Source organism: Suncus etruscus, chromosome 18 (genome assembly GCF_024139225.1).
Source record: "Suncus etruscus isolate mSunEtr1 chromosome 18, mSunEtr1.pri.cur, whole genome shotgun sequence".
Taxonomy (NCBI): Eukaryota; Metazoa; Chordata; class Mammalia; order Eulipotyphla; family Soricidae; genus Suncus; species Suncus etruscus.
In genome coordinates, this window is record NC_064865.1 from 36961522 (window position 1) to 37105700 (window position 144179).

A 144179-nucleotide genomic window follows, 5' to 3' on the forward strand; every position below is an offset into this window, starting at 1 on the left:
ATCACTCTGGTCCCAGGACAGTCTATTTTTTATAAAGTAACAGAGAACATGAAATGGAGTAAAAATAGCTTCTTCAACAAATGATGCTGGCAAAAACACAATACATAAAAACCTTCTGCACTTCTATGTTCATCACAGCACTATGTACATATAGCCAGAATCTGGAAATAACTGAAGTGCCTGAGAACAGATCAGTGGCTAAAGAAACAGTGATGTGTCTACACAATGGAATATTTTGCAGAATTTTGAAAAATGAAGTCATAAAATTGGCTTATATATGGATGAATGTGAAGAGTATTATGCTGAGTGAAATAAGTCAAAGGGGGATAGACATAGATTAATGTCACTCATTTGTGGAATATAAAAATAATTAAAAGATAATGTGGATGGGCCAGAGAGGTCGCGCTAGAGGTAAGGCATCTGCCTTGCAAGTGCTAGCATAGAATGAACAGCGGTTCGATCCCCCAGCATCCCATATGGTCCCCCCAAGCCAGGAGCGATTTCTGAGCGCATAGCCAGGAGTAACCCTTGAGCATCAAATGGGTGTGGCCCAAAAAAACAAACAAAAAAAAGATAATGTGCAAATAATATTCAAAGACAATAGAAATGAGAGCCAAGAGGGCCAGTTTATGGTAGAAAGCTTGCCACAAGTAGTAGAGCAGTGCAGTTAGGGACAGTATGACAATGATAGGTGGAACTGATCACTCTGGACAATAACTGGATAATAAACAGAGATAAAGTAATATTCATGGCACCCCTTCATCAACAATAGTGAAAACCCCATTGTCTACACTGTTTATATCCCTATATCATTACAGAGTGATCTTGCTCTCTGTTTTCATCATTCTTAGTACAGAGTGTCTATTCTATGAAATGATACATGTATAATAGGAAAAACAATAAAACCTTACTATGGTCAGCTCCAGGCTACCTTGGGCTCTGTTAATAGGCAGTGTCCAGGTGCCAACGTCTTTACTGTCTTATCTTTCTTAGCAATGACTGTTACCTTGAGGCATGACAGAGCAATGAGAACTGAAGATGATCTAACAGAAAAGACAGTTGTGACACTGAGTATGACATTTACTCATGATGTTTTTGGATGCCCTAGACTGGAATATGAAAACTATATTTACTCTTAGTTCACTAAAGAACTTTATACATTTTCAACAATAAATTGAGATTTAATATATTATGAATGCTCTATGTGTGAGTGAGGGTTTTATTTGTGTTGAGGGGCATTTTGGCACCCACATCTGGTGGTGTTCAGGATTTACTCTTGGCTCTATGCTCAGGAATCACTCCTGGCAGTACTCAAAGGTCCATTTTGGGTACCACAGATTGAACCTAGTTTAACTATATGCAAGGCAAGCATCTTATCTATTGCACTACTTTTTTTTTTTCCTAGACAGAATTTTATTAGATATCAATTATTCCTTGACATAGTTGCTTGAACAATGCAAATTTTTTTATTAGTCTGTATCCTTAATACTGCATAAGAATATACTGATAGGTTATTAACAGGTATTCTGACAGGTTAATTTTTACATATCCTTGAATTTCCAGGAAAAAATTGTGTATAAATCTTACCTAGTTAGATCATTGCTTAATATACATCCTCAAATTAGGCACAGATAATAGAAGCCAGTCAAGAACCATATATACTTATATTAGTCAAAATACTAGTTTTAAGAGGTATTTTCCAAACAAGGAATACAGATTTATTAAGGAGCTATCTTGGGTCATGAAATTAGAATAGCAGCTAGGGTACATGCTCTAATATGCCCCACCTGTGTTTGATCTCAGGCACCCAAGGACCTCCTGACAAGTGTAGTTCAGGAAACCTCAAGCATGACAAAAACTGAGTCACATCACATTTTTGGCCAAAACCTCAGTCCCAGTTGGCTAAATATTGTTGGAATTGCTCTCAGATATTTTGAGCCCTGCTTCAGAGTTCACACATACAAAAATTAGTTCTCTATTATAATTTTGGATGGACAAATATGATGCACTCCATCCTTACTCAACAGCTTTCAAATCTTCCAATTCATTTATTTCTTGCTGTGAATTATTTTAACAACAACATCATCATTTGGACTTTTAATAAACTTTTAATTGGACTAAGCATGAAAATTTAACCCTTTCTTAAGTATTCAATAGATCCACGACTTCTAGAAATCTGAATTTTAAAAAATGCTCAATTTCTCATCAGTAACTTGAAAAATAAACTGTTACCTGGATAATTATTTATCACCTGCTAGAAATCTTTCCATATTTTTGACAATTTTATATGAGCATTATTTTATTATTGTTTTTAAAGTATTTACAAAACCCTCCTTACTACCCCATCTGTATATATTAGGTCAGAGAGTTTATTCTATGTTGCTATTGTGGGGTCATGAGACTAATAACTTAATGGCTTTTATGGAGAAAGGAGCCACATTCTAAGTAACTACAATTGCATTTTAATTTAGACTGTTAATAATTGTCACACACTGATTGGCTAATAAATGGTTTGTGACAAGTTTGTCCTCCTTTTCCTTTTTTTTATTTAAACACCTTGATTACATACATGACTGTGTTTGGGTTTCAGTCATGTAAAGAACATCACCCATCACCAGTGCAACATTCCCATCACCAATGTCCCAAGTTTCCCTCCTCCCCACCCGACCCCCGCCTGTACTCTAAACAGGCTCTCCATTTCCCTCATACATTCTCATTATTAGGACAGTTCAAAATGTAGTTATTTCTCTAACTAAACTCATCACTATTTGTGGTGAGCTTCCTGAGGTGAGCTGGAACTTCCAGCTCTTTTCTCGTTTGTGTCTGAAAATTATTATTGCAAGAATGTCTTTCATTTTTCTTAAAACCCATAGATGAGTGAGACCATTCTGCGTTTTTTTCTCTCTCTCTGACTTATTTCACTCAGCATAATAGATTCTGTGTACATCCATGTATAGGAAAATTTCATGACTGCTTTTGTGCTAGATAGGCCTATGTTTTTGCTATATATTCTGACTGGGATTCCATTCTTCTGACCTTTCTTATGTGGAATTTCTAATGTATATATATTTGGAGGAAGATTGGTCAAACCCGCAGTACTCAGGGGTTACTCCTGACCCTGTGCTCAGAAATCACTTATGGCTGGCTTGGGGACCATATGAGATGCCAGGGATCAAACCAATGTTGGTCCTGGGTCAGTTGAGTACAAGGCAAACACCCTATCACTAGCCCACCTAATGTAGGTTTTTTTTTTATGTTCTAGCAATTTTTTTTAATGCATAATTTTTTTTATTTAAACACCTTGATTACATACATGATTGTGTTTGGGTTTCAGTCATAAAAGGAACACCACCCATCACCAGTGCAACATTCCCATCACCCAAGTCCCAAATCTCCCTCCTCCCCACCCAACCCCCGCCTGTACCCTAAACAGGCTCTACATTTCCCTCATACATTCTCAGTATTAGGACAGTTCAAAATGTAGTTATTTCTCTAACTAAACTCATCACTCTTTGTGGTGAGCTTCCTGAGGTGAGCTGGAACTTCCAGCTCTTTTCTCTTTTGTGTCTGAAAATTATTACTACAAGGGTGTCTTTCATTTTTCTTAAAACCCATAGATGAGTGAGACCATTCTGCGTTTTTCTCTCTCTCTCTCTGACTTATTTCACTCAGCATAATAGATTCCATGTACATCCATGTATAGGAAAATTTCATGACTTCATCTCTCCTGACAGCTGCATAATATTCCATTGTGTATATGTACCACAGTTTCTTTAGCCATTCGTCTGTTGAAGGGCATCTTGGTTGTTTCCAGAGTCTTGCTATGGTAAATAGAGCTGCAATGAATATAGGTGTAAGGAAGGGGTTTTTGTATTGTATTTTTGTGTTCCTAGGGTATATTCCTAGGAGTGGTATAGCTGGATCGTATGGGAGCTCGATTTCCAGTTTTTGGAGGAATCTCCATATCGCTTTCCATAAAGGTTGAACTAGACAGCATTCCCACCAGCAGTGGATAAGAGTTCCTTTCTCTCCACATCCCCGCCAACACTGTTTATTCTCATTCTTTGTGATGTGTGCCATTCTCTGTAGTGTGAGGTGGTATCTCATCGTTGTTTTGATTTGCATCTCCCTGATGATTAGTGATGTGGAACATTTTTTCATGTGTCTTTTGGCCATGCGTATTTCTTCTTTGTCAAAGTGTCTGTTCATTTCTTCTCCCCATTTTTTGATGGGATTAGATGTTTTTTTCTTGTAAAGTTCTGTCAGTGCCTTGTATATTTTGGAGATTAGCCCCTTATCTGATGGGTATTGGGTGAATAGTTTCTCCCACTCAGTGGGTGGCTCTTGTATCCTGGGCACTATTTCCTTTGAGGTGCAGAAGCTTCTCAGCTTAATATATTCCCATCTGTTAATCTCTGCTTTCACTTGCTTGGAGAGTGCAGTTTCCTCCTTGAAGATGCCTGTAATGTCCTGTAGTGTTTTGCCTATGTGCTGTTCTATATATCTTATGGTTTTGGGGCTGATATCGAGGTCTTTAATCCATTTGGATTTTACCTTTGTACATGATGTTAGCTGGGGGTCTAAGTTTAATTTTTTGCAAGTGGCTATCCAATTGTGCCAACACCACTTGTTGAAGAGGCTTTCCCTGCTCCATTTAGGATTTCCTGCTCCTTTATCAAAAATTAGATGGTTGTATGTCTGGGGAACATTTTCTGAGTATTCAAGCCTATTCCACTGATCTGAGGACCTATCCTTATTCCAATACCATGCTGTTTTGATAACTGTTGCTTTGTAGTACAGTTTAAAGTTGGGAAAAGTAATTCCTCCCATATTCTTTTTCCCAATGATTGCTTTAGCTATTCGAGGGTGTTTATTGTTCCAAATGAATTTCAAGAGTGTCTGATCCACTTCTTTGAAGAATGTCATGGGTATCTTTAGAGGGATGGCATTAAATCTGTATAATGCCTTGGGGAGTATTGACATTTTGATGATGTTAATCCTGCCAATCCATGAGCAGGGTATGTGTTTCCATTTCCGTGTGTCCTCTCTTATTTCTTGGAGCAGAGTTTTATAGTTTTCTTTGTATAGGTCCTTCACATATTTAGTCAAGTTGATTCCAAGATATTTGAGTTTGTGTGGTACTATTGTGAATGGGGTTGTTTTCTTAATGTCCATTTCATCCTTATTACTATTGGTATATAGAAAGGCCATTGATTTTGTGTGTTAATTTTGTAGCCTGCCACCTTGCTATATGAGTCTATTGTTTCTAGAAGCTTTTTGATAGAGTCTTTAGGGTTTTCTAAGTAGAGTATCATGTCATCTGCAAACAGTGAGAGCTTGACTTCTTCCTTTCCTATCTGGATTCCCTTGATATCCTTTTCTTGCCTAATCGCTATAGCAAGTACTTCCAGTGCTATGTTGAATAGGAGTGGTGAGAGAGGACAGCCTTGTCTTGTGCCAGAATTTAGAGGGAAGGCTTTCAGTTTTTCTCCATTGAGGATAATATTTGCCACTGGCTTGTGGTAGATGGCCTTCACTATATTGAGAAAGGTTCCCTCCATTCCCATCTTGCTGAGAGTTTTGATCAAGAATGGGTGTTGGACCTTATCAAATGCTTTCTCTGCATCTATTGATATGATCATGTGGTTTTTATTTTTCTTGTTATTGATGTTGTGTATTATGTTGATAGATTTACGGATGTTAAACCAGCCTTGCATTCCTGGGATGAAACCTACTTGATCGTAGTGGATGATCTTCTTAACGAGGCATTGAATCCTATTTGCCAGGATTTTGTTGAGGATCTTTGCATCTGCATTCATCAGTGATATTGGTCTGTAATTTTCTTTTTTGGTAGCGTCTCTGTCTGGTTTAGGTATCAAGGTGATGTTGGCTTCATAAAAGCTATTTGGAAGTGTTTCTGTTTGTTCAATTTCATGAAAGAGTCTTGCCAAGATTGGCAGTAGTTCCTCTTGGAAAGTTTGATAGAATTCATTAGTGAATCCATCTGGACCTGGGCTTTTGTTTTTCGGCAGACATTTGATTACTGTTTTAATTTCATCAATGGTGATGGGGGTGTTTAGATATGCTACATCCTCTTCCTTCAACCGTGGAAGATTATAAGAGTCCAAGAATTTATCCATTTCTTCCAGGTTCTCATTTTTAGTGGCGTAGAGTTTTTCAAAGTAGTTTCTGATTACCCTTTGAATCTCTGTCATATCAGTAGTGATCTCTCCTTTTTCATTCCTGATACGAGTTATCAAGTTTCTCTCTCTCTTTCTTTGTTAGGTTTGCCAGTGGTCTATCAATCTTGTTTATTTTTTCAAAGAACCAACTTCTGCTTTCGTTGATCTTTCGGATTGTTTTTTGAGTTTCCACTTCGTTGATTTCTGCTCTCAACTTTGTTATTTCCTTCTGTCTTCCTATTCTTGGGTCCTTTTGTTGAGCATTTTCTAGTTCTATTAGCTGTGTCATTAAGCTACTCAGGTAAGCTCCTTCTTCCTTCCTGATGTGTGCTTGCAAAGCTATAAATTTTCCTCTCAGTACTGCTTTTGCTGTGTCCCATAAGTTCTGATAGTTTGTGTCTTTATTGTCATTTGTTTCCAGGAACCTTTTGATTTCCTCCTTGATTTCATCTCGGACCCACTGGTTATTGAGCATGAGGCTGTTTAACTTCCAGGTGTTAAAGTGTTTCTTCTGAGTCCCTTTGGAGTTCACAAATAATTTCAGAGCCTTGTGGTCAGCGAAGGTAGTCTGCAAAATTTCTATCCTCTTGATCTTATGGAGGTATGTTTTATGTGCCAGCATGTAGTCTATCCTGGAGAATGTCCCATGTACATTGGAGAAGAATGTGTATCCAGGTTTCTGGGGATGGAGTGTCCTATATATATATATCCACTAGGCCTCTTTCTTCCATTTCTCTCCTCAGGTCTAGTATATTCTTGTTGGGTTTCAGTCTGGTTGACCTGTCCAGTGTTGACAAAGCCGTGTTAAGGTCCCCCACAATTATTGTGTTGTTGTTGATATTATTTTTCAGATTTGTCAACAGTTGTATTAAATATTTTGCTGGCCCCTCATTCGGTGCATATATGTTTAGGAGAGTGAATTCTTCCTGCTCTATGTACCCCTTGATTAATATAAAATGTCCGTCTTTGTCCCTTACAACCTTCCTGAGTATAAAGTTTGCATTATCTGATATTAGTATGGCCACTCCAGCTTTTTTATGGGTGTTGTTTGCTTGGATAACTTTTCTCCAGCCTTTTATTTTGAGTCTATGTTTGTTCTGACTATTCAGGTGCGTTTCTTGTAGGCAGCAGAAGGTTGGATTGAGTTTTTTGATCCATTTAGCCACTCTGTGTCTCTTAACTGGTGCATTTAGTCCATTGACGTTGAGAGAAAGAATTGTCCTGGGATTTAATGCCATCTTTATTTCAAAATTTGGTGTGTCTTTTGGGTAGTCTTGTCTTAGATTAGGTCTTTCAGTTTTTCTCTTAAGACTGGTTTTGTGTCTGTGAAGTTTCTGAGCTGTTTTTTGTCTGTGAAACCATGTATTCTTCCATCAAACCGGAAAGTGAGTTTTGCTGGGTATAGTATTCTGGGTGAAGCATTCATTTCATTCAGTCTTGTCACAATATCCCACCACTGCTTTCTGGCATTGAGCGTTTCTGGTGACAGGTCTGCTGTAAATCTCAGGGAAGCTTGCTTGAACATGATTTCCCCTTTTGATCTTGCTGTTTTCAGAATTCTGTCTCTATCTGTGGGATTTGTCATTGTGACTAGGATGTGTCTTGGGGTGGTTTTTCTGGGGTCTCTTTTGGTTGGTACTCTTCGGGCATGCAGGATTTGATCACATATATTCTTTAGCTCTGGAAGTTTCTCTTTAATGATGTTCTTGACCATTGATTCTTCCTGGAAATTTTCTTCCTGGGTCTCTGGGACTCCAATGATTCTTAAGTTGTTTCTGTTGATCTTATCATAGACTTCTATTTTCGTCTGTTCCCATTCTTTGACTAATTTTTCCATTGTCTGCTCATTTGCTTTAAGTTTTTTGTCCAATCTCTCCTGCTGTATGGAATTGTTATGTATCTCATCTTCCACAGCACCAAGTCTATTCTCAGCTTCTGATACCCTGTCCCAGAGCTTATCCATTTTGTCATTCACTTTGTTTACTGACTTTTTCAGTCCTGTTAGTTGACATGTTATTTCAGTTTGGAGTTTTGTCATTTCTGCCTTCATATTTTCTTGGTTCTTATTAGTGTTCTGTTCAACTCGATCCATGGTTTCTTGGAGTCTGTTGAGCACCTTCCATATTGCTAGTCTAAAGTCCTTATCTGAGAGGTTGATTAGTTGTTCAGTCATTATCTGGTCCTCAGAATTGTCATCTTCATTCTCTATGTCTGATGCTGGCCTGCGTTGTTTCCCCATTGTCACACTTGTATTGTGGGTTTTTCTACGTGTTGTGGTGGTATTCATTGTCTATATGATGTAGGCAGCACACTCCTCTGGCTCCTCCCTTTCTGGATGGGCTGACTTGCCTCTAAGGGAGGGGAGTCCTCCGTGGATGCAGCCTCACACTGGGTCAAATCTTAGGCCCGAGCATGCAACAGAGAAGACAGTCCAGAGAGAAATGTTTGCTTCTGTGATATAGCGCCGTTCTTAGTGTGATTTTTCCTTCTTGTTGCAATGGAGTTCTTTCCTTAGAAAGAGCCTCTTTTTGCCCCACTCGCAAGAGTTTCACGCAAGAGGACAGTAGACAGACATAGACAGGTCACACTCACAGTCTTTCACAGCTGAGCCCCACTGGGCCGGTGTACTTTCGCGGATTTTCCCCGCCTGGTGTCACACACAGGGAGCCAGCTTTTGCAAAGGTTAGCCGGTTTTTATGCTCTCCTATTGCACTACTTAATGAAACCAGATCTGGGTTGTTTTTTGTATTTGTTTTTTTTTATCCATAGATATTTTTCTTTTCTTTTTTTTTTTGTTTGTTTTTTTGTTTTTTTTGTTTTTTTGTTTTTGGTTTTTGGGTCACATCTGGCAGCACTCAGGGGTTACTACTGGCTCTAGCTCAGAAATCGCTCCTGGCAGGCTCAGGGGATCATATGGGATGCCAGTATTTGAACCATTGTCTTTCTGCATGCAAGGCAAACGCCTTACCTCCATGCTATCTCTCCAGACTCTCATAGATATTTTTATTACAATATTTTACTTAGTAATGCAGACGCTTAGGCAGTACCTATAAATTTTCTAATAGAACTTCAATATTCCCTTTTTGGCTAAAACATGCTTTTATATTTATATAGGCCTATTCATATTTTTCCCTAAAAACATTCTTAATTCTTTTTATTCTTATTAAAATGTACATTTGTATAGTTTACCTATTTCATGTAAATTTTAAAATACATTAGCACAGAGTTATTTGTAATATTAATTTTAATGTATATACCTCTAAAAAAAGATACTGCTTTTGAAAATAATACTTTATTGACTCACCATTGATTTACAATATTGTAGAATTTTAGGAATGTGTAGGCTCCATATGTGGTATATAAAAGTATGTAAGGACCTCATCTGAGTGGAAAGGTTTCTGGCACCATAAAAAGGCATTGGTGTGTGCAAATGAGTGAGTATGGAGCTTAGTAGCTGTTCCTATGGCAGTATACTTCAAGGGCAGAGGCATCCTGTATCTCTTAGGCCAAGGGAATTCCCGTTCTAATTTCCCCCAATATTTACCTTGCCTATGCAAAAAGAAGGAGGAGGAGAAGGAGGAGGAGGAAGAGGAGGAAGAGGGAGAAAGAGGGAGGAGGAGGGAGGAGGAGGAGAGAAAAAGGAGGAGGAGGAGAAGAAGAGGAGGAGGAAGAAGAAGAAGAAGAAGAAGAAGAAGAAGAAGAAGAAGAAGAAGAAGAAGAAGAAGAAGAAGAAGAAGAAGGAGGAGGAGGAGGAGGAGGAGGAGGAGGAGGAGGAGAATAAGAAGGAGGAGAAGGAAGAAGAGGAAGAGGGAGGAGGAGGGAGGAGGAGAGAAGGAGGAGGAAGAAGGAGAAAGAGGAGAGAAAGAGGAGGAGGAGAAGAAAAAGAGGAGGAAGAGGAGGAGAAAGAAGGAGGAGGATGAGGAAGAAGAAGAAGAAGAAGAAGAAGAAGAAGAAGAAGAAGAAGAAGAAGAAGAAGAAGAAGAAGAAGAAGAAGAAGAAGAAGAAGAAGAAGAAGAAGAAGAAGAAGAAGAAGAAGAAGAAGAAGAAGAAGAAGAAGAAGAAGAAGAAGAAGAAGAAGAAGAAGAAGAAGAAGAAGAAGAAGAAGAAAAGAAGAAGAAGAAGAACGCTTTTTTACCTTTTTTGTTTGTTTGTTTTGGGGGCCACACCCGTTTGACGCTCAAGGGTTACTCCTGGCTAAGCGCTCAGAAATCGCCCCTGGCTTGGGGGGGACCATATGGGACGCCAGGGGATCGAACCGCGGTCCTTCCTTGGCTAGCGCTTGCAAGGCAGACACCTTACCTCTAGCACCACGTCATCGACCCCGAAGAACCCTTTTTTAAGAAGTTGCTGGTCTGGTTTGGTTTGGTATTTTTTCGTAACTGATGGTTTTGGTTTTTGGTTTATTCTTTTTTATTCTTTTTGTACTTTTGTTGTTACTCCCTTATTGGATTTTTTAGGGTTTTTTATTTGTTGTTTGTTTTTTTGTTTTTGTTTTGTTTTGTTATCTTTTTCTTCTTTTTTCCCTTTCTTCTTCTAAATGGATATTTATAACACCTAGATGGACTCCTCCTAGTTTTTCTCTTTTTTGTTTGCCCTTTTTTTTCTTTCTTTTCTTCTCCCATATCTTTTCTTATATTTCCAATAGAACTACATTACTAGAATCACCTTGATCGGCCTCATAATTTGAGGGGGGGAATGGATGGTACCAAGACCAGACAGCCATATGTTCATTTGGTGGAAATAAAAAATTATCTGACTTGAATACCAAATCCACAGTCAATGCAATACATTCGATACTCAATATACAACAAGCTATACAAGTGGGGAACAGTTGCACTAGCATTACAGGGGGTAAAGGAGGGAGATGTGGGATGCATGCTGAGAACAGGGGTGAAGGGAAGACAACACTGGTGGTGGAAATGCCCCTCACTCATTGTCACTATGTGTCCTAAATATTACAGTGAAAGATTTGTAATTCACTTTGACCACAATAAAAAAAATGTTTAATGTATGTAAGGAGTTAGTAAGGGATCATTGTACTTTGATAAATAGCCAAAGTCAAAAGCACTGACAGTTTTGAGTACAAAACTGAGTTTACATGGACCTATTGGGAGGGGTCCTTGGGACACGGATGGAGCGAGGCAAGCTCTCTGGTGATGGAGGTGATGTTGGAATGTTGTATGCAAGTATTTTTTGACATTATTGTAAACCCCAGTACTTCAATAAAAATGGTTTTTAAATATTTGACAAAAATCTAAGAAGTAAATACTCTATAGGTGAGAATGGGGCAAACAGACAACTCAGTTTATTTCTGATGAAAATGTACATTAATTAAACCTCTTATGGAATATTAGAAGAAACTCCAATCCAGTTAAACTCACAGGTATGCTGATATTTCAGCTGAAAACTCCTTGGGAAGGGGTAAGCCAAGTTCCTGATGATGCCCCAGCAGCTGCACCTATACTCCACAGCCTACACCATATAAATGGCCCAACTTCTTTGCTTCATAATTTATCTTGGAAGAGACACCAAGTCAAGCAAAGGAAAATCTCAAGTACACTGGTCTTTAGGCCGAAATCCCTGGGGCCTTCTTAGGAAGGGTGCAGGCCAAGAATTGTCCTAGATTCTTGGCACACTTGGAGTGTATGACCACCTACACATCTATGAGACACCTCCAAAGTATACAGCATGACAAATTAGAAGGAAACAAAGCATAGAAGTCAACTAAGCACATATATATATATATATATATATATATATATATATATATATATATATATATATATATATATATATATATATATATATATATATAAAAGCACTAACAGTGGGGAGCTGGAGAGATAGCATGGAGGTAAGGCATTTGACTTTTATGCAGAAGGTTGGTGGTTCGAGTCCCAGCATCCCATATGGTCCCCTGAGCCTGCCAGGAGCGATTTCTGAGCATGGAGCCAGGAGTAACCCCTGAGTGCTGCTGGGTGTGACCAAAAAAAAAAAAAAAAAATAAAGACAAAAAAATAAAAATAAAAACACTAACACAAAAGGCTCAACTAGCAACAAACAGCTCAGTAAATCCTCACTTAAGCACTTTAATAACACCATTGTAAGATACAATTTCTTTTACTGAACTTTTTTTTTTTTTTTGGTAATTCCACTTACCATTTTGTTGTAACAAGCAATAAAAATAACTTATTTTGTGCCTGCTAAGGGGGTAGGCTTTGGGGATGAGAGGGAAACTGGGGACAATGGTGGAGAGGTTACACTAATGATAGAATTTGTATGGGAACTATATTATAAATGTAAAGCATGGTGTTCAAAAAAAAAAAGTTAGAAAAATAAATAAATAATAAATGTATTTAGTTGTTCTAATAAAAAAGCATGACTTCACCAGAAAAATCCACATCATAATTCATAGAAACACAATTAATAGAAAACGGACTTTTTTTTTAAATGTGTATGTAAAAATAAAAACTCCGTGAAGGCAATTTTGGAGCAAGTATTAGTATTCATAGTTATATATCTATACTTGGATAAGTGTTGGTATAGGACTTTGGATTGGTCCTCATATTGCCTTCTAAATAGATGTCTCTCGATTGGATCCTTTGGTTTACATGTTAAATAAATGTTTTCCCATTGCCTCCTCATCTGTCTTTTAAACCACCACCCACCCACCCCGCCCCTTGGGGGTGAGCTTTGTTTTTCCCAATAAAGGCTACTTTGGAGGCCTGGAAAGGAAGCTGCCATCTTGGCTGATGATTCCATATGGTGGAGTGATTGGCTTTTGGGTGTGAATTTCTGGCCTGCTATTCCTTCCCAACTGGACGAGGATTATTTCCTATGTCAAAAATGCTGCTGGATCTGCGTCTCTTGTCCTACCCCGATTAGAGGCATGGGGATCCCTCTCTCTCTCTGAGGATAGTGGAATGCACGTCCCACCATTTCACAGATAAGTAAAACTCTTAGATGTTGTTTGCTTTTTTAGGGGGCTGGCTTTTGGCTCCATAGAACTAGGTTCAAAGTCAACATTTCTTAGACCACTAGATGGCATTAAACTCAATCAGGAGTTCTTTTCACTTTGCAACCCGCCCCCACCCCGAAAGAAACTGAGGAAAGAATATGTTTTTCTGTCCCCAAAACCTCTAACAGATCCACTCTTCAGGACAGCTCTGTGACTGCAAGTGACAGGACTCGAGATTCTGCATTGGGAACTGGGAAAAAGTTCAACAGGCTGTAAACATGTTGCTTGCAGAAGGTCTGAGTTCAATCCTGAGCACCACTGGGTGCAATTCATAAGCACAGAGTGGGAGGATCCCCTAAGCTCCTGGCTAAAGCCCCACAATAAAATTAATTTTTGATCCACTTTGTTCAGGATGAGGTGGGATTGTTCAGGACTCCAAAGAAACCTCTAAGTATTCTCCAAGTTCTTTCTTTCCATTCATACCTAATCTTGGAAAATGATAAAATGTGACAAGTGGGAAAATATTATATATAAGGGAAGGAATAAAAGATTAGGGATATGAAAAAGCTATAATTTAGAGCATAGGAAAGGATAAATGAAAATAACTAGAACTAGAACTCTAGGACAAAACAGAATCTCTAGCATCACACTTGTTAGGATTTGTCTCTCCAAGTTGAACACTCTGACCTCCACAGAACACAGAAACATTGTTCTGCGTGCCTTACATGAGACTTAACTAGTTCCCCTGATATAATACATTTAAGTTTTATTGTTGTTGTACTCCCCCTAATGGTGCTCTGGGCTTACTCCTGACTGTATTCAAGGGTCATTCCTGGTGGGACACTGGGGATCATATTTGGGGCAAAGATCAAACACAGGCTGGCCGTGTGCAAGGCAAAATGCCTTACCCACTGACCTATCTCTCCAGTCTTTAGGGGTTTTTTTTGGGGGGGAGGGAATTTGGGCCACACCCAGCTGCACTCAGGAGTTACTCCTGGCTCTGCACTCAGAAATCGCTCCTGGCAGGCTCAGAGGATATGGGATGCCAGGAATCGAACCCAGGCCCATCCCGAGTCGGCCAAATACAAGGCAAACACCCTATGGCTGTGTTATTGCTCCAGCCCCTCCCAGTCTTCTTTTAAGGAGACTTAAGAGATTTATCAGGGTCTGAACCTCATCAGGAGATAAGAGGAATTGTTTTTTCTATTTTATAGAGAAATGACATTTGATGTGGAGGGTAAGAAATCTCCAAAAGCTTATTTCACATCTGTGACATTTGAGAAGCAGGCATGGAACAGCAAGACAAGACAGGAGTTGGCAAATTCCTGTGTGCAAAAAAAAAAAAAAAAAAAAAAAAAAAAGCACACCCTGCTCTCAGCTGCTTTGAGGCAGAAAACAATTCCAAAGAAGATTCCATTACTTGCCTGGAAAGTACCTGCTACTTCTGGGAAAGTGAAAGTTTCTCTTTCCTAGAACAGGAGGCTTCAAAGGTTAAGTCCCTGCCAGGTTGGACATACACAGGTTTGAACTCTCAGTGCTGGTGTATGGGGAGGGTTGTGTGTGAAGACAGTTCAGGAGGGAGATCTGCTCATTTATTTATCAACTATGAATCGAGTCCTGGGCCAGGTAACAGATATAAAGTCTTAGAAGCTGGTGGACTTATGGATTAGGGCATTTTTCTGAAGACTGAAATGCTATTTCAACATAAATTCAGAAAGGCAGAAGGTGAAAGGCGCAATTCAAGAATGGCCAGGAAACAACAGGTACAAAGGTACAAAGAGAAGGGTGTTTATTTTGGTTGAGTTTAAAGCAACAGGAATTGGGAAGATGAGTGGACTAGAAAACCTTGTGGGCTGAGAAAGATCTGTGAAGAGCCAGACTAAGAGCACTTGAAAGATCCTCTTATAAATGACACTGACTTCAGGGACTTCTAGGAAGAAAGATGACTGTGAAGAATGACTGCAAGAAATGGACAAAAAGGGGCCTTGATGACAGCTTAGAGGGCATGTGGAAGTAGCCAGGGTTCACTTTCAGCAGGCATTATGAGGCCCCCAGCACAGCCACACACAACTCCCCACCTCTGGCACAGAACAAGTAGTCCCTCCCCACCTCTCACCTCTAGCACCAACAAGTGTGATTCCCATCCCTGAAACAAATCCAAAAAAAAACAAAAGTGAATCAATGATGAGGAATCTTTTGGGAAATGAATTTGTCTAAGACTAAGAAATTCTAACTAGGAGACTAGAAAGAAGTGAACAGATTCAGAGCCTCACCTGATTAGTCATGAACACAAAAGGCAATAGGATTTATTTGTTGAGAAGGTAGACCTGGATCAGATCTGCATTCAGATCCAAACTCTACCCAAATCCAAACTTGAGAAAGTTTAATCTCTTTGAGATTCAATTTCCTTATCTACAAAAAATACCGGTAGCTCAACTTGGACTCCATGTGATGAAACAGCAACCGTCCAACCCAGAACCCCAGATCCCAGATGTGGAACAGACGCAGGTCCCAGCAACAGCAACAGGAAACAAACTCCTCCTGGGGAAACTCCGAATACCATCCTGGCACCTACTTGCACCAGTTTTAACATGACATCCTGGCATGAGGAAATGGCTGCCCTATCTCATCACCTAATGATAATGATGCAATCAGGAGACATGTCAGTCTTTGCCCTAAGCAAAAATCAAAATTGCTATTTACAGAAAACTGACTTTGACAAATATGGATTGGACAGAACCTATCAAGGGACCAATGAGGAAGTTCCTAAACTAGGCCTCGTCCTAGGATTCCTACAAAAACCAAGATCTCTAATTCTAGAGGTCTGACTTTGACAACTGTGACTATGCAGAACTTCTGGAACCATGCTGAAAGACTATAGCCTAGGGCCTGGGCCCTAGGCTCTGTCCTAGAATCTGAGCAAAAATCAAGACCACTAATCACAGAAGATTGATTACAACAACAGTGATGGAACAGAACTAGAACTGTAAAGAAAAACTCTCCCTTAGCCTTTGTCCTATGACCTACGCAAATAACAAGATCTCCAGCTACAAAGGCAGAATGTCATCAACCACATCTGAGCAGAAAGTTTTCTGGCACCATAAAAACACCTTGGGGTATGAAAATAAGTGAGTATGGAGCCTGTAGTAGTTTCCATAGCAGTATGCTTCAAGGGCGGAGAAACCCTGTATCTCTTAGGCAAAGGGATTTCCTGTTCTAATTTCCCCAATATTTAGTGTATCTATGCAAAAAGGGAAAAAAAAAAAAAGAAAAAGAAGAAACACAACCCTTTTTTAAGAAGTTACTGGTCTGTTTTTTTGTTTAGTTATTTGTTTATAGCTGGTGATTTTGGTTTTTGGTTTATTCTTTTTTATTTTTTTTGTACTTTTGTTGTTACTCCCTTATTGTTTTTTTTTTTTTTTGGTTTTTTTGTCTTGTTTTATTTTGTTACCTTTTCCTTTTTCTTATTTTTCCCCTTTCTTCTTCTAAATGGATATTTAGACACCTAAACAGACTCCTAGTTTTTCTCTTTTTTTGTTTGCCATTTTTCTTTTCTTCTCCCATATCTTTTCTTATATCTCCAATAGAGCCACTTTACTGGAATCACCTTGACCAGCCTCATAATTGGAGGGGCAGAAATGGATGGTACCAAGATCAGACAGTCATATGTTCATTTGGTGGAAATAAAAAATACAAAATTCGGGGCCAGAGAGATAGCACAGCGGCATTTGCCTTGCAAGCAGCCGACCCAGGACCTAAGGTGGTTGGTTCAAATCCCGGTGTCCCATATGGTCCCCTGTGCCTGCCAGGAGCTATTTCTGAGCAGATAGCCAGGAGTAACGCCTGAGCACCGCCGGGTGTGGCCCCCCCCCAAAAAAAAATTCACAGTCAACAACAACAGTATCGATATACAATCTACAACAAGCTGTACAAGGGGGGAACAGTTTCACTAGCATTACGGGGGTGGGGGGGGGAGATGTGGGATGCATGCTGGGAACAGAGGTGGAAAAAGGGCAACATTGGTGGTGGGAATGCCCCTCATTCATTGTCACTATGTGACTTAAATATTACTGTAAAAGATTTGTAATTCACTTTGACCACAATAAAAATAAATACCGTATTTGCCAGCGTATAAGACGACCCCCTAATTTTACAGTTAAAACATAGGTTTAGGCCTATATTCGCTGTATAAGACAGAACGTTCCTGTGCTGCAACTGTATGTACCACAGTAAGCCAATCACAACAAGCAAAGGTTCAAAGGGTATACTGTAATAGACTTCCTCTCTGACTCTGGCCAATCTAAGCAGGCTTTTGACAGTGTAGATTAGGGTACAGAACATTGTCTAATTTGCATGCATCAAAAGCCTGCTTGGATTGGCCGAGTTAGAGAGGCGGTCCGAGAAGCCTTGCAGTGATTGGTGCAGGATTGAATTGGAAAATTCGTTTCATGGCAATATCCAGATGATTTTCATTTAGCGGCATATCGAGACGTTTTTCAGGACATACTTGGCATATAAGATGACTCCAGATTTTCGGTTGACTTCTTTCGTTTCAAAAGTCGTCTTATACGCCGGCAAATACGATATTTATATATATATATATATATATATATATATATATATATATATATATATATATATATATATATATATATATATATATATATATATATATATATGGGTAGCTAAGCTCATAGGGCTCAAAGTAAGAATTAAATATATTGGGCCCGGAGAGATAGCACAGCGATGCTTGCCTTGCAAGCAGCCAATCCAGAACCTAAGGTGGTTGGTTCGAATCCCGGTGTCCCATATGGTCCCCCGTGCCTGCCAGGAGCTATTTCTGAGCAGACAGCCAGGAGTAACCCCTGAGCACCGCTGGGTATGACTCAAAAACCAAAAAAAAAAAAAAAAAAGAATTAAATATATTAATAGAAGAAAAACGCTTAGCATAGTTCTTGATCATATTAAAATTACTAATGGTACCTATTAGTGCTGCTTTAGTCATGCCATTATTTAAGGAACTATGTTTTTGTCCCTTCATCCCTCATTTTACCCCAAAGTTGTCAGACACAGGTGGGGTTAGGGAAGGAAACAGAATGATACAGTCATAAATATTTGTGTCAGATTGGCTGACTAACAGAAAGAACATTAACAAAAAAAAATCACTTTGGGGCTGAAGAGAGAGTACAAAAGGTAGGGCACTTGCCTTGTACAAGGCCAGTCCCAGTTAGGTTCCTGGCATCCATATACTGTGATTCATTAGGAACGATCTGAGGACAGAGCCAGGAGTAAGTCTGAGCATTGCCAGATGACCCAAAAGCCTAAATAAATAAATAAATAAATAAATAAATAAATAAATAAATAAATAAATAAATAAATAAAAAATAAATAGTCAGGTTGATTATTCCAAGAAGTAAGACAAAGGTTAATTTATTTTCTCAAATTAATGTGTTTAGTCATAAATAAACACAAAAACCTATTTTAATATATATATTTATTTTGACACAGTTAACACCTAAGCACCAAGGAAAGCTGCTGAACACAGATAAAAGGGTCTTGGACACAGACAGTCCAGCTTCACACACCACACACCCCCAACACACACACACACACACACACACACACACACACACACACACACACACACACATGCAGTTATGCTCAGGCTGATCAAAGGTTCATGATGCCTCCAGCTTCAGAAACCACAATCAAGGACATGCCTCAAGAGACTCCAAGTAGAAGTGTCCTAGACCAAGTGACAGTGACCTGTCACCTCAGGTCTGTAGCTGCTGCACCAGGCGAGAGTAGAGGTCGTCGCCCTCCAGGAGCTGTGTCTGTTCCTGCAGCTCTCCCTGCTTCAGCACGAGGACCTGGTCAGCACTCTGGATGGTCTTCAGCCGGTGTGCAATCACCAGCACCGTCCGGTCCCCACTGGACATCCAGTCCTGCAGCTGCAAGGGACGACCACAATGATGAGATGATGAGAACAGTTCAATACCAAGTCCCCATATAATTGAGCATTGGCTCATGTTGTAAAGGACAAACAGGGAAGCAGAAGTTATGGATCCACCCTGCCTGGCTCTCTTAGCTGTACTTTTGGAGCCAAGTATGCGCAGTATCCTGAGGGACCAGCACAAGGGGATGTCACATCACCATATCACCGTATTCTCTATGACTCCTCCTGAGAAGGAGCAGATGCCCTAAACTACCAAAGATGCCATTTACCCCCTCATTACCCAATTCAGGCCCTCAGGTCCCTCTACACCCAACTCCTGCCATCTGCCGCAGCCGCAGTACTTACAGCCTGTTCACACTGGACGTCCAGGGCACTGGTGGCTTCATCTAGGATGAGAACTCGTGGGTCCCGAACAAGGGCCCGTGCAATGGCTAGACGTTGTTTCTGTCCCGCAGCCAACTGGCTCCCTTTCTCCCCTACATCTGAGGAAAGGAGAGAAAGACCCGAATTCACACACATGAGCAACAGTGATAACATCCTGTCCAAGAGCAGGGCTGTGCACAAAGGAACTTCCCACGTCATCCAGTTAGGAGGCATGTGGCCTAGTGAGGTGTAAAACCTGGCATGTGGAGATGCTAAGCCTGGTGTGAAACCTACTGAGAAGCCAAGTGAGGAGGCGCGAAATGACCAATGTGAGACCTGGTGATGTGTGAAGCCTGGTATGAGGCCTAGTGAAGAAGTATGAGGCCTGGTATGAAGATTCTGTCAGGCATAGTAAATTGGTATGAGGGCTGCTGTGAACCCTACTGAGACAGTGTAAGCCCTAGTGTGAGGCCTGGTGAGAAGGTGTGAGGCCTGATATGAGTCTTGTGTGAGGCCTGTTGTGAGGTGTAGTGAGAAGGTGTAAGGCCTAGTATGAGGCCTCCTGAAGAGGTGTGAGGCCTGGTATGAGCCCTAGTAAAGAAGTACTAGGCCTGATATGAGACTTGGTGTGAGGCATAGTGAGTTAGTGTGAGGGATGATATGAGACCTGATGAAGAGGTATGAGCCTTCAAGTCTGTAGCCTAGAGACTAGCAGGGATCTCAAACTCGCGGCCCGAGAGCCATTTGTGGCCCTCCATACAACATTTTGTGGCCCTGCCCTAGAGGAATCTTTTTTTGTTTTGTTTTGTTTTGTTTTAGTTGTTTGGGTCACACCCCCCAATGTTCAAGGCTTACTACTGACTTTGCACTCAAGGACCACCCCGACTTTGCCTCCAGCGGCCCGCAGGTAAATTGAGTTTGAGACCCCTGCTAGAAACAGGCTCCAGCAGATCATCAGCTACAAAGTGGGGTAAGGAGGAAAGTGAAAGCCTAGGGAACCAGAGAATTATAGAGACACAACCCTCGTTCCAAGAGTAAACCCAATGTCTTTCTGCCCAGGACACCTGTGTTCAGTCCATGCTCCATCTCTTCAATGAACTCGTCAGCTTTGGCAGCCTTGGCAGCAGTCATGACCTCTTTATCACTGCAGCATTTCAGCCCATAGGTGATGTTGTCCCTCACAGAGCCAGAGAAGAGCACAGGCTCCTGCCCGACCACAGTCACCTATGAAGAGGTGAGGGGGGCAGAAACTGTGTGTGAGCCCCACACCAGGCACCTCCCCTCTCCCTGCCCATCTCCCTCATAACTGCTCTCTTTGCACCTGCTACTTCTTCCCCTCCTGACCCTCTTTCTCCTCCCACCCACCTGTTTGTGCAGGTAACGGTGCTCATATTGGGAAAGGGGTTCCCCGTCCAACAACAGCTGGCCGGCCGTGGGCTGGTACAGATTCTGCAGCAGTGCAGCCACTGTGCTCTTCCCGGACCCATTGGGCCCCACCAGTGCCGTCACCTGGCCAGGATGTAGGGTGAACGTCAGCCCCTAAAAATGCAGGGCAAGAGTTAGGGGAACCTAGCCCTTCTCATCCTATCAGAGGTGAGATGAGCCCTTTAGAGACAAATGATCTAGAGGCCAGAAGGTCTGGCCAGGCATAACAGCAAAGAGCAAGAGACTAGTTCTCCCACCCAGTTTCTTATAGGCACCTTGAGCACAGGCTGGTCAGGGCGACTGGGATAAGCAAAGGAGACATCTTGGAATTGAACCCGGCCCTGCAGAGAGGAAGGGGCCAGTGTGCCAGGAGGAGGCAGCTTTGGTTGTCTGTCCAGGTATTGAAACACCTTCTCAGCAGCCCCTACATTGCTCAGCATGTCCCCACACATGTATACCAGGGTCTGGAAAACAGGAATAGAAGATCATCATATGTACATCCACCAGAAGCCACTCCCCCAGCCATGCCACCCACCCCACATGTGCCACTTCAGTCATGCTTCTCCCTAAATTTGAGTGACGTTCTCTGCCCTAACTGTGCAAATGGGTACAGTTGAAAGTGGAGCCAAGCCCTGGTGTTAGTTTGATGGATCAAGGTACTTACTGGTCATCAGTGGTTGATGCTACCTACCACAGATAACCGTATGAAAAAGAGAGATGTATGTTACAAGGCATGAGTGCAAAGTGGAAATTTGGCCATTTGCTGCTGCACATGATACATTTTGGTGATTATTGATTTTTAGGCTGTGTGGTTGATTTCAATATTTACATTTTAGAGATACGTACTGAAATACGTGTAAGTGAATATCTTGGATTTGCTTCAAAATAAATGGTAGACTGGGCTGGAGCAATAACACAATGAGTAGAGCATTTTCCGTGCACATAGCTGACCTAGGCTCAATCCCTGGTATCTCAGATGGTCCCTCAAGTCTACAGGAGTAATTTCTGAGAGCAAAGCCAAGAGTAATCCTGAGCACCACCAGATGTGGACCAAAAAACAACACACACACACACACACACACACACACACACACACACACACACACGAGACATAATATAATTATGCTGGCAATAAGCTGATTACTATTAAAATAGGGGGAGTGAAGAAGTAGGACAGTAGGTAGGACACTTGCCTTGCACACAGCCAACCCAGATTGGATCCCTGGGATCCCAATGTTCTCCTGAGACTGCCAGGAGTGATTTCTGAGCACAGAGCTAGGAATTCCTGAGTACCCCCGGATATGACCCAATAGAAAAAAAAATAAAACAAGGGAAGGGGACACTTACAAGAGAGATAAGCCAGGGATAAGGGGCTTGCCTTATAAACAACTGACCTCACTTCTACCCCTGAGGATCTCCCAATACTTCCAGGAATGATACTGAGCACAGAGTCAAGAGTAAATTTTGGGCAATCTAGGTGTGTCCCTCCCCTCAAAAAATAGAAGACAGGCAGTGAGTACACAAAGGTTTATTATCATGTATCTCTTTTTTGCATGTATGTGAAAATCTCAACAAAATGAGTTGCAGGGCAGGAGAGATAAACCCATATTTTGTCAGCTGAACCCTACCAGGAATGATCCCTGAACATAAAGCCAGGAGTAAGGCCTGCATACTGCCAAATGTGGGTCAAAACCAAACAAACAAAAAACACCCCTAAGAGATGGTTTGTTTTGCTTTCTAGTTGTGTTTATTTGGAGGATCACACTGATTTTGCTTGGGGCTTACTCCTGGCTCTGTGTTCAGGAATCATTCCTGGAGGGGCTCTTGGGACTCATTAGTGATGCCAAGGATCAAACCCAGGTATAAGGCAAACATCCTACTTGCTGAACTATGTATGGTTCTGTATGGCCCCTGTTCTGATTTTTTTTTTGGGGGGTGAGTTTTGGACCACACCTGGCAGTGCTCAGAGGTTACTCCAGGCTCTGCGCTCAGAAATCGTTCCAATTGGGGAACCATATAGGACTCGGGATGGAACCGGAGTTTTTCCCAGGTAGGCCACGTGCAAAGCAAACATCTTACCGCTGTGCTATGGCTCCAGTCCCTTGTTCTGTTTCTTTTTATTTTGTTTTGGTTTTGGTTTCTGGGCCACACTGGTGATGCTTAGGGGTTACTCCTGGCTATTCGCTCAGAAATCGCTCCTGGCTTGGGGACCATATGGGATGCATGGGGGGGGGGGGTGTGTTCGAAGCGTGGTCCATCCTAAGTTAGCGCATGCCAGGTAAATGCCCTGCAGCTTGCGCCACAGCTCCTGCCCCCCTTGTTCTGTTTTTTTTTTTTTTTTTTTTTTTTTGGTTTTGGGCCACACTCGGCAGTGCTCAGGGGTTACTCCTGGCTGCCTGCTCAGAAATAGCTCCTGGCAGGCACAGGGGACCATATGGGACACCGGGATTCGAACCAACCACCTTTGGTCCTGGATCGGCTGCTTGCAAGACAAACACCGCTGTGTTATCTCTCCGGGCCCTTGTTCTGTATTTTTAAGGGAAGAAACAAACAAAAGCTCTAGGCCCAGAAGATCAGAGAGGAAACCAATGAGCAGCAGGTTCTACTTACATGCACATATTGACCCACACCCTCCTGGTAGAGGAGGAAGGAGAGCAGCCCGCCTTGGGTGAGGTCCCCTGCCAAAATTTGCCTCAGCCCACAGTTCAGCATCAGCACGTGCACCCCCAGCTGTAACACCTGGAAAGGGGAGGAGAGGCAAGGATAAGAAAGAGTCGTCTCCCCCTTCCTGGCCGTCCCTAGCCCTTCCCCAGCCTCTCACCCTCCGCAAGAGCAGGTAGAGGGCCCGTTCCCAGTCTCTCTGCCACCACAGCTGCCGGCATCGTTCCAGAGCCTCCCGGTAGCGACACACTTCCAGCTCTTCTGCCCCAAAACTGCGCACCGTCGGCAGCCCGCCGACTGCCTCCCGCACCACCTGCCCAGCCTTGGCCACTGCATCCTGGATCTTCTGAAGCAACGCCTGGAAAAGTGGGGTGGGGTGGGGAGTGAAAGGGGAAGACTGAGCACAGGACAGCAGACCCTGCTTGTGCCAGTCCTCACCATGCTCTCTCCGAGACAGAAAATATATCAGGCTATCTCTTTCCAGCTTCTGTGCCTTCCCTCCCAACAGAATTGATAGAGTGAAGAAGGGAGGAAAAACAGTGAGTTCTCACTGATGGTGATGAAGGAAGACACTTGCTTTATTAAGACTCTTGCTTTTTAAAACTTGTATTTGAAATCATTCCTACCATCCCTGGTGTCAGACATATGATAAAAGGGGAAATTTTCCTACAGGACCACAGTTAGTTATAAAAGGTGGAGAAGTGATTTGGAATCAGTTAAAACTCTGAAGATCAGAGCTAAAGCCATAATATACAGATAGAACTAGATAGGTAGTACGGAAAGTAGGGTATGAGGTCTGGTTCCTGGCACTACAAAAGGTCCCCCTGCCAGAAATGATCCCTGATCAAAGAGCCAGGAGTAATTCCTAAGCACTATGGTATGGCCCTTTTAAACTCCTCCTCCCTGATCAAATAAAAGAAAAAACAATGAAACAATGAGAGGGAGGGAGGGAGGGAGGGAGGGAGGGAGGGAGGGAGGGAGGGAGGGAGGGAGGGAGGAAGGAAGGAAGGAAGGAAGGAAGGAAGGAAGGAAGGAAGGAAGGAAGGAAGGAAGGAAGGAAGGAAGGAAGGAAGGAAGGAAGGAAGGAAGGAAGGAAAAGGGAAGGAAAAAAAGAAGGAAGGAAGGAAGGAGAGAAAAATATTAGATGAAAATAAGGGAATGTTGGGGCCGGGCGGTGGCGCTGGAGGTAAGGTGCCTGCCTTGCCTGCGCTAGCCTAGGACGGACCGCGGTTTGATCCCCCGGCGTCCCATATGGTCCCCCAAGAAGCCAGGAGCAACTTCTGAGCGCATAGCCAGGAGTAACCCCTGAGCGTCACAGGGTATGGCCCAAAATCCAAAAAAAAAAAAAAAAGAAAATAAGGGAATGTTGACCTGAGTTTGGCAATGATTTCTTGAATAAGACACCAGAACCACAGACACCAGCAAAAGAAGAGCTTGGACATCATCAAATTTAAAACTTTCAAGGATCAAAAGATTATATTAATAGAGGGAAAGGTAGTCCAGAGAACAGAAAACAAAGCATTCATCTGATAAAGGGCAAATGGCCAAAATATATAAAGAACTCACTAATTTAAAAATAAATGCTATTTTTGTATCAGCAAGGATTTGACTAGATATGGCTTTTTCTATATTTAAATAATTATATTTAAAATGCACATTAAAAATGCTCAATATCTCCTATCAGGAAAATGCAAAACAAAACTTTCAAAATAAGCTGTCAACCTTACAAACACTAGGTTGACTGTCAGATATGTAGACATTCAAGAAATGAACAAGTTTAGCTAGAGAGTTGATAGTCCACGTGCAGATTAAGATCTGAGGACACTTAATGTGAATTACTGGACCGCTGGTGGCCACATGGGATGCCCTTCATGTGGGAGTCCTGTATTAAATCTTTTATCTGTCAACCCTGGGGAGGAAGACAATATTCAAAATTTTTACCTTAGCTTCCTCTTTTCTCAAACATTCATTCCCTTAGAAATGTAAAACCCCCTTAGGCTTAGTTAGCATTAGAGAGGAATTTGTCTATTATCTGCCCTTCTTCCTAAGATTATTTCTGAACAATAAATATCCTATTGTTTAATGTTTATTCCTATTGTAGCATAGTTAGGGCACTCAGTCCACAAGGCTGGGGGCCCCTAACCCCAAGTTTTTCTCTATTATCTCTATCTTCTTTTCTTAATCCTTGCCCCTGCTTCAGATTCATTCACCTGGGGCTGGAATCAGGCAGATGACTGGTTATAAAAACAAGAAAATAGGCCCACTACATTCTGGAGTTACCTGCATTCTAGCTCAAAAAACATAATTTATTTTCCTTTATCTTTTTTTTTTTTTTGGTTTTTGGGCCACACCCGGCATTGCTCAGGGGTCACTCCTGGCTGTCTGCTCAGAAATAGCTCCTGGCAAGCCCAGGGGACCATATGGGACACCGGGATTCGAACCAACCACCTTTGGTCCTTGGATCGGCTGATTGCAAGGCAAACACCGCTGTGCTATCTCTCCGGGCCCTATTTTCCTTTATCTTACTGGCTCTCTGGCGCTCTCGCTCTCTCTCTCTTTCTCTCTCCTTCTTTATCTTTTCTTCCTTTCTCATAATTCCCCCCCAAAAAAATCTTTTACTTCACATACACGCAAATAACAAGTGATGAAGAAGGACATGGAAACTGAAATGCTTGTATATTTTTGGTGCGAGTGTAAAATTATGCAGTTGTGATGGGGAAAAAGTATAGATTCTTTTCAAAGTATTCAAAATAAAATTGCCATATGATTCAGCAATTCTCTGTCCAAGGAGATATAAAAAAAAATTTTTTTAAAGTGAAGACTCCCACAGATATTTGTACACCAGGTTTATAGTACCATTGTTATTCACAATTGCCCAAAAAATCCATTCATAGACAAATGAATAAACAAATTAGGCCTGTGTGTCAATAGAGTAACATTTAGCCTTCGCAAGGAAGAAAATTCTGATTTATGCCACGATAGGGATGAGCCCTGAAGAGATTATACTTCATGGAATAAGTCAGTCACAAAAGTAAAGACAGATGATCTCATCACATGATATGTCTAATGAAGGCAAACTGGAGGCAGAAGTAGAACAGTAGAGCCCGGAGAGATAGCACAACAGCGTTTGCCTTGCAAGCAGCCGATCCAGGACCAAAGGTGGTTGGTTCGAATCCCGGTGTCCCATATGGATCCCCCGTGCCCGCCAGGAGCTATTTCTGAGCAGACATCCAGGAGTAAACCCTGAGCACTGCCAAGTGTGGCCCAAAAACCAAAAAAAAAAAAAAAAAAAAAAAAAAAGAAGAAGTAGAACAGTGGCTACCAGGCCCAAGGGGAGGCAGATATGAAGCTAGTGCTTCATTGCCCTGGGTTTTCAGTTTGGAGAAAATGAAATACATTCTGGAGTGGTTGGTGTGGTGGTTGCATAGTAAAAAGAACGTTCTTATGTGCTTAATACCTCAGAAACCATATGTCTGATGCTATGTATATTTTGCTGCAATGAAATGAATATTGGAAGGAGACAGTAGACATACAGATGTTCAGATTCTGGCATGTGTCCCTTTCTCCATATGCTGTTCAATTTCTCCTGCTAATCACAGAAGGCAGCACCCATTACCTAACTTCCTCTAAGATCTCATTTTTAATCTTTGGTGGGAAAATCTTTGAGACTAGGGTGTGTCATCATATACCTATAAAATCATATTTTCCTTTTTCCTTTCACCTTTTATGAGTTAATTAGCACAAGTACCCTTAATTACGTCAAACCTAAATCTCAGGTGATTTATATTAAACTCTGGCTAATAATAAAAGTAGTAGAAAAAGCAGCAGAGACCTAGAAGCTTAGGTGGCTCAGTAAGATCCAAAATGCTGCTCAACACCCCCTGGCCGAAACACACTTTCTCCTGTAATTCTGTCTAGTTTCTTGTACAATGCTTCTTGCTGCCAACCTGTTCACTCCAGGGTTGGCACAAACACAAACATGATGAATACTGCAAACTGCAGGCAGCAGCCTCCAGGAAACCAGCCAATCAGCGAACCGCAGAATTTTCCACACAAGGATGGACACTTATTCTCTCCCAACCTCTAGGAGGGGAGAAAAATGTGTTTTTACCCTCATTCCACCTAACCCTCTCCAACATCATCCCAGGGGAACTCTCTAAAGCCATCAGAGCCCCTGGGGAGTTCAGTGCTTCCCTGGAGTGACCCAACATTAGGATATACCTGACGGCGGACATTGTAGACCTTCTCAGCGGCTATCATGAGTGGTACTTCCAACATGGAGAGGAGTGTGAGTCGTGGTGACAGGCTGAGCATGAAGCTGTACAGTCCCACCACTTTCACCAGGCTACGCAAGAGCACATTGGCATTCAAAGGGAGCCATCGGCTCATGAGAGAGGTGTCTGAGTTCAGCCTAGAATTCAGCTCCCCTGGAAAGAACAGAACAGATGAGATGACCATGTGTGGCATAGAACCTCCCCAAACTCCCTCAGACCTTCCTCCCAACACCCTCCCTAACATACAGAGTCTGTGGTAATCACTACCCTGTGCTCAAGAGAGAAAGATGATTCAAGCCCTGGTGCCATGGCACAGGAGACATTGGGTATGCACGGAAGGAAATTACGGGGCAAGGCAAGTTAGGGAATGGGGCAGATCCCAGACCTGCACTCCAGGCCTCACCTGTCTTAGTGTCCTGGAAGAAACCGAGATCCTGGTGCAGAAGGGAGGAGAAAAGCTGCTCCCGGACCCTCAAGTTGACTCTGGACATAACCATAAGAAAGAAACTTCCTCTGCAGCCAGCAAACACAGAGCTATGGGCAGGAAAGAGACAGTGGGTTGGTTGGTGAAGGGGTCAGAGAGGCAGAAATGGAGGGGACAAGGGAGAGAAGCAAGGAAGAAAGCACAAGGTGAATGAAAGAAGAGAGTTATCAAGCAAAAGAGGGACAGAGGAAAGACAGGAAAAAGCAGAGGAAGGAAAAGAGAATATTTGAGCTGGGTGTGAGAACAAAATCATAACAAATTCAGAACTGCTTATGAAGCTCTTTACAAAGGAAGAAGACAGCAGAAGTAAAAAAAAAATAGCCTCAGGCTGGCTTCTGACTCCACCTTTTTTTGGTGTTATCCTTCCAGGCTTCTCCTCTCCCCAGGTCTCTCTCTCTTTCCACCCCATCCCCAAATCCCTTTCCCTCTCTGACACACACACTGCTTTGTTTTAACTATAGCAAAAAGTTGTACAGTTTCAGTCTTCCCCTCTCCAAAGCCCTTAGTCATACTGTTCCTAATCTCTACTGTCCCTAGAGTTAGAGAATTCTTATTTGAAAAACTAAATGTATTTATATAACAATTTTAAAACTTAAAGGGAAAAATGTGAAAGCATAGAAACAGGTATTTTACAAAATATGGGTTTCTATTACAAATCTAGATAGGTACAGACTTACAATGATGACTTAACCATCATTGGAATGAAGGAAAGGAAGCCATGGGAGAAAGCTGCTTGTTTATTTATTTTTATGACAGTTCCAGTGACTGAATCCAGGCCTCATAAATGCAAGACAAGTGCACTTTTCTCAGACCCAAGGAGAAACATTCTAACAATAGGAAATGAGAGCATGAGAATACAAGAAAGGCCTCAAGTGTTCGCATGGTTGAAGCCTTATAGTGATAGTTTCATGGCAGAAAATAAGAAGTCAGGAGAGAATATTGCATTTAAGCTCCAGGTATGTGGGGTGTGAAACAATGTTCTGTGGGAGTTGTCAAGGAAGGAACAGATTATAATACTGTGTCTGAGCATGGAAAAGGGGTGCTGGGAGTCTGCAGAGATGAACTGAGTTAGCCAATAGGAACAGTCTTCCTTTATTGCTTGTTTGAGGATTACATTGGGCAGAGCTCAGGAGCTATTCTGTGCTCAGTGTCACTCCTGGCAGTGCTGAGGGATCATGTTATATCGGGATCAAACCTGGGCATGCTGTATGCAAGGCCTTTGGGCAATCAATCTGACCCAGGAAAAAGATCAATGAACTGACAGCCAAGAGAACTAAAAAAATTGGTGAACTGACTTTGTATGCAGAGGCCTGGGTACAATCACCAACAAGACCTGGCCCCCACCCCCACCCCAGGACCTCCTGGAGCAACCTACAAGCAATAAGCCAGGAACAATACCTAAGCATGGCCCCAAAACAAAAATAGATCATAGAGTGAGTCAGAAGGAAGTTCATAAAGAAGGGTCTAGAGAAGAGGAAAGTTGTCCAGAGGCAGTGGATTAAAAGTAGAAAGGAATTCATAAGAGTCACCTGAAGAAATGAATCATTGGCAAGACTTTATTCTAATGTTGAGTGATACAAATAGTTCAGAACATTTTTTAAGCAGTGGATTGGTCAATTAGAGGTTCACTTTTGTGAGACTGGAGAAATAGTACAATGGGTAAGGCATGCAGCAGGACTAGATTAGAGCCCTATTACTTTCATTCGATGGAATATAAATTTTGAAAATGCTAGAAGAGGACAAGAATTGGGTGCTGAAAGGAGATAAACTAAAAGTTATGATGCCCCTCAGTAACAATATTGCACAGCACACTGTCTAAAATGGGAAGAAATAAAGGAGTGGGGGTCTGCCCCAGAGGTAGGCAGTGGGGAGGATCGAAGAGAAATTGGGGACATTGGTGGTGGGAAATGTATGCTGGTAAAAGGTATTATTGTACATTATATCGTTGAAACTCACAAAATACAAGTGGGGAATTTGAAAAAAAGATAGATGTGTGTTTTCATTTCAGAGTTGGTTGCCCAGCCCCTGCCCTCCCCTAGTTTCATCTCTTTGGCATCTGATCCTCCAAGCACCACCAGGAGGAATCCCTGAGCCCAGAGCCAGAAGTAAACCCTGAGCACCACTGGGTGAGGCCTCAGAACAAGCAACCGGAATCGGTGCTTTGTACATACAAAAGGGTTTGGAATGAAGGGTAGGGTGGTGAGATACCCTGCGAAGATTTGGGGGTCTCACCTTGGTGCCCCATCACCTACCTCCCAACGGAGAAGAGTGACATGAAAAAGATGGCGCTGGCGAAGGCCTCGGGGTCAAAATCTCCTCCCAGGATGTCAATCACACGCCCAGTATAGTGAGGGATCAGTGTCTCCCCTGCAGAGACACAAACACGGACGTGACTGTACTGGTTCTTGGGGTTTTCCCGCCTCCCATCACAAGCCCGTTGGGCACTCACCCAGTACAGCCAAAACAAGGAAGAGGAGGGCGGCCAGGAGGAAGGGCAGGTCGGGCCTGGAGAGCTTCAGCAGCCTCCACATCAGGTCTCTGTTGTTCTTCTCCTGGCCCAGCTCTTGTTCTTTGGGGGCTCCTGGAGGGCTCAGCACGGCCCACACGGCCCAGCCCAGCCCCGCAGCCCCGTACCCCAGAAGCAGCCAGGGCCAAGAGGCCTCGGCCACCCTGAGAGGGGGCGCGCCCAGGGACCCCCCGACCAGAGTCCGCAGGGACACGAATAGGGGCGTCTGCAGGCAGAGTAGGGGCGGCAATGACCCCGATAGCCCCAGCGGCCCTCGCAGCCTGAGCAGCCCCCACAGGCCCGCGAGTCTCAGGGCTCCCTCCAGCCACAGGCCCCCCAGGCCCCCAGGAAGCAGAGCGGCCGGCGTCCGTCGCAGCAGCCAAAGGAAAGCCGAGTCCGCCAGCAGCAGGAGGGCCCAGGGTCTCGCGTCCGAGAGCTGCATGGCGCTGTCGAGGGCAATGAGGGAGAGATTGTAGAATCCAGTCCAGCAGGTCCCCATTCTCCTGCCCCCTGCCAGGGGACTCTCTGCACCCCCATCCCGTCCGTCTGCTTCTCTTTCATCCTCTCTTACCCCAAAGGGTCCGTGATGAGTTGGGTGCTGATAGGCATGTACACACACACACACACACACACACACACACACACACACACACACACACACACACACACACTCACCCCATCCTATTTTTGACAAATTTAATCAGAATCCTAAGTGATCTCTCTCTGTCTCTCTCTGTCTCTCTCTGTGTGTGTCTCTGTCTGTCTGTCTCTGTCTGTCTGTCTCTGTCTGTCTGTCTGTGTGTGTGTGTCTCTCTCTCTCTCTCTCTCTCACACACACACACACACACACACACACACACACACACACACACACACACACTTTAGGAGCCAGAGCGATAGAGCAGCAGGAGGGCACAGGCCTTCCATGCTCACCCCAAGTTTGCTCCCAGCACCCCATATGGTCCCCCCCACCAAGCACCTCCAGGAGAGAGATCACTGAGCACAGCCGTGGGCAAATGCCTAGCTAGCACCTCCGGCTGTGGCCCAAGAGCAAAAATAAATAAATAAATAAATGTTCCAAGTTTCTCCCGCTCCTTCCTGCACCGCCCAAGGAGTCCAGGGTTCCCCCCAAAGGACCTACTCGGAGGACAGGTGGCCGGCGGGGAGACGGCTCTGCTCTCGCCCCCGGTTTCCCCCAGTGTGCACTCACCGTGAGTCCGTGCCTGGACCTTTCGGTTCTGAATTGAGTTCTGAGCTCAGAAAAAGCCCCGCACTGCTCCCCGAAGCGTCTTCCGCCGACGGTTCCCGGGTCCGCGGCTTCCACTTTCGATTCCCAGAAGAGGTTCTGGGGCGAAGCGGCCAGCAGGGGACGCCCGAAACCCGCTGATGCAAGACTGCGGCTCTAACTGTTCTAAGTCTTTCTCTAAAGCAATACACTGTTACTGAGTAGCTAGCTTTTCTTTTATTTTGGGGGGAAGAGTGCCACACTCGGTGACGCTCAGGGGTTACTCCTGGTTATGCGCTTAGAAATCGCTGCTGGCTTGGAGGACCATATGGGACGCCCCGGGGATCGAACCGCAGTCCATCCTAGGTTAGTGCATGCAAGGCAAACGCCCTGCCGCTTGTGCCACCGCTCCTGTCCATTACTAAGTATCTAGTTTTTCAAGGATGGTGTACTTTGTAGTCGAAAACATGCCTTGGGGGCCGGAGAGAAAGTGTTTGCCTTGAGTGCAGAAAAAGAAAAGGGAGGGGAGGGGAGGGGAGGGGAGGGGAGAGGAGGGAGAGGAGAGGAGAGGAGAGGAGAGGAGAGGAGAGGAGAGGAGAGGAGAGGAGAGGAGAGGAGAGGAGAGGAGAGGAGAGGAGAGGAGAGGAGAGGAGAGGAGAGGAGAGAGAGGAGAGGAGGAGGAGAGGAGAGGGAGGGGAGGGGAGGGGAGGGGAGGGGGAGGGGAGGGGAGGGGAGGGGGAGGGGAGGGGAGGGGAAAGAAAGAAAGAAAGAAAGAAAGAAAGAAAGAAAGAAAGAAAGAAAGAAAGAAAGAAAGAAAGAAAGAAAGAAAGAAAGAAAGAAAGAAAGAAAGAAAGAGAGAGAGAAAGAAAGAGAGAGAGAGAGAGAAGGAAGGAAGGAAGGAAGGAAGAAAGAAAGAAAGAAAGAAAGAAAGAAAGAAAGAAAGAAAGAAAGAAAGAAAGAAAGAAAGAAAGAAAGAAAGAAAGAAAGAAAGAAAGAAAGAAAGAAAGAAAGAAAGAAAGAAGGAAGGAAGGAAGGAAGGAAGGAAGGAAGGAAGGAAGGAAGGAAGGAAGGAAGGAAGGAAGGAAGGAAGGAAGAAGAAGAAGAAAGAAGAAGAAAGAAAGAAAGAAAGAAAGAAAGAAAGAAAGAAAGAAAGAAAGAAAGAAAGAAAGAAAGAAAGAAAGAAAGAAAGAAAGAAAGAAAGAAAGAAAGAAAGAAAGAAAGAAAGAAAGAAAGAAAGAAAGAAAGAAAGAAAGAAAAATCTATTATGCTAAGTGAAATAAGTCAGAGAGAGAAAGACGCAGAATGGTCTCACTCATCTATGGGTTTTAAGAAAAATGAAAGACATTCTTGCAATAATAACTTTCAGACACAAAAGAGAAAAGAGCTGGAAGTTCCAGCTCACCTCAGGAAGCTCACCACAAACAGGGATGAGTTTAGTTAGAGAAATAACTACGTTTTGAACTATCCTAATAATGAGAATGTACGAGGGAAACAGAAAGCCTGTCTAGAGTACAGGCGGGGGTTGGGTGGGGAGGAGGGAGATTTGGGACATTGGTGATGGGAATGTTGCACTGGTGATGGGTGGTGTTCTTTACATGACTGAAACCCAAACACAATCATGTATGTAATAAAGTTGTTTAAATAAAAAAAATATGAATAAATCTCAAAAAAGAAAGAAAAGAGAAAGAAAAAGAAAGAAAGAAAGAAAGAAAGAAAGAAAGAAAGAAAGAAAGAAAGAAAGAAAGAAAGAAAGAAAGAAAGAAAGAAAGAAAGAAAGAAAGAAAGAAAGAAAGAAAGAAAGAAAGAAAGAAAGAAAGAAAGAAAGAAAGAAAGAAAGAAAGAAAGAAAGAAAGAAAGAAAGAAAGATACTTGCTGACCTTCAGCTCTGACTATCTTGAGCTTACCAAACATTCCAGAACTAGTTGTGGAACTGTAACTAAAAACTGCCAGATACGAAGAAACACGCAGGATCTCTCTTAAAGTGAATACAACAGCCTCGCCAGGACGCTAGTGGATTTTTACTTACAGATTTTTGAATTGAGAAGACCCTAACTCTTTATCTTGGTCTGACATTCCCAAACCTAGCACCTGGAGCAGAAGAGCACAGGTTCAGATGTCTGTGAAATATTGCTCCAAATTCTGTTGTGAGTAGTTTAGTATGGCATATGAGGAAAATGGACTTTATTCCTTAGTCTGGATAATACTGATTAGAATAGTAATTAGGGACCAGAGCGATAACACACCTCGTAGGGTTCTTGCTTTGCAGGCAGCCTACCAGGGTTCTATCCTCAGCAATTCATGTGGTCCAATATGGTCCCCCCACCCACCCAGCTGCCAGGAGTGATTCCTGAGCACAGAGCCAAGAGAAACTCCTGAGCACTGTCCAATGTGCCCCAAAAACAAAACAAAACAAAATACAAAAAAAAAACTGCCATTTCAGGATTTTAAAGATCTCTTCTCTCCCTAATGAAAATAAGCTTCATGCCCGGTGCTTCCCAGTTCAAGCTCTTCCTTAGACCAGCCCCACTTCAAGAGGTAATTATTCTCCATGCTCCTTCCTGCAGTTCCCAAAGACTCAAAAAACTTATCATTCTGTTTCCCTTTTCCTAATCTGCCCTCACTTCATGGATTCCTTCTCCCCTCTTCCTTTTCAATTATAGTTCTGTCGTCTTGCAATTGAGCGTGACACATCATGAAACTAGATCTCTAATGTTTATCTTTGCTTCCAATATCCAATATCTCCAAAGAGTTATTTGAGATTAGTGATTTAATGCTTGTAATTGCTTCATATATGTGAGGTAGAACTCTTCTCGTTATAGTTTAATCCAGTTTCATCCAGCTTTAATTCCAGGTGTCCTTCCAGACACCCAGGCAACGCATAATGGATCCCCACCATGCCTCCAGATTATATTCTCATAGAAAGGCCCCTGATTTAAATTACAATATATGTAACTGCCCACCCTAACAGCCTTTCTGGGGTCCTGGAGACACAAAAGTGGAAGAAAAACTAGGAGACATATTTGGCAAGGTCTTGTTGAGTAGGACAGGACTTGAATCTATTTTCAAGAAAAGCCTCCCTGGATTTTCTGCTTCCCACCCTGGAAATAATCACAGCCTCACATTCACTCAGTCACACACAAAGACATTTATAACCATCTTTATTGTGCTCCCTGAAGCACCCAGAAAGTCGGGGAAGGATGGTAAGAATGCTTGTAAAATAATGAACACACAAGAGTGAACCACTCCAGTCCCCACTCTGTTGGTCTCCACATCAGGGCTCAGATTAGGTCCCTTTCTCTGGGGCTCTCTGCCCCGTCCCTGAGTTAGCCAAGCCTTCCTAAGTGAGGCTATCCAATCGCCAGGGCTGTTACTGCTTGGCCTCTCGATATTGGTGCATCAGCTCACTGACGTCAGTACTTTCCACTTTGACCCAACCGTCTTCCTTCATGTGGTACACTGTGGATAGATGAGACAAACATGGAGTCACCTGAAACTTTAGCAACTTCCTGTTAATGAAGTGACAACAGCCCTCACACTCAAAGCCCTCAGAGCCCTTACTGTTAGGAAGCTAATGACCCACTTTGGACTCTGAAAATTTCCCCGCCACTCTGTCTCCCCAAGTTCCCCACTCTTAAACCCTCCTTCCCTGCCACTGGGAAGAACTGCTTACTGTTGACAACGCCTCCAGAATAGCTGTCCCGATGGGTAGCGTGGACAATGGCCCGGCGACCTAGGTCATAGGCCTCTTCCGGGCTAAGGTTATGCCTATAGCCACTATCCATAACCCCATAAGCATAAGTGTTCCCACTCCCAGTGGAGAACATTTTTCCTGATAGTCGGGTTCCATTGTCATCTACATAGTAGAGTCCAGGACCCTATGGGGTATGAGAAAGTTGTATTTCCAGGTTAGCATTGGAGAAAGAGATGTTAATAAAAATGTAAACTTGAGGTTGAGAACCATAAAACAGTGAACATAAAAGTGAAAATGAATACAGGAACATTTGAACTAGGACAGCACTTTGGTACAAACTACAAAACTCTATAAATTACAAGAAGAAAAATAAAACTTGGTTGGAATCAGCTATTTGGGGGGGATTTGTTTGGGGATCACACATGATGGTGCTCAAAGTTTACTCTTGCCTCTATACTCAGGGATCACTCCTAATAGACTCAGGGAATCCTATGGGGTGCTGGGATTCAAAACCAAGTTGGCCACAGGAGAAACAAGTGTCCTACCTGCTATACTATCTCCCTGGCCCCCAGAACCAAATGTTTTGTCAAATGTGACATGCTTATGAAACAGAGACACAACTCATGTGGTTGCCTACAGATATCTAAACCAAGAAATAGTCTGAGGATCTTCTGGAACAGAGAGATCTGTCTATACACAAAATGTCAGACGAAAATGGAGGAAATTGGGAGTGTACAAAGCAGAAAGGGCACACTCATGGGGGATGAAGAATGGAGAAGGGTGAGCACCCACCTTCTTGTCCCAGCCACAGATCATGCTGCCCATGGAGAGGCCCATTCCCCGGTACTGGCACATCATGTTGGAGAGCAACTTGGAAGCCGCTGACACGGAGATTCGCTCCCCATTCCGCAGGTAGTAAAGCCTGGGTGAGGACAGGGCAGAGAGGAGAGTGAAGATGCGGTGAGAGAAGGCTAGAACTGAGAGACCCTCTTGGCAGAAAATTATTAGAAAATGAGTATTTGAAAGGAATCATTTGGGGGTTTGTTTGTTTATTTGTTGCTTGCTTGTTTGTTTGTTTGAAGACCTACAAATCAAAGATGATTTGTCTCTAATCACAAAACGATCCAACGAGATGGAGGATGCTTTGCTAAATAACTTTCTGAGTAATCTGGTTCATTAGCAGGAGGGTGTGTGTGTGTGTGTGTGTGTGTGTGTGTGTGTGTGTGTGTGTGTGTGTGTGTGTGTGTGTGTGTGTGTGTGTGTGTGTGTGTGTAAGAGAAAGAGAGAGTGCACACAAAGGATTACTTTGTGAAATACTACTGCATTAGCCCTGAGATCGTGTTAGCCCAGGGGGAAGAGTGAGAAGCAATGTATGAATGATCCAAGATTTGAACACAACTTAGGAGGGAGACCAGACCAGGACTACCTGCATTCCTTGGCCAGCAGCCGTTCCCAATACTGACAGTCTGCAGCACACCCAGACATGGTGCCCAGCAGGTATGGGTTGATCTCGATCACCTTATTCACTCTTAAGGTGGCTGGAAGAAGAAGATGGCGATTTTTGAGAAAGGCGGGCAATTGCCCCCACAGCGTTCTCCCTACTCCACTCCTAAATGAAGGACTCTTTGGCTTTGATGAGGGTACCCAGGCCTCTGCTGAGAGAAGGATCCCAGGTCCCCTCCAGCTCCCACTATGCAGGGCCACACTCACCGATGTAATTCCCCGCAGAGGCTCGAGAATCCACCGCCACAATCACCCCGTGCTGGAACTTGAAGGCCAGCGTGGTAGTGCCGTGGGCCATCTGGATCTGCACGTTGCTTTCTCCTCTCCCGCCCAGAGATTGGAGGAAATCTGTGGGCTAAAGCGACCCACAAGATAGAGGAATGAAATCTGTACAGCAAGAGAGACTCCTGGCAAAGGATTTGGGAGCCTAGGGGAGCAGAGGCGCTCTACAGAAAACACACCACTTCTCAATCACTGAAACAGATCATCAGAATTGGCCCCTTCCTAGAAAATGAGCGCCCAGGGAAAGATAAGGCTCGCCATCCTGTTAGTTTGATCAGTGCAATAGATCTGAAATTCTGCCCAGCCCTGAAATGCTGCCCTCACCAACCAAAGTTGGTTCCAAATCATAGTTCCTTTCACCTTCACAACAGGCTTGTGATTGAAAGAGTTTTACAGACAGAGTGATCTAGGCAGGTACATCAGTGGCCAGAGAGGCTGACCTGCAATGCCCATAGGTTTCCAACTCAAGGCACAGCCCCTCTGCCCCAGGACAGGCTCCCACTTCCAGCTCCTCTCCCCCACCCCCCTAAAATGTCATTGTGGTTTGCTTGGGGTGGAGAAAGGGCAGAAAAGTCTCTGATTTTCCTATGGGAGCCCCCTGCACCCTTTGCCTCTGGGTTGCATGTTATCCACCTCGGAGGTCAGCCCGTCCTTTGCGCCCAGCTTCTCTGGGTTCCAGCCCTCCCCAACCCACCCCTGCCTGGCCCGCTCCGTGCCCGCCTCCCTCGAGATTCCCGGACGGTCCGGACCTGCAGCCCCCGCGGGATGGCGAGCTCCGGAGATCGCAGCGAGAAGCTGTAGTGTCCAGGGTCCGAGCGACCCTCATCGTCCTCGTCTGGGAGAGCCAGGCGGCCCCGCAGCGCACCGGGGGCCCCGCACACCGCCTGCAGCGCCATGATCGCTCGCACCCGCGGATCTGAGGAAGTGAAAGCGAAAGCCCTTAAGGGGAGGAACCAGAATTTTTTTTCCTCCACATCCCCCTGCCAGTGGGTGTCTGGGGACCCGAAATGTGATGTTGTGGGGCGGCCGGCTGCGCTGCTTCAGTCTTCAGGGAGGTTGAGGATATAGTGGGTCATTCAGGGTCTGAAGAAAGGAGGAGACAGGAGATAGAAGAGATGGAGTGGGGGCTTCCAAAGCGCCCCGGGTCTAGAGCGCACGAGGCCCCCCAACTTGCAAGGACATCCTTGGAGGCATAGTCAGGAAAGGGGCAAGGCAAGAAGCTGGAGCAGTTTTGTGTCGGGGTGAGGAAGAGGATTGTCGCATTAGCATCACTTTATGGAAGTGGGGGGAAAGATAGAAGTGCGTGGGGGGCTCAATCTGGAGGGGCCAGGGGCCATCGATCACAAGGTACTGAACCCCGCAGACTGAGTAAGGGACACTAGGAGGGAGCCGGCCGTTTTGGACACTTTTGATGTGGCTCGCCCTAGGGTCGCTCCGGTTTCGGGGTTCTCACTTCCTTGAAGCCACCCACTAGCAGGGTGCCACCTGCCAGGCCTCCATCCCTCCCTCGCCTTAGCAGTGCAGATGCGCGCTTTTCGGAGTTTAGCACCTCCAAACCCCGCCTCTCCGGGACAACCTCTGCGGGCCTAATCTGCCAAGCAACTATTTGCGTCACTAGAGGAGATTTAATATAGCCCCGTCGCCCTTCTAGGCGGGGAATTACTTTTGAGCCGGGAAAGAGCTCGGAAAGGACCTGGAGAGGTGGGCAAAGCTCTGTTTTGGGTTTTGGTTTTTTGGTTTTGTGGGGTCACACTCGGCGACACTCAAGGGTTACTCCTGGCTCTGTGCTCAGAAATCGCTCCTGGCAAGCTCGGGTGACCATATGGGATGCCAGGATTCGAACCATCCTCTGTCCTGAATCAGTTGTGTGCAAGGCAAACGTCCTACCGCTGTGCTATCTCTTCGGCCCCTCTTGGTGCTATTTTAAGTCGCTAAGGGCATCCAGCTCCCGTGTTCGCTCTTGCACTCAGAGACCAGCTGGGAGCTGCAACTGCTGGTACCCTGAAGAGCGCTGTGTCCAAACTGGTTCATCCTTGAGGGGAATTGTGGGGGCTCAAGGGGATTGTGGGGATTGAGGGGGAGTTAATTTGGGGAGGAATGGGAAATAATGGGGCAACCTTAGAAACAGAGAACAGGGAGAAGAAATAAAATGGTGTTTTGAGAACTGTCATACTGAAGACGAAGAAAGGTGAGAGCAGATTCCTAAAAAGTCCGCAAAAGACCTGCCATTGCTTGATGCACTAAGAAATCAATGACATTATTGTAATAAGGACAGAGACATTAGAGTTTAAGGGCCAAAAGAACTGGCTCACAATATGAAGCTCACCAAAGAGTGGTGAATGCTGTTAGGGAAATAACTACACTAACAACGAGCATGACAATGTTAATGAGTGAGATAAGTAGAATGCCTGTCCCGAATGCGGGCAGGGGTGGGGGATGAGGGGGTACTGGTGGAGAGAAATTTGCACTGGTGAAGGGGGGGGGGAGTGTTCTCTTTTGTAGTATATGAAAAAGTTTCCATAAGATTTTTCTTGGAATTGTTGTATATAAAAGTGTTTCCTTAGGATTGTTCTGTGACTATTGCCCCATCTAGCCCTTCCAGGTGGGGCGCTGTGGAGTTGGCAATAAATAGCTTGATGGACAGGGGAGAGGGGTTCTTTTGCGAAAGCTGCCGGCTGCAGGAGGATTCTCTCACTCTCCTTGCCCAATCTTTTACGCCCTATCCTTCTTGTCTGTGTGGATTATTATTTGCTTCGGATAAATATTACCAAGGTCTTCCCCCAAAAGGGGACAAGGGGATGGGAAGTAATTTCTCATTCTGGAAACTGTTCTTGGATTCACAAATACCCAGCAAAGTTAACAGCGAAGATACATTACACTCTTTATGCCTGAAACCCAACTACAATCATGCTTGTTATTATGGTGCTTAAATAAAAGATTTTTATATTTAAAAAATGTCATTCGCAGACCAAAAAAAGAAATCGAGAAGTCCTGGTTTAAAAACAAACAAACAAAAGAAAACACCGACTTTATTATAAATATTAACAATCTACATGTACATATGGCCCAACATCTGCTCATAAGCCCTTGGTCATATCTGGGAAGTAATAATCTTCCCTTTCTTATTTCAGACTCTTTTCCAAGAACTCTGTAATATCGAGAGGAGCTTAGAGGGGGAAGCATTCGAGGCAGTCCAGCAGGCTGCTTTAATGTGTATCTTCTCCTAGGAGCACAGGCCTACTCCAGCTCCATAAAGATCTTGATTCCCAAACTATTGCACCATAGAGAAGTCTGAGAAGTCTTTCATTCCAGGACCTCCGTCCCACCAGGGGTCTGCAGCATGGTCCAGTAGCGACCCTGTTTCTCCATGAGCTGCTGGTGGGTTCCGGCCTCACAGATGGTGCCTCCGTCCAGGAAGAGGATGTGATTAGCCTGTTCCACAGATCTGAGACGCTGGGTGATGAGAAGCACAGTCCGAGAGACTCGCTCTGGGCTCTCATACAGGAGCTGCTCCACCTGAGAAAGGTCAGACTGGGTCAGAGCTGGAGGCCTCGTCCTGGCCAGCAGCCATCCTATTCCAGAATTCAGGGGGATCACTGCCTGCCCAAGCTAGAAATCCTCAAAATATGGAAGAATTTTGTTCTGAGAGCTTTCCCACTAAACCTTTGGTTTCTTAAGGGACATTTAATGAGGTGACAACAGTGGGATGAAAGCCAGATTCATGGGTAAACCCCTAAGAAAAGAGTGAAAGACTTATGAATGGAGAATCCTGGGTTTCTTTTCTTTTTTTTTCTTTTTCTTTTTTTATTTAAACACCTTGATTACATACATGATTGTGTTTGGGTTTCAGTCATGTAAAGAACACCACCCATCACCAGTGCAACATTCCCATCACCAATGTCCCAAGTCTCCCTCCTCCCCACCCAACCCCCGCCTGTACTCTAAACAGGCTCTCCATTTCCCTCATACATTCTCATTATTAGGACAGTTCAAAATGTAGTTATTTCTCTAACTAAACTCATCACTCTTTGTGGTGAGCTTCCTGAGGTGAGCTGTAACTTCCAGCTCTTTTCTCTTTTGTGTCTGAAAATTATTATTGCAAGAATGTCTTTCATTTTTCTTAAAACCCATAGATGAGTGAGACCATTCTGCATTTCTCTCTCTCTCTCTCTGACTTATTTCACTCAGCATAATAGATTCCATGTACATCCATGTATAGGAAAATTTCATGACTTCATCTCTCCTGACAGCTGCATAATATTCCATTGTGTATATGTACCACAGTTTCTTTACCCATTCGTCTGTTGAAGGGCATCTTGGTTGTTTCCAGAGTCTTGCTATGGTAAATATGCCTGCCCAGTGGGGCCCAACTGTGAAAAACTGTGAGTGCTACCTGTAAATGTCTGTCTACTGGGTTTTTTTTCTAAGGAAATGTAACTCAGTGGCAAGGACCATGAACATTCAGGTCAAGTGGAGCTGAGTTTGGGTCCAAGTTCTGCTTATTCAACTTCTCCTATTCCCCATTTTCTCATTTAGCATCCATAAAATGAGGAGAACAACTCCCAGCTTACAAGCATGCATGATCGATAAAGGAGTGTAATGTCACACGCACAGCTCCTGGCTCATTTAATATCAATATTATTCGGAGGATCTTTTTCATGTTTGAATTTAGAGTCCATAGAAAGACCCCTTAACTGATTATCTTTTAACATATGGAGGAGAAATTCAATTCAAAAAAGTAATTAGGAGTCAGAGTGACAATACAGCAGGTGGCACATTTGCCTTGTACCCAACCAAGCTGGGTTTGATCCCTGGCATTCCATATGGTCCCCTGATCACCACCAAGAGTAATTCCTAAGTGCAGAGCTAGGAATAATCTATGAACATACCAGGTTGTAGGGTACATATCTGAGACCCATCCATTTCTGGGAGGGGTCTTGGGAACTGGATAATAGGTGTGACCTTACCTGCAAGACCCGGCCCATTCCTGAGAGGGGTCTTGGAATAGGTAGATAAACTCGGAAGCCAGGGGATTAGGGGCTTTTGCCCTTTCGGCCCTGCTGAGATCCCTGGCTTTGGGGGCCTCTGTGTTCTGGTCTTTGACCAGCATGGAGCCCAAAGGGAAGATGGCTAACAGGAGATAAGACGCAGGGCTAGCCTAGAATGGCTGATTGCTTAAAAGGTTATGAGATAGGCCACACACATGTGGTGAATAGGGCATGAATAAAGTTAATGCTTCCTGATGCCTGTCTCTGGATGAGTCTGATTTCCGCCTTTCACCTGGGCCTGGGACCCGCCGGTTCATGGGGGTTGCTGAGCCATGGAAAGAAATCCATCGCCATCCACCACCATCCAGCCCCATCGTTAATTATTTCATGCTACACCAGGTGTGGCCCCAAAAATAAAAATTGAAAAAAAAGGGAGAGGGAATTAAAAGCACTGGTTTAAAAAAAAAAAACTAAAATGTTGGTCTAACTAACAGAGGCAGAGTGAGGAGGGAACCCAGATGGAGAGAGAAACTATGGAGGAAACTCACCCTTGACTGGCTGACTGCATCCAGAGCACTGGTAGCATCATCCAGGATGAGAACACGTGGTTTCCGGATCAAGGCTCGAGCCAAAGCCACTGACTGTCGCTGACCCCCTGACAGCTGGCTCCCAGACTCACCTACCTCTGCAGACACAAAAGTCAAGGACATGAGAACAGTCAGCAGAACACAATCTCACATCTTCCAAGTGTGTCAGTGGGGCAGGAGAAACCAGGGAACAGAGAGGCAAAGCCATTAGGAGTCAGTAAAGGCAAAGACGAGAAATGTGTGAAAATATGGCACCTGTGTCATAGCCATGAGGTAATTTAGAAATAAAATCATGGGCTCCGGTCTTCATGGCAACAGCTGTGATTTCTTCCATAGTTGGCTTCTGTAGCAGGCCATAGGCAATATTTTCTCGAAAGCTTCTTCCAAACAAGTGTGGCTCCTGGCCCACCGCAGCCACCTGATTGAATGTAATGAACCAGGGACTGGAGATGGGCAGGGTACTTGCTTTGCATGTGACCCACCTAAGTTCGATCCTTCTCTCACACCCCCATCTTCACCTCAAGCCCACCAGCCCAGAACCCCCTTTAGAGCACAAAGAGAGCATGCTCTGTTAGGACATGAGGACAATTTTCTTATGCCAGTTCAAATTAGCCCATGTGTCACCTTTATGCTCACCTTTGTGTGCAGGTAGCGGTGCTCATATTGGAAAAGGGGCTCCCCATCCAGCAGCAGCTTTCCTGCCATGGGCTGGTACAGATTCTGCAGCAGCGCAGCCACTGTGCTCTTCCCAGATCCATTGGGCCCCACCAGTGCAGTCACCTCACCAGGGCGCAGGGTGAATGTCAGTCCCTGAAAACCAGAGCATCACACCATGAGGGGTAACAAAGACCCTGACTGAGAGACTGTCAGATTGGTTCCATATTGTAAAGTGTCTCACCAGGGAACAGACAAAATAGGAGAAAACAAGAAACATCTACTTCCTGCAAGGACAAATTTTCGATTTTTTTGAAAAGACAAGAACAAAGATGGCACAGCATCAAGAGAAAACAGGGAGGGAAGAGCATCCTCCAAATAACCAAAGGAAAGGGAAGATATAAAACTGGTGACGCCATCTGACTCCAGCAATTCCACAAAATATAAGAACCTTCTCTCTGAGAGTCTCCTCTCCGATTCTGCTCAGAAAGCCACACTGTTCTTGAGTTTGAGGCAATCTGATGGGTTCCATCAGCATTTCTCAACCCTGGGCATATGGCCCCTGTGGGATCCCAGGATATTCCAAAAAAGCCATAAGGAAAACATCATAAATGGAAGGAGGTCATGGCACAAGACTAAAGGGTCAACTAGTAAAACAGGGGAGCATAGGAAAGAAATATGATGGGGAAAATGTTGAGAAATTCTACTCAGCTGATTCTTTTTTCACCTTTGAAGAGTTAGAAGGGATCTCCTTGTGTGGCTAAGGGATAAGGGGACAGGAAACATCTTTAGGATGGTAGAATTGGGATGGTTGGTAGAATGAAAGGACTTTTAAGTTGTACCTGCAATACAAGGGCATCTGGATGATTTGGATAGGCAAATGAGACATCTCGGAACTCAACAACACCCTCCAGGTTTACAGAAGTCAACACACCACTGGCAGGGCAGCGAGGAATCCGGTCCAGATATTCAAATATTTTCTCTGAGGATCCCACTGCCTTCTGTACACTGGAATAGGTGTTGAGCAGTACCTGGAGAGAAAGGGCAGTGAGAGCAGGTTGAGATGCCTAATCGCTAGTCAGAGTAATGTGATGTGAGAAGCAGAGGGAAGGAAAGTGGCAGGGACAGTACTGGGATGGAACAGGAAAAACATTAGTAGTGAAACTACAGGAACCTTACCTCAACAGCTGTGGTGAACTGGATCTGATAGAGAACGAATGTGACCAGGCTTCCACTACTGGCAGTCCCACTAGTCACTAGCTGTCCACCTATATACAGGCTGGCCACCTTGAGCAACATCCCTGAGATCTGTGGGGACATGAGAGAGAGAGGGTTATGGTAAGAGAAACTAGTTCACAAAGCAAACAAAGCAAAAGAGAGAGATAAACTTGATAACGCGTATTAGAAATGGAAAAGGGGAGATCACTACAGATACTGCAGAGATTCAAAGGGTATTCAGAGAATACTTTGAGAAACTCTACGCCACTAAATATGAGAACCTGGACGAAATGGATAAATTTTTGAACTCATATAACCTTCCACGCTTGAATAAAGAAGATGTAGCATATCTAAACACCCCCATCACTATTGAGGAAATTAAAACCGTAATCAAAAATTTGCCCAAAAACAAAAGCCCAGGCCCTGATGGATTCACGAATGAATTCTTTCAAACCTTTCAAGAGGAACTACTACCAATCTTGGCCAGGCTCTTTTATAAAATTGAAAAAACAGGAACACTTTCAAATAGCTTTTATGAAGTCAACATCACCTTAATACCAAAACCAGATAGAGATGCTGCCAAAAAAGAAAAGTACAGACCAATATCCCTGATGAACACAGATGCAAAGTTCCTCAACAAAATCCTGGCGAATAGGATCCAGTGCCTCATCAAGAAGATCATCCACTTTGATCAAGTAAGTTTCATCCCAGGAATGCAAGGATGGTTTAACATCCGTAAATCTATCAACATAATACACAACATAAACAACAAGAAAAATAAAAATCACATGGTCATATCAATAGACGCAGAAAAAGCATTTGATAAGGTTCAACACCCATTCTTGATGAAAACTCTCAGCAAGATAGGAATAAAAGGAACCTTTCTCAATATAGTTAAGGCCATCTACCACAAGCCAGTGGCAAATATTATCCTCAATGGAGAAAAACTAAAAGCCTTCCCTCTAAATTTTGGAACAAGACAAGGCTGTCCTCTCTCACCACTCCTATTCAACATAGCACTGGAAGTACTTGCTATAGCGATTAGGCAAGAAAAAGATATCAAGGGAATCCAGATAGGAAAGGAAGAAGTCAAGTTCTCACTGTTTGCAGATGGCATGATACTCTACTTAGAAAACCCTAAGACTCTACCAAAAAGCTTCTAGAAATAATATATTCATATAGCAAAGTGGCAGGCTACAAAATTAACACACAAAAATCAATGGCCTTTTTATACACTAATAATGATAGGGAAAAAATGGACATTAAGAGAACAATCCCATTCACATTAGTGCCACACAAACTCAAATATCTTGGAGTCAACCTGACTAAAGATGTGAAGGATCTATACGAAGAAAACTATAAAACACTGCTCCAAGAAATAAGAGAGGACACGCAGAAATGGAAACACATACCCTGCTCATGAATTGGCAGGATCAACATCATTAAAATGGCAATATTTCTGAAAGCATTGTACAGATTTAATGCGATTCCTCTAAAGATACCCATGACATTCTTCAAAGAAGTGGATCAAACACTTCTGAAATTCATTTGGAACAATAAACAACCTCAAATAGCTAAAGCACTCCTTGGGAAAAGGAATATGGGAGGCATTACTTTCCCCAATTTTAAGCTGTATTACAAAGCAATAGTTATAAAAACAGCATAGTATTGAAATAAAGACAGACCCTCAGATCAGTGGAATAGGCTTGAGTACTCAGAGAATGTCCCTCAGACATATAACCATCTAGTTTTTGATAAAGGAGCAAGAAATCCTAAATGGAGCAAAGAAAGCCTATTCAACAAGTGGTGTTGGCACAACTGGTTAGCCACTTGCAAAAAAAGTGAACTCAGACCCCCAGCTAACGCCATGTACAAAGGTCAAATCCAAATGGATTAAAGACCTTGATATCAGATCTGAAACTATAAGGTATATAGAACAACATGTAGGTGAAACACTCCAGGACATTGAGACTAAAGGCATCTTTAAGGAGGAGACAGCACTCTCCAAACAAGTGGAAACAGAGATAAACAGATGGGACTATATTAAGCTGAGGAGCTTCTGCATCTCAAAGGAGATAGTGCCCAGAATACAAAGGCCACCCACTGAGTGAGAGAAATTATTCACCCAATACTCATCAAAGGACTAATATCCAAAATTTACAAGGTACTAACAGAACTATACAAGAAAAAAACAACTAATCCCATCAAAAAATGGGGAGAAGAAATGAACAGACACGTTGGAAAAGAAGAAAGGCAAATGGCCAAAAGGCACATGAAAAGATGCTCAAAATCACTAATCGTCAGGGAGATGCAAATCAAAACTACTATGAGGTACCACCTCACGCCACTGAGATTGGCACACATCACAAAAAAAGGAAAACAAGCAGTGCTGGCAGGGATGTGGAGAGAAAGCAACTCTTTTTTACTGCTGGTGGGAATGCCATCTAGTACAACCTTTATGGAAAGCGATATGGAGATTCCTTCACAAACTGGAAATTGAACTTCCATACGATCCAGCTATACCACTCCTAGGAATATACCCGAGGAACACAAAAATACAATACAAAAATCCTTTCCTTACACCTATATTCATTGCAGCGCTATTTAATTGCCAGACTCTCGAAACAACCAAGATTCCCTTCAACAGATGAGTGGCTAAAGAAACTGTGGTACATATACACAATGGAATACTATGCAGCCGTCAGGAGAGATGAAGTCATGAAATTTTCCTATACATGGATGTACATGGAATCTATTATGTTGAGTGAAGTAAGTCAGAGGGAGAGAGAAAGACACAGAATGGTTTCACTCATCTATGGGTTTTAAGAAAAATGAAAGACATTTTTAACAGTATCTCAGAGACAAGAGAGATGAGGGCTGGTAGGTGCAGCTCATGACATGAAGCTCATCACATAGAGTGATGAGTGCAGTTGGAGAGATGACTAAACTGAAAACTATCATAACAATGTGAATGAGTGAGGGAAGTAGAAAGCCTGTCTCAAGTACAGGTGGGGGGTGGGGAGGAGGGAGATTTGGGACATTGGTGGTGGGAATGTTGCACTGGTGAAGGGGGTGTTCTTTACATGACTGTAATCATACAACTATAATCACATTTGTAATCATGGTGTTTAAATAAAGATAATTATAAAAAATAAAAATAAATAAATAAATAAGAAAAACTAGCTCAGGGCCAGAAAGATAGCATGGAGGTAAGGCATTTGCCTCGCATGCAGAAAGTCAGTGGTTTGAATTCTGGCATCCCATATGGTCCCCCGAGCCTGCCAGGAGAGATTACTGAGCGTAGAGCCAGGAGTAACCCCTGAGCGCTGCTGGGTGTGACCCAAAAAAAAGAAAGACTAGCTCAAGGAGCTCAAGGAATCAGAATCAAAGGAGCTATAAAATCCTTTCCCTACTAGTAATAGCAGCAGTTTCAATGGATAGAAAGGAAGAAAAAGCCATAGCACGCCCCTGGGTTTTTCTTCAATTACACACAATTAAAATTCTTTTTGTTTGTTTGTTGTTGGCTTTTGGGGTTTTTTTATTTGTTTGTTTGTTTGTTTGTTTTGGTCACACCCGGCAGCTCTCAGGGGTTAGTCCTGGCTCCACACTCAGAAATCGCTCCTAGCAGGCACGGGCGGACCATATGGTATGCCGGGATCCGAACCAATGACCTTCTGCATGAAAGGCAAACACCCTACCTCCATGCTATCTCTCCGGCCCCACAATGAAAATTCTTATGGTAATCACTGTAACCATCATCCCCTTGTTTGGGGAACATTTTACATAGGAAAATGGAGAAGATTTTGTAAAAAGCAAAGGAAGAGAGCGGGACTAGATCACATGAGGACTGAGTGATCTTTATATACCACAGTGAAAGGAAACCATCTAGTGCAGGGGTCTCAAACTCGCGGCCCACGGGCCATTTGTGGCCCTCCATACATTTTGTGGCCCTGCCCTAGTGGAATCTTTTTTTGTTTTGTTTTGTTTTAGTTGTTTGGGTCACACCCCCCAATGTTCAAGGCTTACTACTGACTTTGCACTCAAGGATCACCCTGACTTTGCCTCCTGCGGCCCCCAGGTAAATTGAGTTTGAGACCCCTGATCTAGTGTATGTAAAAAAAATGAAAGGTTAGGAATACAGAGTCCATAATTGAGTCTCAGAGTCCTTAATGAGAACACAGAAGCAACCATTGCTCAGTACTAGAGCAGTATAAAGTAGCACATGTGAAGGAAAATGGAGCTGAGGCTTTTGGGAAACAAAGGACTAAGGACTCATTATTAGATACTCACACTGGTGGTCCAGAGATTCACTGCGTAGGCCTGGGCCTCCTTGTGGCTGAGGCTCTGCAAGTCCTGTAGCTTTTGCCTATACTTCTGGATCTCACCCTCCTCGTTGCCAAAGCTTCGAACTGTAGGCATGGCAGACAGCGCCTCGATGGCCACCTGGCTGGATTCTGCCAGAGATCCTTGTACCTTTACTGCTATGGACTATGGAGATATGGAAAAGAGATGTCACAGAGGGTTGGAAACCCAGCAGGAACACTAATGCTACCTATGCTATGCTACCCGGTTGGAGGTAAGAAGAGGCAAAGGAATAGAAGAGGTAAACTATCCCCCACCCCTGGTACTTAAGAGACAGTGAGCACAGTACTTGCCTTCCACATGGCCAACCCAGATGATTCCCAACACTAAAAAATAATCCCCCTCAAAAAAAAAGAAAGAGCCAAAATGACAGCACAGTGGTAAGGCATTTGCTTTCCATGCAGCTGACCCTGGATGAATAGGGGTTTGATCCCCAGCATCCCATATCATCCCCTGAGCCTGCCAGGAGCAATTTCTGAGTGCAGAACCAGGAGTAATCCATGAGAACTGCTGGGTGTGATCCAAAAACCAAAAATAAATAGGGCAAGAGAGAGAAGAGAGATATAGAGGAAAGGAAGGGTCATAAAGAATCACAGTTCTTAAAATTAAGACTAATGATGAGATTCTTTTCTGGAGGGGAAGATAAACCACACCCAATCGTGCTCAGGGCTTACTCCTGGCTCTGTGCTCCGGCGATCATTTTTGTGCTAGGGATCGAACCAAAGTCACCACATTCAAGGAAAGGACCTCCCCACTGTATTATCTCTTCAGCTCAGGTGATCATATCTCATAAGAGAAATATGAGCAGGAGTTAGGAGGGAAAGCTGAAAACATCAAGAGCAGCACCGAGAACACAGGCTACAGGAGAAGGAGGCTCATGAAGATGGACAATCAGTGAGGGTGGAAGGAAAGTCTAACAGAAAGAAATTTTAAAGAAATTGTTTTCAATGAGTCTAACAAATGAGGGTCTGTATACAGGGAGCCAACTCCTAGGACAAACCTGCTGCCATTTTCCCAGCTTCTTCGGCAGAAGGAAGAGCAGAGGCAGGGAGAGCAGGGTGACCATGGTGAGAGTCGGTGACCCCCAGAGCATGAACCCCAGGAGACACAGACCCCGCACCAGGTACCACAGCAGTAAGTTCAGCTTCTCACTCAGAGATTCACTCATGGTGGACGTGTCCTCTGTCACCCTTGATGTAATGGCACCTGCCAGGAAGTGGAGAAAAGACAGTGGAGTGAAAGGGTGGCTGAGCATGAGGGAGGGATTAGCAATAATAAGATGGCAGCATGTGGAGGATGAGAGAGGAGGCAGGCTGGAGGCATAGTACAAGAAGTAGGGCATTTGCCTTGCCTATGACCAATCCAGGTTTGATCCCCAACACCACATATGGTCCCCTGAGCACCACCAGGAGTGAGTACTAAGCACTGCCAGGTGGGACCCCAAAACAAAAACAAAAAAGATAAGGTGAGGATTTAGGGAGTTTTGGAGGTCTCAATGAAGCATGAATAAATATTAGAGAGGAAAAGTCTGGCCTATGAATTTTGGGGGAGGAGGATTATCATACCTGGCAGTACTCAGGTATGTACTGCTCCCGGCTTCATGCTCCTGACAGTGCTTGTGGTACTGAAGAATGAATCTTTGTCTCCCACATGCAAAGCATGTGCTGAGATCTGTTTCTCCTAACCAAAAAGCCCATTTTAAACTCAAGGAAATTTCTGTTCATGTACATTTCTGCCACTTTGGCAGATTTCTCCCCCTGAAGGAACATATAGATCCCAGGTTGTACAAAAGAGGGGAAGAGCTTATGCTAGATGGAGAACAGAGCTGGAGGATGCTGCTCAGAATCAGTTACTCGGGGATTAGAAAGCAAGGTCTCGGCTTCTATATTCAAGTTTGTATCCTTAAGTTACCGCATAAGGGGGCCGGGCGGTGGCGCTAAAGGTAAGGTGCCTGCCTTGCCTGCGCTAGCCTTGGACGGACCGCGGTTCGATCCCCCGGTGTCCCATATGGTCCCCCAAGCCAGGAGCAACTTCTGAGCACATAGCCAGGAGTAACCCCTGAGCATTACCAGGTGTGGCCCAAAAATAAAAAATAAAAAATAAAAAAAAAAAAAAAGTTACCGCATAAGGTTCAGCATTTAGGGTCTAGGCCTCAATTTGCTTCTCTGTAAAATAAGGCAGTTGCACTGTGTGATCACAAAGTTTCCAAGTTTGAAATTCAGTGACTTCTATTTAAATACACATACTGGGATACACCTACACTTATGGGGAAAATCCTAGATGGAAAAAGTCGGCTTTCTTAAGGTGCACAACTGGACTGGAGCAATAGTATAGCACGTACGGTGTTTGCCTTGCGCAGGGCCAACCCAGGTCCGATTCCCAGCTTTATAAGGTCCCCTAAATACCATTGCCAGAAATAACCCCTGAGCATTGACAGAAGTAACCCCAGAAAAAGAGTAAGTAAAGTAGGGGAGGAGATGATAGATTAAGTTGGCGGGAGGGATCACTAGGACAATGGTGGAGGGAAAGTGGCCATTCTGGGGAGAGTAAGGTGAGGAATTATTACACATGAAATCCTATCATTAACAGTATTGCAAACCATGGTACCTATAATAACTTTTCCAAAAACAGTAAGAAAAGACTGAGCATGTCTTCTCCGAGTCCATGTGTTGGTGCTGCATAAGTGAATGTATTGTTGGTCTATTCGCATGGTGCCGAGCATGTCACCTAGATCTCCCCTCTTGAGATGTAAACTTTCAGGCTGGTCTGTGTGTTGGTACTTCCTCTGTGCTCTCTCTTGAATGTGTTATTCTTTGCCCTTTTTTATCCTCTCTCCTCCCCCCTAAAATGAAACCTGTTTTTACTTTTAAAAAAAAAGGGGGGGGGGCCGGGCGGTGGCGCTAGAGGTAAGGTGCCTGCCTTGCCTGCGGTAGCCTAGGACGGACCGGGGTTAGATCCCCCGGTGTCCCATATGGTTCCCCAAGCCAGGAGCGACTTCTGAGCGCATAGCCAGGAGTAACCCCTGAGCGTTACCGGGTGTGGCCCAAAAACCAAAAAAAAAAAAAAAAAAAAGCCTGTCTCAAATACAGGCAGGAAAGGTGTGGATAGAGGGAGATGGGGTGCATTGGTGGTGGGAATGTTAAAAATAAAAATAAATAGGGCCCGGAGAGATAGCACAGCGGTGTTAGCCTTGCAAGCAGCCGATCCAGAACCAAAGGTGGTTGGTTCAAATCCCGGTGTCCCATATGGTCCCCCGTGCCTGCCAGGAGCTATTTCTGAGCAGACAGCCAGGAGTAATCCCTGAGCACCGCCGGGTGTGGCCCAAAAACCAAAAAATAAAATAAATAAAATAAAAATAAATAAATTAATTAAATAAATAAATTTAAAAAATAAGACAACATGGAAGCAAGAGATAGTCCAATGAATTATGCCTTGCATATGCCTGATCTGGGTTTGATTCATAGCACCACATGGTCCCCTCGGGTGCAGCCCTGATGACCCCCAATATTACTTCACATTCTCAGAGTTGTTGCTCTAAACCGATGTCCTGGCTGGTCAGGGATCACTGGTGGAGCCCCTGGTTCTCCTATGCACTGTTTAGGAGTGCTCCCTTCCCAAGATAAACAACGAAGTGTTCATACATGGACACAGAGAGCATATGTGATGTCAAGGTGACAAGTAAAAAAACATATAGGTTAAGGAGAGTGAAGGGAGATGGAATGAAGGGGTCTTTCTGGAGAAACCTGTTTGGTTCTGTTGGAAAAACTCTGTTTCCTGGCGCAGGACAGCTCGGAGCACGTCTCCCTGCAGAAGGCTGTGCACTTGGCCCATGGTGCTGGTATAGATGCAGTCGCCCAGACATTCCAGCACCGCACTGGGGAGACAGAGAGGAAAGGGGGGCCATCAGATGGGGAGAGGGGAGACTCCGGGTTTTCCCACAGATCACTTCCGATTGGAATCTCCACTTCTTGCTCCCTCTTCATTGGGGTCCCATTCCCAGACCTGGAAATGGTGAGAACGGACATGAGGGTCAAGTTTCGGGTGAAGGCCGGGCCTGCACCATCTTGCAGGATCCAGTCAGTGAGGCGGCCAGTGAAGAAGGGAATAGCCATCTCCCCTGCGGAGGAAGTGAAAGATCCTTGGTCAGAAATGCCAAGTGCGAGCTGGTCAGCTCCAACCAGACTGCCTGCCCCCCACCAACCCTCACTACTCTCCTGGGGGACAGGAGACATAGAGGTCCCAATTCTGCAACTGGATCTCCCATCTCAAATCCCCCCAAGCTCAGAGAAAGAAGATCGTAGGGAATAAGGTACTGGGGTGACCATGTGGCACTCCAGAGGAAAGGCCTTCCTGATTAGGAACCAGTGCAACAATGCTGGGGAGAGTCCAGGATCCCTGACCTTTAACCATCCCACGGCTGTAGGGTCCTTCCTGGAGCGCGCCCCTCAAACCCGAGCTGCTACAACCCACACTAGCCCCCTCACTCTATTACTCCCTTGCCCAGATTCGGGGTACATCCCTAGGGGAGCACCTGACCATCGCCCTTACCGAGACAGGATAAGATCAAGAAGGCCAAGATGAGAGGGAGGCGGCGGGTGGCAGAGCCCAAACAGCCCAGAAGCCGACGCACCGTTTCCCCGGACCCTCCGAGACCCCCGGGCGCCCAGAGGCCCCCGAGTTTATGGCACAGGGCAGCGGCGGGCAGGGCGACGGCGTAGCCGAGGACGAACGCGTCGAGGCGACTTCCCCAGTGCAGGAGCCTGGTGCCATCCGTGTCCCCGACGGTTCCCCAGGCGCTCAGCGCTCGGAACGTAGCCAGGCCGGGCAGGGCCAAGCTCAGGGCCACCACCAAGGGCACCAGAGCCGCCAGCCAGCCCGGGGCTTTTGCTGTCGGAGCCTGGGCACGAACTCTGAGGACCCCGCGCGCCCCTAGCCACAGCACAGCCCCGCGGCTCAGCCCCACCGTCCACACCCGCAGCAGCGGCGGCGCGGTGGGCACCAGCCGGGAGGCGAAACTGGGCAGCGCGGGCCGGAGCAGCATCCAGTCGGCAAGAAGCAACAGAGCTAAGCCTATCCAAGGTTGCGGCATTCTGGAGAAGCCCGGGCACCCCCCAAAAGTGGGGGAACCCGGCTCAGCCATGAGGATGCGGAGAGCCTGAATGGCTTGAGGTCCCAGCTGGGCGCGTCTCTCCGGAATGGCCGGGTCAGTGAGGGACGGGCCTGCAAAAAAAAAAAAAAAAAAAGCCGGGATTGGTGGCTTGCAGGAGTTGGGCTTGCAGTGGGATGAGCCCAGGAAAGTCCCAGGAACCGCCTCAGCCTGGTGGCTCTGGCTAGAAAAGAGCTATTTAGGGGAAAGAGAAAATGAAAGCGGCACAGCTCGCCAGGAACGCCCACTGGGCGCCCGGCCAGCCCGGGCAAGCCAGGGGAGAGGCTGTGTGGCCAGATCTTGGTTTGGGGTGCAAACAGCCTTGGTACCCTATCTGCTCCATCACGCCCACCGGCCCCGCCTTAGGGCGCAGCGCCTCCTCTCCGGGCTCCACCGGAGACTCCCCGCCAGTCGCCTCTAGCAGGCCTGGGCGTCGTCATCTGTCTCCGGGCAGATCTGCCCCGTGCAGGTTGGACTCGGGGCGCACATCCTCGCGCGCAGGCGCGGGCGCCCCCTGGTGGGCATAGAAGAAGGGGCGGGGTTGCAGGCCGCGCGCCGAGCGCTGTCCCAGGCTGCAAATCTGAGCCCCAGGAGCCAGGAGTGAGCGCAGGACTGGGATGTTGCGGATCGGAGCACCAAGCGGGGACTTTCCCCGCACCGGAGAAGTCCACACCGGGGTAATGACCTGGGGTTGGAGGTGGGTGGGGGGAACTGGGAAGACCGGGAGACCCTGGGACGGTCGAGGAGTGAATGCAGAGGGAGGAGGTAGCTGGTAGCACCCAGTGCAGGCACGATTTATTCTACTTGCTTTGTTTGTCTGTCTGTTTGTTTGTTTGTTTGTTTGTTTGTTTGTTTGGGCCACACCCGGCGGTGTTCTGGGGTTACTCCTGGCTGTCTGCTCAGAAATAGCTCCTGACAGGCACGGGGGACCATATGGGACACCGGGATTCGAACCAACCACCTTAGGTCCTGGATCGGCTGCTTGCAAGGCAAACGCCACTATGCTATCTCTACTTGCTATTCTACAGTGGGTAATTCTAGGGGCCAGAGAAGGGTTTGGGTGGGGAAGGGGTACTTAGGCTTAGCTGCAAGCGTCAAGGGGAAGCTGTTTTGAAGCTCTTTCACTTTCAGAACTGCAGAGTGGGGGTGTTCAACAGGTTGGAGAAGGCGCTGAAAGCTTTTGGGGTCCGTTGCCCCGTATGAAGAAGCGCTTAGGAGAGGAGACATGGGGGCACTGCTCATCATGCGGACCGTTCATCGTTGTGCCCGGCACTGATAGGGGCCTTTCAGGGGTACTGGTGGTGCGTTTCTGCAGCTTGACTAGGGAGCCCTGGTCTCCCCTGCTTCTTTTTGGGTGTCCCTGTCCACTCCCACGCTCCCCTCCTCTCTGCTGCGGGACTCGTGCTGGCCGAGCGTCTGGAAGGGGTAGTTGGCTGGTTTGGGCTCCAGGCTATTGCCACCACCGCCCCCAGCGACCCACCCACCCTCCCCCGACTTGGGACCCCCTTTGTGATAGACTGCCCCAGTTCTCTGCTTTCTATCTCAGACAAACTAGTTTGCTAGAAAGCACATTCAAGGCAGTTGTGCATGGAGGCCATCCTCCTTGATGGACTCCTGTGGAAGAGTCGAGTTGGGGAGGAAAGAGGGAATCTCTTCCCTGGATAGTGGGGAGTAAAAGTCAAAATCAGGCGGTTATTGGCCTGGATTTTCGACCCAGGTTAAATATTAACTATGCTTGACCTTAGAGAAGTCATTTGTCCTCTCTGTGACTCAGTTTCCTCATTTAAACCAAGGCTCTTTAAGACTTTCCTACTCAAAAAGAGTAGAAAGCTTGTAGCGTTATTTATCTTCCTTCACTTCTGAATTCCTTTCCGTGGTGAATTTTCCTGACTTCGAACGTCAGCTCACACTTCCCACTCAAATCCACTCCATCCAGATCTCATCTTGTGGCTACTAAGATTTCTAATTACCTCTTGGTCAGAAATACTTAAGTGAAATCTTTTTTGTTCTATTTTTTCGTTGTTGAGCCATACCTTGCAGTGCTCAGGGTTTACTCCTGGCTCTTTGCTCAGGAATGACGCCTGACAGGGCCTTCGAGACCATATGTGGTGCCAGGGGTTGCATGCAAGGCAAACTGCATACTCCTGTATGGTCTCTCCAGCCCTCGGTAGGGACATTCCCAGTAGTGCTCGAGGTTGGTGCAAGTGGGCTGGAGGAGGCCCATGTGGCGCCAGGGATCAAACCTAGGATTTCCACGTGCTTGCATGTACTCTAACTCTGAGATATCTCCCCAGCCCCACCAATGAAATTTTCAGATGGTCTTCTGTTGTTTTTAACATCTCCCCTACCTTGGTTCTTGACCTGGTTCACTGACCCCCTGTATGTTTGATCACTAAACTAAAAGAGCTCACTTATATTTAAATCTGTCACTTCTGGGTATTCAAAAGACCCCAAAAGAACTAGGATCTTGCTTCCTAATCTATAACATTAGATTTGCTCTCCATCTGCTCCTACAAGAATGTGGGCTGGAGGTGAGTGACTGTGTAACTTCTTCATAGGGCTTGAAAGTGTCCTGTGGAGTCCTTCCCTTCAGGCAAGCAATAAGCCTCATCTCATTTCACTTTATAGTGGAAAAGATTCCACTTAGGAACCTGAGAGCTTTATGATTCAGTTCTCCCTGTGCTGTATCTCAGCCTGACTGTTATGTTCCTGGAGACGATCGATGGAAAAGAGAAGATGAAGAGCAAACCTTATACTGGGAGTGGACTCCACCCTGGGTCACTTTATAATCCTGAGTGGTCACCATCTCTGGGAATGTTTTCTGGTTGGGAACAAGAGGGGACACTGGGGGATGCAATGGTTAAACCTTACATGTAGCCAACCTGGGTTTGAACCCCATATGGGCTCCCAGAAATTTCAGGAGTGATACCTGGGGGATAAGATCAGGACTAACTTCTGGGCACCACCAGATGTGGCCATCCCTCAAATATTTTTTTAAAATAAGAAGGCAGTCTAGACTCTGGTTGCCCTGACATTTCACTTGCTGTGTCTCTGCAGACCACCATCATGGCAGTTGAATTTGATGGGGGCGTTGTAGTGGGTTCAGATTCCCGGGTATCTGCAGGGTAAGTACTGGTGAACTGGGGTACTTTGGGGAAGAATCCAATGGACCCAGGCACATGCTTTTAATACCTGTTCATGAAGAAAGTGAGGCTTTAGAGAATGGAGTTTACCTTTCAGAAAAGCAACAGTAATAAGCTAGCCAGTGAGTGCTCAGGTCTCTGAATGCTGGAGAGGAATCTGCAGTCTGAAGGCATGTATGGCCTTTCCGTGAGAAGAATGTCTGAGAAGGGAATGTAATTTGAGAGGCTGTTCTGTCCATCTGTGTTTCAAGAAAGGAAAGAGGTTGGTTCTTCTAGCAGGTTCTAAGTTTCTATTCCATCACGTGTTGTACTAATTTTGTTTCTTTTCCCTGACCAGTTTCCTCAAATGCAAAAATTTAGGGGTAGACCTGTGTCACTGTATATTTCATAAACATATAATTATTTTTGGTGTTTGAGACTCCCCAATGGTGTTCAGGGCTTACTGCATTAGGGGATCACTTCTAGCGGTGATTGGGGCCATATGGAATGCCTGGATCAAACCCGGATGACCAGCTGCAAGGCAAACTTCAAGGCCCTACCCACTGTACTATCTCTCCATCCCTAAACACATAATTTTTATATGATTATAACAAAAAAAGATTAGTAAGAATAACATTATTCTAAGTGGGTTTTTTATTTGTTTCCAAGATCTAAGCCCTGAAAGTAGTTTAATTTCGATGAAGACTTGCAGTGCTTGACTTACTTGAGTTTTGCTCCCTCTTGAATCAAAGCATCACATCACCTCTCCTGCATTCCAGGGCTATTCTCTTGTCAAATAATACAATAAACTCTAGATGATGAACCTCAAAAACTCACACAACTCTACAGTTGATGATGCCTTTTGTTCCTGACAGAGAGGCTGTGGTGAACCGAGTGTTTGACAAGCTGTCTCCCCTGCATGATCGCATCTACTGTGCACTCTCGGGTTCTGCTGCCGATGCCCAGGCCGTGGCTGACATGGCTGCCTACCAGCTGGAACTTCATGGGTATGAGACCTGGTATCTTCACACCCTAAAATCCCACCTGAGCTCTCCAGAAGCCTTGCCACTAAAAATGAAAGATTTTTATTTCAGCTCCTGCTTTTGCTGGCTTTAAATTGCCACTTGAATCTCTCAGATCTGGTTTCTGCATTTGATAAGTGGGGCTAATAGTAGGTCCCTTACCTTATCAGATAGTTCTCCTGAGAGTCTAATGGTATATGTGAAGGCAGCTTGCAAATTATAAATCGCTACCTTCATATAAGTCATAAAGTAGACAAGGATAATGTGGCTCAACAGAACCACCATAAGCTATGAGAAACCAAGGCCATTGGGGCAGAAGCAAAGCTTATCTGATTTTACCTGTAAGGTCAGGGCTCTTGCAACAAAGAAAGAATTAAGTCACTTAGGGGAGATGGGGTTCATATGTGGTGGAGGGATTGTATAGGCCAGTGAAGGAGGGGGAATCTGACATTTCTTTTTTTTTTTTAAGTAAAAAGAATATTTACTAAGAATCTCAAAAACCAAAATACTTTTTATAATTTAAAGAAGGAAGTGAACAATAGGCAGCAGAGAATTTTACCTAGAGTAACTTTGGCTAACTTTTTTATGGCATCTTTTTTTTTTTAAGTTTTTTTTTCTTTATCTTTATTTAAACACCGTGATTACAAACATGATTATTGTTGTATGATTACAGTCATGTAAAGAGCACCCCCCTAAGTCACTTAGGGGAGATGGGGTTCATATGTGGTGGAGGGATTGTATAGGCCAGTGAAGGAGGGGGAATCTGACATTTCTTTCTTTTTTTTTTTTTTTTTTTTTTTTTTGGTTTTTTTTTTGGTTTTTGGGTCACACCCGGCAGTGCTCAGGGGTTATTCCTGGCTCCAGGTTCAGAAATTGCTCCTGGCAGGCACGGGGGACCATATGGGACGCCGGGATTCGAACCGATGACCTCCTGCATGAAAGGCAAACGCTTTACCTCCATGCTATCTCTCCGGCCCCGGAATCTGACATTTCTTACCTGTCTCAGAACATGTGAGACATTCTTCCTGTACCTGTGGGAGGGAGTTGGAGTTTGAATTGATACATTTTCTGGTGTCCCTTGGCAGGGGTGATGGTAATGGCACACACAGGAGTCAGAAGCTCGGGAATTCCTACTGACTAATATTTCTAATATTTCTAATATTTCTTTCAGGGTGGAACTGGAAGAACGCCCACTTGTTCTGGCTGCTGCAAATGTGGTGAAAAATATCACCTATAAGTATCGGGATGACCTGTCCGCACATCTCATGGTGACTGGTTGGGATCACCGTGAAGGGGGCCAGGTCAGTGTATCCTAAAACTCTCCCTCCCAGAGATCCCATCCTTCAGAGGGATGTCACATTATAAGTTCCAAACACTGATGAGTTCCAAAGGCACTGCCTCTAGACATATCCAGTAGTCTCGTTGACAGTGAGTATAGATTCCCGGGGCTTCGTTGCAAAAGTAGAAAACATTTCCTTATCTCATTGGGAAGGAGAGGATCACTGATTTCTTGAGCTGAGATGTGGCTGCCTCCTCCAGGTTTATGGGACCCTGGGCGGAATGCTGATTCGGCAGCCCTTTGCCATCGGAGGCTCTGGCAGCACCTACATCTACGGTTATGTGGACGCAGAATATAAGCCAGGCATGACCCCTGAGGAGTGCAGGCGCTTCACTACCAATGGTAATTTCCATGGTGGAAGGTATCAGGGAGGGTTTACAACTTGGCAGAGAGGTGGAATGTGAGGAAAAAGAGAAAGACTACATGGGTGAGCGATCACTTAGTTTAACGTCAAACACTTTTGTCAGTGGGTGGGGCGAGAAACAAAAACTAAAGTCACTGGAAAACCAAAACAAACAGCATGAACAGGACTGGTCTAAGAACATCAACTTAAGATTTTTCACTGCCTTAAGAAAGTGTGCTGGGGATAGCCTGGAAGCAGATGGTTAAGTCAGGGATTTGTGAGTTGCTTTTTCAGGTGTCTTTAACTTGAAGTTGAGCATCATGGGAGTATGGAGACCATGGGCAGCAGGATAAAGGCATTTTTAAAATCCAGATGATCATGCTAGCACTATGCCTCTCAAGAAGATGGTTTTTGAGACTTGAGTTTGTAGTAGGAATCTAGACAAGAAGGAAAGAAAAGATTTTAGAAGCTAAGCCGTTCTCTCTCTTCCTCTCTCTAACCTGGAACTTTCTCCAGCTATTGCTCTGGCCATGAACCGCGATGGGTCTAGTGGTGGTGTCATCTACCTGGTCACTATCACAGCTGCTGGTGTGGATCATCGAGTAATCTTGGGCAATGAGTTGCCAAAATTCTATGATGAATGAATCTTCTTCAGATTTCTTTTTCTTATTTTATAATAAAATAAAAAAAAAATCTAGGAACAGAACCTGGTCTGGTCAATGGAAGATGGTGCCCAGAGAGCTGAATCAAGATGGGAATGAGGCTCTTTGCCCAAAATGTCAGCAGATCTTTTGTGTGCCGTAGTCTCCCCTAAAACAGTGCAGGTACAGTGGAGAAGTGACACAGAAACTAGAAAGAATCCTGTCCATAAAAATGGCATTTAATGGGTAATTAAGTGATTTGAAAAAATTATGACAATAAAAGGTTTCATTTTGATGCCCACAGAATGAAGGTGTGAGAAAGGGGATGGAGTTCAGTAAAGCTCAGACTGACAAGTATATATAAGACAACTATGCACAGGAGATTAGCTAAAAGTGTGAAATATTTCCTTTTATAATTCATTTGTTCAGATTAGATAGTAATTCATAACAGGGGCTTAAATTTTGAGAAGAGGCTTGTGGATTTTGAAGAACATAATAATCAAAAAAAGCTATACTTACTAAGCTAGATATTGACTAAATGCTTATTAACTTCATTTAGAACCAGAGTAAAGACTCAACAGACTGAGCATATGCTTTGCATGCAGGCGGCCTAGATTTGATCTCCGGCACCACATGGTTATCCAACGGGTGCAAAAAATGAACTTCAAACAGAGAACCATAAGTAGCCCCTGAACACTGCTAGGTGTTACGCCAAAAGAAAACAAAGTGGAAACTCATCACTTAGAGTAGCTAGAGAGATAGTTCAGTAAAGAGGGCACTTGCCTTGCATGTCACTGGTCTAGGTTTTATCCTTGGCAATATTTGGTCCCCAGAGCACTACCAGGAGTAATCCCTGGATCCAAAGCCAGAAGATCTGAGCACAACTGGGTATGGCTCCCTGTACCTTCCAGAAAATAATGATTACAACATTACTTAAACCCAAAGAAGAAAATCTCACATACAGACTAGTGATACTTCTACTTAAGGACAAATGAAGATTACTAAGAGTGAAGTCACTTGGCCAGGCACAGAAAATACAAAAGCTAAGAACTTGGGGCTAGAGAAATAGCACTGTACATGGCAAACAGGGGTCCCGGGCACCACTCTATGTTTTCCTGATCCACACCAGAAATGATCCCAGAACTCAGAGCCAAGAGAAATTCCTGACTACAGCCAAGTATCACCCAAAAAAAACATAATTAAAAAGCTGAGATCTGGGATTTAGCTTATTATAGACCTTTTCTTGACCACTTCATAAACTACTCATTCCCTCAAGGTTCATAAGCATTCCCTCTTTTTTATTTTTTTTTCTGTTTGGGGGCCACACATGGCAGTACTCAGGGGTGACTTCTGGCTCTGTGTCAGAAATCTCTCCTGGAAGACTCATGGAACATATGAGATGCTGGGGATCAAACCGTGTCTGTCCCAGGTTGGCAGTGTGCAAGGCAAATACTCTACTGCTGTGCTATCCTTCCAACCCATAAGCATCCCCTCTTTTATCTGCATTAATTATCCCATAAGATTAGCTGGTACTACGGAGATGGGTACCAGTGCATGAGCAACTGCATTAACCAAGCCAAGCATCATTGGTCTAATCTTTGCACATACTAGTTTAGTGACAAAACAGTCCTTTTCTGTGAAATCCAACTTTCTCATCTGGCAAATGAAGGTGTTGAACTCCTCTGGTGTGGTGCTTTACAGCGCTAAGAGTGGTGGTTTACTAATAAGTGAGCTGTTAAAAAGAATAAGGAGGAGGGAGATAGAGGACATTGGTGGTGGGAATGTTGCACTGCTGAAGGGTTATATATATATATATATATATATATATATATATATATAGTTATATAGTTATATATATATAACTAAAACCCAACTACAAACATGTTTGTAATTATGGTGCTTAAATAAAGATATTTTTTTAAAAATTTTAAAGCTAATGAATAGAAATACTCATCAGCGATCCAGGAAATTTCTGCTGTCTTTTCCACTCACATGGTAATTGTACAAATATAGCATACTCCACAATAAACCCATGGCTTTGACATTTTGCAGTTTACTGAGGGGGATAATTAAAAAATATGTGTCTTGTGTTCCTTCTTGCCATAATAGTAAATTTGTTGTGAAGTTTAAAGTAATAATTTAATGGAACAGGAGATAGTACAGCAGTTAAGGTACATGTGCCTGACCTGAGTATGGTTCCCAGAACCACGTGGTGCCTGAGCATCATCATGTATCTCCAGCACTGTAGCATCACATCCTTGAGCCCTTGCACTGAACCATCAGTTGGCTGAGAATCACTGGTAGTTCCTCCAGGACCCCTGAGTACTATTTGGTAAGGTCCCCCCTGACCCCCCAAAATAATAAGTGTTTATTGATCCCATTACTACAACAAAAGCCTCCTGAGAGTATACTAGAAGCAAGTTCTAGAGAGAAAGGAAGAGAGAAGATAAGAAAAAATGAAACCAGAGACTGGACCAATAGTACAGTGGGTAGGGTACTTGCCTTGATTGCAACGGATCCAGGTTTTATCCCTGTCATTCCATATGCTCCCCAAAATACCACCAGGAGTCATTCCTGAGTGAAGAACAAGTTAAAACTCCTGAGTACCACTGGGTGTGGCCCCAAAAACCGCATAATTAAAAAGCTGAGATCTGGGATTTTTCTTGACTTTTTTTAAAAAAGAGATCTTGGAGCAAAAGGAGAAAGAATTTAAGACAGTAAGTGAAAGTGCCAGAGATATAGTTCAAAGGGCTGGAGTCATGGCTGGCATGAACTGGGCACTGCTAGGCTTAATCAAAGGCACTTTACAGCTTCCCTATTGCCACCAGGTATAGCCCTGGTGACCCATAGTGCCCTGGGAGTAATTCCTTAGTATAGAGCCAGGAGTAATCCCTGAGATTGCTGGGTGTGGCCAAAAACAACAGAAAGAAAGAAAGAAAGAAAGAAAGAAAGAAAGAAAGAAAGAAAGAAAGAAAGAAAGAAAGAAAGAAAGAAAGAAGAAGAAGAAGAAAGAAAGAAAGAAAGAAAGAAAGAAAGAAGAAAGAAAGAAAGAAAGAAAGAAAGAAAGAAAGAAAGAAAGAAAGAAAGAAAGAAAGAGAGAGAGAGAAAGAAAGAAAGAAAGAAAGAAAGAAAGAAAGAAAGAAAGAAGAAGATAGATAGTAAGGAAGGAAGGAAGGAAGGGAGGAAGGAAGGAAGGAAGGAAGGAAGGAAGGAAGGAAGGAGAGAGAGAAAGAGAGAAAGAAGAAAGAAAGAAAGAAAGAAGAGAGAGAGAGAGAGAAAGAAAGAAAGAAAGAAAGAAAGAAAGAAAGAAAGAAAGAAAGAATAAGAAAGAAATAAAGAAATAAAAATGAAGAAAGAAATAAAAAAGAATGAAAGAAAGAAAGAAAGAAAGAGAAAGCAAGAAAGAAGAAAGAAAGAAAAAAAGATAGAAGAAAGAGCGAAAAAGAAAGAGAGAAAGAGAGAGAAAAAGAAAGAAAGAAAGAAAGAAAGAAAGAAAGAAAGAAAGAAAGAAAGAAAGAAGAAAGAAAGAAAGAAAGAAAGAAAGAAAGAAAGAAAGAAAGAAAGAAAGAAAGAAAGAAAGAAAGAAAGAAAGAAAGAAAGAAAGAAAGAAAGAAAGAAAGAAAGAAAGAAAGAGAGAGAGAAACCCCATCTTTAAGTCCGAAAGTGATTCCTGTGGGAAGGAAGATGCAGGGGAATCTCCCAGAAAAGAGAACTGGAACTGGAGGGGACCGAGCAGTGGTGCAGCGGTAGGGCATTTGCCTTGCAGGTGACTGACCTAGGACGGACTTCGGTTAGATCCCTGGCATCCCATATGGTCCCCCAAGCCAGGAGCAATTTCTGAGCGCACAGCCAGGAGTAACCCCTGAGTGTCACTGTGTGTGACCCAACAACCAAAAAAGAGTGGGGGCAGGTGGGGGCGGGGGTGTATTCCTTAATTCACTAAGTACCATTACCCACATGCAAGCTATGCCTGGGACAAAACAGCAAAGTCTTTAAGAATGAAAATGAGATTCAAACCTTTGAAAACTAGAAGATAATCTTTCATTATTAGGTAAAGAATTGTCCTTTTGCTTTTACTTCCAAAAGGATTTAAGTGAGAACAGACATAATTAAAAATAAATAAATAAAGCCTTGTTTCACTCTGGAGAAACTCTGGTTCCTCTTAAACCCACATTCCTTTTTCTCTCCTCACATTTCTCTAAGTAAATTTCTTATTAAAAACAACAATCGGGGCCGGCGCGGTGGTGCTAGAGGTAAGGTGTCTGCCTTGCCAGCGCTAGGATGGACCGCGGTTCTATCCCCCGGCGTCCCATATGGTCCCCCAAGCCAGGAGCAACTTCTGAGGGCATAGCCAGGAGTAACCCCTGAGCGTTACCGGGTGTGGCCCAAAAATCAAAAAACAAAAACAAAAACAAAAAAAAAAAAAACCACTCAACAACCAAAAAATTAAAAAAAAAATACACTTTTGCTTGACTTTTTAAACAAAGGAGATCTTGGGGCAAAAGTGGAATGAAGTTAAGACAATAAGTGAAAGTGCCAGGAATGTTGTTCAAAGGGCTAGAGTCATGTACTGGGCACTACCAGGCTTAATCAAAGGCACTTAACAGCCTCCCTATCCTCTCTATCAGCACCCAGGTATAGCCCTGGTGACCCATAGTACCACTAGGAGTAATTCCTTAGTATAGAACCAGGAGTAATCCCTGAGATTTCTGGGTGTGGCCAAAAACAAGCAGAGAAGAAAAAAAGAGAAGGAAGGAAGGAAGGAAGGAAGGAAGGAAGGAAGGAAGGAAGGAAGGAAGGAAGGAAGGAAGGAAGGAAGGAAGGAAGGAAGGAAGGAAGGGAGGGAGGGAGGGAGGGAGGGAGGGAGGGAGGGAAGGAGGGAGGGAAGGAGGGAGGGAGGGAGGGAGGGAGGGAGGGAGGGAGGGAGGGAGGGAGAAAGAGAGAAAGAGGGGGCCGGGCGGTGGCGCTAGAGGTAAGGTGCCTGCCTTGCCTGCGCTAGCCTAGGATGGACCGTGGTTCGATCCCCCGGTGTCCCATATGGTCCCCCAAGCCAGGAGCGACTCCTGAGTGCATAGCCAAGGAGTAACCCCTGAGCGTCAAATGGGTGTGGCCCAAAAACAAAAACAAAAAAAAACAGAAAGAGAGAAAGAAAGAGAGAAAGAAAGAAAGAAGGAAGGAAGGAAGGAAGGAAGGAAGGAAGGAAGGAAGGAAGGAAGGAAGGAAGGAAGGAAGGAAGGAAGGAAGGAAGGAAGGAAGGAAGGAAGGAAGGAAGGAAGGAAGGAAGGAAGGAAGGAAGGAAGGAAGGAAAGAGGAAAGGAAGAAAAGAGGAAAGGAAGAAAGAGGAAGGAAGGAAGAACTACCTTGCAGAGAATAATCTAATGTACTTACAATTGATTTATTAAAATATTAATCTCATCTAGTACATGTCTTCATAGCAACTGGTACCAAAATATCTGAGTAACATAGCCTAGTTAGACTGACAAAAAATTAACCATCATGGTGCTGGAACAATATAGTATAGTGAATAAGGCTGTTACCTTGAATGTAGCTAACCCAGATTCAATCCCCAACACCTCATATGGTGGTCCCCTGTGTCCAGCAGGAGTTAAGCCCTGAGTGCAGAGTCAGCAGTAAATCCTGAGCACCCTTGGGTATTGCCCCAATACTGACTATTGCCCCCCGCAAACAAGCAAAAATAAAAAATAAAAATAGCCACCAGTGCCAAAAAGTTATTTTAAAAAGTGCCTGTCATAGAGGCAAGCTGATTGGTGGGAGTGAAACTGAGAACACCGGTGAAGGAAGTGGGTACTAGTGAAGGGATTGGTGTTGAAACATTGTATACCTAAAACCCAATCATGAATAACTTTATAAATTAAAATGACTCAGTACAATTTTTATTGTTATTTCTGGATTGGGGGTGAGGGCACACCCAGTCTGCTCAGGGGTTACTCCTGTCTCTGCATTCAGAAATTACTCCTGGCAGACTTGGGGGACCATATGGGATGTCGGGGATTAAACATGGGTCAGCCATGTGCAAGGCAAACACCCTACCCACTGTATTACCACTCTGGTCCCTGACTTATACAAAGTTTTAATGTTTTAATTAACCATAGAATAAAAGCTAAAAGGTGAGACTTTCAGATAAAAGTAGCAGGTGTAGTAAGGAAGAAAATGAGCTTAGTTCTAAGCAAATGGGACATCTTAATTTTCACTGAAATGCAGTCAATCACTCGTCAAGATAACGTCATCAAGGTCACATGCAACAGTGTTAGAGACAAGCAAATGACAGGTCAGGTTATTATCTCTAGTCATAGTGTTCCTTTCATACAAAGGAAAAAGAGTAAGTTAAAGGTTTTGCATCAAAATTCAAGACACGAATGAAATACTAAATTGTACATCATTAGAGCAGTTTTAAAGAATATATTTTCGGGCCTGGAGAGATAGCACAGCGGCGTTTGCCTTGCAAGCAGCCCATCCAGGACCAAAGGTGGTTGGTTCGAATCCCGGTGTCCCATATGGTCCCCCGTGCCTGCCAGGAGCTATTTCTGAGCAGACAGCCAGGAGTAACCCCTGAGCAATGCTAGGTGTGGCCCAAAAACCAAAAAAAAAAAAAAAAAAAAGAATATCTTTTCTCCTATAACCCAGAGCATATATAAATGAGGACCCAGAATGCAACTAAATAATAAAGGTTGAGAAGTTATAGAACCATTATTAATTGCATGGAGCATTTTACCCTAAGGTTAGACCATTGGTGGAATGGACTTGGACCCTGGTATATAAAATGGGAGTTATAAGAGACAACATAGAGAGGGCTGAGAGTTAAGAATTTCCAAGTACCCCTGTACATCCTTGCTAAGAGAAGTAGATGCACTGTATTATCAACCCAAGTGTGGATTAGCTATTGCTGTGTAACAAATGACGCCAAAATCTCAGCAACAAATAAGGAGCATGTACTCTTGGCATTATTGAGATAGTATGAGAAAACTGGTCTCTGTATTTGATAATATTGTATCAAATGTAACTGATCTGGTGATGATGGTGGAGGTACTTCTAGGTAGGGAAATGTTCTAAAAATATACATATGGTGATTCAATAAATAAATAAATAGAGAGAAAAATAAAAGTAAAAAATGGGCTGTAGTGATAGTACAGTGGATAGGATGCTTGTTTTTTTGTTTGTTTGTTTTTGGGCCACACCCATGATGATCAGGCTTTACTACTGGCTATGCACTCAGAAATTGCTCCTGGCTTGGGGGACCATATGGGACGCTAGGGGATTGAACTGAGGTCTGTCCAAGGTCAGCCTCCTGCAAGTCAAACGTCCTACATCTGTGCCACCACTCCAGCCCTATATGGGTGCTTGTCTTTCACACAGCCAGCCTGTGTTCAATCCCCAGCATCCTATCATGTCCCCTGAACACCACCACAGGTGATTCCTAAATGCAGAACCAGGAGTAATTCCTGAGAAAAAGTCTGAGTAATCCAGGTCTGACCCCAAAACAAACAAAATTTTAAAACCACACATATTCAGCTATTCAGGGTAGGAACGTCATATTATACATAGATAACTCCACAATGGTTTAGTAAAACAGTCCCTCAAAAATAGTCCCTCAAAAAACTTAAAAAAAAGAATAGTCCTGCAAGAATAAATGGATAAGTAACAGGTTTATATATCTTTTAAACTTTTTAATTATAACATCATGATTTTCCAAGTTGTTCATAAGACAGTTGTCTCAGGCATTAAGTGTTCCAACACCAATCCCATCACCAGTGTGACCTTCCTTTCACCATTGTTCCCAGTTTCCCACCCACCACCACAGCCTGCCTCCATGCAGGCAAAGCAATTTTACTTCATATTGTTTGTTACAACACAAAGGAAAAAGGAATTATCAAAACTTAGATTAATAAGAGTCTATTTTTAATAATTGTTCTATTTACCAATAGTGTTACTAAATAATTGTCTAAGAATTTACCAGGCTATCGTTGGTACTATTTGAACCTTCTGTGTTATTATTTAGGTTCACTGAGCTTAGTGGTCTTTTGTTTTTGTTTTGTGTGTGCCAGGGGCCACACATGGCAGTGATCAGGGGTTGTTCCTAATTCTGCACTCAGGAATCACTCTTGATGGACTCAGGGGACCATATGGAATGCCAGGGATGAAACCTGGATAGGCTACATGTAAGGCAAGCACCTTACCCTCTGTATATCACTCTGGTCCATTGGTGGTCTTCTATGTAACTTTCCAATCAGAATTATTGTGATCCTACTGAATCACAGCTATGAGATTTTGAGGTGCTGTACAACTGCTTGTAGCTGTATTGTCCAAGATCTATAAATAGGCCTGAAACAAATTTGGTGGCTTGGCAAATTGATAACATTAAATCGTGAACATTTTCTGTCTACGAGTATGGGGGTTGTGAGCTGTTATACCTTCAGGAAGAAATAGGAATTTGCTGCCCCATTCTGAGAAGGCCACAAAGTGTTCAGCACATAGTCTAGTCCCACCTGAGAAGATTCAGTTATTATTTGAACTCATATTATTTGAGTTCAGTCATGGTGCTGGGCCATATTTGTCAGAAGGTGTCAGGTTTGGCTAAGGTTGTTTATTTTTACCATGAAATACTATATATGCAATATCAAGTAATGAACTACTTAGTATGAAATTCATAGTAATGAAATATGGATAAATATCGAAGACACAGATTGAGGAGTCAGCACATGAGAATACACAAAATATATTTTATTTGCACAGCACCCTTAAAGTGGCAGTTCCTGCTGCCACTCCACACAACACCTCATATTCCATATCTGGACAATGCTTTGTTTTTCAGTGCAGCCTACTGGATTGAAATCTCTTTGAGCGCTCTTTTCTGCTGAGCCTGCCTAGGCACTCCAAGGACTATAATCTCTCTAGGACCCACACCTGAAAAGCGCGGCCGCAGAGCGAACCCTTGAATTCTGCACATTTTAAGAAGCAATCTACAGCCTTGCCAATAGAGTAATTTTGCAGTACAGTCCCATATTTACAGAAATCAAGATGGCTCCTCTAATAATCTACAAAGTGGGAAACAAATAGGTATCCTCTCAAATAATAAGTTTAGAGTAGAATTATGGAAAATGTTCAGGGAGCTCAAAAAAAAGCATCGATAAACTTGACTGGAGCAAAATTAAGCATCAAGAAGATTTGTCAACTGAAATTAGAGATTTTCACACTGAACTAACAGATCAGAAAAACTGAGCTTATGCAAGTGTTGCCAGGCACAGGGTTTGGGGAGATCCCATGCCGGAGCCTTTCTCCCTAGCCTGGGGAGTGCTGGGAGGTTTGGCAGGCCCCATAGCCTACCCCCTCTTTTTTCCCTGGACTCCAGGCCCTACCTGGGTGCTGGCTCAGGTGGCCAGAAGTAGGTTCAGGTGGACTCTTAGTGGTCCTCAGGCTTCCTCCCTCCCTCCATATTCCAGGGGGGAGGTGCATGGGGAGGGGGGCGGGCAGACATCAGGCTCTGGTTTCCTCCTTGATTCTGGAGACCAGCTCTTGTCAGGTATGGGGTTTGGGGAGGCCCCATACCAGAGCCCTTCTCCCTGGCCTGGGGAGTGCTGGGAGGCTTGGCAGGCCCCCAGCCATCCTTGTCTTTTTCCCCTGACTCCAGGCCTTCCCTGGGTGCCAGCTCAGATGGCCAGAAGTGGGTTCAGGTGTACTCAGTGGTCCTCAGGTTTCCCCCCTGTTACTCCACCCTGGATTTACGTGTAGCGACCTGAGACCCACCCATTTCTGGGAGGGGTCTTGGGAACCAGATATGTGTGACCTTACCTGCAAGACCCCGCCCATTCCTGGGAGGGGTCTTGGAAAAGTTAGATAAGCCTTGGACCAAGGGGATTCGGGCCTTTCTGCGCTGCTAGGCGCTCTGGCTTTTGGGCCTCTGTGTTCTGGTCTTTGACCAGCATGGAGCCCAAAGGGAAGATGGCTAACAGGAGATAAAATGCAGGGCTAGCAAAGTATTGCTGTGCTTGAAAGGTTATGAGTAGGCCACACACATGTGGTGGATAGGGCATGAATAAAGTTGTTGCTTCCTGATGCCTGCCTGTGAGTCGTGATTTCGCCTTTCACCTGGGCCTGGGACCCACCGGCTGAATGGGGTTGCGGAGCCACGTGGCCTGGGATGGCAAAGAGAAATCCATCGCCATCCACCGCCATCCAGCCCCATCGTTATTTATTTAATGCAAGACCCCCCTACCTCTCCCTACACTAAAGGAAATGTGCTTTGGGAGGAGGGCAGGCCATTTTAGTACTGGTTTATGTTGGGACAGTCACTGGAATTTTTTTCTCCTTGTTTTCCTATTGATAGTATTGTATGCATATATTTTATATATCCATAACATCCATCTTGTGACCTTGATACTGCCCTACAAATCTCATTTCTAATATTTTACTGCCTCAGTCCCAACCCTTATTTCCCCCCATCTTCCCATGTAGGTGCAGCTCATGACATGAAGCTCACCACATAGAGTGATAAGTGCAGTTAGAGAAATAACTACACTGAAAACTATCATAACAATATGAATGAATGAGGGAGAAAAAAGCCTGTCTCAAGTACAGGTGTGGGTGGGATGGGGAGTAGATAGATCTGGGAAATTGGTGGTGGGAATCCTGCACTGGTGAAGGGGGGTGTTCTTTACATGACTGTAATCATACAACTACAATTATATTTGTAATTACGGTGTTTAAATAAAGATAATTTATAAAAAAAAGAAATCTCTTTGAGCTACTGTAAAATGTCTCTTACTATGAGAGTTAGTCCTGCTTCTCCACAGCAAAATTGAAAACTATTCACTTCCTCTAGTGCTCTTTGAAGTTGGTATACCAATATGGGACCTAAGTCCACCAATCAAATGCATCTACCGGTCTTCAGTTCAAAGTTGAGTCACAGGAGGAAGTGGGACCTGTATTCCTTTCACGACAAAGGTGACAATAAGAGAAACTGGCTTTGGAAAAAGCCATAACACAAAAGGGGGAAGTTCCTAGAGCAGAAGTGGCAGAAGAGATTTTTCCATGGGTGGTTTCTGTCAGGTCCAGTTCCTAGCAACAGAACTAACAGCAGCATCTAGATATAAATTGTGGGGCAGCAGTTGTGATGTGTTTTATCACACCCATTCTGGAGTGGAGGAATCTAACCTTTGGTAATGATCCTCCCATTCCATTGCTCCAGCATGTTCAACCCTAAAATCTTATTATTAAGCTTATTATCAAGATCATTAATGAAAGAACCCCCAAAAAATACAAGAGGCTAAATACAAATAAAAATATAGTCAGAAAAAGTGCTACATTCAGGATTAATATGCCACAGAGTAATAAAAATCATAACCTCAGTGTTATCTTCTTTACCAGAGACAAGGTAAAGCCATTGAATCTTATCTGTGATTTTACAGGTTAACCTCAGAGAGGTCAGAGCCAAACTTTAGTCAAACTATAGTTACTATGGGAACAGAGCAATAGCACAGTGGATCAAGCTCTTGCTTTGCACACAGTCCACCAGGGTTCAATCCCTGATACCCCATGTTCCCCCTCCCCATCCTTCCAGGAGTGATCTTTGAACACAAGAGTCAGGAGTAAGCCCTGAGCTTACTGCTGGGTGTAGCCACAAAGCAAAACAAAACAAAACAAAATGAACTACACTCAGATTTCAATTAGACAGAAATATGAAAAATATCTCAATGTGATATTAAATCAACAAACACAATTTGTTTTATTTTAAATTTGTTGTTTCTATGTTTGGGAAGTCACACTTTATGTGTCCAAGGCTTACTCCTGGCTCTGAGTTCATGGATCACTCCTCATAGAGCTCAGGAGACCTTTTGGGGTGCCAGGGATTGAGACCATGAGCAAGGTAAGCACCCTACCCATTTAACCATTTCTACAGCCCCAACATTATTTCAAATTTGGTCTCGGTTCCTGGTTTTAAACTTCACCTCATGGTGCTCAGTGTCTACGCACTCAGAGCTGGTACCAGGGATCAAATGCATGCAAAGTATTCACACTCCCCAACTCCATTTTGCATTTTTAAGCACTTCTCTGACTTCTTCCCTACTCCTAAAGTATGAAATTGCTCAGATAGGATTTTTGTTTGTTTTGTTTTTATCTTTGTTGTTTTGGGACCACACCCAGTAATGCTCAGGGATAATATTCCTGGCTCTGCTCTCAGAAATCACTCCTGGTGGTACTCAATGGAACATGTAGAATGCCAAGGGATCAAACCCAGGTCAGCTGTATGCAAGGCAAATAAATGTCCTACCCACTGCACTATTGCTAAGGCCTCAAAATAGAGTTTTAAAAGAAATAGTCTAATTCCATAATTCAATTAATTCTTTTTCCTTTGCTGTATCTCATGATTAAGGCTCAAAGACTTTCCCACTGTAGAGTTAACGAAGCAAAGACCTCGTATTAAATTGTGAGAAAGAGTTCACATTGGTCTGGAAGGGTTTAGCTCCTAAGGTCATAAAATTAATCAGCTCTATCATGATCAGAAAGAAGTATTTTCATTGCCATCCATCTGCTCACTTATTCCAAGAACATTTCCTCAACTGATCTATTCAAAATTTTGTTTGTGGGACCAATGTTGGTTGAAATCCCATTGCCTCTAAGATGCCCAAAGTTCATCAGTGATCCTTGCTTCCCACCTTTCAGCTGCAGGCTGATAAACTAGGAGCCTATGTGCTAAGAAAACTGTACAGGTTTCTACACATAAACTGCATTTCTTTCCCTTTGATGGTGATTGCTATCCCCAGTTAAAGAAGGTTTCCTTTTAACTATGACATGTGACATGACTATAGTTCCAGGCTTGGAGGACTTCAGAACCATTACATACAATGCTATATTACATATACCATTACATATAATTGCTATAAAAATATAAAGTTGTGTAAATGTCAGATGGTTTGACCTTCTGGCAAAACAATATAGACACTTGTCCAAAAACAGAACACTTGAGCTTTCATATGGCCTAGCAATCTCACTTCTGTTTATCAATCACAAGTGCCCAAAAACTCTACTCACAAGAGCTTAAATAAGCTCTTACATTCATTGTAAAAATATTTATAATAGCCGAAGTCTGGAACAACTCAAATGTATAAGAAAACAGATGACTAGATAAAGAAAATAGGGTGTTTTAGGAGCTTGATAAATAGTACCAAAAGAATTATGAACAGTTTTGTAAAGCATGGTGTTTTAAGAAAGCAGTAAAAATTTATTCATGACTTTGGGGAGTTGGAGCAATAACACAGTGGGAATGGCATTTGCCTTGCACATGGCTGACTTGGGTTCAGTCCCCTACATCCCATATGGTCCCCCAAGCCGGTGCCTTGCACATGGCTGACTTGGGTTCAGTCCCCTACATCCCATATGGTCCCCCAAGCCGGTGAGGAGTGAGAGCCAAGAGTAACCCCTGACATCACTGGATGTGGCCCAGAAACCAAAAATTTGGGGTTTTTTGGACAAAACATATCATGATTTTCATAATAAAAATACTTTAAATCTAGCATAATATTATTATTAATAGAATACTTTTGGGGAAGATTAGGATTATGAATCTTACCTGGATAAATATAATTTAAGGTCCTGGGAATAAGGCTAAAAACTATAGGAACTGGCATGTGTGAGACCTACCTAGTATTTTCTCTCTAGCATCACATAGATTCAGGAATATTGCTGGATTGTTGTTTAGTGGGTCGCAAGGGGAACCCAAAACTCTGGCCTGAGCACTAAACTAACTCCTATGGTTAAACTGATAATGCATAGGGAGTGCCCTGGAGCCTTGAGCACTGCTTGATGATGGTGCCCCTATGAAAATAAATTTACTTTAATATATTTAGATAAGTAAGGGACCCATAAAAGCACTTTCAAAAGCATTTGCAGAAAATAGTTATCAAATTTTCCATATAATAGAATGATGATGCTGTCTACAAATATACGTAATCGTTTATAGATGCGTGTCAGTTATAATGGCTAGATTTCACTCAGTGTCCATCAATAACATTTACCTGAACACTTTTCTAAACTTAAAAATTTATTAAGAGGGGCCCGGAGAGATAGCACAGCGGCGTTTGCCTTGCAAGCAGCCCATCCAGGACCTAAGGTGGTTGGTTCGAGTCCCGGTGTCCCATATGGTCCCCCGTGCCTGCTAGGAGCTATTTCTGAGCAGACAGCTAGGAGTAACCCCTGAGCACCGCCGGGTGTGGCCCAAAAAAAAAAAAAAAAAACAACAACAACAAAAATAAATTTAATAAGAGATTCCACAGGATTCCAACTACATTAGAATATTTTTAATTGACCCTCTATAACAAAATCAGAAACAAGATATTTTGTGCTCAGGACCTACTCTCTTTATTCTATTTGTTTCACTTAAAGTAACATTATGATATTAAGTGAGAACTTACTATAAGATCATCCTTATTCTTTTTGTTTTGTTTTGTTTTGTTTTGTTTTGGGGCCACACCCGATGAAGCTCAGAGGTTACTCCTGGCTATGTGCTCAGAAATCGCTCCTGGCTTGGGGAACCAAAAGGGACGCCAGGAGATTGAACTGCGGTCCATCCTATGCTAGTGCACACAGGGCAGATGCCTTATCACTTGCACCACCGCTCAGGCCCCATCATCCTTATTCTTAAACATCTCCTGGAATCTATTACACTGAGTGAAATAAGTCAGAGAGAGAGAAAAACGCAGAATGGTCTCACTCATCTATGGGTTTTAAGAAAAATGAAAGACATTCTTGCAATAATAATTTTCAGACACAAAAGAGAAAAGAGCTAGAAGTTCCAGCTCACCTCAGGAAGCTCACCACAAAGAGTTATGAGTGTAGTTAGAGAAATAACTACATTTTGAACTGTCCTAATAATGAGAATGTATGATGGAAATGGAGAGCCTGTCTAGAGTACAGGCGGGGGTCGGGTGGGGCGAAGGGAGACTTGGGACATTGGTGATGGGAATGTTGCACTGGTGATGGGGGGGTGTTCTTTACATGACTGAAACCCAAACACAATCATGTATGTAATCAAGGTGTTTAAATAAAAAAAATTTGAAAAAAACAAAACATCTCCTGGATATTTGTGATGTATTATCTCTATATTAACATGTACTATTGCATATTTCCATGATATACTGGAGTTCCTTTGGAATAAGAACACCATTCAAAAAACGTTTAGGTTCAGTTTCCACAAGCATAAACTAACATTAGGATTATAGATAATTTTTTTCACGTAAACTTTTGTTTTAATAAATAAAGCTTTGTGGCTTAGATTTTAAAGCACATTTAGAAAAAGGTCGAGGCCCAAAAGCTACTATACTGCTAGAAAGAATTCATGCCCCTATGCATTTTAAGCCAAAGAGCAAATTCTTTTTTTTTTTTTTTTTTTTTTTTTTTTTGGTTTTTGGTTTTTGGGCCACACCCGGCATTGCTCAGGGGTCACTCCTGGCTGTCTGCTCAGAAATAGCTCCTGGCAGGCATGGGGGACCATATGGGACACCGGGATTCGAACCAACCACCTTTGGTCCTGGATCAGCTGCTTGCAAGGCAAACGCCGCTGTGCTATCTCTCCGGGCCCCAAAGAGCAAATTCTTAATGACAGAAGACATGTAGCTATCTCTGGACTGGAAAACAGGAAGCAGAGAAAGAGTAGATGGATTATAGATAAATTAAGAAGAAAAAAAATGTTTTCTCACATGCTCATTAGAAATTATCTTATTTACACAATATTTTAAAACAAATTATCATAACTGAATACTGGTTAGTTGCTTCACCCATTTCTCTTGTTCCATATATCCAGGACTAACTGGATTCTCAAATGGAACCATCTGTTACTGTACTAAAATATGCCTATAAAATTTTATGTGCCCAGATCCGATCTAACAGGCATCTGAGCCGGAGGCTACATCAGCTTACACTGTTGACTGGTCTTAAAATCCTATTCTTTGAAATATCAAGAAGTAAGAATACCTTTAAGGGTTTGCAGGCCAGCTGAGTCAAGCAGCATGGAGAGGGGTTCCAGGATTATTCAAAAGGATGATGGGAGAGAAGAGTCAGTGAAGATTGGATACTCAGACCAGACACACTCAAGAATAATTGGAACTTAATTTGATTTATTGGGAGTACTGCTTCATATTTAAGCAATAAATTATCAATAGTAGGAAGTTGGGTCGATTAAGTGTAGTATGTTTTTTGCTCTAGAATAAACATTGTGTGTCAGCATAATCATTAAAAGTCATCTAAAAATTATGTGTATATTGTAAAGTCTTTGTCATCAGTTTCATTTACCATAAACAGACATTAGAAAAGTACTTATTATTTTCTCTTGGATATGATTCTTGCTAGTCAACTATTAATCAACAAAGTACAATCCTGTTGTCTATTTAATATTACACCAAAGAGCAATTGAAAAAAGAGGGCAGATGTAATTAAAAGATCAAGCACACTTGTAGCCTACACAACACTAAATAACTGACTAAGAAACATTATTATTGATTCTACCAGCGGGGGAAAATATTATTGTAAATTCTACCAGCTTGAGAAAAAATATTATTGTAAATTATTCCATCAGCTTAGAGTAAGTAAGGTATGTTTCAGCAATTCTTGTTTTAATACAAGAGGCAAAGGCACACAATTTGTTTTATTATGTATTGGGCATTGTTAATTCTCATGATATGTTAATGTTTAGTAAGTTCATGGTTGCTATCCTGCCAAGTGCTAACCTAAGGCACAACTGGCCTTTTCTCAGCAGTGTCTGCCATGACAGCTCTGGAGTGGGGAGACTTGGCCTGCAACCAGCAGTCCTGTTGGTATTCAAAGTTAGGCCAGGGGCTACAGCAAGAGTCATTTTTCCTGACTATCTGAGATTGTCCTTTTCTGGTGCTTCTCTCAAAGATTAGGTTGTTTTGGGTTTAGTTTGGTTTGGGGGGGTGTTTTTTTTTTTGTTTTTATTTGGGGAGGTGGTTTTTGGGCCACACCCAGCAGCACTCAGGAGTTACCCTGGCTCTATACTCGGAAGTTGCTCCTGGTAGGCTCAGGGGACCATATGGGATGCCCAGATTTGAACCACAGTTGGTCCTGGGTCAGCCATTTGCAAGGTAAACGCCCTACCACTGTGCTATCTCCGGCCCCCAAAGATTAGTTTTTTATGACACACTAGGCAAACATGAGAGAAGAGAGAAAAACATCTGTTGCAAGACTGAATGACTGTTTAATTATAGTCAGATTCCTCACCTTAAATTAAACCAACTATAGATGGAAAATACATGCCGTGTAGTTGGACTTACATTTATTATATCTACACCAAAAATGTTATAGGCTTAATTTTCTTGTTTTATTCCCTAAACAATACAGAATAACGATCTCTAACTGTTTCTATAATGTTAACATTGGATTGGGTTTTAAAGCAAATAAAAGATTATTTAAAGTATATGGAAGAATGTGCATAATAATTTCAGTAGCCTCTGATTATAAGTGAAAACTGCACAGTAAACAGGAATATCAGAATAAAGGAGTAGGATCTTTCATGTATTAATTTTTTACATGGAGTCATTTTGTTTTAATTTTTATTTTTAATTATGAGAACAATGATGCAAAGAAAGAGGACAAGGTAAAGTTACAATGGAAGGACAATCACCCATAAACAGAGTTCTCAGAAAAAATCCCCTTGCTGACACCTAAATTTTGAACTTACAAAGAACATTAAGAAAAATAAAACAGAACCCATGTACAATTATTTTGTCCACAAGTCCCCAGATTGTAGTACATTATAACATTTCTTAGCAGTACACAAAGCAATCTAAAGCCATGAAATTTATGTGACTCCTTAAATATTGAAGGCATAGTACTTTTTTACATTTTCTACATGGAGTCATTTTTCTGAAGATGAGCGCACATACTGGAAGACATTGGCAATTTTCTTTTTTTGGGGGGGGGTCACACCCGGCAGCGCTCAGGGGTTACTCCTAGCTCTACACTCAGAAATCGCTCCCGGCAGGCTCAGAGAACCATATGGGATGCCGGGATTCGAACCACCAACCTTCTGCATGCAAGGCAAATGCCTTACCTCCATGTTATCTCTCCGGTTCCACTGTGCAAGTTTTGAGTGTCAAAAAAATATGTTATTATTTTTCCTGGAAAAGTCATTAGCATATATTAATAATCAAGGAGATGTAGTTTGTATTGTTTTATTTGTTAATTTTCCCCATGTTGTAGTTTTGTTTTTAGGGTGGACTCTTTTAATAGTACAGAATTAACGTTAAAGACATAAGGTGTACCAAATGCACCTAATATTTTAGCCCTTTTTTTTTAATAAGATGAAAGATTAAGCCTTTGGTGCAACCTAGTGGCCAAAGAGATAGTTGCTACGTTTTAAGGGAGAAATGAACATCATTTAGATTAGAATAAAAGGTAACATCTTTAACGTTCTGAATTCAGAGCCTGGTTTTAGGCAGGGAATAACAATAAAGAACTTTATTAAAGAGGAAACTGTTGCCTAATTAATATAACTACACAAGTAACAGAGTGAGCAACAGCCTATGCATGCCAGTAACTAAACAGGCTAACAATAACATGTTTTAATTTAAAAAGGTAATGTAAAAATTATAATAAGATTTAGTAAAAACAAAACAAAAAAAGTCGGGGCTGGAGAGATAGCCTGGAGGTAAGGTGTTTGCCTTGCATGCAGAAGATCAGTGGTTCAAATCCAGGCATCCCAAATGGTCCCCCAAGCCTGCCAGGAGCGATTTCTGAGCATAGAGCCAGGAGTAACCCCTGAGCGCTGCCGGGGTGTAACCCAAACAAAACAAGGAAAAAAAAGATTTAATTCTCTCAGAAACAAATGGATTTTGTTATTTCTTTTAAAAATTATTTAAGGGATTGGGCCAGCGTGGTGGCACTAGAGGTAAGGTGCCTGCCTTGCCTGCGCTAGCGTAGGATGGACCGCGGTTGGATCCCCCGGCGTCCCATATGGTCCCCCAAGCCAGGAGCGACTTCTGAGCACATAGCCAGGAGTAACCCCTGAGCGTCACCGGGTGTGGCCCAAAAACCAAAAAAAAAAAAAAAAAATTTGAGGAAGCTGGAGAAATAGTACAGAAGATAGGGCATTTGCCTAGCACACAGCCAACCCGGATTTGATCCCCAGCATCCCATGTGATCCCCACAAGAATCACCAGGAGCAATTCCTGAGTTCATAGCCAGGAGTAAGCCCTGAGCACTGCCAAGTGAGGACCCTACAGCCCCTAAAATTAAAACTATGTAAAAAAAATAATTTAATAACATGACATATCAGAATATTGAATGAGAATATTCTATTAAGAAATCTCTACTAGCTTGCTACAAATTAGATAGAACTGGAGGGTCATGGTGTTAAATGAAATAAGAGAGAAAGGGACAATTTCAAAATGATCTCACCCAGTTGCAGTACACAGAGAAATAAAACAAAGAAATAGACAACATTGAATGATCACAAACCATTGGTGTTGGATTACAAAACTGAGATTACCAAACTGTGGGAGTAAATGGGCAGATGAAGAAGCAGACTAGAGAGCAGAGGTGGAGGGTTTGTCTTCAGTACTTTGGTGGTAGTGGAGGTGCAATGATTTTTTACTGGAAGAAACTAAACATTAGCTGTATTGTAATCAGGTTATACAAAAAACTTAAATTGTGTGTGTGTGTGTGTGTGTGTGTGTGTGTGTGTGTGTGTTTAAAGGAAGGACCACACCCATTGGTGCTCAGCAGTTACTCCTGGCAGACTCCAGGAACCATCTAGGATAGGGGATTGAAAACCATGCAAAGCAAATGCCTTGCTTGTACTATCTATTGTTCCAGACCCCAAAATTAACTTTCTTTTTTTTTTTTTTTTTTTTTTTGGTTTTTGGTTTTTGGGCCACACCCGGCGATGCTCAGGGTTACTCCTGGCTGTCTGCTCAGAAATAGCTCCTGGCAGGCACAGGGGACCATATGGGACACCAGGATCCGAACCAACCACCTTAGGTCCTGGATCGGCTGCTTGCAAGGCAAATACTGCTGTGCTATCTCTCTGGGCCCAAAATTAACTTTCTTAAATGAGAGATTCATCAGCTGAGTTAATCATTCTAAAAGAAAAATTATTTTCTTTTTTTAAGAGTAAGTGAAAATTCCAACACCATTTTAAAAAATTCTATCCACAGTTTTTATTTTAACTCATCATTATGGATGCTAAGCATACAAGAATATGCCTCTAGTTAGATAGCTTTTAAAGCTTCAACTTCTGTTTTAAAATATAATTAATTTTATCAATACTATTCACTAATGTATATACCATTGAATTTACTACTTTGAATTTTTCAAAAAGAAAGTATGGGCAATAATGTACATAAAACTCATTTGTGGCCCAATGCTCTTTTCATTATCTGAATGAACTATAAGAATTTAACTAGTAGCCAGAGTGATAGCACAACTGGAAGGGCTCTTGCCTTGCACGAAAACAATCTTGGTTCTATTCTTAGCATTCCTGAGCACCACTGAGAGTAATTACTGAGTGCAGAAGCCAGAACTAATCCCTGAGCATTGCTGGATGTGGCCCTCAAATAAAAACAAAAAAGAAGTTCACTAATGTTGGGGGCCAGAGAGATAGCTAGTACAATGGGGTAAGGCATTTGCATTGCACTTGACCCATCCTGGGTTCAATTCTCAGCAACAGTGATCCCTAAGTGAAGACCCAGGAATAAGCCCTGAGCACTGTTGGGCGAGGCTCCCCCCAAATAAACAATCAAAAAAAACACACACAAGGGCCCGGAGAGATAGCACAGTGGCGTTTGCCTTGCAAGCAGCCGATCCAGGACCAAAGGTGGTTGGTTCGAATCCCGGTGTCCCATATGGTCCCCTGAGCCTGCCAGGAGCTATTTCTGAGCAGACAGCCAGGAGTAACCCCTGAGCACCACCGGGTGTGGCCCAAAAAACAAAACACACACACACACACACAAAAAGAATTTCACGAAGTCACAGCAATAGCACAGTGGTTGGCCTTGCACACTGCCAACACAGGATAGACCCCAGTTCGAATCCTGACATCACATATGTCCCCCAAGCCTGCCGGGAGCGACTTCTGAGGGCAGAGGCAGGAGTAACCCCAGAGTGCCGGGTGTGATGCCCCCCCCCAAAAAAAAAAGAATTTCACTAGTGCTCAACAAAAATATATAAGCAATCCAATTTAAAGTGGATAGAAGATATGAATAGCTGCTTCTCTAAAGAGAATGAAAATAGGGGGCCGGGCGGTGGCGCTAGAGGTAAGGTGCCTGCTTTGCCTGCGCTAGCCTTGGATGGACCGAGGTTCGATCCCCCGGTGTCCCATATGGCCCCCCAAGCCAGGAGCGACTTCTGAGCGCATAGCCAGGAGTAACCCCTGAGCATCACCGGGTGTGGTCCAAAAACTAAAAAAAAAAAAAGAGAGAGAATGAAAATATGTTAATCACTTATTATTAGGGTAATACACATCAGAACCACATAATATGCTACTTCCTTACACCTGTGAGAATGCTCCATTGCAATAAAAGGTATTATGGTAATGAGAGTGTAGAGAAAAAGGAACCATCTTATGCAGAATGAGCGATATTGATCCACTCACCTTTTGGGGAAAAGTATGGAGCTTCCTCAAAAGACTGAAAATATCATAATGCAGCATTCCCTCTCCTGGATGTATCCAAAGACTATGAAAATGTTAGCATGAAAAGTTATATTCAACTCTTCAGCAACTGCAGCAAAATGGAGGGAATTTAAAGCAATACTAATGCAAAACTAAGTAATAAGAGGGAAAGAAAAACAGGGGCTGCCTGATACCAACAATAACTAAAGTGTAAAAAAGTTTCACAGGGACCATGAAGAATGCCTCGGGTTGGACAGACTGGTATGCTTGGAACCCAGAGTCGGTCTTATGCCAATAACTTCTGGGGTGAGGCCATTTTGTAATCAGTCCAAGGATTTTTTTCTGTTTTCCCCATATTTTTCTGGACCTATGCAAACAACAGCGATTGCCACTATCACACCCTTACTATATTTTTTTTTTACTCTTATCCTTTAAGGAAAAAATTACAATTTACTGAACTCAAAAACAAATAACTATAGTAGAATGCCTGTCTCGAATACAGGCTGGGAGAGGGAAGAGGGGAGGGGGAATGTTACACTGGTGAAGGGGGGTATTCTGTTTGTGACTGTAACCCAACTATGATCATGTCACTTAAATAAAAAATATATTAAAAAAAAAAAAGAAAAGAAAAAGAAAAACAGGGACTGGACGATTTACCCATGTATAATTGATAAATGGACAAGGCAAAATAAAAATAAATCAGTGGGCATTAGCAACAGAACCAAGGTTACTCAAGGTGGTTTAAGTACGACGAATGGGTTTTATTTATTGGGTTTAAAAAAAAGAACAATTATGTAGGGTTGGAGAGATAGCATGGAGGTAAGGCATTTGCCTTCCATGCAGAAGGACGGTGGTTCGAATCCCAGCAACCCATATGGTCCCCTGAGCCTGCCAGGAGCGATTTCTGAGCATAGAGCCAGGAGTAACCCCTGAGCGCTGCCGGATGTGACCCAAAAACCAAAATAAATAAATAAATAAATAAATAAATAAATAAATAAATAAATAAATGTATGCAGGTAATCAAAAGTTACTCTAATTAATTCAATACCAAGTCGTTAAATCATTACAGTTGAGACCACAGAGCAACATAATCACTATTAATGTTAATGCTTTCAAAGAAGGTGTAAATGCAAAATTTTATATTGTAAATATTTTGTGAAAAGTGCCTCTTGGAGAAGCAGATTAGCGGGTGGCAGATGGGGACTGAGGTATTGGTGGAGGGAAATGGACACTCAGGAAGGGATCAGTGCTGAAACATTGTATGTCTGAAACTCAATCATGAACAACTTTGTAATTTCACAGTAACTATATTTTGCTGATTAGATAAATAAAATATTTTTAAATAAAATAAAGTTTTTACAAAGTGGGTAAGTGGAATAAATGAAAAGCCAATGGTTTCTATCACCTGAGTAAAATTCAACAGAAAGAATAAATTTAAAAAATAGAAGCATTTAAAGAAAAAAAAATTTTTTTTAAAATAGAAGCACTAGTAAAAAAAATAAATAGAAGCACTGAAATTTTTTAAATAAATAAAAATCATCTCTTGAGACATTTTCTTTTCTTTTTTGGGGGGCCACACTCAATATAATAGGAAAAGAACCTAATTGCACTATTATTTTTATAAATATAATACATTTAATAATGTAATCATAAAATTCTATATCACTGTTACATTATTTAAAATAATTCTGGGGAACATGAGGCCACTCAATCTTCCCAGGTAGACTGATTCAGGCTGACAATTCTGGGTCTTCTTGGAATGGGGTGGAGGGTAGATTCCCCTTTCTGCCAGAAGGCACATCTGCCCACAGCCACACCTGACATCCTCCAATATAGAAACAACCCAGCTCCACAACTAAACCTTATGCAACAGCCAAGCCACCAAACTGTTTCAGATCTATCACTCTGGACATCACCAAATTTTATAGTCTGGTCAGCCAGTAAGACCACAGCAAATCTGAAGGGAAAGTTGCATAGAAGACCACCAAACTCAGTGAGCCTGAACAGAAACACAGAAGGCTCAACTCGCACCCACCAGCATCATAAATCCTCAGACAATAAGAATTTTAGTAGCAGCATTGTGAGATATAACAACAATAACAAATTGACTCTTACTGTTCTAAGTTTTGATCATTTCATTTGCCTTTGTGTTGTGACAAACAATATGAAGTAAATTTGTTGATGCTTACAAGGGGGATAGAGTTTTGAGTGGGAAACTGGAGAGAAGTAGTAGGATTAGTGTTTGGATGTTTAATTTCAGAAACAATAGTATTATGAACAATGTGGTAAATCATAGTGTTATAATAACATTTTTAATAAAATAAAATAATTTGTGGTAATTCATTATGTGATTTAGGAAATATAATTTTGTACAGATAATTTAGGAAAAAGTCCATCTATCTTGTTAGGCTATTCATTATCAATAAAATTTTGCCTTTCTTTCCTTTCTTCTTTTGGTTTGTTTTTGTTTAGGGACCATACTTAGCAGTGCTCTGCGCTTACTCCTAACTCTGTGCTCAAGGATCACTCCTAGTAGGGTTTGAGGGACTAATTGCAGTGTAAGGATAGAATTCAGGTCAGATTTATGCAAGGCAAAATGTACTGCCTGCTGGACTTTCTCCAGGGCCCCATAATTTTACATTTATGGCTGAAAATTATTTATAAAAATGATAATAAATGGATATTTTTGATTTATCATATACTATCCTTTATTGCTATATTGTCAGAATTGCAGAATTGTCAGCCTGAATCAGTCTACCTGGGAAGATTGAGTGGCACCATGTTCCCCAGAATTATTTTAAATAATGTAACAGTGATATAGAATTTTATGATTACATTATTAAAGTTAAGCTATATTATCATCTAACTCTCAGAGCTGGAAATATAGTGGGAGCAACCCCTGAGCACTAAGCCAGAAGAAGCCTCCTTTGCACTGAAGGTTGAAGCACAAACCTCTCCTCCCTACCACCTCCAAATAGGAAAACAAGAAATAAAAAACATTTGACTCTCAGCATTACACCATACAAATATTATTTTGATAGACTTCATTGTTGCAGAGATATATGGTGGTGATCAACCACAAAAATTATAAGTTCGGGGCCGGGTAGGTGGCGCTGGAGGTAAGGTGTCTGCCTTGCAAGCGCTAGCCAAGGAAGGACCGAGGTTCGATCCCCCGGCATCCCATATGGTCCCCCCAAGCCAGGGGCGATTTCTGAGCACATAGCCAGGAGTAACCCCTGAGCGTCAAACGGGTGTGGCCCAAAAACCAAAAAAAAAAAAATTATAAGTTAAATTTAGGATAGCATCTGGAAACAAGTTGAAATTGAATATGAAGCATGAAAATGAAAAGAAGAGGAACCGGAGAGATAGCACAGCGATAGGGCTTTTTACCTTGCATGTGGCCAACCCCAGAGGGACCTGATTCAATTTCTGGCATCCCATATGGTTCCCCAGCCTGCCAGGGGTGATTTCTGAGTGCAGAGCCAGGAGTAACCCCTGAGCACTGCTGGATGTGGCCCAACCACCAATCAATGAATCAATCAATAAATTAAAAAAAAAAGAAATGAAAAAAAGAAACAACACAAAATATCTCGATGTATATATTTTGAAAACATAGGATGAAGACATAAAATCTAGGATGCGTTCTGATGATATTACAGTTTAATTTTTTAAATATTAGCAATGACAATAAGTGTACCTGTGTTTAGACATAGTTAAGAAGTTTGTTGCCATTTCCAAATAAATGAGAAGACTTCTGCTTCCAAGAGATAAGAGTAGATGTATTTTTTCTTATTTTCCCTGCTAAATACAACTGAAAATCCTGAACATTATATAATAAACATAGGAAGACTTTTATTTTGCTTTGTTTTGTTTTGTTTGGGGGCCACAAAACTCAGAGATACTCATAATAGCTCTGCATTCAGAAATCACTCGTGGCAGGATGGGAGGTCATATGAGATGCCAGAGTTCCAACCTGGTTGGCTGCATGTGAGGCAAGTGGTCCATCTATTGTACTATATCACTGACCCCAAGGAAGACTTTTAACAGAAAAAAGAGAAGGGCAGAACAATGAGGACTTCAGGACCCAAGTATCACAACTTGTCTTTTAGATCTCAGCCTTAGCATGGCAAAAATGTTATTGCCTTAATTATTATTCTTTTTATTTTATTTTCCCCTTCAATGTCCTCTATAGTTGGGGTTGCAAAGATCAGCCCCCCTCACACACACACACACACACACACACACACACACACACACACATACACACAACACTCTTAGCCAACACTACCAATTGTGGTACATACGCCCACTGCGGGTACTAGAAAGCATCTAATAGTTTTTGCTGGGGCTGCTGTATGCACACGGGAACCGACCAGGTTGTACCCCTGGTCTCTGTGCTCCAATGCTCCAGACTTGGATATTCCATTCCCCTGGTTGTGGTTGGTCAGTGCTGGCAAGATCTGTCCGTAGACTCCACTCAGCTCTTGCAGCTCTCATGTGGATCAAACATACCACTTCCTGGTTCCTAGGCAGACTCTCTTGATGAAGACAATAGACCCCCTGCCTGTACCAACAAGCTAAATTTAAATAAACTAACAGGAAGCAGATGCTGCCAAGGGGCAGCTGAGTCTGTGTGGGGCGACATAATCATGACATGCATGTAGGATGTCTTTAAAATGGTCATAGTCTCTCTCAATAAGGCTGATAATCCGGGAATATACTCCAATGTGCTCATGTCCTTGAGGTGTATCAGACCCTGATTGGCAAAATAGCGTGCTTAGAAATTGCTGCTTCTGTGGCTGAAGAAACTGTGGTACATATACACAATGGAATACTATGCAGCCATCAGGAGAGATGAAGTCATGAAATTTTCCTATACATGGATGTACATGGAATCTATTATGCTGAGTGAAGTAAGTCAGAGGGAGAGAGAAAGACGCAGAATGGTTTCACTCATCTATGGGCTTTAAGAAAAATGAAGGACATTTTTAAGAGTATCTCAGAGACAAGAAAGATGAGGGCTGGTAGGTGCAGCTCAGGACATGCAGCTCATCACATAGAGTGATGAGTGCAGTTGCAGAGATGACTACACTGAAAACTATCATAACAATGTGAATGAATGAGGGAAGTGGAAAGCCTGTCTCGAGTACAGGTGTAGGGGGGTGGGGAGGAGGGAGATCTGGGAAATTGGTGGTGGGAATGTTGCACCGGTGAAGGGGGGTGCTCTTTACATGACTGTAATCATACAACTATAATCATGTTTGTAATCATGGTGTTTAAATAAAGATAAAAAAAAAGAAATTGCTGCTTCTGTATTCTACTAACAGCTGCTCATCCACACCCCAGCTTGACATAAGCCAAGACTTGTGTCACCACCCAGAGCTGGTCAGACAAACATGCAGTCCTCATCCTCTTTCAGTCCAGAAGCCCAATGAGGAGTCAAATCTGCAGCCCTATGGGAAGTAGAAAGAAACCCAACCCTCATTCCCCCTTAGCCATAGTGGTTTTAGCAGACACCTAATGGTGACAAGTGCTGAGGATATGGCTCAAGAACTGGAGTGTTTGTTGTGCATGCACAGGGCTCTGAGTCCAATCTATACAGAACCCCCTTCCCCCAGCACTGCCAGTGTGGTCCTGAAAACCCCCAGTACTGCTAGACCAGAGTAGCATGACATTGCTAACTCATCAGCAGGTCAGTGTCTCTGGGGACCCCTGAACACTACTTGGGAAGTCCCCTGTGAAGAACTCATGCTCCCACCCAACAATAATAAGGTTTCCTCAAATGTCAGTGGAAGTAAATGGAACCTGGACTTCAAACTAGCTTGCACTGATGAAGTTTCCCCACTGCTCTGTTGAAGTGATGTCAGAAGGTAGACGAGCTTTTTCATTGGTTTGGTTTAATTTGGGGGGCACATCTGGCAGTGCTTGAGGCTTACTCCTGACTCTGTGCTCAGAGATCACTCCTTGCAGGCTCAGGAGACTATATGGGGTGCGGAGGATCAAACCTCACTTGAGACCACTCAAGCATAGAGAATGGCCACTAAATATACAAAAACATGCCCTGTATCACTTTTCATGAGGTAAATGCCAATTTAAATAATAATCATCTCACTGATAAGTCATACATCATAGGGGCCAGGAAGGTGGCGCTAGAGGTAAGGTGTCTCCTTGCAAGCGCTAGCGTAGGACGGACCGCAGTTCGATCCTCTGGCATCCCATATAGTCCCCCCAAGCCAGGGGCAATTTCTGAGCACAGAGCCAGGAGTTGAGTGTCACCAGTTGTCTCACACACACACATGCACGCATGCAGGCACACACACACTCCAACCCTCAAAATTAAACTTTTAGCAAACTAACTTCTTGATATCTACCCCAAAGGTCTAAAAACATTATTTTGAAATGACGATGACATTTGGACATTTGTTCATTGCAGCACTACTCACAATACTCCAAATCTGGAAACAACCAAAGTGTCCAAGAACAGATGAATCAATAAAGAAAGCAGGGTACACATACACAATGCAAGGAAAAATGAAAGCATGCGATTTGTTGCTATGTGGATGAACCTGGACAGTATCATGCTTAATGGGTCATCCAAAAAACAAGGGACAAAGACAGCAGTATCTTTTACATGTGGAATATAAAGGAACATAGTAGGGTAATAACAAATGGTCAAAAATAACAGAACCTGAGTTTACAGAACTGAACTTACAAAGGAGAACGAGTTGGGATGGAATGCTGAGCCTATGGCGGAGGGGAGTGGACACTCTGGTGGAGGACATGTTGTTAGGACACTGTATACATGAAACAGTACCGTAAATCACTTTTTCAAATTAAAAGACATTCTAAAAGTATTAATTGTAAATGAAAATATGTCCACTAGATGGTAGTAGAGGACCATAATCGCTAGCAGCAGTCTTTCTCTGAAAGGCCAAAGAATATTCTTGAAGTAGAATGCAGCTAAGCTGACATACATCATGCTTTTCTTTTTTTAATTTGTTGATTTGGGGTTCACAACAAGCAGTGTTCAGGGCTTACTCCTGGCTCTGCCTCAGGGATCACCCTGGGCGGGGCTGGGTATGTAGTACTGGGGTATGAACCCTGTTCAGTACCATGGAAGGCAATCAAACCTTACCTGCAGTACAATGGCTCTAATGCGGCATCATGCTCTTTTGAGCAATGCTTTTCCTTAAAAGAACGTTCTCTTTATATAATCAGCCTTTCTCTAAACTGGCCTGAGATGCACCACTATTAAAACTAAACTGATGGGGGCCGGGCGGTGGCGCTGGAGGTAAGGTGCCTGCCTTGCCTGCGCTAGCCTAGGACGGACCGCGGTTCGATCCCCCGGCGTCCCATATGGTCCCCCAAGAAGCCAGGAGCAACTTCTGAGCGCATAGCCAGGAGTAACCCCTGAGCGTCACAGGGTGTGGCCCCCCCCCCCAAAAAAAAAAAACTAAACTGATGGATCCATTGCGGTTAGAATGATAGACGAGTTATACACTTTGATAACAGAAAGACAGTGTTTTGGATGAGGTGGATTTGTAGAAATATCAGCGCATCAGCTTCCTCTCGGACTCCCTGGATTGAAGGAAGCCTGTGTGTATGGAAGAAGGAGCCTCCACAATTGGGGGAGAGGAGGAGGTGGGCAAAGGGTGTGCATTTACCTAATCTGTATCCTTGCTTGCCCATTCCTCACCAATTGCCCCGATGTTCTAGATCATATTTTTTTTTAATTTTTATTTACACCATTGGGATTTATAAAATTATTCATAATTGGATTTCAGACACGCATGTTTCAGGATCAACCCCACCTCGTGTCAACCTCCCTCCACCAATGTTCCCAGTTCATCCCATGCCAACACCCCATGTCCCTCAGCCTAAACAGTATAACAGGCCCATTTTTATTTTGATTGTTCAAGTTTGGGTCTCATAATTCTATTGTTGTTGACTCTGACCTGGATATTTAGTTCTGTCTTTTCTTAACACTACCCAATGCACTTGAGACCCCTTGGCCCCAGTTCCCCATATTTTCATATTTGTGTTTCTCCTCCTCTGTTCCATGTCTTTCCTTCTCCTCATCATACTCTGGTGTTAATTCTTGACAATCCCATTTAAACCCCTGATTTCTTCATAGAGTTATTCTAAATACTACACACAAGTGATATCATTCTGTATCTATCCTTCTATAGCTTTCTTCATTTAGCATAATATCTTCTAGGTCCTTCTAGGTCCTTGTTGCATATTGCTTATAGCATAGATCATTTATTTGTCTCTTTTCTTTGCTCTCTCCCATCCCCACTTGGCCCGGGGTTTTTTGTTTGTTTGTTTGTTTGTTTGTTTTTTTAGTTTTTGGGTCACACCCGGCAGCGCTCAGGGATTACTCCTGACTCTACACTTAGAAATCGCTCCTGACAGGCTCGGGGACCATATGGGATGCCGGGATTCAAACCACCATCCTTCTGCATGCAAGGCAAATGCCCTACCTCCATGCTATCTCTCGGGTTCCTTGGCCTCGGTTTTTATCTGATCAATGTAGGTGGAATCCAGATATTCTCGCCTGGAATATGCTATTCTTTTCCCTAGAGCTGGATTTGGCTTCTAAGTACCACCTGTTTCAGCCTGCAGATACCCTTTGAAATGGGAGACCAGATTCAATCCCAGTACAGCTGACCCCTCAGATTAATTTCCCTCAGGACCTCAAATCTGCCAGGCCTTGACAGCAGTTTAAGCCTTGAATGTGTTTGTTGTTGTTGTTTTTTTTTAGATTCTGGTTCGTGACCCTTGCTTCCTATCCCCAGCCCTGCCTTACTTCATTTTCTTTAGATTCTAACTAGTACCAGTTCCCTCAAGGCACAAGTCAACTGCTTGTCCTTGGAACTGCCAGCATGGTGAGAGGTCCTTGGACCAATGGCCAAATCAGGCCTGTTTCTAAACTCAAAAGTCTCTGCCCCAAGGTAATGTATTTTAATTATTTGATTTCGTGCATCTTAACCCCTATAAATATATAATTTCTTATTTTCAAATGTAATGACCTTGTCATACCCATGCTCTTTGCTAAATCCTTGAAGCTTCTTCATTCAATTACTTCTACTTTGGCCAAGTAACTTGAGGCCAGAAATTTCAACTCACGTCCTCTTAATACTTTTAAAATGTGACTTAAAATGTGGATGGCCTGATTTTTTTAGCATAATAATTAATCATTTGTATCTACTTTGAAACTGGAGCAATAGTACAACGGGTAGGGTGTTTGCCTTGCACACAGCTGTCATGTATTCAATCTCTGTCATCCCATATATAGACCTTTGAGCTTGCCAGGAGTAATTTTTGAGTATAGAGCCAAGAATAATGCCTGAGCACCACTGAGTGTGACATCATCATCATCATCATCATCATCATCATCATCATCAAGTATCTATTTCATCTTTTGACCATTTTCCTCTTGAATTATAGCTAAATTATGTAGATCATGTATGATGTACACATACCTAGTTTGGGTTTTCTTACTTTACTGTAAATTCTAATCAGAAATTTCTATTTTAGGGGCCAGAGTGATAGCACAATGAGTAGAGTACTTTTCTTACCGGTGGCCAACTCCAGTTCAATTCCCAGCATCCCATATGGTCCTCCACATCTTACCATGAGTGATTCCTGAACTCAGAGACAATAGTAAACTTCAAGAGCTACCAGTATGGCCCAAGAAATAACAAACAAACAAAAAGTTTCTAATTTTCATTAGAAAATTTATCAAATTTATTAGTCTTATTCTTATTTATTTTTATTTAGCGCTCAGAAGACCCAGAGCCTACTCCCTGTAGTATCAGAAAAATGTGAATAACATTGCAATGCTAAGGCCCCAGAATTCAGTGTGGTTCAGATTCTGCAGAGACAAAGACAGTCGGCGCTTTCGTCAGCAGTGCTTGAGGGCCTCTAGGGCTACACCAAAGATTCTGTGGACCATACGGTACTGGAGAGAGACCAAACTGGGCTCCTGAGGATGCAAAAGACACAACTATGATCTTTGTGCTGTCTCCTCAGTTCTATCTTATTTATTTTTATTTATTTATTTATTTATTTATTTATTTATTGGTTTTGGGGCCACACCCGGTGACGCTCAGGGGTTACTGCTGGCTATGCGCTCAGAAGTCGCTCCTGGCTTGGGGGACCATATGGGACGCTGGGGGATCAAACCGTGGTCCGTCCTAGCGCATCCTTGCGCAGGCAAGGCAGACACCTTACCTCTAGCGCCACCGCCCGGCCCCTATTTATTTATTTCAATGATGTTTTTATTTCTGCATCATGGTTACACAAATGTTCATAGTTGGTTTCAGTCATTAAATACATACCACCTTCACCAGTGCAACTTTCCTGCCACCAATGTTCCCCATTTTCCTCCCCCATAGCCTGGGAGCCCTGTCTTATTTGATAGAAATTTCCTTACCTTCAAGTCATACAATTCTGGAGCTGAAAAGATAGCACAGCGGTAGGGAGTTTGCCTTGCATGCAGTCAACCCAGGAGGGACCCAGTTCGATTCCCAGCATCCCATATGAGCCCCCAGCCTGCCAGGGGCAATTTCTGAGTGCAGAGCTAGGAGGACCCCTGAGCTCTGCTGGGTGTGGCCCAGAAATCAATTAATCAATAAATAAAGTTTAAAAAAAAGTCATACAATTTTTTCTTTTACCTTTTCATTGAAATTTTTTCATGTTTTATTTTCAACAATAAAATAAAATAAGATTTTATTATAATGTTTTATGAATATATAACCTATTCTAGGGTTATTTAATAGGTAGCATCTCTTCCACCACTGGTCTTTGATGTCCATTCTTTTTATACAAGGAAACCTGGTACTGTTCTTCTATACTATTCTATTGGTCTATGCATTCTACACTGGATTATACACATTGTTTACACATTCTGTGTTAGAATATATGGTCTTAAATACAGTGGCTTTATAATAACTGCTATAGGGGCCGGAGAGATAGCACAGCAGTAGTGTGTTTGCCTTGCAAGCAGCCGATCCAGGACTGACGTTGGTTCAAATCCCAGCATCCCACATGGTCTCTTGTGCCTGCCAGAAGCAATTTCTGAGCATAGAGCCAGGAGTAACCCCTGAGTGCCAACGGGTGTGACCCAAAAACCAAAAAAAAAAAAAAAAAGTTGTTAATAAAATAATTGCTATATAGGCAGGAAATACCTCCAACTTACTTCTTGTTTTCATGGCATCTTGCCTTTTCTTAACCTTATGTTACTACATTTGTATGATTTTACTTCATTTCATTTTAGAATCAATTTCTCTGGATTCCATGAAATACCCTAAGATTGCTCTAACTATATTGCTCTTATTGCTTGTAGATCATATTGGGGAAAATTAGAGCTTTTCTCTATTGCGGGTTACTAACCTCACCCTTCATACAAGATTTCTTCATTGTCTCTAATTATAGGGGTCTCCCCAATGAGGCTCAATGGGGGCTGTGGGCTCTCTGCTCCCTGTAGTGTGAGCTTAACTATTCCCTGAGAGTGCTCAGGAGCCACCTAGAACTGCAAGGGAGTGGGGATCTATGAAGTGTCTGAGCCAAATTTAGTGACTCCAGCATGCAATGAATGTACTCTACCTCTTGGAGATATTTCCTCCACTCACTTTCAGTATTTTTCATTTTCCTCTTAAAATCTTGCATGGTTGGGGGCCAGAGCACAAGTAAAGAGTTTGCCTTATTTGGGCCAACCAGGGTTTCATCCCAGCACCCTATTTTGTCCCCTGAACCCTTCCAGAAGTGAACCCTGAGTGAGTGTAGAGACAGGAGTAAGCCCCAAACACCACTTCCAGGTGTGGCCCAAAAACCAAAACAAAGATCTCACATGTTTTTTTAAGTCTGTGAATTCATTCCCAATTGCTAAAGTGTACTATTAGAGTGTTTTATCACATTTCCTACTTTTTGTTTTGACAGAGAAATTCAATAAATTTTGTGTTTACTTACCCCAATACTTAGCTAAGCTCTCTTACTAATTCATATATCTTTAGTTATTTTGTACTTTTTCTATAGACAATTATATCACCTATGAATAATGAAAGCTTGCTTTCTTCCTTTCCTATCCTTCTCCTTCCTTCCTTTGGCTGTTGTAAAAAGTCCCCTATTCCCTAAGTAATTCTACTATTCCATTTTCCATTTCACAGTATAAAATTTTACTTTCAAAAAAGGAGCTGCCTCTTTTCAATTCAATGCCAATAATGGAATTTTAGTTCTTAAGCTTGAAATGCTGGTAACAAAATTCTCAGCAAGATAAGGGGGGAAGAAAAACGCACTCCCACCCCCAATGCTAGAGAGAACAATGAAAGCATTTTCCAACATAAAACTGTCTTTGTAAACGGAATTTCTAACAAGAAAAATTTGTCCAATCCCTAGTCTTCAGACTTTGGAATAGACCTGATAAAATGACCCTTTGCCTATAAAGCATTTGTCATTTTCCATTTGTAGATCTTAATAATTTGTGTTCTCTAATAATGTTCTTAAGTACACCAAGAAATTGCTTGTGAGAATTTTTTGTGTGCGTTAAACTAGGAAAAATAAAATGATTGGCACTTTTCTCTGCACACACACAAAGTAAAATGGTTTTCCTGGACTTTTTCTTTTACAGTGTAGGAGTCTATTCAATGACTAACCCAAGCAAAGAGGGGAGAGGAAAATGACTCCATGCTGAGTTTAAGCAGAGCACATAATTAAAAAAAATTTTAAGTCCAAAATAGAGGAATTTATTTGGTCTTGTGGCATTGTTATTAGGGCTTACTCCTCTCTTCCCCCCCCCCCTTTCACACACACACACACACACACACACATCATAAATGCCACTTCTGTCCATGGAGCACTATGGTTATACTCCACGAAAACTTTCCCAAGGTCCTCAGAAAGTCACATGGGGCCAGGGATGGAACTCAGAGCTTCACACACTTGCTCTTCCAGTTGAAATACCTCCCTGGATCCCAAACTGTAATTTTTATTTTGTCTTGTTGTTGGTTTTGTTTGGGCAGTTCACACCTGTCTGTGCTCAGTTCTTACTCCAGGCTCTGAATTCAGAAGGGATCATTCCTATGGGTGCTCAGTCGGAAGACTGTAAGCAATACTAGGATTAAATTTGGGTCAGCCCTATACAAGGCCAAATACTATAATCTCTCCAGTCCAAAAGCTTTAATGTTAAGTATAATTTTTACTAAAAAGCCGGGTCTATGGGGGCCGGGCGGTGGCGCTGGAGGTAAGGTGCCTGCCTTACCTGCGCTAGCCTAGGAGATGGACCTCGGTTCGATCCCCCGGCGTCCCATATGGTCCCCCAAGCCAGGAGCGACTTCTGAGCGCATAGCCAGGAGTAACCCCTGAGCGTCACCGGGTGTGGCCCAAAAACCAAAAAAAAAAAAAAAAAAAAAAAAAAGCCGGGTCTATGATAATGATTGGTTTTTGTTTTTTGTTTTGTTTTGTTTTTGCTAATTGCTAAATTTTTTTTCCTAGAATCACTGGAGGTGTGGATACATGTGAAGTCTGAGTTGAGCTTGTTAGTAATTCAAGCAGATATATATGTGTCCCTCAAAATAGCCTAAAGAGGTTGTTAGAATACAGATTCCTGGAGTCAGAGTTTCTTTTTTTTTTTTTTTTTTTTTTTTTTTTTTTGTGGTTTTTGGGTCACACCCGGCAGTGCTCAGGGTTACTCCTGGCTCCATGCTCAGAAATTGCTCCTGGCAGGCACGGGGGACCATATGGGACGCTGGGATTCGAACCGATGACCTCTTGCATGAAAGGCAAACGCCTTACCTCCATGCTATCTCTCCAGCCCCGAGTCAGAGTTTCTTATTTAGTAAATCTGCTCTAGGACCTGAGAACTAGCATTTTTACTTTTTGTTTGTTTGTTTAGGGGCTGTTGCTCCTTCCTGTGGAGTGCCATGGGCTGGAGCACTCCCAGAGTAAGTTCATTAATGACTTCTGTCTCTGCACTCAGGGATTATTCCTGGCAGTGTTTGGTGGACCATCTGGACTGCCAGAAACAAACCCAGTCTGCCTCACGCAGGGCAAGCACCTTCACCTTACCCATTGTACTATCTCTCTTGCCCTAGAACCGACACTTTTAACACTTTTTTAGTGATGTTAGGAAGCTGCTGCTCCAGATACCATGCTTTAAGAACCACTAGAATGGCAGAACCATTTAAAATTCCTGTCTTGGATTATCTGGAACTTCACACATGCTCCTTATTCTCACTGCTGAAGTTCAAGTTTCCTCTAATTTAAATGAATGATTCTTTGTGCGAAATGAAGCCAAGATGTTCCCACCTTGTTAGTGAACTGCAGATAGCACAGGCTTCAATTAGAGGAATCTTTTGTTTTGAGGCCTCATCAGACTATGCACAGGGTTGATTACTGGCTATGCATTCAGGAATTAATTCTACCAGGTTTATGGGACCAAATAGGAAACCAGGGATTGAACCAGGGTCAGCTTCATGCAAGGTAAACTTACATGTCCTCTACAATTGCTCCATCCCCAATTTAGACGGTTCAAGTTTACTTTTCCTCAGCTCACCATTAAAGATAAAGCTTTTATTTATTTGTTTGTTTGAGGGGATACACCCAATGGTGTCAGGGTTATTCCTGGCTCTGTATTCAGGGATCACACCTGTTGGTGCTCGGGAGACCAGATGGATGCCAGGGATTGAACTCAGATTCAATGCATGCAAGGCAAGGGCCCTACCCATTGTACTATTACTCCAGTCCCAAGATGAAACTATTTTTAAATTTTATTTAAATTTTATTTTATTATAATTATTTTTATTTCATTATAAAATAACAAAATTATTTTTATTATAAACCATTTGATCTACAAAGCCCTTCATAATTGAATTTCAGATACATAGTGAATCAGGGCCATTGCCACCAGTGTCAACCAGTCCTTCCACTTATGTTCTCAGAGTGCATCTTATACCACTACACTTTGCCCCCTGCCTGCCAGTATAACAGGCCCATTCTAAGTTTAGATAGTTAAAGTTTTAGGTCTCTTGATTCTATTGTTATTGACTTTGGCTTAGATATTTAGTTCTATCTTTTTTTCTCCACCAATGCACCTGAGACCACTTGGCCCCTGTCCCCCATTCTGTCTTTTTTCTTTTCTTCTTAATTTCATATAAAAATGCAGAAATGTGAAGTAAAACAAAGTCATCCATGTCCCAAGGTTCTATGAAAAAGGCAGGAGACCCTACAAGTTGAAACTTTTTTAAAGGAATCATCGAGAAGCTATATGTGTTCTTCTCCTTTAGGTCCATGTATTTTTTCCTTAAAAGGAAACTGTTGACTTCAGATCTCCCAATTAATTAAGAAAAAAATTTTTGTGTGGTGGAAGAATGTCCTCCCAGCAGTGCTCAAAGGTCTGAGGTGGGGCAGGGGATACTCCTGGCAAAACTCAGACCTAGTTTTGCCAGTTCAGTGCTAGGACCAGAGGACTTGATGCAGCTCAAGCCCTACGTGGCACAGAAGCCCAGGGCCACCTGCACTACTGGGTAGGGCCTCCAGGGTTATACCCAGTAATTCTGGGGGAGAAGGAAGTTGTGCAGGGATTGAACCCTGACTGAGGTTATACAGAGTAACTGCCTTAACCCCAAACCATTTCTCCAGCCCCAAGTAAAAATTTTTATCTTTTATTTCAGTATGAGATTTATTTTCTCTGTGTGAAACCCATGTAAATTATGTATTTAGAATTTCTGTAGCTTTATTTATAGAAAAACTGACTTGTGATTTTCCTTGTGTATGTATGTGTGTTTCTTTGCCAAGTTTTTAGGCAAAGGTTAAACAAGCCTCTAAAAAGGAGTAGCAGGTGGGACTAGAGTGATTGTACAGCAGGTAGGACTTTTGCCTTACATGTGGCTGAATTGGATTTGATCCTGGCACCTCATTTGGTCCCATGAGCACTGCCAGGAGTGATTCCCGAGTTTAGAGCTAGGAGTCATCCCTGAGTATTGCTGGGCCCCCCCCAAAAAAATCAAATAAACTAAAAGAAGGGCCAGAGCAACAATACAGCAGGTATTGAAGTACAGCATTTGCCTTGCACGTTCATCCTGCATACTAAGTTCCTCCTCCCCAAGTGTCATCTCTAAGTGCAGAATCAGGAGTAAGTCCTGAGCCCTGTTAGGTATGATCCAAAACAAAAACAAAAGCCAAATAATAAAAATAAAAGCAGTAGCAGATATGTACTCTTTGTTTGTTTTCTTTGGGGGTCACACTTAGTGATGCTTAGGGACTACTCCTGGGTCTGTGTTCAGGGATCATTCCAGGTAGTATAGGGGGATCATATGCAGTGCCAAGAATAAAATCTGTGACAGCCACATGCAAGCTAGAGTCATAACTTCTGGACTATCTCTAATGCTGGCTTTACCCAGCAAAAATTTCAGTAGAGGTAGAATTATTTTTTCTTTAAGTGTTTGATACAGTTTGCTGGTATAGCTTTCTGGGTCCAAGCTTTCTTGGTCAGAAAGTAGTAATCAGTTTTTCCTACTGATAATTATTACAGCATAGAGTTCCATGTAACTCAAAAGTAATGAGTTGAGGGGCCGGGCGGTGGCGCTGGAGGTAAGGTGCCTGCCTTGCCTGCGCTAGCCTAGGACGGACCGCGGTTCGATCCCCCGGCGTCCCATATGGTCCCCCAAGAAGCCAGGAGTAACCCCTGAGCGTCACAGGGTGTGGCCCAAAAACAAAACAAAAAAAGTAATGAGTTGAGGGACCGAAGCGGTGGCACAGCAATAGGGCATTTGCCTTGCACATGGCTGACCTAGGACGGACCGAGGTTTGATCCCCAGCGCCCCATATGGTCCTCCAGCCAGGAGCGACTTCTGAGCACATAGCCAGGAGTAACCCCTAAGCATCACCGGGTGTGGCCCAAAAACCAAAATATAAAAAAAAGTGATGAGTTGATTCTTGTGTGGTGCCCCAACCATCAGCTTTCAGGAAGAGCAAAACCCCTTTCAGCACTGATCATTTCTGGACAGAAAGTCACACTTTGGTTCTGGGTTCCTCTCCTTAGCTTGTATGGAAAGGAGTTCGAAGGAAAATGCCTCTAGGTTACTTTGGAAGCAAGAGCACCCAAAGTTCAGCTAAAGGGATCTTAAGAAGAAAACAATATGAGGGCCAGTGGTAAGGCTGTTGCCTTGTATGCAGCCAACTTGGGTTCCATCCCCAGTACCCTATATGGTCTCCCTAACTCTATCAGGATTGATCCCTGAGTGCAGAGCCAGGAGTAAGCCCTGAGCATCCCTGGGTATAGCCCAAAAACTGAAAGAGAAAAGTTATGAACATATATACATATTTATACATATATTACTTGCTATATAAGCACATGTATGCATCTGCTCTACACACAAATCTACTTAACTGAAGCAATTATTTCATGAAACTACAATTACACCCACTCTATAATGAAGGGTAATATTTTCTATTTTTCCTATGCAAAATATGTGCATATGAGATTAATATTTTATACATTATATTAGAATAATATATACATATATATCTGATTTGGGGCCACACCTGACGGTTCTCAGGGAATCATATGGGGTAATGAGGATCGAATCTAGGTCAACCACATGCAAGGCAAATACTTTAACTTTCTGTACTGTCTCTGCAGACACTACATTACAGAATATCTAGTAATATACATTATACATTATTATTACTTGATCATACTAATATCTAATGGCACAAGAGTATATACTTCTGTATATGTACACAGGGTGAGGGAACGAGGCTAAGAAGTGAGCAGTGCCGGGGATCCCACGCCCCACTTTTCTCACCGTGACAGATTATTCTGTTCAGGAGCAGTTGAAGGACCTTTTCCCACCGACCCATAGAATCCGTCATATTCACATTTACAGGACTGGATTTAGACACTAGGTGGCAGTTGGGGACCCGAGATGGTACCGAAAACCCTCCAGCGCCCTCGGGCCCCGCGGGGTGGGAAAGAGAAAGTCCCAGAGGAGAGAAATGCCCTGAACCCCAAGACTCCTCTCTTCGTCCCTGTCCCCATCCCTATCCCGCCCTTCAGGTGACTGAGCATCCACAGCCTCGATTGCTGCGCGCGGGTGGAAGGTCCCAGGGCCAGGGGCGCTGCTCTCAGCTGGTGCAGAAAGGTGGGAAGCAACTCCTGGGAGGAAGCGGTTGGGGGTAGGGGTGGCAAGGTGGGCATTTGGGTACGTAGCCCGACTTGTGCCCGCCAGCCCTCACACACCAACTCCAGGGACCCACTTTTCCTACAGTGCCCAGAAGGCCGCATGTGTAAACAGATTGGTCTGCTGCAAATGGCCTCTTCTGCATTCAGATCTCCAAGGGATGAGAAGCACACTAGAGGAATACCAGGGACTATGGAACCGGAATATGGGAGTATCCTCCAGGAATTCTTTTATTTTACGTCCCCAAATATTCAATGATTCGGAGGAAGGAAACCACATCTCAGGCTTGATTAAAAACAAGTAAGATTGGAGCCAGGGAGATAATATAGTCCGTTTGATGCTTACCTTGCACCCAGTTTTGATCCTCAGCATTCCACACCCCGAGCCCCACCAGGAGTAATTCCTGAGTGTACAGCCAGGAGTAACCCCTGAACGTCGCAGGGTGTGACACCCCTCAAAAAATAGCAACAAAACAAAATATGATAACAGTTTTAAAAAATAAAGAGGAAAGGGGCCGGGGAGGTGGCGCTAGAGGCAAGATGTCTGCCTTGCGAGCGCTAGCCAAGAAAGGACCACGGTTCGATCCCCCGATGTCCTATATGGTCCCCTCTAGCCAGGGGCAATTTCTGAGCACTTAGCCAGGAGTAACCCTTGAGCATCAAACGGGTGTGGCCCGAAAATCCAAAAACCAAAAAAATAAAATTTAAAGAGAAAAAAATAAGAGATAAGACACTTGCCTTGCACACACTGTTTTGACCCCCATCCCCAGCACCACATATGGTGCCCAGAACTACTCCAGGAATCATCCCAGCCTGGGGTACGGCCCCAAAGCAAACAACAACAAAGCGATAGCATAGGCCTGAGAAATAAGAGTCCAGGGGCTTTAAAGCACTCGTCTTGCTTGCAGCCAACCCTGGTTCAAATCCCGATTTAAATTCCAAACATCACGTAGGGTCCCAAGAGATCATCAAGGGTCCCAGGGATCACCAAGAGTGTTGCCAGGGATCACGCCTCCAGGGATCACTCCTTAGCTCAGAGCCAAGATTAGCCCCTAGGCACGGCCAGAACTGAACAAAATAAAACCCCAAACACTTTAGAAAACCTCTGGGCCAGCACGTAAGTGTGTGAAAAGTGTGCAAGGGCTAGTCCAAGGGATACCTACTTCCATCGTTGAGGACCAAGTGTGAAGTCAAAGAAACTTGATCTCCCCGGGATGCAGAGGAGAAGCCTGGCCCTGCTGCATTCTGCCTGGAGTGGGTAAAGGAACGTCTGAGGCTGGCACTGTGCCTGATTGTAATCCTAGTCGCTCTGTTTCCAAATTCTCCCTCCAGCCTGCCCTTGCAGGTCTGTGCTACTTCCTATACTTAGATATCATGAACTACAACCCCCACTACCCCTCTGTTGTGTATGCAAATATTTTAGGGGATTATTATGTTACTGACCCTAACCTGATCGGTGATTGTGCCCTACCCTAGGGTGTGACCTGGCATTTTGCTCCCACCCTAGGGTAGTACCTGATTCTGCTTCCAACTACTACCCTAGGGTGGGGGCAGAATGTCAGGTCACACCCTAGGGTAGGGCACAATCACCGATCAGGTTAGGATCAGTAACATAATAATCCCCTAAAATATTTACATACACAACACCATTCCACTCCCCACCCTAATCCCACTTCCACCCCAGCTTCATTTGACCTCAGTGTCATTTTCTCTTCACCCAAAATAGACCCTCTTCTTCAGGTGGGAAGAGTTTGAGTTATATTAGTTCTTTGCCATGAGGAAAGTTTGCTAAAAATTAAATTCGACCTACTGGGCAAAAAGAAAATTTGTGTGTGTGTGTGTGTGTGTGTGTGTGTGTGTGTGTGTGGTTTTTGGGTCACACCCGGCAGCGCTCAGGGGTTACTCCTGGCTCTATGCTCAGAAATTACTCCTGACAGGGGGGACCATGTGGGATGCTGGGATTCAAACCACTGTCCTTCTGCATGCAAGGCAAACACCTTACTTCCATGCTATCTCTCCAGCCCCTAAAAGAAATTTTTATTTTTATTTTTATATTGAATCGCTGTGAGAGAGTTTAAAAGTCATAGATAATTGAGTTTCAGTCATGCATCAAATGAAAGGAATTATGATGTCAGCCATTGGAGGTATGGGGGAGACTTCCAGGGTATCCTGATGTTATGTGTGTGTCTCCCTTTGGGGTTTCCTTCTTCCACTTCCAAGACATTCCTGGACTCTGGCTGTTAGAAATGTTCTCTCTCCTTTATGTCTGCTGGACTCTGGCAGACCCTCTCCTCCACTGATTATTCATTTTCTATTAAGGGGGCATAAGAGTAAGAGGACCTTGGTGGTTTTCTCTTCATATCTCCTTTGAAAAAAATGTGAAATAAACAGTGTGTCCCTTGGGGCTGGAGCAAGGGTGCTAGTAATAGGGTGTTTGCCTTGCATGTACTAACCTAGGACGAACCGAGGTTTGATCCCCTGGCATCCCATGTGGTCCCCCAAGCCAGGAGCGATTTCTGATGGCATAGCCAGGAGTAACCCCTGAGCGTCACCAGGTATGACCCAAAAAGCAAAAAAAATAAATAAAAGGGTGTCTCCTCCTACACTTTTGGGTTGATCTAAAATTGTGTGTGGATTCAAGTGGTCATTAAGAATATCATTTCCGGGGCCGGGCGATGGCGCTAGAGGTAAGGTGCCTGCCTTGCCTGCGCTAGCCTAGGACGGACCGCGGTTCGATCCCCCGGTGTCCCATATGGTCCCCCAAGCCAGGAGCAACTTCTGAGCGCATAGCCAGGAGTAACTCCTGAGCATCACCGGGTGTGGCCCAAAAACCAAAAAAAAAAAAAAAAAGAATATCATTTCCACCATCCAGTATAAAAACATTTAAACTGCTAATCATCTTGATTTTTAGTTCTGGCTTTTGGACTAAACCCAGAAGTTTCACAGATGACTGCTAGGGGACATGCAGAGTTGGGGGGTCAACCTGGGCTCTTGCATGCAACATATGTGCTCAGTCATTTGAGCCAATCTCCTTGTTTTGCACACACACACACACACACACACACACACACACACACACATCTTTTTGGTTTGAGGGCACATCCTGTTGTACCCAGACTGTTCCTGGCTCTGTGCTCAGGAGTGATATCTGGTCGTGCTCAGGGCACTTTATGTGATACAGGTGACCTGGATCAAATCAAGGTCAATAACATGCAAGGCAAACACCTGTGCTCTCTCTTCAGCCTTTTCATTATTTATTTTTTTCAATGCACTAACAACCTCTTAACAGTTGGAATTTTTACATTTCTCCTTTTTTCCTCTAAATCCATGTTCTCATTTTACTCCTCCTTATCGAATCATTTTCCTCAGCCCTGCCTATATCTTAATGTAACACATTTTTGTTCTTGAAAATATTTTTCTGATTCACCTGTTGCTTTTTTGCAACAGGGTATTTAGCACGTGTTCTTAATGTGAATATTTCATTCCTTAGTTGAAATGACTTAAAAGTCACCTGGGATGAGCCAGAGACACAAATGACTGAGTGGTGCTTTGTATGCAGGGTGTGAGCTTTGCCTGGGTTCAATTCCCAGCAGTATATAGCCCCCAAGTACCACCATGGGTGACTTCTGAGTACTGTGTGGGGTGGAGTCTCTGAACATTGATTTCTGGGTATAGTTCAAAAGCCAGAACTCGAATGCAAAGTGATTAGCAGTTTAAGTGTTTTTATACTGGATGTTGAAAATGGTATTTCTTATGACCACTTGAATCTACACAGAATTTTAGATCAACCCAAAGAGTAGGAGGAGACACATTGTTTATGTCACATTTTTTAAAAGGAGATATGAAGAGAAAACTATGGAGGTCCTCTTTCTCTTATGCCCCCTTAATAGAAAAATGAGTAAACAGTGCAAGAGAGGGTCTGCTAGGGTCCAGCAGACATGAAAGAGAGAGAACATTTCTAACAACTGGAGTCCAGAAATGTCTTGCAAGTGACCCAAGAAGAGTCATATGGAAGGCTGGAGAAGGGAAACAGCTTGCCTAGCACACAGCTGACCTGGGTTCTATTGCCAGCACCTGATATGGTCCTCTTAGCACCACCAGGAATAATCCCTGAGCATAAAGCCGGGAGTAAGCCCTAAACACTGCTGGGTATAGTCCCCTCCAAAGGGGTAAGTCCCCTCCATAAGGGGTAAGTCACAGAGTGTATCTTTTGTAGGTACAGGGTCCTGGCATAAACAAAATAATAAAAACCCAGATAGACTAGTATAAGTATACAACTATTGGAGATATTTCATTAAAATATATTAATAATTATATTTGTATAACTAAATGGGTAACTTTTAAATATAAAGCTACATATATTGAAAATAACTAAATAAAATTAACTGGAACTGCATCTGTGTGGTTGAATGTATAGGGTCTTTATTTTCCCAACTTTATGTTTTGTTTTGTTTTGTTTTTTTGTATCACACCTGGCAGCGCTCAGGGGTTACTCCTGGCTCCATGCTCAGAAAATTGCCCCTGGAAGGCTCGGGGGATCATATGGGATGCCGGGATTCGAACCACCATCCTTCTGCATGAAAGGCAAACGCCTTACCTCCATGCTATCTCTCCAGCCCCACAACTTTATGTTAATAAATGCTATTTATTGTTACATGAAATTTGGTTCTGTTATCTCTTCATTATTTATACTTGTATCCATATTTACTTAAGTTATAATAAAAATGTTTTAACTTTCACATAAGAGACCCAAAGAACCTTGTAACATGTGAGTGAGAAAAATTGTTACTCTAACAACTTCATGCAATTTTTTTAATTTCCTTTTAGTTATATGCCAAACCTGACAGGGAGCTATAGTTAAATGCTACTTTGAAATAATTCCATAGCTGAATTGTAGAGCTCTTCCATCTTGTGAAAGAAAAAAAAGCAACACTGCCTGCCAAAAAGGCAAGCTAGTGGGATAGGAAGGAAACTGGGGACATTAGAGGAGAGAAAATGGCACTGGTGAAGGAATTGGTGTTTGAATATTGTAACCCTGGAACTCAATCATAAATAATTTTGTAATTTTGTAATGCACAATGATTTAATAAATTATTTTTAATATTTTTTACACACAGATTATTTCATTTTCTCAATTCTTAAACTTATACCAAAATAATTTTTGCAGAATCTTATAAAATAACATTAAAATCTTATAAAATAACATACAAATAAATACAAGTATAACTGCTAAAGTGAATTCAAGTTACATAAAACAGGGTTAAAAACAAAACCATAAAACTAGATACTAAAATCAAAAGGTTCTGAATAAGACTTTCCTACTTTATGTATGCCATCTGGAAATGCCTATTAAAAGTATGGCAAAGAAATGGACCTTTTAATGTGTATATATAATTTAATTTCATTGTAAAAAATGATTGTCTTTATAATCATGAATTGACACTAGAACTCTCTATTACCAACCAAGTGGGAGAAATTAATCCAAAATAAATGAACCTAGATTTCCAAAGTTTAGGTCTTACACCCAACATTATTTTGTTTTGTATTCATACCTAAGTGGATTTCTGCTTTTAAATACTGTTTAATCTACTTAGTAGAAGTAAACAGGAAAATAAAGAGAAAGTGTTAAACCATCAATAAGTATATTTTGGGGGGGGTGAAGAGATAGCATTGAGGAAGGGCTTTTGCCTTGCGTGCAGAAGGATGGTGGTTCAAATCCCGGCATCCCATATGGTCCCCTGAGCCTGCCAGGAGTAATTTCTGAGTGTAGAGCCAGGAGTAGCCCCTGAGTGCTGCTGGGTGTGACCCAAAAACAAACAAACAAACAAACAAACAAAAAATATACTTTTATAGAAATTATACTACTGATTACTATGTGCATTATTTATGCCAGAATTCTTGAAATAATTCTATGATTTTAATGAGAACCTAATTAGTATATAATAAAAATGAAAAAGCAGGGAAATGGCATATGATAAAAATAAAAAAGCAATAGAGTTGAATACAGATAGGAAGATGTTCTGAACTAGATGTCTCTCAATGGGATAAGCACAGGCTGACTCTGTGTGCTTGAGGCTTGGTTTGATCTTAGTTTATGCAAGATCTCCTCAAGCACCACCAGTAAAGAACACTCTTATTCCCATCACTGAATCCACAGAAGCCCCTGAGCACTGCCACCAATAAAGGGGGGGGGGGGCAGAGTGATAATACATCAATCAGGTAGGATATTTGTCTTGCACGCGCTGATCCCCAGTATCCCATATGGTACCCGGATCCCTGCCAGGAGTAGTTTCTGAACTCAGAGCTCAAGAGTAACTCTTGAGCAAGCACCACAAGGTATGCCCAAAACAAAACAAAACAAAACAAAATAGAAAGTGGGGTGGGAAGAAGAAAATATACTTACAGGACTCAGTAACATAATAATAAAAAATATTCTCCTATGATTCTGAATAAGTTCCAGAAACATTAATTTACTGCTAAATGTGATGTTGATCAATCAGAATAAATATGAAGACATTGCCATTACTTCTTTGAAATTCTCCAAAACTAAAAAGTGAAATACAACTGAGAGAATTGAGTGAGATGGACTCAGTCACTGCTATGAGTGCTTTGTAGCAAGTTCACATTTCTTTGGTGATTTTTGTGAATCTAAAAACATTCTTATTCTCAGACAGATAAAAACTGAAGACTTGACATGAGTTTGTTACCTGAATTAAATGAACTTCCATCATTACTTCTAACCAGTGCTCTAAAAAAAACTACATTTGGGGCCAGAGAGATAGCATGGAGGTAAGGCGTTTGCCTTTCATGCAGAAGGACGGTGGTTCGCATCCTGACATCCCATATGGTCCCCTGAGCCTGCCAGGAGCGATTTCTAAATGTAGAGCCAGGAGTAACCCCTGAGCGCTGTCAGGTATGACCCCCTCAAAAATAATACATTTATGGGGCCAGAGAGATAGCATGGAGGTAGAGCATTTGCCTTACATGCCGAATGTTGGTGGTTTGAATCCCAGCATCCCATTTGGTCCCCTAAACCTGCCAGGAGCAATTTCTGAGTGTAGAGCCAGGAATAACCCTTGAGCGCTGCCGGGTATGACCAAAAACACAAACAACAACAAAAGTTTATGGGGCTGGAGTGGTGGCGCAGTGGTAGGGTGTTTGCCTTGCACGTGGCTGACCTAGGAAGGACCGAGGTTCGATCCCCTGGAGTCCCATATGGTCCCCCAAGTCAGGAGCGATTTCTGAGCACATAGCCAGGAGTAACCCCTGAGCATCCCCAGGTGTGGCCCAAAAACCAAAAACCAAAAAGCAATAAAAAAAATGTATTACAGTTATCAGGATCATCATTGCTTCTTCTCTCTGAAATTATCTAAATCCACATTATTGTAACCAAAACCCAAATTCCTCATCTCCTTTAACATAAGCTTCCTTGATCTTAACCTGCTCATTATATAGGTTATTATACCACCCACTCCCTCTATCCAGTAAATGCCAAGAGCACCCATTCCAATCCCATCACGTTGGAGTCATGCACTTATTTCCAGGAATGACTAAATGTCCTAGACACACACACACACACACACACACACAACCAAAAGAACACAGAGTGTGATTAGAAGTGCTTTCAGGGGTCAGAGAAAAAATTTAGTGGGTAGAGCACTTTCACTTCACAGAGCTGACCAAGTCTGGTCCCCAGCAACATTTATGGTCCTCTACACCCCTCCAGGAATACAGAGCCAGAAGTTAGCGCTAAACACAGTGGGTGTGGCCCAAGAAGATTTAAAAAAGAAAAGAAGTTTTCTTCAAGGGAATGCTTTTGAATTATTCTATTGTTTGGTATTCAGAAATGTTTCATTTCCAGCTCAAAGCACTATTATTATGCTTTGGTTAATTAAATGGTATGTCTTGCTTTGTAAAGTGGGAGAAAGGATGGTAGTGAAAAGAGGTGGAAAATACTGTAAAAGCATGTAAGCCGGCATGCATGTCATCTTTTTTATTTCTCATGGTGTAAAATAACAAGCACCTAATTAAGCACATCACTTTATAAAGTGTGTCCCCATAATTTGGGGGGACCAGAGTCCCTTAAAATGTTGGGGCTAGAGAGATATTAGATCAGGGAAGGGATTTGCTTTGGAAGCAACCCAGCTGGGTTAAGTTGCTTGAACCACAGATGTACAGAATCTAGAAAAAACCCTGAGAATTCCCTAAGTATGGGATCCCCTAAATTTATCTGACTATGTACACCTTAAAAAGTTTTCTGGTATCCTCAGAATTACAGGAATTCCAGTTTGAAGACATTATTCCCAGAAACTGCACAAACACTGTTTCAAATACAGGGCGGAGGGGAGAAAGCTGAGGGAGTAAATTGTACATACTGGCAGAAACCTCTGATTATTTTTTTTCCTTCAAGGTGAACAAAGAAGTATCAGTTCTCTGGAGTTAGACCAACTCCATATCTTAAATATTTAGGGAGGTTTTCAGAGACTTTACATGCTCTGGTTGTTTAATACATAGTTTCTGGCTCTACCACAGTGATAATGAGATGTCAAAGAAAGTTTTTCAGTTTGTAGAGACTCAAGGATTTCTGCCCCCCTGGGGAATTGTCTTGATAGTTGAATAAAAGCTATTGTTTAGATTCCCATTGAAAACATATTAGTTATTAGCCAGAGTTAGGTTAATATTCTTAGTGGAAGGTGAAACCATAACTGTTAGAAATGCAAATGTCTTCTTCCTTTTCTGTTTGTGTAACTGTCTCCCCATTTCTGGCCATTTAAGATGTTAACAGAAGGCTGACAGGGATATAGTACAGGGGTTAGGGGTTATGCCTTCCATGCACCTGACCTCACTTAGAGATGTACTAAGTAGCACATCTCCTCCTCCACCACTATCAGGTCATCATCTGATCAGGTCTCATCTGTTTTTGTTTTTGGGGCCACACTCAAAACTCAGGACTCTGAACTCAGGGATCACTTTTGATAATACTCAAGGGGCACCAGGGATTGAACCTGCATCAGTCACATATGACACAAACACTCTTCCCCCATGTAGTATCATCTGAAGGTTCCTAGGCATAGTTGCTGTAGTCCTAGTGGTCTCCAGTGCCCCAGGACCTCACATTGAGTCATCCATTCGGTTGACTAGGAATCACCAAGAGTTGCCCCAAATTCTCTGAGCACCATATGGAAACCCCCTCCCCTGAAATATTGACAAGCATCTGAAATAGAAACACATGCTCAGAGGCAGCAACAATGTCAGCAAAAATTACCATCCAAATTCCCAACATCATTTGACAAACTAGAGATTTTAGTCTACATTAGGGTTAATAATAATAAAGAAAATACCATTATTACCAGTGATATTTTAAAAAATGGCAAAAGAACCATGACACCCTAACCTTTCCCAGCTACCATTGGTGGAATACCTTAAGGCAGGGATCTCAAACTCAATTTACCTGAGGGCTGCAGGAGGCAAAGTCGGGGTGAGGCAGGGCCACATAAGGAATTTCACCAAAAAAAAAAGTCCTCAAACGTCACTATTAACAGTTTTAATTATTTCTTCTGAACATGAATAGAACATTGAGTGAAGATCATGAACAGTTCTTCTGAACATGGCATCTTTTGCCTATTCCTTGCTGCCAGAGACTTGACAGCGCTTCTTCTCACAAATCAGAACCACATTTGGCTTTAGAGAGGAAGCAGTTGAGACCCTCAGTATGGCTTGAAGATGATCATCATTAAGTCTAGACCTGTACTTTGACTTATTGAAGTTCAATGTGGAGAATAACTTTTCACACAAATATGTGCTCCCAAAAAGGCACATGGTGCACTTGAACATTCGGGAAAGCTCAGGGAAGCTGGGGGGCAATTCTCTCAAAAATTGCCCATGCATGTCTGCTTTTCCACTAATCTCCCTGAACTTGGCTTTGAGATCAGAGTTGCATTGCAGGTCAATGAGCTCCATTTGAAGCACGGGGGGGTGGGGGGGGGCATCTTGCACATCAAAGGAAAAGGGGTCCACAAAATTTGGAAAGTGGCTCTGTGCTTTTTGAAGTCTGCAAATCTGTGATCAAATTCCTTCTCTAGCTTAAAAATAGCATCAACATATTTCTCACCACTGAATGGTATGCCTGCATCCACAAGTTCCTTGCATGCTGGGAAATGGCAAAGGTTTGTCTGAGAGAGCTGGGATTTCCATAACACAAGTTTTGTGGAGAATGCTCTCATGTTGTCATAGGCAGCACTGACAAGCTGCCCCAGGCCTTGTAACATCTTGTTTAGTACATTCAGCTTATGTGTGATGTCAACAAGAAAAGCTAAGTCCATGAGCCATTTGTGATCACTCAACTCAGAAACAGCATTCCCATCCTTCTCCATGAAGGCTTTCACTTCTTCTCTCAACTCAAAAAATCTTTTCAGGACATTTCCCCTGCTGAGCCAATGTACCTCGGTGAAATAGAGCACATCTCCATATTCTGACTCCATTTCCTCTAAAAAAGCATGGAACTTCCTGTGCTTTAAGCCCCTGGATCTGATTTGGTTGATGCATTTCACAACAACAAACATCACATTGTCACACGGCAGGCATTTACTGCAAAGGGCCTGCTGATGGATAATGCAGTGAAGAACAATGGCCTTCTCTACACCCTCCTCTTGAAGTTTTTTTGAACAAGTGCCACCAGTCCATTTTTCCTCCCTGTCATCGATGGCACTCCATAGGTTATTATTCCAACAAACCTCTTCCATGGCAAACCTGCATTCTCAATGGCATCACACAGACGCTGAAATATCTCATTAGTGGTGGTCTGGCCATGCATTGGAATTATTGTGAGCAGCTCCTCTGTCAATTCAAAATTGCAATCAACACCACGGACATAAATTGTGAGCTGCACAGTGTCTGTTATATCTGTGCCCTCGTCAAGAGCAACTGAGTATGCATCAAAACATTTGGCTTTCTCACACAGTTGATGATAAATGTCACTTGACATGTCAGAAATGTGCTCTGCTACAGTGTTGGCAGAAAGGCTGATTTTGCTAAACTGACCTTTCTTTTCCGGACAGATAATACTTGCAGCCTATAACATGCATTTTTTTTTTAACAAACTCTTCTGTGAATGGTTTCCCTGCCTTAGCAATCATCTCACTAACCATGTAACTAGCTTCGACTGATGCAACATTCTCTTTGGTTGCTTTCTTGAAGAAATCTTGTTGCCTCATTAGACATGCCTTAAGACTGGCAACCCGCTTGGCTCTCTCATTTCCTTGACATTTTGCACATTCCTCAGCATGTTTAGTTGAATAATGGCGTTTCAAGTTGTATTCCTTGTGCACTGCAACTTTCTCTGAGCAAATAAGACATGTGGAGCTGTCCCTGTGCTCAACAAAGAAATACTGCGTCTCCCACTTTTCCTGAAATTGTCTGTGCTCGTCATCAATCTTTCTTTTCACTGCAGGCTTTGATGAAGTCATGATGAAGGTATGACAAAATCTAATTCTGTAATAAACTTCTCTCCCTTCTCTCCCTTAGGCCTTCGATAATGCAAGGGACAGCGGGCAGGAGCAGCAGAAATGACATCTGCGCTAGGTGCAAAGTATTCACGATTATTCGCTTATCGAATATTCGCAATAAAAATCGCATTAGTAAGAAAAAAATCGCAAAAAATCGAATTAAACATTTGCATACCCCGAACGAAACTGCTCGGGGTATGCGAATGTTTAATGCGATTTTTTTCTTACTAATGCGATTTTTATTGCGATTATTCGGTAAGCAAATAATCGCAAATACTGCGATATTTGAAGGCTGGCCGCGGGCCACAAAATGTTGTACAGAGGGCCGCAAACGGTCCGCTGGCCACGAGTTTGAGACCCCTGCCTTAAGGAGTCCACATCATCTGCAACAATGAAAGCTGAAACTATCTTTTAGGTTCCTGGACCAATTCCAAGATGAGTGTTGAGGCAAGCAGGGGGTGTTTCCGTAATTCTACCCCCAGACAATTCTCAGATGCCAGAAAGTTGTCTGAGAATGAGACTCAATTCTGACATTATCTTCCAGGAAGTCATATCAGATTTCCATCCACCGCTGTGATTTTAGAAATCAGTTACAAGTCGAGGCTTCTATGCTTCTGTACACCAGCCTGCTGCAAGCCAAAGCAATCTCTCCAACTCAGAATGCCAATCACTATTCAGGTTAGTACCTGTACTGACTATTAATCAATTTCCCCGACATTTTTGTTCTCTAAAGCTTTTTTGAAACTCGGGAAAAAAAATTGCTTACTGAATCTTCAATTTGTGGTTAAAGGATATAACTCAGGGTGGGAGTAATAGCTTAGCAGGTAGGGGGAGGATTTGCTTTGCCAATCTGAATTTGATCCCCAGCACCTCATTTCACAAGCACCTCCAAGAGTGATCCCTGAGCACAGAGCCAGGAATAAGTCCTGAGCACTGCTAGATGTGGCTCACCCCAAAAAAGGCAGTGGGGTAGAAATAACAGCCAGGTGCAAGGGACATGGGAAAAGGCATCTGAGAATAAGGACAGAGCTTCCATACCCTTGCCTAGTGTGCCATTGTCTTATTTCTCCTTATGTTCACCAACCTGAAACCTCTGAGCCTCATTCTTTTATGGAAGCTTTATGAAGGCCTCATTAAATATACATGATTAAGTTATTGTCCATTGACAACTGACTTACCCTCCAATTCCTCTACTCTCTTTATAGGGTACGACAGAAATTTTCACCTCTGAAGCACAAAGTTGACTCTGTTTGCAACTTGACTTCATCTTTAAGTGCTTTCCAAGACACGTCACTAATGTTACAGAAGATTCTTTGAACATTGTCAATACTTAAGAAATTTTAAGCATTTGGGGAGCTGTGGGGAAAAATATGAGAAATATAGTTGGTCATCTGAATGAACAAATGCACATATTTTATAGTCAATTTATTTAATCAAACATAGGTAAATATATCTTAGGGTATACCCTTATAATACCCATAAAAGGGGTCTGCCCCTTTAAGATGGCCCCTGTGAATTGTGTTTCTACCCAAAGACAATTAATGGGGTGGGGGCACCTTAAAGTGGCAGACCTCTTTTAAGGATAATAGAGGTGTACCCTAAGACATATTACTATGCATTAATTTAATAAATAATAACTGTCTCTATAAGATAAGCTCATAAAATTTAGGACTTTCCATTTAATCTAACATTTCAAGTAGCCAAAAGGACCTTCACTAGTTAATGGATAAATAAACATTCATACAATTGGATGTTACTTGGTGGCTTTCAGAAATGGTCTGTCAAACCATGAAAAGGAATAGAAGAAACAAATGCATATTGATTGTTAAGCAAAATAGCATTCTGAAAAGGCTGTGTAGTGTATGATTCCAATTATATGGCATTCTGAAAAAGTCAAAGCATTAGAGACAAAAAAAAAATCAATGATCACCAACAGTGAACAGGGAGAGAGGGAGAGAGGCAGAAAAGAATAGATGAAGCACAGGCATTTTTAAGGATATGAAATTATTATTCCATGAATACTATTGTAAGGGTGAATTGTGGTATGCATTTGTCCAAACCGGAGACTATGCAACAGAAAGAGTAAACCCTAATATAAATTGTGAACTCTATTGATTTATTGACTGACCAATTTTGGGAGCATACCCAGAGATATTCAGGGTTCATCCTTAACTCTGTGCTCAGGAATCACTCCTGGTGGAACTTGGGGGACTATCTGTGGGTACTGGGGATAGAATCTGGGCTGGCTTCATGAAGACAAATATCATACCCACTGTACTATTTCTCTGACCCTAAGCTTTGAATTTCAATAATAATGTATCAGTTTTGACTCATGTATTATAACAAATGTACCAGGAGAAAGCAAGATATTACTGATAGGAAACCCATGTGAAGTAGGGCTAAGGGTATGTTTTGGGCCACATATGTTCAGGGATTACTCCTGGTTCTATACTCTGAAATTACTCCTGACAGGCTCAGAGACCATATAGGATGCTGGAAATCGGACCTAGGTTGGCTGCATGCAGGGCAAATGCCTTACCCACTGTGCATAGTTCTGGCCCTTTACATCATCTTTTTTGGTGAACCTAACACTTCTTTTAAAATCCTATTTAAGGCACCAAGAAGATAGCTCAAAGAACTGAGCACATGCAAGGCCCCAGATTCCATCCTGGCACCACAGGCTTTCCCTGAGACAATGTAAGGTACAAACTTATGGCCAGCCTCATTACCAGGCCCCACTGCTAAACCCTCAGCCAGCATAGTCAGACTATCACTAGGAGCAGTCCCCAGGCTTCTGTGAGAAAAGGAGTGGTAGATCGAAGGCAGTATAAGCATCACATGCAGAAGGCCAGGGTAAGACCCACAGCACAAATTGTCTCTTAGTTCCACAGGGAGCAGCTCTGAGTACAGAGCTAAGAGTAGTTCCTGAGCACCACCAGGCAGGTGTAGTTTAAATCCCACAAAAAATTAATAAATCAATTTAACTAGTAAAAACAAGAAAGACCATGACTTTATATGGACTAAGATGCTTTTGTTGCACTTTTGCCTTATACACGATGAGATCAGAGCAGACAGAAACTCAAAACACACAAAATAATTGGATTTATAAGTGTTTATCCAAATCAAGAATATCAAATAAACTTAGATTAAAATTAAGTTCTCTTGTGTTTATTTTACCAAGTAATCCTCTAAGCACTGGTTTAAATTCTTAGTGCAGAAGAATTTGTTAAAGTCTTTTATGCCCATTAGAATTAGTGGTCTGCAGCCAAGTTAAATAATTTTTATTTTTATTTTATAATTTAGCAGAGACACAGAGACTATTAAACCAGAATTATATTTTCTCTTTTCTCATACAAAAACTTTTAAGGACTAGAAAACCATTAGAAAATAAGACCATTGTTTACATATTTATTAATAATTTACTTTTACATGAGTTTGTACTTCTTCATCTTATCAGGTATAATATTTACTTCTGAACCCCAAACGATTTCTTTTAACTTAGAAAGGAACTTTCCCAAGTAGAAAAATTATTAAAAGATTCCATTCTCCAAAGACTAATTTCTTTAAGTTACTTAATTGTGAGCATGACAGAATGGAATTTTCCAATGCCAAATCTTGAAATGGAACGGCAATGATACCCAGAGTGCTTTGATTTCATCCTAGCCTGAAATTTTTCTTAAGTGCTATGAACATTTAAAACTTTAGGAATCTTGGTTATATTTCTTTTCCCCTCCTAAGTCAATTTGAGTTGCCCATGTTGGTTTCATAATATAAATTAGTAATCATCTCTTGGAATCAGTAAAAACAGAAGCTCAGTTGGGTGTGAGAGACATTGGCTTATATTTTCTAATATCCTCCAGATGGGACTTCATCCTACATAAGAAATGCTTTCCACAGAGACTCCATTTTCATTTATGTCCAAGCTATAATTACACCAATCCTAGAGAAATTATAGAGACTCTGAGCTTCACACTCTAAAGAAATAAACTGACTGACCTGTGTTTCCTCCAGAAAAAAAACTTTACAGTTGGTGCTGGGGAGAAAATGTTTCTTCTTTCTTTCAAGTTTCCTTTGGTCTAATAATTGAATCAACATGAGAAAGATTAACGGGAGAAAAACAAATTTGATTTTATACTACAAGAATCCCACAGACATGAGAGATTCAGTTCAACTCCAAGGAAGGCAAAATGAGATGAATATGCAGAGCTAAGGAATGAGAAACCAGTCTGGGATTTCAACGGGGGAAAGGATAATTCACAGGACAGTAACAAGAGCAGATAATTGATCATTAGATCTTTGTCCTGTCATAGAGATAGATGATTCAAATAAAATTCATCTTTCATGATAACTCTCTGTATAACCAAACTCTACTCCCCTCATCTAAATTCTTTTGTTTGTTTGTTTTTTGTTTTTTTTTGGGGGGGGGCCAGACCCATTTGACGCTCAGGGGTTACTCCTGGCTATGCGCTCAGAAATCGCCCCTGGCTTGGGGGGGACCATATGGGACGCCCGGGGATCGAACCACGGTCCGTCCTACACTAGCGCTTGCAAGGCAGACACCTTACTTCTAGCGCCACCTTCCCGGCCTATCATCTAAATTCTTTTAGAGAGAGAGAAGTGTGAGTTTGCCTTTGACTCTTTACTGCCTTCAATTCAAAATTATCTACATGGCAAAATGATATATTAGAGAGAAGCTTGCTCTGCAGTTCTGCATGTTTGTGTTCACTGATCATCTCTCTAGAGCCTTTTTAATCCAAAAATGTGCAGTTTCTACACCAGAACAGATGGAGTCTAGGGATCTGGGTCCTCTTGACACACCCCGTTCCACTTTTCAATTAACCTGTGATTTTTACACAGGCAAGGAGACCATCTCAAACAATGGAAGAAAAACAATTGGGTTCTTGAGAAAGTTGAAAATTATCCACAAGGGGGAGATAATGTGAATTATAGAAAAGAAAATGCAATCTTAAGACTTTCTTAAGTTTCTCAAGCATCAAAATCACCAACATGCCATTTCTCCAAGAGGGCAACAGGGGGACCATAAATCAGCAGAAAGCAACCTCTTGGCTCCCATAGTGTTTCCCAGTTCTCTATCAATTGGGAAAAACTGCAATACCTGATTTCCTTTTTTGAGTAGCAAGATCACCTCAGTAGGTTGGAAAATTAGGCTTGGAGGGGCAAGTGCTCTGTGTGCATACAATGGCTCCGTCCTGGCACTAAGAGTCTCTTGGCCCAGCACTTTGTTTAATATAACCCTGATGGGTCCAGAGTATACTGGGTGTAGCCCTGCTGGCCCCCTGGGCTGAGCACTTCTCAGTCCTGCACCATTAGACTGAGTAACAACTCAGTAACAACTAGGAGTATCCCCCCCAGGACCTCAAGAAACTCAAGGCAGGGCTGAAGAGACAGTTCAGCAGATAGCCCTTGCCTTACAAGCAGCTGACCTGGTTTCAGTCTCCAACTCAGATTTGATCCCAGACCCAAGCTTGATCCTTGGTACTCCCATATAGTCCCTCAAGCCCCTCTGGGAGTGATCCCTGAACACAGAGCCAACAGAAAGCCCTACACACTGCCACGTGTGCCCTCCATTATCCCCAAAAGAATCTCTAAGGAAATTTCAAAAAATAAATAAATAAAAATCAGGGGCTGGAAAGAGAGTATAGAGGTAAGGCATTTGCCTTTCATGCAGAAGGTTGGTGGTTCGAATCCCGGCATCCCATATGGTTCCCTGAGCCTACCAGGAGCGATTTCTGAGCATAGAGCCAGGAGTAGCCCCTGAGCACTGCCAAGTGTGACCAAAAAATAAAAAATAAAATAAAATAAAAATAAAATTAGGTTAACTATAGCTTCACATCATCTTTTTTGTAGAAGTAACAATTTTGACTCAAAATTTACCAGCACCTATTTCAAGAAAAGGTTCTAATAGTGACTATTATCCGAAATAAACCCAAAACATTACAAATAAGATAATGACACTGGAAAAAATATGCTTTCCTTTAAGTACCCATAAAAAGAAACTTGAAATCAAATGAACAATCTCTAAACACCATTTTTAAAAGCTCATTTCCTTCAAAATTGCTCACTATAGATAATATCTTTAAACCAAAAGACAATTCTGTAGCAAGAATTTTACAAAGAGCCAACATATTACAGAATAATGTACTAAAATAGAAAAAGAATACAAATTGACTGATAAAAATAAATAAATAAAGTGATTAACTCTTACTGATATGAGTCAGGCCAAGTAAAGCTGCTTAGCTTCCTGGAGCAAAAGAGAGCTGAAAGGAACTTTAGTGGGTATAATTTGGAATTTTCCAAGTAAGCAGGAGGGGCCCATTCCAGGTATAAGAAACCACTTGAATGAGAAGTCAGTGAGTTATAAATTTGCATGATTTGTCTAAAAACTATAAACACATCAGCTTAAGGAGAACAAAGTGAAGTAGGGAAGGAGGGTGAACAGTGATAAAACCAAATGCTTCCTGTGCTATATATTAGAGATTTGACATTTATTAAAAATAAAAAAAAGTAAGATCACCAAAGTTCTGAATGAAGTTTTTACAGAGTAATGGTAGTGAGATAATTACTTTAGGACTGTCTGGAAAATCAAGTTGTGCCATTAAGTATTGAGAAATAACAGAGAAGGGTCAGAGAAGTTGAAGTCTAAATCTTTCATTCAAGGAAGAAGAAGCCCTTGAAGCTATCTAACTGTCTCGTACTTTAAAAGAATATTTTACGGGGCTGGAGAGATAGCATGGAGGTAAGGCGTTTGCCTCTCATGCAGGAGGTCATCGGTTCGAATCCCGGCGTCCCATATATGGTCCTCCCGTGCCTGCCAGGAGCAATTTCTGAGCCTGGAGCCAGGAATAACCCCTGAGCACTGCCGGGTGTGACCCAAAAACCACAAAAAAAAAAAAAAAAAAAAGAATATTTTACCTAGGCATAATTCAGACATTGGTTATTCAAAAATTTTACTTTACTGGCACTGTGAAAGTATTGAAAGGTTAATGCACGTTATATGATATCAGAATATCATTTATTAGCGTGTTGCTTGATTTGATTAGAAAAAATATTTAGTAGCCCACAGTGCAAATGCATGCTTCCCAAACTTTATAATTGTCAATGGAAATCTTAAATTTTAGCATTGAAGAATAAGTAACACTTTGTTTAATTACAAGAAAATATCTGTCAAATACTGCAGTCTGAATAACCAGTTTTCTATCAATATTTTTTCAAGTGATAAAAAATGTGTCCCATCAAAAAAAAGTAACTAGTTGAACTTGCAACTCAATGTCTCCTTTTACCTATAGACAATTACCATATTTCAGCACAAACTAGTGTTTCTTTTTTTTTTTTCTCTTTTATTTTGTGGGTTGGGATATACCAGTCAATGCTCAGAGATCACTCCTAGTTGTACTCTGGTAACCATATAGGGTGCTGGGAACCAAACTCAGGTCAGCTGAATGCAAGGTCTTACCTACTGTACTATCTCAAAGGTCCCAGCAGTGGTATTTTGAGGGTAATTGTTTCATGTTTTGGAAAGAATAATTTTTAAAATGTATTCAAGTGGAAATGCAATATTTTATTAACTTAGAAGGGCTGAAGAGATAGTACAGAGGATAAGGCATTTGCCTTGCATGTGGTCAACCCAGGTTCAATTCCTGGCACTATATCAGGTCTCTTGAGACCTTCCAGGAGTAATTCCTGAGCACAAAACAAGAAGTAAGCTCAGAGCACTGCCAAAAGCCAACCAATCAAATTAACAAACAAAAGAGTGTTTGTTTGTTTTTTTTAATTTGTCTTGGAGGCCACTCTGGGATTACTCCTGGTGGTGTTCTGGGGACCATATGGGATGCCGGAGATAGAACGCAGATAGGTCACGTGCAAAGCAAATGCCCTACCAGCTGGGTATTTTTAAGTGCTTGCTCTCTCAAGCCCAAGAGCTTTTGACTAGCTTGTTGGCTTGCTATTTCAAACCTATATTCTATTAGGGTTCAGAGTCAAAGAACGAGGCCACACAATTGAAATAAAGCAAAGTTTTAATCCATCAAATAAAAAGCTACAAATTGACCTATCTGGATCACTTCCACAGGAAGTGACCCCTTCCAGGGGTCCAAACCAAGTAATATAGGGCTAGAAGCAGGAAGTCTTGGCTTTTAAGCTGACCGACTGTTGTCTAGGATGTTTCATCATATCCTTTTATTTTATAGCTAGCTATAAAATATAGCTAGGGTGGTATATTGTGGTTTATAAAGCTTTGAGATTAGCATCATTATTGTTGGGATAGAAACTTAGCCTTGTTAGCCTTAAATGGAAACTTAACCTTGGTTCAACAAAATGGTGTCCCTTCTGCTCTAGGCTTCACAATTTTCCCTTGAACACTCTCTGTTACTTCTTTTCACTCTCTAGAGAAGCCTGTGTTCTCATTGAACATATACTTTTCTTTCTTTTCCCTCTCATCTTTATAAGCAATTAAAACTATCTTGGGCCAGAGCAATAGCACATGGGGAGGGTTTCATTTGCAGGAGGTTGACCTGGATTTGATCCCCAGCATTCTATCTGGTCCCCCGAGCCAGTCAGGGATAATTTCTGAGCGCAGAGCTTCTGGTTGTGGCCCCAAAACCAAAACATATCTTGGTTCATTTTAAGTAATTATGGGGTAGGAGCAACAGTACAGGGAGTAGTTCAAACTCTGCATCCCATATGGACCACTGAGCACCACGAGGATTAATTTCTGAGTGCAGAGCCAAAAAGCCAAGAACAAACCTTGAGCACAGCTGGGTGTGGCAAAAAAATTGTTATTACTTCATCAAGGACATTCTCCAGTGTAACTGAGTTTCTAAAAATTGTGAGGGCTGTTCAGTGTGATGCCATTACCTTGATTTGTGTTAAGGCACTGGCTATATGACTCCCCACTTGGCCTTGCACCATCACTACAAATGTCAACACAGAGCAATCCTGATGCTTATGATTCTTAAAAGATTATATAATAATGTTAATGTGCAGCATCCCATGTACGAGCTGGCATTTACAGAAAGTTCTTCAATTATTAACCTGAACTGATACCAAATGTACATAAGCAAAAAAGCATGCCCAGGCACAGCTAGAGATAAATCATCTTGAAAGGCTAAGTATACAATTCTTCAGATGAGTAATTAGATCTTTGTTTATATTTGAAACGAATATAAAATTTATAACAAAGTTGATACATTAAGTTTCCTAATTTACAAATACATGCATTACTGGAAAATAATAGTACTGACTTCTTTTGAGGGGCCACACCTGATGGCGCTTTGAGGTTCTTCCTTGATCTGTGCTCAAAAGTACTGCCTATTGTTTCAGGGGACCAAATGGGATGCCAGGAATCAAACTCAGGTGTGCTAGGTGGAAGGCAAATGCCCTACCCTTTGTGCTATCACTCCAGCCCCTCTTGTACTGACTTTTAATCCCACAGGTATTCAACAAGATTCGCTCTGCTAAGGTTTGAGCTGTGGGACCAGAGTCATGGTTCAGAGAGGGTTGGATACTTGCCTTGCATGAAGCAGACCCAAGTTCAATCCCCAGCATCCTATATATGGTTTTCTGAGTTTCACCAGGAGTAATTCCTGATTGCAGAGGCAGAAGTAACCCTGAGCATCTCCAGATTTGGTAGAAAAATGAAAACAAACAAACAAAAACAGATTTGTGGGTTCTGCTAATGTGTGAGCTTTTCTGGTCAATGAAAGATGTCTCTCATCCAATAACAAACATTTAAAGGCCAAAGAGATAGAACTTGCCATGCAAGTAGCCAACCTCAGTTTGATGCCCAGCACCACAGATGGTTCATAGATTGCCACCAGGAGTAATCTCTGAGCACAAAGCCAAAAGCAGGGGCCGGGCGGTGGCGCTAGAGGTAAGGTGCCTGCCTTGCCTGCGCTAGCCTTGGATGGACCGCGGTTCGATCCCCCGGTGTCCCATATGGTCCCCCAAGCCAGGAGCGACTTCTGAGCGCATAGCCAGGAGTAACCCCTGAGCATCACTGGGTGTGGCCCAAAAACCAAAAAAAAAAAAAAAAGCCAAAAGCAACACCTAAGCAGAACTGGGTGTGGCCTAAAAAGCAATAATTTTTTTAATTTACTTCTATTTGAACATTGAATGATTTATCCAAATGATCCTGCGATTCAATTGAAACCAGTAAATGTTCTATTATGTGGAACACAATAAGATAAATTATTACCATTGGTGCAGTTGAAGGAAAGAAACCTCTTAACTTTTTTATATTACAATTTTTCCAGTTTTTTTTAACTATAGCTTTTTTTTCATGAACAGAAATTTATGAGGTTATATAATTTTTTTTAGTATCAGTAGAAATTTAATAGGCAACGGCATAGACAAAGTTTGAGAAAATGTTTCCAATGTTTCCCTTTTAAATCTATCTTCTTTTAATATTTTTTATTTAAGTAACATGATCATAGTTGGGTTACAGTCACAAACAGAACACCCCCCTTCACCAGTGTAACATTCCCCACTCCCCCCTTCCCATCCCCTGCCTGTATTCGAGACAGGCATTCTACTACAGTTATTTGTTTTTGTTTTTGTTTTTTATTTTTATTTTGATCATAGTAGCTTACATATCTTTCACATTAGTATTTTAGGTACATATTAACATTGAATCAGGGGAATACCCACCACCAAATTTGTCCTCCCCTCTTCCCTGTTCCCTCTCTGCAACCCATATCCCCCACCATCATCCCCCAGACTGCTAGAGTAGGTGGTCCCCTCTTTGTCTAGCTTACTATCAGTGTTAAATCTATCTTTAACATCAGAACATATATTATAAATAAGTTATTTTTATTTTAGATTAAATTATTTCATTATAAAATCATACCATTTTCCATAATATTTTAATTAAGGTATTTTATTATTGTTCCAAGGAAGAATAATTGTATTTCTGCATATAAGCAAAAAAAAATAACTTGAGGATTTATAGATTTGGTTTCCTGGAAAATAATAAGATAGAAGGGATAAATAACAAATAGAAATAAAGAGCTGGCTGGAGCACATTCAAAGTAATGATAACAAAAAGAAGCAGTTTCTGAAAATATTTATGACTAAATTATGGTGGAAATTCTAGAAAATACAGAGCTAAAAACCCAGTAATTATTAAAGTAATAATGTTATCACAAATTATTGTAGGCTTTGGAGAATTCTACTTTCACTTATGGTAATGAAAGTGAAAAAGGCAAATAGCACTAAATATTATGAGTAGTTTTGATCTTGTGGGACCTGGAAAGGGCCCCCAGAGATCCTTTGACGGCACATTTAGAACTATAGTATGTGTAGCTATGACGTTCAGAAACCAGCCATTTCCATATCTGATCCCTACTTCAAGTCATCACAAAAAATAATTTCCAATTAATTGAGGAGCTAAATGAGAAAAATTTTATAGTATCTCAGAGCATTTAACCTGACAACATGAGATGCAGAGAAAGAGAAATTTGCATATTCTTAAATGAAAAATGTTAACAATATTTCTCTTTATTCAATCACATTTCACATATGCAATATTGAATGAATCTTACAATGTATATAAACATCCTATCATCCATGAGTTTGCTTCTTTTTAAAGGCCCCAGAACCCTAGAGAATCTCTCATACATGTGCACAGTAAATATGTATAAAAATGTTCATAGTGAGACCAAAGAGATTGTACATTAGGTAAGATATTTGCCTTGCGCACAATCACCTGGTTTGGATGCCCAGCATCTCATATTGTCCCCAAGCACTGCCAGGAGTGATTCCTGAGTGCAAAGCCCCTGAGCATTGCCAAATGTGGCCTCAACACAAAAATGTTCTGAGCAACTTGTTAACACAGCCAGGGGATTCCATTAGATAGAAAATAAATGAAAGCATATGTGTTTATGTAATAAATATTATTAAATAATTAAAATTAATTAAGTATACATATCCTATAAAAACAATTCTCAGGATTCCCAGTGACAATCAAAAAAGAACACAGCAAAATCAGCTCTCTAGTGCCTAACCTCAGGTAGGTTTACCTTCGCCCACAAGGACAGGGGCTAATTCCTGCCTGAATTGAGCTAAAGGGGACTCTTAAAAGTGACACCTGGGGGGCCGGGAAGGTGGCGCTACAGGTTAGGTGTCTGCCTTGCAAGCGGATGGACCTCGGTTCGATCCCCCGGTGTCCCATATGGTCCCCCAAGCCAGGGGTGATTTCTGAGCGCATAGCCAGGAGTAACCCCTGAGTGTCAAACGAGTGTGGCCCAAAAACCAAAAAAAAAAAAAAGTGACACCTGGGACTGCTTCCTGATTCCTGATGACAATCAAAGAAGAACACAGCAAAATAAAAGAGTGAGGCCACACCACTTCACTCTGAGGCTATGCACTTCTTATAGAAGATGAACCCCATCACCACACATAGTAAGAATCCCACCTCAAACATGCCAATGGGAAAACAATGCAGGACAAAGCATGCATAGAGAATGAAGATGGCAGCTCTGATGACCCAAAAAATACCAACCACCTAATTAACCTCTCAGATAAGGAGGATAGAATAGAAATGTGGAAGATGTTCATAGAACTCAAAGAAAGCATAGATTGATCTGAACAGATCACAAATATAGAAATCAGAAAGCTCCAAACTGAAATAACGGGACTGAAAAATGCGGTTGAGGAAATGAAAAACTCTATGGAAAGCCTCCCCAATAGAGTAACAGCAGCTGAAGACAGAATTAGACAGCTGGAACATGAGATGGCTAATAACTCTATATAGCAGAAGAGATTGGCAAAGAGCCTTAAAGCAAATGACCAGACAATGGAAAAAAATACTCAAAGATTGTAAACAGATAAAAAGAAGAAATGTTCAATAAATTCAACAGAAACAACATAAGAATCATTGGAGTTCCAGAAACCCAGGAAGAAAATCCCCAGGAAGAATCAGCAATCAAGAACATCATTACAGTGAAACTCCCAGAGCTAAAGACTGCATGCAACCAAATCCTTCACACCCAAAAAGTACCAGCTAAAAGAGACCCAAAGAAAAGCACCCCAAGACAATTCTCAAAATATAATGATTAAGTTGGGCCTCATCCTACAGGGCTCAAGTACTATTCTGTGCTCTGGATTGAACTAGGCAAACACTTTAATCTCTGTACTAATTCTCTGGCCCTATCCTAACTTAATTTTTTAAATTTCTATTACTTTATTTAAACATCCTGGTTTACATAGTTGCTCATAATACATTTGTTTCTGCCATTCCCTGTTCGAACAATAGTCCCACTACCAATGTAAAATTCCCTCCATCATTATCCCTGGATACCCACCCACCCACAAGCCTGCCTCCTTAGCAGACATGAAATAATTTTTATATTGCTTATTCACAATTAAGTGGTAATGGAATTGCTGAAAAAACTGCAGCAAAATATGTGAAAATTATTTATCTCACAATAGTGTCATTTGAAGATTTATTAAGCTATTTATTGCTGGTTGATCATTCTGTTATTGGTTTTATTGGTTAACCTTATATAACTTCTATATTACATGGCTTCTATATTACTTTGATACCTAATTTGGTGTATTCCTATTGGGGTGTCAGCATTAAAACTTTTGGAAGCGTCGCATGATCACATATATGACACATGGTCCAGGAATTGTATGCTCTGTGTCTGACATGGAAGCAGATGTGGGGTCTGGCTATGGCGGCCAGGGCTTCTGAAAGTACAAAAAGGTGTGGAGAAGAGGGAAAGCTCTCTAAATTCACTCCAAATAAGTTCTGGAAATCTAAGCCCAAATACCAGCAAAACCTTGAGTTTGGGGTAGTTAGGCATCTGCAGAGATCAGTGGCAAAGCAGTAAAGTTAGGCCATTGGCATGACAGCGAATGTGGGTTGTGAGATTTCACAACCTTCAGCAGGGTAGGACTCTACTTAGAGTCCCCCAGTTTTCAGTTGTAAGAGTAATATACGCATGATTTTTCTCCACTTAGTTTACATCTCTTTTAAGAACAAAATGAGTCTTTGTACCTATATTAACTTTAAACTAGTAATTGCATTGAGGAAGAAAAAGAAAAGTAAAACTAAGTCAGATGCAACAAACATAACTGAGCTTGAGCAATAGATGCATTTTTATTGTTCTGTATATTTTTGGTGTGTTGGAAATTACTCATATTAAAACAACATAAAGCGTACCCCAGGCATTCAATCTACTAATTATAGAATGTCCTATCAAACCTCTTTTACTCGTCATCCACATCAGATAGTAGAATTTCTTTAAATCAATAGCACTGGCAATAAAATGTTCATAAATGTTAACACTAGATGCCCACCATCAAAGTGCCAATGTCCCACAATTCCAACATCCTTCCACTATAATACATCAGACCTTTTCAACTCACTCACCATCACTTATTAACCTAAATTCTGCTGTCAGATCTAAGTGCTGTTTTCTTTTTTTTGTTTGTTTTTTGTTTGGGGGCTACACCAGTTATGCTCTGGGGTTACTCCTGACTATGCGCTCAGAAATCGCTCCTGGCTTGGGGACCATGTGGGATGCCGGGGAAAGGGGGGATTAAACCGTGGTCAGTCCTAGGCTAGTGCATGCAAGGCAGGCCTTGCTGCTTATGCCACCGCTCCAGCCCCCTAACTGCTATTTTCAATGGATATTGTCTATTCTTCCTTATTCCTGGCTTTATGCTCAGGTAGCACTTCTCCAGGTGGTGCTTGGGGGATCATTTACAGTGCTGGGGATTGAACCCAGGCTGATGGTATGCAAAGCAAGTGCCTTACTTGTACTATCTCTCAGGCCAACTATTGTCTTTCTTTTCCTTTCCGTTGCCAAGTATAGAGCCCTTGTGTCATGTGTGCAAGACATGTAGTTTATCACTGAGCCACACGGTGGCACTTGGTTTCCTTATATAGCTCTTCTAACGAGATCACTCAGCATTTACCTCTCTCCTGGCTTATTTCACTTAATACAAACCTCTGCAGTTCCATCCATGTTGTTGAAAAAGGAACAGCTCATTTTATTTTTATAGCTGAGCAGTATTCAATTGAGAATATATGTATATATGAGTTTTATATATGCCCCTATATTTATTATTCAGTACTCAGATAAAAAAAAACAGAATTAAAAAATCCAGAGACAGACCCTCAAATATATGGTCAGTTAATCTTTGAGAAAGGAGCAAAAAATATGAAGTGGAGCAAGGAAAGACTTTTTAGCAAGTGGTTTTGGGAAAACGGGTTTGTCACATGCAAAACTAAACAAAACAAAAAACCAAACAAACAAAAAATTAGACTTTTTTATAATGCCAGGCACGAAAGTGAAATTAAAATGGATCAAAGACCTCATTTCATACCTGAATTCATAAGAGGAAAATATAGGCAGAACACTCCATGACATTGAAGAGGCTTCTTTACGGCTGAAATGCCACTGACCAAGCAAGAGAAAGCAAAGATAAACGAATGGGACTACACTGATTTAAGAAACATCTGCTCAAAGAAAACAAAAGACCAGAATACAAAAACAACTCACAGACTAGGAGAAAATTATTTTCCATAAAATTCATCCTATAAAGGGTTAATATCCAAGGTATTTAGAGCACTGGTAGAACAAGAAAAAAACACCCAAACCTATCAAGAACAGAAGCACAAATAGCCAAAAGGCAAATTTAAAAATGCCCTGAATCACTAATAATTAGGAAGATGCTAATCAAAACAAAAATGAGCAATCACTCACACTAGAGAGCCTGGCATTCATCAAAAAGAACAACAACCAGTGTTGGTGAGGATGTGGAGGAGGAGGAAAGAATCCTTACTCACTACTAATGGGAATATCAGCTGGTCCAGCCTTTTGGAAGACAATATTCCTCAAAAACTAGGAACTGACTTTCCATCTGACCCAACAATTTCATTCTGGAAATATACTCCAGGGGCCCAAAAGCACAATGCAGAAAAGACATCTGAGCTCCCATGTTGATTGCAGCACTGTTTACAACAAGCAAAATATAAAAACAATATCCAAGAACAGGTAACAAGATGTACCAAAGGAACTATGGGACATATACACAATGAAATAATACTCAACCATAAAGGAAGATGGCATCATGCACTTTGATGCTATGTGGATGTATATGGACAGTATTACGTTGAGTAAAGTTAGGAGTGGAATAGTCTCAGAATGAGATTTCTCATGTGGGATATAAAGAAAATTTTCAGGGAAATATCAAATACCGAAAGGCTATAGAAACAAAGAGAACTGGTCTTCAGTAGGAAACATTTCCCTGGGGTGGGGAAGGGGTGGGTGGGTGATAAGTTGGAGAAGGGAACACTAGGATAATGGGGGGGGCATGGGGAGTAGGAGGGGAAACTAAGAACTTCGGTGTAGGGTAGTAGACATCCATGAAGGTATTTGTGTTAGAACATTGTACGCCTGAAACTCAAACATAAATATCTTTGTAACTTTGTAATTCACAGTGAATTTCAAATTGCAATTCTACAAATTGCAATTAAAAAATTCAATCTTTTGGGGCCGGCGTGGTGGCGCTAGAGGTAAGGTGTCTGCCTTGCCAGCGCTAGACTAGGACTGACCGCGGTTCGATCCCCTGGCGTCCCACATGGTTCCCCAAGCCAGGATCAACTTCTGAGTGCATAGCCAGGAGTAACCCCTGAGCATCACTGGGTGTGGCCCAAAAAAAAATTCAATCTTTTAAATAATAATTAAATACAAAAATCTTTAAATGCTCTTAAAATTTCATTGGAATTTTGATGGGTTTGCATTTATTTAGTTCTGTATATTAGGTAGGCCTATTTTGTTTATTCTTCTAACTATAAATAGAATTATTTTCTTTATTTTCATCGAGTTCTTTTAACAGTGACCTGGTTTTCAATACATAAGTTTTTCAATACCTTTAAGTTGATTACTAAGCATTTTATTCTTTTTTTAATATGTGATTATTTTTTGTAGTACAGTTTATTAATTTTTTATTTTTAATTATGAGAACAAAGATGCAAAGAAAGAGAACAAAGTAGAGTCACAGTAGAAGGACAATCACCCATAAACAGAATTCTCAGTAGTTCCAGTAGTTGCTGATATCTTAACTTTGAACTTTCAGCCAAAGAACATTAAGAAAAATAAAACAGAACCCATGTACAATTGCTTTGTCCCTCAAGTCCCCAGATTGTAGTACATAATATTTCTTAGCAGCACACAAAGCAATCTAAAGACATAAAACTTATGTAACTCCTTAAACATTGAAGGCAAAGTACTTTTTTACATTTCCATGCACATGCATATTAGTTTAAGTTAACCTCAAAAGTTTAAGTGGGTTGTTTTTCTTAAGATTTAGAGTCAAAGGAGCACAGTAAAAACGGTGTTAGAGTGGCAATTATTGTTTGCATAGGCCCACCAAAATATGAGGGACATGGAAAGGAAAAGCCTTGGCCTAAATACAAGGAGACCCTACCCCTGAAGTTTCCTGGCATAAGACCAACTCTAGGCTCCAGGCAAACTAGTTTGTCCAATCCAGGTCATTGTCTGTAGTGCCAATACACTTTTATTTTTCACACAGTCTCTGTTGTTGGTATCATGTTTCTGTATTAAAGATCCTGGAATCTACATATCCTATATTGCAGTCAGGATGGTGCAGAGCATCCTCTCGTTTCACCTCACAATTAAAGGGCAATGCAGAGAACCCTGTCCTGTAAGCAGGTCGTTGTTGCTGTCAAGTCTTCTTAGTGTTAAGGGAAGTCTCTTTTGAGCAGGTCGATGTAATGTGATGATAAATTATAAATTTGATTCTTTTTTTGTTTGTTTTGGTTTTTGGGCCACACCCGGTGGTGCTCAGGGGTTACTCCTGGCTGTCTGCTCAGAAATAGCTCCTGGCAGGCACGGGGGACTATATGGGACACCGGGATTCGAACCAACCACCTTAGGTCCTAGATGGGCTGCTTGCAAAGTAAAAGCCACTGTGCTATCTCTTCGGGCCCATAAATGTGATTCTTATTTCCTTCTCTTCTAATAAATTGTTTGCATGTAGAAATACAATATATTTTGGGGAGTTGAAGCAATAGCACAGCGGATAGGGCATTAGCCTTGTACACTGCCAGCTGGGTTCAATCCCTGCCATCCTACATGATCCCCTCAGCCTGCCAGGAATAGTTTCTAAGCTCAAAGACAGGAATAACCTGCCAGATATGGCCCAAAAAACAAACACACTACAAAACACATTTTTAATGTTGATTATGCAGTATATTACCAAATTTTGTTTGTATATGTTTATTGACAGTTTCTCATGGAGTTTTTAGGGTTTTCTGTGTATATTGTCATGTCACCTGTCTCATAGAGATAGTTTAATTTCTTTCCAACTTGCCTCCTTATATTTATTTTCTTGCCTAATTGCTCTGGCTTGGACTTCTAAAACTATGATGAATAATAGTGGCAAGAGTAGCATCCTTGAATCTATAATAAATTCCACTTAGTCAATATACACTATCCTTTTTTGGGGGGTTGGGGCCATACCCAGTGACGCTCAGGGGTTACTCTTGGCTATGTGCTCAGAAATTGCTCCTGGCTTGGTGGGACCATATAGGAAGCTGAGAGATTGAACCGCGGTCCGTACTAGTCTAGCACCTTACCACTTGCACCACCATTCCGGCCACACACTATCCTTTTAATATATTTAGTTCACTACGATTTTGTTGAGAACCTTTGTATCTATGTTTATCAGGGATATTAGTCTGTGATTTTCTTTTGAAGGGCATCCTGTGCTCAGGGGTTATTTCTGGCTCTGAGCTCAGGAATTTCTCTTGGCAGGCTCGGGGGTCGGGGTGGGGGATGATATGGGATGCCAGGGGTCGAACTCAGGTCAGCCAAGTGCAAGACAAGTGCTCTATCTGTTGTGCTATGGCTCGGGCTCTCTGTAATTTTTGTTGTTGTTGGTTTTTGGGTCACGTCTGACTGCGCTCAGAAGTCGCTCCTGGCAGGCATGGGGGACCATATGGGATGCCGGGATTCAAACCACCGTCTGTTAGATTCTGCTGCATGCAAGGCAACGCCCTACTGCTGTGCTATCTCTCTGGCCCTGTAATTTTCTTTTTTAAGTGTAATGTCTCTGTGTTTTGGTATCAGGATGATGTTGCCTCATAAAAATTAAGAATTTCTGTTTATTCCATTTTGGGGGAGAACTTGAGAAATAGGTAATAGATAATAGTTAATAATTCTTTCTAGGGGCCGGGAAGGTGGCGCTACAGGTTAGGTGTCTGCCTTGCAAGCGGATGGACCGCGGTTCGATCCCCCGGTGTCCCATATGGTCCTCCCAAGCCAGGGGTGATTTCTGAGCACATAGCCAGGAGTAACCCCTGAGCGTCAAACGGGTGTGGCCCAAAAACCAAAAAAAAAAAAAAAAAAATTCTTTCTAAAGGTTTGGTGGAATTCTCTAATATACCGGTACCCATCTGGAAGTTAACTTTTGTTTTTAGGGACATAATGTGGACTTTTGGTTACTGTTTTACATTTCTTGCTTGTAATTAGCATGTTCAGGTTTTTTGTTTGTTTTTGTTTTGGGGTCACACCTGGCATCACTCAGGGTTTACTCCTGGCTCTATACTCAGAAATCGCTCCTGGCAGGTTAAGGGGACCATATAAGGTGCCGGGATTCGAACCACCATCCTTCTGCATGCAAGGCAAATGCCTTACCTCCATGCTATCTCTCTGGCCCCAGCCTGTTCAGGCTTTAAAAGCTTTTTTCCTGATTCCTTCTAGAGAGGTTGTAGGATTCTAAAAATTCAGCCATTTCTTCTCGGTTCTCCAATTTAATGGCATAAGATTGTTATCCTTTGTATTTCTGTGTTATTTGTTTTAATTCTTCGCCTTCAATTTCTGATTATATTTTAGGCTTTTCTCACTTTGTAAATTCAATGAGAGAATCTAATAATTTTACTCTTTCAAAAACCAGCTCCCAATTGTAATGATATTTTGTATTGACTTTTTCTATTTTTATTTCTGCTATAGTTTTATTATTCCCTCCTTTCTACTGATTTTGGGTTTCATTTTGTTATTTTCTAGTTTCTTGAGATATGAGATGTGGGGCCGGGAAGGTGGCGCTAGAGGTAAGGTGTCTGCCTTGCAAGCACTGGCATAGGATGGACAGCGGTTCGATCCCCCGGCGTCCCATATGGTCCCCCCAAGCCAGGGGCGATTTCTGAGCACATAGCCATGAGTAATCCCTCAGTGTCAAATGGGTGTGGCCCAAAAACCAAAAAAAAAAAAAAAAAAAGATATGAGATGTATTGTTTGAGCTATTTTGTTCCCTGGTGTCAGCTTATGTTACTGCAACTGCTTTTGCTGTGTCCCATATGTTCTGGTAGTTGATTTTTTTGTTTTGTTTTGTTTTCAAGATTTTTTTCTTTTTTATTTCTTAATTTACCCAATAGTTATTTACTAGCAAGTTATTTAGTCCACAAATGTTTAGATTTTTTTTCATGATTGATTTCTAGTATTATTCCATTCTGTTATTAAAGGCAATTGATGTCAGAGCTTGGGACATTGCTTCAGCAGACTGGAACACATGCTTTGTATGCAGGACCCTGGGCCTGATCTCTAGCACCTTGTGATATCCTCAGCACTACAAGGAGTGAGGACTGAGCCTAGTAAACCCTGAGTACAGGATGTGATTCAAAAAAAATAAGTAAACAAAATAAAAGATACTTGATATTATTTCAATCTTTATGACTTTATTTACATTTATTTTGTGTCCTAGCAAAAAGTTTTACATGCACTAGAAAAGAATGTTTACTTGGATTTTTTTTTTAAGACTGCTCTTTCCTTATTGGTTGTCTGATTGATCTGTTTAGAGATGAAAGTGGGATTCTAAAGTCTTCATATATAATTGTGCTGCTGTCAGTATCTTTAGACCTGTTGTTGGTTGCTTCATATATTTAAATGTCCCTTCTTCTATTGCATTTGTTAATTAAGATTAAATTTTCTGGATGCATTGATTTATTAGTTATTATATATAATGTCCCTCCTTGTCTCTGACTACCTTTTAAAATTTAAATCTATTTTCTTTAATTTATAATATGACCAACCCTATCTTTTTCAGGTTACCATTTTTCTGTCTGATTGTTTTCCAAGTTTTTAACTTTAAGTCTATAGTTATCACTAAAGTTCAAGTTAGTCATGAACAATAAAAGGTTGGGGTCAGAAACATACTACATAGGAGTAGTACATAGTAGTATATAGTACTACATAGGAGTAGTACATCCATAGTACATAGTACATAGGAGTTAAAGAACTTGGCTTGCATGCGGCTAACCCCATTTTGATCTCTGACATCACATATGGTTTCCCAAGCATTGTCAGGAGTCATATCTGAAAACAGAGCCAGGAGTAAGTCTTGAGCACCACTAGATATGACCTGCCCCCCTACCACCAGCACCAAAAAAAAAAAAAAAAAAAAGACATATCTTGTTTCTAGATACATTTGTACATCTACCATTCTGTGCCTTTTCACTGATAAGTTCAGGTCAGTGGTTTGTAATGAAATTAGTGATATAAAAGAGTTCACTGCTGCTTTTTTTGTTCTATTTTGTTTTGTTTTGTTTTGGGTCACACCCCGCAGCACTCAGGGGTTACTCCTGGGTCTACAGGCTCAGGGGACTATATGGGATGCCAGGATTCGAACAACTGACCTTTTGCATGCAAGGCAAATGCCTTACCTCCATGCTATCTCTCCGGCCCCATTGCTGCTTTTTCTATATGGATTCTGTGTATATTTGCATATATTTTTGTTTCTTTGATTTTTTTTTTGTTTTTCTCTTCCTGTGTTCGACGCTTTTTTTTTTTCTTTCATTCTTAAATTTTAAATTGTTTAAATTTCTTGGGGCCAGAGCAGTGGCATGAGTGGTAGGGCATTTGCCTTGCATGTGCTGACTTAGGACAGATTGCAGTTCCATCCCCTGGCGTCCCATATGGTCCTCCAAACCAGGAGCGATTTCTGAGCTCATAGCCAGAGTAACCCCTGAGCATCACCAGGTGTGGCCCTCCAAAAAAGTTTTTAAATTTTGGGATTACAACCAGCTGTGCTTACTGCTGCTATCTGTTCAGAGATTGCTCCTGACTACCCAGGGGACCATGTGCTGGGGATCAAACTGGGGTCAGTCTCATTCAGAGCAAGTGTCTTAACCCTTTTATGACCCACACTGTGGCTCCTGCTATTTGTCTGTGTGATGATGATTTGGTCCCAATAAAATGATTAAACTTCTTCATTGTTTTTTCTAAGACTTTTATTTGAGGTTACCATAAAGCTACATCTAGAGTTCTAAGCTTATATTACATTTTAAATTAAAGAAAGTAAATCTTGAGTTCATTCTAAGCATATTTCTCTCCAAAAGGAGAGAACTGCATCACAGTTTATGTATGTATTTTTAAATATCTTACTACTATCTCTCCAGCTCCTGGCTTGCTTTTATTTTTTTTAATCAGCTATTCTATTCTTTCATTCTGCTTGAACTTACTCTTTGTTGAAATTCTTTTGTACTGATTTCCTCATTTCAGTGAGCACCATTAAAATAATTGTTTTTAAGTCTTCATTGGGGAGTTAAGAAAACTGTGATGGCTTTGATGTTCTCCTGGGCTTGTGTCTTCGTCCATCAAGCAAATTCCTCCATTTCTTTTCTTTCTTTCTTTCTTTCTTTCTTTCTTTCTTTCTTTCTTTCTTTCTTTCTTTCTTTCTTTCTTTCTTTCTTTCTTTCTTCTTTCTTTCTTTCTTTCTTTCTTTCTTTCTTTCTTTCTTTCTTTCTTTCTTTCTTTCTTTCTTCCTTCCTTCCTTCCTTCCTTCCTTCCTTCCTTCCTTCCTTCCTTCCTTCCTTCCCTCCTTCCTTCCTTCCTTCCTTCCTTCCTTCCTTTCTTTCTTTCTCCCTTCCTTCCTTCCTTCCTTTCCTTCCTTCCTTCCTTTCCTTCCTTCCTTCCTTCCTTCCTTCCTTCCTTCCTTCCTTCCTTTCTTTTTCTTTTGGTTTTGGGCCACACCTGGTGATGCTCAGGGGTTACTCCTGGCTTGGGGGACCATATGGGACACCAGGGGATCGAACCTCAGTCTGTTCTGAGTCAGCCGCGTGCAAGGCAAATGCCCTACCGCTGCGCCATCATTCTGACCTCATAATTCTTCCATTTCTTTTTTTTTTTGGAAACTTTTTTTCTTTATTTAAACATCTTGATTACATATATGATTGTGATTAGGTTTCAGTCATGTAAAGAACACCCCCTTCACCAGTGCAACATTCCCACCACCAATGTCCCAAATCTCCCTCCATCCCACCGCACCCCCACTTGTACTCTAGACAGGCTTTCCAGTTCCCTCATTCATTCACACGATTATGGTAGTTCTCTGTGTAGTTATTTCTATAACTGCACTCACCACTCTTTGTGGTGAGCTCCTCCATTTCTTGATAACACTTTGTGCTATGAGAGAGCTAAGGCCATGGACCGTTGTTCAAGCAGGCCTGGAAAAACTACCGGGGAGAGGCAAATTCCAGGCCATTGCTCTGGCTCTGAGTCTGTGTGGGCCTGGATGGCTACCAGGAATTTGTGCTCACAAGGGCCATGCAGCAGCTCAAGTCAGAGGTCAAACAAGCTTGGCCTGCACCTCCGGGGGTTCCCTGTTGCTAGTGGCAGCAGCTGTGGTGTCAAGCAGAGGTTAACTCAGGGGTCAAGCTGTGGTGTCAATTCAGAGGTCAAATAAGCCTGGGCAGCAACTGGGATTCAAATCATATGGTCTGCCAGCAGCGGAAACCTCCATGTGTCTGTGTGGCTACCTGGGGGGGGGGGGGATCTGTATTCACCAGTGTCTGGCATCAATATGTTGCTGAGGCTAAGAGCCCCTCAAAGGGGGCTCTGGTGGAAGGAAGTGAACACGGGTGAAACATTACATGCCTCCCTGATACCCATTCATGAATAACTTTGCCATTTCATGAGAACTAAGTAAAAATACTTCTAAAAAGATAATAAAAAGAATTTCTCAGCCATCAGTGGCGCCCGGTGATGCAAACCCTTTGGCACCAGCACTGTGCAGCCTTGGAATGCAGCCAAATGTTCAAAAACATAGGTTTCTGGAAACATCTGTGCACCAAATTTGGGGAGGTCTGGGTAGAGACCAGGAACTTGAGCACACTAGGGCCTGGGAACACCTGGTGTATCAGATTTGTGCAGACCCAGAGGGCCACCGGGGCTGCAGAGTTAAGAGTTCTTGCTGACAGCTCTAAGTAGATCATCCCTTAAAATGCACAGGAACAGCTGGGCAGAAAAGAAGGGTCTGACTGACATGAAAATAACTGAATTGGGAAGGCACCAGTATAGGCTGGAGAATTTCTTCAAAGAGAGTGACTGGGGGTGGGAGTCTGATTTTAAGCACAGCAGTGATGTAACAGCCTCTACACATATTCTAACCATTTTTTCAGGAAATTCAGACAGGAGAACAGTGTACATGTTCAGCTGACGAACAAACAATGAACATATGTCACTTGTACATAAAATGACAGAGAAACGTCATCTGGGGCATGTTTGTAGGACAATGATAAAGAGCAAAGAGAACAGAGGTTGAGACGGTTCCACTGGCTGGTACTATCCAATCAGATTTCTGGGTTACTTATCAGAGCAAAAGTACCCATAGGGTTGGAAAGATAGTACAGGAGTAAGGTACTTGCCATGCATGTGGCAGCTGGGACTCTGATTCAAATCCCTAGCATTGTACATGTACCCTAGGTACAGAGCCAGGAATAGCCCCTGAGTACTGTCAGACATGACCCAGAAACTGGTGCTTCCCCTGCAAAAAAAGATAATTCTAAAGTTCCATTTTAGTCCAATGAGAGTCAATATTGTGAAAGAGGGCAGCTTGTCCTGGAAAGAGACTGTAAAAAGTAACGAGCTCCAAACTAACCAGCCTCGGGCCAGTCTGCTTTTACCTTTTCAAGGTGAGGGGAGAATGAGGGAAGTGGCAGGAAGCCTTGCAGGGATAACTTAGATATAAGTGGGCAGAGGTACTGTGCACCAAGGTTAAGAAAATATGGGAGGCTTGAGGAGGGATAGTATAGTAGATAAGGCTCTTACCTTGTATGTATCCAATCTGGGTTCCATCCCTAGTATCCCATATGATTCCCAAGCACTGCTACTAGTAATTTTTGAGAGCAGAGCCAGGAGTGCCAGGTGTGTCCCAAAAGCCATTTGTCTGGTCCTTTCCCTGGCTGACTCCTTGCCCTGGTCCCAACCTTGACCCTCTCTCCCCCTCTCTTGTCCTAAGGGGCTGGCTGTAAGGCCCTTGGCTTCCTTACGTTGCCTCTCCTTCAGTTTAACCCTGTTTCTAATCCTCTTTTGTTGGGGTTTTGATTGACCTGGACAACTGATAAATAGGGAAAAAAATGAATGCATACATATCAAAATTTTATGGCAGGTAGACAAAGAAAACAAAATATGATTTTTTGTAAGGAAAATCACTAACAAATTACAAGCTTAATGTCAGCAAATATGCAACCATGACAACCATGGACAGAAAACATATTGCCAGAAGAAATGATATGTTTTTATTCGTCATTTCTTTAGAATTTGTATTGTTTTTTTATTTGGGGCCATATTCGTCTGTGCTCAGGGCTTACTCCTGGCTTTGCACTCAGGGATTACTCCTCTCAAATTCAGGGAACCATATGGGATGCCAGGGTTGGGATTGACCTAGGTTGACCATATGCCAGGCAATCACCCTCCCCGCTTTAGCATTGCTCCAGTCAGTCATTTTATCTTTTATTCTCTATGTCTCCCACACATACCTAAAGCAAATGTTTCCTATTATTTGACCTATTTTATAAAGTACATATATAATATGAATATGTAAATACTTTACTATTTATACATACACACACACACACACACACACACACATTGAGAGGGATCTCCCAGCCAATGCTATGGGGATCCATAAGCCACAAGCACTCTCAGCAATATAAGACCCAACTCTGTGGTTCTCAGTGTATAGGTTGAGTAGAAGCCATAAGACTCAATGTAAGACTCAGTATATGGACCAGTGATGAAACACTATTCAGAGCTGATTGTGCTAAGGCCACCAGGGATACAGCTATTGCTACTCTGGGGATAGAATCAGAACCTAATGCAGCTCATTTTGATTATGTCCCCAGCTCTAATTTTTTTCTCTCAATTTTATCTGTTGATTTACCAGTTCTGGTTACCCCAATTTGTTCTTATTTTTCGCTACTCTAAGGTACTTTTTGTCTGCAACATAAAACTTTTAGTGCCTGATTATATTGTTTTCTAATCTAAAGTTCCAGTTTACCAAATGCAGCATGTTCTCTACCGGGAATGCACAATAGATCCTTTAAGGTATGGAAAGGACATATTAGAATTTCTATTTATGTTTCTTTAGCAACTCTCAAACTTTCTATTTTTGTGTGTGATAGAATATATAATCAAACCATATTAATAATATGGGTGGATAATTAATGACAACTTATAAATATTTATATAAGTGTTCATTTTATTTTTACTGAGAGCTATATCAGAGACGAGGTAAATATATGAACAACAGGAGCAGAAAGATACTGAATGTACTGAGGACATTCTTTGTATGCAGGAGACCCAGATTCAATCACTGGTACCACAGATCTCTGGCACTGCTAGAAGTTACCCCTGAACACTGGATCAGACATCAATTTTGTGTACTACCAATTGCTGCTGCCCTTCCCTGAATATATACATATATATACATACATATATATATACATATATATATATATATATAAATATACTTCTTACGGTTCTGGAGGGCAAAATCAAGTTTATAATACCAGCATGGTCTCATTTGGGTAAAAGCCTTCCTTCTGGTTTATAGCTAGAACCTTCCCATTGTTTCCTAAATGGCAAAGAAACAAGGAATCTGTATAGAATTTCTACTAGATGGGGCCAGAGCGGTGGCGCAGCAGTAGGACATTTGCCTTGCATGTGGCTGACCTAGGAAGAACCAAGGTTTGATCCCCCAACGTCCCATATGGTCCCCCACATCAGGAGCGATTTCTGAGCACATAGCCAGGAATAACCCCTGAGTGTCACCGGGTGTGGCCTAAGAAAAAAAATTTTTTTTTCTAGTAGAAATACTAAACCCTTGGGGCTTAGAGAGAAAGTTCAGGGTTATAGTACTTGTCGCTCATGGAACTAACTCAGTTCTGTACTTGGTACTGCATATGATCTCTTAGCACAGAAATAGGAGTAAGCCCTGAGCACTACTTGGTGTGGCCCAAAAAATGAACAAATAAAAACACGACTCTCATTCAAAAAGGTTCCACCTCATGACCTCAAGACCTTTAAAAGGCCACACATCAACACTGGAGTTCCAATATCTGAAGTTTGGTGGTAAGAATGCAAACATTTAGGCCATAGCAAGGGCTTTGTGGTTTTTAATAGTTTGATTATTTTGTATTTAAAAAAACCTTGGTTTACCATACCTTAGAAATTTCAGGTGAACAATGACATAATTAACACCTGTACATAACAGCACCATGCCTGCCACTAAAAGGCAGATACCATTTCCTACCACCACCGCCATTTCCTACCATTCCAACATCTCTCCTGCCCACTTCCTCTTTAGTAACTATACCGTTCTGTTCTAAGAATGTAAGGCTTTTTTTTTTTGCTTTGTGTTGTTCTGTTTATACAATTGTTTCAATTCTTTAACTTCCACATGTGAGTGAAATTACATGAGTTTCTTTCCCTGTCTGACTTTCCTCATTTAACATAACTACTGTAATCATTACAATTACATAATTACTATAATTACATAATCACTACAATCTATGTTGTAGCAATGAAAGGATTTCATATTTCCATCACAAGTATACACCATCTCTTCTTTATCTGCTCATCAGTCCTTGGCCACTTCACCATCCACGTCTTAACTATTGTGAATAGTGTTACAGTGAATTAGGGGGTCCATAAATGTTTTCAAACTAGTGTTTTTAATCTTTCTAGAATAAATAGCCAGGAGTGGAATTTCTAGATCATATAGTACTTCTTCTCATTTTTCTTTTGTTTTGTTTAGGGGCCACAACTGACTGTGCTCAGGGGTTACTCCTGGGTCTGTGGTCAGGACTCACTCCTGGCTAGGGGACCCTATGGGATGATGGATTGAACTCAAGTCTGCCACATGCTAGGCAAGTGCCCTACCACAGTACTATCACTTCGGCCCTCTTTTCTAATTGTTGGAGAATGTCCATATTGTTTTCCAAATGATTCCAACAATTTAAGTTTCTATTCATGGTGTTTAAGCATTCCATTTTCTCTACTTCCTTACACTACTATTTCTTTCCTTTAAATAATGAACATTATTTTTATTCTTTTCTTTAAATAATAAGCATTATAAGCAAAAAGCAAAAAAAAAGTGTAATCACCAATGTTCAACATGTATTTAGCCTTGTCTACATTTTGCTTTTCCATAGAATTATGATTATATCTTGTTGCTTTTGTTCTATAAAAAAAACACGTGTACACTAATGCTAACAAATCTTTATTAAAGAGTTGGAGAGCTGATACAGCAGATAAGGCATTTTCTGTGCATTCAGATGACCCAGGTTTGAGTGTTGGCATTCTATATAATCCTTTGAGTACTATAAGGAATGATTCCTGAGCACAAAGTTAGAAGTTAGCCCTGAGCAGTGCTGGATGTGACCACAAAATATTTATTGAAGATCACTGGCATGCAATTTAGTTCTTCAGGCAATTCTTTGAAATCATTTTGAAAATATTTTTACTGAAGCTAAGAATATCTCAGAAACTTTTAATTAAAATGTAAAACCAAAAGAAAAATATACACATATTTTGCTTTGTACCAGCAGAAAGCACAAGCCAGGAATAACCCCTGAGCACTGCCGGGTGTGACCCAAAAACCATTAAATATTAATGATAAACTCCTTGGTGTGGGCGGAGTGTATGGATGGTTCGTGCCTGCAGCCCCCTTAGGCAAGCGGGTCTGAGAGTTCAGGATGAAGGCGAGGAAATGACCCTCATGAAGTTTTAGGAGTGACCCAGCTTTATATAAGGCCCTAACCACCATTAGCATTTTGCCCTGGGGAGGGTAACATATAGGATCAGAGATCGCTCCCACCTTGGTTTGAATCCCTGGCACCACATATAGTTCCTTGACCACTGGAAAATATTCCACCCACAAAAGGAAAAAAGTAAATAGAGAAGTAATAATAAAAGTGGAGTACTGCAAGTAATAAAGTCATCACCAACAGGCTAAAACCAAATAAATATCCAACTAATTCTTAGTTCATTCTTATTTGGAATTATTTTTTATTTCTAGATTATATCTATTAATTAACCCAATTACCCATATTACCTCATATTACTGCACTTAAAAATTACTAAGAAGTACACTTAAATATAAATGCAAAACCTCAGCTCTGGGCCAAGAATTCCAGATTAGCAGGAATAGAGAAGTTCTGCTTTTGATTCCGTGTTCACTCAACGTCGGAGAACACAAGCAATACTGAAACAGAGAGAGTCGTTCAGTATAAAAATCAAAGAGAATTCCCCTCATTCATTGTCACTATGCACCTTAACTATTACTTTGAAAGATTTGTAATTCACTTTGGCTACAATAAAAATTTAAAAAAAAATCAAAGAGACTCACCTCCCAAGACCTAATAAACATACTGTAAAAAGCCTCTTCCGTTAAACTTTTAAACCTGTAATTCTTCTTTCTATGAATTAACTCAACTATTTAAATGAGGAAATTGTGTCCTGGTTTCAAGTCCTGTTGGGTTTCTGGCTTTGAATAATTTTCTTGCTCTTTTTCTTCTCTGCTTTGAAATGGAGCATTTGTGAGAAGTATGTATAACATAGTGGGAACAGAATTGAATAAACAGATTTTTAATATATCTTTTTATAGGTCCAATAAAAACCATAATAGATTAGATAGAAGAAAAGTGGGATTGAGCCCAAAAATGTCAATCAATATACTTTGAAAGCATGACACACATCTAATGTTTTAATAGTAACTGTAATTTTATTTTTGTTCAAATTCTGTCAGGAAAATTTGAATGCTGTGGCAGAATTTCAAGTCTTTGGTCAAAGGATGTTATAAAATGTTCCAGTTATTTGTTTAATTAGAATAAAATTTCAATAGTAAAGAGTAAGTTTTTTATTTGAGAGGAGAGCAACTGGGCCATACCTGGTTAGTGCTCGGGGATTACTCCTGGTTCTGTGCTCAGGAATCACTCCTAGTTCAGTCCTCAGAGATCACTTCTGGTTCTGTGCTCAAGGATCACTTCCAGGGCTCCTGGAGGGGGTGGAGTGGCACCATATCTAGTTTGGGGATCAAAACTGGGTCAGCCATGTGAAAAGAAAATGCCTTACACCCCACACTATGTCCCCAACCTCAAGAATAAATTGTTTTATAGATAGAAATAAAAGCCTATTGGGTTTAGGGGCTGGAGTGATAGCACAGTGGCAGAGCATTTGCTTTGCAGATGGCTGACCCAGGACGGATCAGGGTTCAGTTCCCGGCATCCCATAGGATCCACTGAGCCTGCCAGGATCAATTTCTGAGCAAAAGACCAGAAATAACCCCTGAGCCCACTGGGTGTGGCCCAAAACTTATTGGGTTTAAAGAAACATAAACACTTCAAACATAGGAATGAACAGTGGACTAGAATCTGAAACCTGGTTTACCTGGGTTTGTAGGAGGTTATGAGACATAAAATACAGTTTGTCAGTCTGATAACATTCAATTCAGGAGTCTGTAATAGTCTACTAAGTTATCTATGGGAATTCGGTCCTAACAGACAGGCCTGAAGGCTGGATGGGAGCCATCTAAAGGTGTGCAAACCTCTGTTATATTTGGAACCAGATCTGAAAACCATGTGAGAATGTGAATTTTAAGTCAAGGTGCACATTTAGTTTCAAGAAACACCACCCACAGAACTCAAGATCTCTGTCTTCCAACTGGTCTTTACACATTTCTGTCACACAGGCTCACACATTCTAAATAGCTACTCAATTTTCCCATGCAGTCACCAAACAGGAGTCCTTTCTACAACTTCAATTATTTTGTAATACAGTTGATATTCCACATCTATCTACACCAAGTACATTCCAAAGAGACAGTAACTGAGTAAAGTAAATTAGAGAGGGGTGGGAGCAATAGCATAGCAGGTAGAGCATTTGCCTTGCGTGCAGCTGACCCAGGTTCAATCCCCAGCATCCCATATGGTTCCCAAGCCTGCCAGGAGTGATTTCTGAGCACAGAGCCAGGAGTAAGCCTTGAGAGATGCTGGGCATGACCCAAAAACCTATATATATAAATTAGAGTTTATCTTCCTATGAGGAGAATGGAGGAAGAAAACTGATTTCAAACTCCAGGGCTCACCATCAATGCTGGTTTATTACTATCACAGTTAGAACAGTTCCTGGCAGAAGCTACCAAACAATGCAGGAAGAAGAAATTGGAATAGTGGATTATAAGAAGAAAACCCCTCTATCTTTTCTAGCTTCAAATCTAAAGAGTTTAATCAATTCAACAAGCATTTGCTCCTGCCTATTAATGACCATGGCCACATAGGAAGGTGCAGCTGCCATCTGGAAAGATTAGTGAGGACTGGAGTAGATATAGTGACCAGCAGAAGACAGGAAAGAAACACGACCAGCTGGACAGGGCTTTTGCAGACCGCTCATTACTGTAATTTAAAGGGAATTATGAAAATATAAATTGATATGAATGCTTCTAAATTTGAAGGAAAAAAAGGGAGGTGGCCAGAGAGAGTTCAACAGGCAGAACTCCTATATGTTTGCATATAGGAAGCCTTGATTTGATCCCCAGCACCACATGGTCCCCTAAACACTGCCTGAAGCAACCCCCTGAATATTGATCCAGACAGGACC

At 42.2% G+C, this 144179-nt stretch overlaps 4 protein-coding genes across 4 annotated transcripts; 1 reads left to right on the plus strand and 3 right to left on the minus strand.

Moving 5' to 3' along the window:
• Positions 1 to 18913: 18913 nt before the first annotated feature.
• TAP2 (transporter 2, ATP binding cassette subfamily B member) lies at positions 18914 to 31251 on the minus strand. The gene is made up of 11 exons (XM_049764686.1): positions 30753 to 31251; positions 30556 to 30670; positions 28223 to 28353; positions 27767 to 27972; positions 23706 to 23903; positions 23495 to 23623; positions 21160 to 21348; positions 20825 to 20998; positions 20524 to 20683; positions 19442 to 19578; positions 18914 to 19091 (listed from the first exon to the last, which is right to left on the minus strand). The coding sequence occupies exons 1-11, from the start codon at positions 31249 to 31251 to the stop codon at positions 18915 to 18917; spliced, it is 2115 nt and encodes a 704-aa protein (XP_049620643.1). The 3' UTR covers position 18914.
• A 3919-nt stretch (positions 31252 to 35170) lies between these two features.
• On the minus strand, positions 35171 to 39061 carry PSMB8 (proteasome 20S subunit beta 8). Its single transcript, XM_049764709.1, has 7 exons — positions 39035 to 39061; positions 38260 to 38434; positions 37436 to 37583; positions 37152 to 37263; positions 36518 to 36647; positions 35705 to 35909; positions 35171 to 35490 (listed from the first exon to the last, which is right to left on the minus strand). The coding sequence occupies exons 2-7, from the start codon at positions 38404 to 38406 to the stop codon at positions 35402 to 35404; spliced, it is 831 nt and encodes a 276-aa protein (XP_049620666.1). The 5' UTR covers positions 38407 to 38434; positions 39035 to 39061; the 3' UTR covers positions 35171 to 35401.
• A 1453-nt stretch (positions 39062 to 40514) lies between these two features.
• On the minus strand, positions 40515 to 54408 carry TAP1 (transporter 1, ATP binding cassette subfamily B member). Its single transcript, XM_049764790.1, has 11 exons — positions 53868 to 54408; positions 53322 to 53436; positions 53063 to 53193; positions 50320 to 50525; positions 49248 to 49445; positions 44919 to 45047; positions 44582 to 44770; positions 43722 to 43895; positions 43341 to 43503; positions 43047 to 43183; positions 40515 to 41026 (listed from the first exon to the last, which is right to left on the minus strand). Exons 1-11 carry the CDS (start codon positions 54406 to 54408, stop codon positions 40814 to 40816), a joined length of 2196 nt encoding a protein of 731 aa, XP_049620747.1. The 3' UTR covers positions 40515 to 40813.
• A 671-nt stretch (positions 54409 to 55079) lies between these two features.
• Positions 55080 to 60972, plus strand: PSMB9 (proteasome 20S subunit beta 9). Its single transcript, XM_049764729.1, has 6 exons — positions 55080 to 55142; positions 57523 to 57590; positions 58463 to 58594; positions 59781 to 59910; positions 60149 to 60290; positions 60808 to 60972. Exons 1-6 carry the CDS (start codon positions 55083 to 55085, stop codon positions 60933 to 60935), a joined length of 660 nt encoding a protein of 219 aa, XP_049620686.1. The 5' UTR covers positions 55080 to 55082; the 3' UTR covers positions 60936 to 60972.
• Positions 60973 to 144179: the final 83207 nt, after the last annotated feature.

Bases quoted from the DNA above. Each gene is read 5' to 3' on its own strand.
- TAP2 (XM_049764686.1), bottom strand. From the start codon at position 31,251: ATGCAGCTCTCGGACGCGAGACCCTGGGCCCTCCTGCTGCTGGCGGAC. The intron at 28,354-30,555 runs GTAGGTGATGGG...TCCTGCCCATAG, and splicing joins TCACTCTTCTCCGTTGGGAG to CTCTGTGTTTGCTGGCTGCA. The intron at 23,624-23,705 runs GTGAGAGGCTGG...TCCCCTTTCCAG, and splicing joins TCTACCTGCTCTTGCGGAGG to GTGTTACAGCTGGGGGTGCA.
- PSMB8 (XM_049764709.1), bottom strand. From the start codon at position 38,406: ATGGCGCTGCAGGCGGTGTGCGGGGCCCCCGGTGCGCTGCGGGGCCGC. The intron at 36,648-37,151 runs GTAGTCCTGGTC...GTCCTCACCCAG, and splicing joins CTGCTGGCCAAGGAATGCAG to GCTTTACTACCTGCGGAATG. The intron at 35,491-35,704 runs GTAAGCAGTTCT...ATCTATCCACAG, and splicing joins TTCTGGAGGCGTTGTCAACA to TGTACCACATGAAGGAAGAC.
- TAP1 (XM_049764790.1), bottom strand. From the start codon at position 54,408: ATGCCGCAACCTTGGATAGGCTTAGCTCTGTTGCTTCTTGCCGACTGG. The intron at 53,437-53,867 runs GTAAGGGCGATG...CTTCCTCCGCAG, and splicing joins CTTGATCTTATCCTGTCTCG to GGGAGATGGCTATTCCCTTC. The intron at 50,526-53,062 runs GTTTCTCCAGAA...ACTTCCTGGCAG, and splicing joins TTTCCAACAGAACCAAACAG to GTGCCATTACATCAAGGGTG.
- PSMB9 (XM_049764729.1), top strand. From the start codon at position 55,083: ATGTTGCGGATCGGAGCACCAAGCGGGGACTTTCCCCGCACCGGAGAA. The intron at 58,595-59,780 runs GTATGAGACCTG...TATTTCTTTCAG, and splicing joins TACCAGCTGGAACTTCATGG to GGTGGAACTGGAAGAACGCC. The intron at 59,911-60,148 runs GTCAGTGTATCC...TGCCTCCTCCAG, and splicing joins ATCACCGTGAAGGGGGCCAG to GTTTATGGGACCCTGGGCGG.